The 110,532-nt window shown below is 39.2% G+C and overlaps 14 protein-coding genes across 20 annotated transcripts; 6 read left to right on the forward strand and 8 right to left on the reverse strand.

The window, feature by feature from the left end:
• The first annotated feature begins 463 nt into the window (after positions 1-463).
• Positions 464-1,508, forward strand: LOC6586124 (glycine-rich cell wall structural protein). The gene is made up of 2 exons (XM_002011711.3): positions 464-536; positions 711-1,508. The coding sequence occupies exons 1-2, from the start codon at positions 531-533 to the stop codon at positions 1,323-1,325; spliced, it is 621 nt and encodes a 206-aa protein (XP_002011747.3). The 5' UTR covers positions 464-530; the 3' UTR covers positions 1,326-1,508.
• A 3,596-nt stretch (positions 1,509-5,104) lies between these two features.
• Positions 5,105-6,701, forward strand: LOC6586125 (antigen 5 like allergen Cul n 1). The gene is made up of 3 exons (XM_002011712.4): positions 5,105-5,273; positions 5,355-5,734; positions 5,807-6,701. The coding sequence occupies exons 1-3, from the start codon at positions 5,139-5,141 to the stop codon at positions 6,057-6,059; spliced, it is 768 nt and encodes a 255-aa protein (XP_002011748.4). The 5' UTR covers positions 5,105-5,138; the 3' UTR covers positions 6,060-6,701.
• A 222-nt stretch (positions 6,702-6,923) lies between these two features.
• LOC6586126 lies at positions 6,924-10,626 on the reverse strand. Of its 2 annotated transcripts, XM_002011713.4 has the most exons (9): positions 10,274-10,625; positions 9,732-9,836; positions 9,521-9,664; positions 9,334-9,445; positions 9,121-9,254; positions 8,737-8,877; positions 8,514-8,675; positions 7,994-8,428; positions 6,924-7,930 (listed from the first exon to the last, which is right to left on the reverse strand). In XM_002011713.4, the coding sequence occupies exons 1-9, from the start codon at positions 10,472-10,474 to the stop codon at positions 7,541-7,543; spliced, it is 1,824 nt and encodes a 607-aa protein (XP_002011749.1). In that variant the 5' UTR covers positions 10,475-10,625; the 3' UTR covers positions 6,924-7,540. The 2 variants fall into 2 exon arrangements, with proteins under 2 accessions (XP_002011749.1, XP_015016124.1); XM_015160638.3 differs by lacking the exons at positions 6,924-7,930; positions 7,994-8,428 and having other exon boundaries at positions 8,584-8,670; positions 10,274-10,626.
• A 447-nt stretch (positions 10,627-11,073) lies between these two features.
• Positions 11,074-25,940, forward strand: LOC6586127. Its single transcript, XM_002011714.4, has 7 exons — positions 11,074-11,586; positions 20,772-21,176; positions 21,367-22,055; positions 22,965-23,178; positions 23,245-23,566; positions 24,630-24,754; positions 24,830-25,940. The coding sequence occupies exons 2-7, from the start codon at positions 20,957-20,959 to the stop codon at positions 24,979-24,981; spliced, it is 1,722 nt and encodes a 573-aa protein (XP_002011750.3). The 5' UTR covers positions 11,074-11,586; positions 20,772-20,956; the 3' UTR covers positions 24,982-25,940.
• Positions 25,941-26,646: 706 nt separating this feature from the next.
• LOC6586128 (protein NipSnap) lies at positions 26,647-28,770 on the forward strand. Of its 3 annotated transcripts, none has more exons than XM_002011715.4 (6): positions 26,647-26,800; positions 27,236-27,318; positions 27,396-27,575; positions 27,658-27,951; positions 28,053-28,195; positions 28,272-28,769. In XM_002011715.4, the coding sequence occupies exons 2-6, from the start codon at positions 27,257-27,259 to the stop codon at positions 28,418-28,420; spliced, it is 828 nt and encodes a 275-aa protein (XP_002011751.1). In that variant the 5' UTR covers positions 26,647-26,800; positions 27,236-27,256; the 3' UTR covers positions 28,421-28,769. The 3 variants fall into 3 exon arrangements, with proteins under 3 accessions (XP_002011751.1, XP_015016126.1, XP_015016125.1); XM_015160640.3 differs by lacking the exon at positions 26,647-26,800 and adding an exon at positions 26,909-26,947 and having other exon boundaries at positions 28,272-28,770; XM_015160639.3 differs by lacking the exon at positions 26,647-26,800 and adding an exon at positions 27,000-27,029 and having other exon boundaries at positions 28,272-28,770.
• An 800-nt stretch (positions 28,771-29,570) lies between these two features.
• LOC6586129 (zinc finger protein 346) lies at positions 29,571-31,329 on the reverse strand. Its single transcript, XM_002011716.4, has one exon. It carries the CDS (start codon positions 31,235-31,237, stop codon positions 30,080-30,082), a length of 1,158 nt encoding a protein of 385 aa, XP_002011752.1. The 5' UTR covers positions 31,238-31,329; the 3' UTR covers positions 29,571-30,079.
• Positions 31,330-31,529: 200 nt separating this feature from the next.
• LOC6586130 (60S ribosomal protein L30) lies at positions 31,530-32,687 on the reverse strand. 2 transcript variants are annotated; one of them, XM_002011717.4, is made up of 4 exons: positions 32,608-32,687; positions 32,497-32,546; positions 32,278-32,423; positions 31,530-31,763 (listed from the first exon to the last, which is right to left on the reverse strand). In XM_002011717.4, exons 2-4 carry the CDS (start codon positions 32,515-32,517, stop codon positions 31,595-31,597), a joined length of 336 nt encoding a protein of 111 aa, XP_002011753.1. In that variant the 5' UTR covers positions 32,518-32,546; positions 32,608-32,687; the 3' UTR covers positions 31,530-31,594. The 2 variants fall into 2 exon arrangements, with proteins under 2 accessions (XP_002011753.1, XP_043867383.1); XM_044011448.1 differs by lacking the exons at positions 32,278-32,423; positions 32,497-32,546; positions 32,608-32,687 and adding an exon at positions 31,950-31,969.
• Positions 32,688-33,101: 414 nt separating this feature from the next.
• On the forward strand, positions 33,102-34,601 carry LOC6586131 (UPF0488 protein CG14286). Its single transcript, XM_002011718.4, has 3 exons — positions 33,102-33,397; positions 33,460-33,594; positions 34,267-34,601. Exons 1-3 carry the CDS (start codon positions 33,226-33,228, stop codon positions 34,563-34,565), a joined length of 606 nt encoding a protein of 201 aa, XP_002011754.1. The 5' UTR covers positions 33,102-33,225; the 3' UTR covers positions 34,566-34,601.
• Positions 34,602-34,695: 94 nt separating this feature from the next.
• LOC6586132 (small ubiquitin-related modifier 3) lies at positions 34,696-35,653 on the reverse strand. The gene is made up of 3 exons (XM_002011719.4): positions 35,510-35,653; positions 35,117-35,233; positions 34,696-35,037 (listed from the first exon to the last, which is right to left on the reverse strand). Exons 1-3 carry the CDS (start codon positions 35,525-35,527, stop codon positions 34,867-34,869), a joined length of 306 nt encoding a protein of 101 aa, XP_002011755.1. The 5' UTR covers positions 35,528-35,653; the 3' UTR covers positions 34,696-34,866.
• Positions 35,654-40,311: 4,658 nt separating this feature from the next.
• Positions 40,312-55,731, reverse strand: LOC6586133 (box A-binding factor). 2 transcript variants are annotated; one of them, XM_032733119.2, is made up of 5 exons: positions 55,515-55,731; positions 43,547-43,760; positions 42,652-42,828; positions 42,070-42,584; positions 40,312-41,998 (listed from the first exon to the last, which is right to left on the reverse strand). In XM_032733119.2, the coding sequence occupies exons 2-5, from the start codon at positions 43,697-43,699 to the stop codon at positions 40,951-40,953; spliced, it is 1,893 nt and encodes a 630-aa protein (XP_032589010.1). In that variant the 5' UTR covers positions 43,700-43,760; positions 55,515-55,731; the 3' UTR covers positions 40,312-40,950. The 2 variants fall into 2 exon arrangements, with proteins under 2 accessions (XP_032589010.1, XP_032589011.1); XM_032733120.2 differs by lacking the exon at positions 55,515-55,731 and having other exon boundaries at positions 40,312-41,995.
• LOC6586134 lies at positions 44,953-48,581 on the forward strand. The gene is made up of 9 exons (XM_002011721.4): positions 44,953-45,373; positions 45,589-45,693; positions 45,754-45,897; positions 46,524-46,635; positions 46,706-46,839; positions 46,906-47,046; positions 47,143-47,373; positions 47,439-47,939; positions 48,029-48,581. Exons 1-9 carry the CDS (start codon positions 45,170-45,172, stop codon positions 48,392-48,394), a joined length of 1,938 nt encoding a protein of 645 aa, XP_002011757.1. The 5' UTR covers positions 44,953-45,169; the 3' UTR covers positions 48,395-48,581.
• A 1,751-nt stretch (positions 55,732-57,482) lies between the features above and the next one.
• Positions 57,483-59,191, reverse strand: LOC6586135. The gene is made up of 3 exons (XM_044007739.1): positions 59,155-59,191; positions 58,911-59,010; positions 57,483-58,836 (listed from the first exon to the last, which is right to left on the reverse strand). Exons 1-3 carry the CDS (start codon positions 59,189-59,191, stop codon positions 57,483-57,485), a joined length of 1,491 nt encoding a protein of 496 aa, XP_043863674.1.
• On the reverse strand, positions 59,172-80,246 carry LOC6586136 (transcription factor SPT20 homolog). 2 transcript variants are annotated; one of them, XM_032733068.2, is made up of 4 exons: positions 80,125-80,246; positions 64,811-64,888; positions 61,286-64,726; positions 59,172-59,237 (listed from the first exon to the last, which is right to left on the reverse strand). In XM_032733068.2, exon 3 carries the CDS (start codon positions 64,587-64,589, stop codon positions 61,287-61,289), a length of 3,303 nt encoding a protein of 1,100 aa, XP_032588959.1. In that variant the 5' UTR covers positions 64,590-64,726; positions 64,811-64,888; positions 80,125-80,246; the 3' UTR covers positions 59,172-59,237; position 61,286. The 2 variants fall into 2 exon arrangements, with proteins under 2 accessions (XP_032588959.1, XP_002011759.1); XM_002011723.4 differs by having other exon boundaries at positions 79,939-80,246.
• A 3,463-nt stretch (positions 80,247-83,709) lies between these two features.
• On the reverse strand, positions 83,710-105,825 carry LOC6586137 (fork head domain transcription factor slp1). Its single transcript, XM_032733155.2, has 2 exons — positions 104,437-105,825; positions 83,710-83,884 (listed from the first exon to the last, which is right to left on the reverse strand). Exons 1-2 carry the CDS (start codon positions 105,438-105,440, stop codon positions 83,710-83,712), a joined length of 1,179 nt encoding a protein of 392 aa, XP_032589046.2. The 5' UTR covers positions 105,441-105,825.
• Positions 105,826-110,532: the final 4,707 nt, after the last annotated feature.

The raw sequence follows: 110,532 nt of genomic DNA on the forward strand, positions 1-110,532 counted from the left end.
AGTTGGGTTTGATTTTCGCTGTTTGGTGTTTGAGGCTTGGGGCTTGGCGCTTGGCGCTTGGAGTGTTAAAAAGCGCTACTTATTCGCATTAGTTTTTGTTTTGTTTGGCTAATGCTCTTTGTGCAAGCGCTTTGATGAATTGCATAACGAGCCAATAAAGAGAGCCCAGAGCTGTGAGAGCTGTGAGCTCAACGCGCCAGCGAAGGCGTCGCGAGAGATGGCTTTGTGGTCTTTGATGGCTGAATGATGGCTGTATGATGGCATAATCCGAGCAGAGCATCGCGTGGACAACCAATTAGAGTGTCATGCATTAGCATAGACTTGGCTAACGGGCTGTCCGGCAAGCTAACCAGCTTGGGGCAGGGTCGAGCTGGTTTTGTGGCTTTGGGCCCTGTTGGGCTCTTGGCCAGCTCTGGTGGGGCCATAAAAGCCAGCGCTAGTGCACTGCAACGGCACAGTTGAAGTTCAGCTCTCGTCGAAGTCGCATTTGCAATCCCAACTCCTAGCTCCAAGCAAGACACAGGGCCAACATGAAGGTGCGTCCTGCCTCCGGATCGGCTCAGCTCGAAATATCGCCGTCGTCGGGATTACGGAAATTTCGAGCTAAACTTTAATTTTTTTTTTTGTATTGTTTTTTCTTTTTTGTTTTGTGCCGTGCCGTGACAATGTCGTAATTGGAATTGATTTATTGTGCCTGTTTCTCTTCCAAGGTATTCGTTTGTCTGCTCGCTGTGTGCAGCATGGCCCATGCGGGCTTCCTTGGCGGCGGCAGCGCCCTCAGCTCCGGTGGCGGCTATAGCGGTGGTCATGGCGGTGGCTACGGCGGCGGCTATGGCGGCGGCCATGGAGGCGGCTATGGCGGTGGCTACGGCGGCGGCCATGGAGGCGGCGGCGGTGGTGGTGCCGTGAAAATCATCAAGGTCATCTCTGATGGTGGTGCTGGCGGCGGCTATGGCGGCGGCTATGGCGGCGGCTACGGCGGTGGCTATGGAGGCGGTCATGGCGGCGGCTATGGAGGCGGTCATGGCGGTGGCTTTGGAGGCGGCTATGGTGGCGGTGCCAGCACTGTCAAAATTGTTAAGGTCATCTCCGACGGCGGTGCAGGCGGCGGCTACGGCGGCGGCTATGGCGGCGGCTATGGAGGCGGCTATGGAGGCGGACATGGCGGCGGCTATGGAGGCGGCTATGGAGGCGGCCATGGTGGCAGCTCCGGCACTGTGCAAATCGTCAAGGTCATCTCCGATGCAGGCGGCATCAGCGGCGGCGGCGGTGGCGGTGGCGGTGGCTGGGCACCTCAGGGTGGCTGGGCCTCCAGCGGCTGGTAAACAGCGATCCACAATCCGCGTACATGCGATACCTTTGTGTCTGGGTCTCTGTGACATGTGTGCTGTGTTCGTTTGGGAGCTCGTGCAGCGGCCCTTTCACCTCTTTGTTTTTTGCATTAATTTTTTGTTGACCACTCGAATTGTAAATACTCATTACATTAAAACAAATAATACAAGCGTGAAGAGCGAAGCCAAAATGTTTGCTTAATTCGCAGCGTTAATTATGCGAGGCCAGGTCAGATCCAGGCGCGAGCTGAAAGTCATTTCCGCTAGCGACAATCTCTGTGGAATCAGCGGTCGCACTTGTTTACACTGCACAACATGACTCGTACATTGATGGAGGTCTTAGAGACTATATTGGGGAGTAACACTTGGTAACATACAATTTTGTTCTAATTGTGCATAGAACAATCCCATTAAGATATGACTTAAACATAGATGAACAAAAGAAAACTAAGTAATACTTCTAGCTGGACGAAACTCAACCCATTGATAATTCTCATTAAATATATGAAACTATATAGTTTCGTATATTATAGTATAATATTATTATAACATCTATATATATGATTAAGAATCAAATAATATATAATATATACAATATGTGCTTCCTAGGAAGCTATTAAAAGTAAGTCCTAACCTGCATACAGCATACAGCATACAGCATACAGCATACAGCATACAGCATACAGCAGACAGCATACAGCATACAGCATACAGCATACAGCATACAGCATACAGCATACAGCATACAGCATACAGCATACAGCATACAGCATACAGCATACAGCATACAGCATACAGCATACAGCATACAGCATACAGCATACAGCATACAGCATACAGCATACAGCATACAGCATACAGCATACAGCATACAGCATACAGCATACAGCATACAGCATACAGCATACAGCATACAGCATACAGCATAATACAGCATACAGCATACAGCATACATCATACAGCATACAGCATACAGCATACAGCATACAGCATACAGCATACAGCATACAGCATACAGCATACAGCATACAGCATACAGCATACAGCATACAGCATACAGCATACAGCATACAGCATACAGCATACAGCATACAGCATACAGCATACAGCATACAGCATACAGCATACAGCATACAGCATACAGCATACAGCATACAGCATACAGCATACAGCATACAGCATACAGCATACAGCATACAGCATACAGCATACAGCATACAGCATACAGCATACAGCATACAGCATACAGCATACAGCATACAGCATACAGCATACAGCATACAGCATACAGCATACAGCTGAACTGCAGTGAAATCGTCGCTCTGAATGATATATTTAAAATTCTTATGAGCTGAGAACAATGCTCTGAGAAATAAACATGTCTATTCCTATTGCAATTGGCCACAGGGCACAAGCTGTTCTCATATTCCATTGTAGACTCAATGCTCATGCTTGAACACTTTCTCGTGTACACGCTAACGAATGCCCACTGTGAGTGCACAACTTTGGGCACAAAAGGAAATAGATAGCAAGTGCCTAACATCTCGTACAAATTACAAAAACATTTTTGGTCTGCTCTTGCATAAGAATTGTTAAAATGAAAACGAAATTGTTGCATAGCTCAAGGTAAACGAGAATCCATCGGCAGCAGCTGCAAATGAAAGGGAAAACGAACTGGAGCTGACTGACCTATCTGGCTAATGAAAATGAAATCTGTGGAAAATTTCACACACAGCCATCGCTTCAATAAGATGAACAAATATGGGCCGTTGCCAATGGCAGACAACGTGTGCAGCTGCAGCATTTCAATTAACGTCTCTCTGCGAGCCAACCTCCACCCCTTCCCATACGGCTATGCCTATGCCTATGCCCACCCGCTGTTGTACCTGTCCAGCCTGTCGCCTCTGTCGACGTTCCATCAGAGCTTTGTTCAGCTCTGTGTCAATGGCGAAGCGCAAAAGCTTCGGCACACAAAGCTGTAGCCGAGGCCTGATTGGCCCAGTGCGTCGAGCCAAGTTCAGGACAGGCGGGCATCGAGTCGGAAGTTTGGCTCCGTCTGGTCCTTCACGTCGATACGTGGGTGCTGTCGGCACATGTCAAAGTCAGACAGTCAAAAAGTAAAAGTGCAGCTGCTCCGGTTCAAGCCATTCAATTAAACTTTTCAAACGTGGCCAGAACCGACCTCCGCCCCGCCTCCGTCCAGCGAAAGGTATCACAGGAATCTTGCAATCTTCGTGAAAGACTTCTTCATAAGCACTTCAAGTGCAAAAGCAGCTCTAAAGCGGGTTAAACTGCTGCTGGCCAACAGCTAGAAAGATGAACACAAATAACTAGATAAAACGAATAAAAGACAACAACATAGGGGTGGGGTGGAGAGCGAAGAGGGTGAGGGGAGTCAGGGAGTGAATAGAGAGTGAGTTTAATGGAGTGTTAAAAATAAATTAGTTTAGATTGGCAGAACAACTGAAACATCAAAGCATGATGGCCACTGGGGAGTACTTCAATTCCTGAGAATCGCATGGAAAGGCAGTGCTTCAGAAAACATCATTTGATTGTTATTTATTAACGGATGGCTGTCCTGAAGACTGCGCGCGTATATACATAAATGTATGTATATTTATTTGTATGACTATGCGTATGCATTCATGCATAGTTACTCACAATACATACACACATACATATATAAACAATAAAGTTGTATATAAGTACATATACATATACATATATGTACATACCATAAATACAAGAATACAAACAGCCTTACGTAAGTATTCACAGGCATATATGTATATACGTAGGCATACATATACATAAATAAAGACATACATAGACATACATATAGATACTTATACATACACATACATACATATACAGCTATATACATAAATATACATACCCATACATCTATACATACATATACAAATATATACATACATATGCACAATATATGCATCATAGTAATCATTATGCATCATCTTATTCATAATCATATGCAGTATATGCATCATTCGTTCATCATACAACATGTAATATACATATATTCACATAATATATGTATATATAATATAAATATATGTATATAGACATATATGAATGAATAAGAATATACACATATACACAAAGACAAATATAAACATAAATATTTACATACATATGCATAGATACGTGCATTCGCACTTGAATAGATAGATATACACACACACATAAATATGCACACATTTTTCATTAATTTATAGTTGATATACATACAAAATTAAATAAATTCATATAAGAATCCAATCAGAGCTCAGCTTTATATCGATTTTCAAATGATTTCCTCTCCAATTGAAGCTGAAGAACAAGAGCAAAGCTGTTGATTGGCAAAGCGTAAGCCAAGCTGCGGCAGTTCCGTTGAGTCATAAGACGCCAATCTTTTGATGCCAGTCAGCTAGTCAGACAGCGACCTAAATTAACTGAAAAGAACAACTGGGCTGAGCGGCAAGGTGGCCAAGGGGAGGGGCAGCGCAACAGCTGTTATCGAATTAATTACGTATACGAGCGTATGGGAACAGAACCTTCAGTGAGCCGAACAATCAGCAGTGCATCTAGCTGTTTTCTTTTCAAGTCGTTCCCCTCTCCCTCTCCCTCTCCTTTTCACTTTACCTTGCCCCTTCGCCTTATGTGATATGGCCTGTGATTTGTATGGCAGGCAGCGCGAACAACAGATGTGCCACTGAGACGATATGGAGGCATTGTCCAAGCACTGCCATTGCCTATAAATAGTTGCTGCCCCGCTGGGGGCTACGCTTGCGACTCGCTCGACTGCCGATGGCGCGCTGCTGTAGTTTTGTGACCTTGCTGCAGTTGCTCTGGCTGGGCGCTCGCTTGAGCTGCGCCCAGAACTACTGCAATCCCGCACTCTGCCCGGAAGGAGTGCGGCATGTTGTCTGCGGGAATAGTGGTGTAAGTAGTGCCACATCAGAGAAATGGGAAATGGAATGGAATGAAATGGGGGCATTAAACTGAACGATCTATGCTTCTCAGCAATTCGCGAGCGGCTGTCAGGGCGAGTTTGTCTCGCTCGATGCTTACATTCCGCTCATCCTGAAGGAGCACAACGATCGACGCAATCTGGTCGCAGGCGGCGGACTGAGCGGCTTTCCGAGTGCCCTGCATATGGCGACGATGTCGTGGGACTCGACGCTCGCCCAGGTGGCCGCCTACAACACGCTGCAGTGCCGCATGGCGCACGACGAGTGCCGCAACACGAACACCTATCGCTACTCCGGCCAGAATCTGAGCATTCTCTACACGCTCAACATTGACACGGCGACATTTCTGCGGGATCGCATCGCCGCCTGGTTCGACGAGTATCAATATGCGACCAGTGCCGATGTGGAGGTTTATGTGCCGCGTGGCGGACCGTGCGTATGCCCAACGAATCTCGTTGCTTAGCTTTGGTTAGTTAATTCAGTTGGTATCTCTGTCATCCGCAGTGCCATCGGCCACTTTACGACCATGGTGAATGAGCGCAACAATCGCGTGGGCTGTGCCGTCGCCCGGTTCACGGACGCCAATGGGCTGGAAAACACGCTCCTCGCCTGCAACTATGCGGTCACAAATGTGCTAAACAATCCGATCTATCGGGCTGGACCACCGGCCTCCGAGTGTATCAGGGGACGCAATCCCAACTACACCAATCTCTGTGCGGAGAGTGAGGAATATAGCTATAATACGTGGGCCGGCTAATTTTCATTTCCCTTTAAATCCAACTCAATTTCTCCTTCACTAAGATTATATACCTTTATTGTCCCATGTAGGGGTTAGCCATTAGTGTGAAATTTCAATTAATGAAATTCCAAGCTTTTTTACTGGGATAATACCATATTATCCGTTCATTTCCCCCCGTTTCAAACATGTCAGCTGTGAGCACAAGCTAAGTATCAGTATACTGACTTAGCTGGGATTTGAAAAAGTCTTTTATGGTACTATACTATGGGCAAGCGTTTCAATTCTAGAACCTATGCTCGAAAGCAGTGAGAAATACATAATTGTTCTCTGCCATGTGTATTTCAATTTCCCTTTTATTCACTATAAACTAAAACCCAAGTTGGTTTGTGACTTAGCTATAAAATATAAAAATATCCTATGGCTTGTGCCGTAAAAGCCCAACGGTCTAAAGTATCTATTGACTTCCCTTTATGAAATATTTACTATAAAAAAAAAAAAGCCCAGTTGGTTTGTGACCTTGCTAAAATATACCAAATATCCTATGACGTGCAATGTAGTATAAGCGCAACTTTATCCGTGTATATCCCTTTATAAAGCTTGTACTATAAACAAAACCCTTTGCTCAATTTGGTTGATGGCTTGGCTAAAAACCCCACAATAATTCCCTATGACAATTATACGAGCAACGTTATCAAGTATCCGTTGATGTCCCTTTTAGAAACTTGCACCATAATGAAAAGCCCCAACTAAAGTTTGTTTATAACTTGACTAAAAATACACAACCGTGTGAGTACTCGCTAAATGTACTAATATTATCCGCTACCAGCTGAGATAATTTATATATGAGTATTGTCTTGGATTTAAAAATAAAATAATGTGGTATTTTATATCGTAAATGCGTTTATTATGTACAATGAATGGATACCTTGAGATATTCGCGTTGACTCAATTGGTTTTTGTCATTTCACAAAAAATTTTTAATGGGAATTTTGTAAATGCCGCATGGTTTATATATCGTAAATTGTACCTCCAGCTAATTGAATTTTGTATAAAAGTAATAAATCCTTATATTTGTAATATTGAAACTTGATTTCCTTTCATCAATTGAGCTCAATTGGGATCTTTTTTCGATTATTTGTTTGTTGTCCAAATATCGGTTTGTGTCCACACTTTGGATTGAATAGCGTGAACCAATATTGTAATTTGTTGCTATGAAAAACAAAAATTTAATGATCGGTCGAATAGTGAATTCCTGGAGACAGTCTCCCATTTATGTATCTTAATGAAATCCTCCTCGATAGCGTCCAGTGATCCAGACATAGTGTAAAAGTAAAAAAGCCTGATATTTGTATTAATGGGACTGTATCTGGTTTCATCAATTGAGCTCGATTGGGATGATTGTTGATTTTTCGATTGTAGTCTAGAAATGGGTTTATGTCCACACGTTCGAATGAAAAGTATGGATCAAAGTAAAAAATTGTTACTGTGGGAAAAAGACTCTAGCGAGTGGTCGATCCGGTCTTAGGCTCCTTTAATTCAACTATGCGAATTACGATGGGTATATCTTCCACCTTAGTGTCACTGGTGATCGAGTTGGTGAACTCCTCGACACAGTCGGCCTTGAACTGGGCCCATTTGCGTGTCTTGATGAAGTCCTCGTACAGTGTCTTCCTCGACGGTATCCAGCGGTCCAGATAGAAGCGCATGCGCTGCCACATGTGTCCCGGGTTTTGGTCCTCCTCCATCAGCCAGTAGCGTGGTATGAGCAGGCATTGGACAGTGGTGCGGGCCATGATAACGCGATGATCGCCTTTCTCGCCCACCCCAAAAAGTCCGCCAAATGTCATTGAGCCGACGTCCACGAAATGGGTGACATAATTACCTTCGCCCTAAACGGGCGGCCAAGAAGAGTCAGGCATAACGAATATACATTAAACATGGGCAATATTTACTTTATCCCACTTCGATTGATACGATGAACTTGTCAGCGTGCTGGTGCGCGACAGTGAGGCTGTGATTATTGGCGACTCCTCCTCTTCCACCGCTTCTTCGGCCATGTTTTTGCTATTCCTGCTCTGCCTGCTGAGCTTGCTTTGCCTGCTTTGCCTGCTTTGTTTGCTCGACTTGCTCAAGCGACTCGATCGACGCATGCCGTCTGCCACAGTCGAGTCCCGTTTCAACGAGTAGCCGCTGTCCGTCGAACACAAATCCTCTTCGTCCTCGCAAACCGAAAAATCAAAATCGTCATCCCACAGATGATCTATTATCGACTTGTGATGATGCGAATGGCGGAATTGGCGCATCATCGGACGCTCCTCGACAGCCGGTGGCTTCTCGTTCAACAGCTTGCAGTTCGCCTCGATCTTGGCAAACTCCGCCTTGCGCTTCTGCAGGGAAGAAACATAAAGACAACAAATAGATGTACATATATATCCCACACAGTTAGCCAATGAGCGCTGCAGTCAGTCATACCGCCTTCTTCTTGTTTTTGCCGGCTTCGTCCAGCGAAGAGCTCGAGCGCAGCAGTTCCCGCACATCGAACGGCTCTGTCTTGTCGTCCTCTACTTCATTTTCGGAAGCGTCATCGGCCACGGGCGACAGGTCATAATGCAATTCGCCTTTTTCAAATCTAACCTATCAGGAAATAAGGACATATAGAGAGAGAGAGAGAGAGAGAAAGAGAGATTAAACTTACCCTCATATACAAGCATTGCAGTATAACGCATTCGCCGCTTAGCACAAAATACACATGTTGTATATTATCCGAACTATCCGGATAGATTGTGCTCAATGGATCGTATTGTCTTAGGATGCCAAACTTACAGGCGCTCACAATCTGAAAACGGAACATAGAGAGAGAAATCGAAATGAGTGCAAAGGGAATAGGCAAATGAAGCGTTTCATTAGATTTCTCAATATATTATATAAAAATCTCAGTAGAAACTTCAGCTTATGCCCATATCTTTCCGATCAAAGTACTATATCATATGTCGTCCTTAGGAAAACCGCATCAAAATACTATTAATTTGTATTTAACGAGTCTCTATGTATTCCATACACAGACATCAAGAAGTCTTACCTGTGAATCATTCATGTATTTCAGATAGCTTAGCGAGGCAATCGCCCTCTTCTTCTCAATCCAAACTTTTTTCACATATGGCATGAGCATAGCCCTGAAATCGAAATCGTCCAATGCCAAAATTTCGCAATTAGCTGAAGAATTTAACTTATTATAGGCAACAATTAACTAGCATTCGATTATTTTTTTTTTTTTTTTTTTCAAATGATTTACTTGTAGCCTTATATGTATTCATTCGTGAATTCTCCTCGAGCAGCTCAACCTCGCCAATCCAATCGCCTGGCCCGAAAAATGCCTCAGGCTTCGATTCCACTTTGCGTGATATCTACCAAAGGAATTGTTGGATAGTGAAATATGTATATATATAAATATATATGAATGAGCATATATATAACATTACCTTATTCATTAATTTTCTTGACATCTCGACCTCGCCGCTCACAACAAAATAAACACAGGTGGGCATATCGCCCTCTTTCATTAAGGTGCGACCCGCACTAACGACCATAAAGTGAAGATAGGGCACCAGACGAGCTCGAATTTTCTGCGAAAGATTTCGGCAAGATTCATATAGGTGAATATAGTAATATAGATGGACAGAGATGTCTTACCGGTGGCACTTGGGTGAAACAGCCTAGGCTAGCGACGATTGTGCAAAGTTTCTTGCGCTCTGCTATAGAGCGAGTGGAGTGCAAAGTGGCCAAGAGACCTTTTTGCTGCAATACAAAGGGAATACAGGTGGTATAGAGGGTTATATAGAGGCCTGTATAGAGTATTTGTGGAATCTATAGCACATGGAGTATATAGAGTGTATGTGGGGTATGTACTCTGTAATTTATTTAGAATAGATAGAATATATAGGGCAAATAAAGTACATAGGGTATATAGAATCTATACAATAAAGTTTGTAGTGTATACAAAGCGTATAGAACGTATAGATCATATTGGGTATATGCTGCATAAGGTGTATATAGAATATATAGAGTACATGTATGTAGGATATATATACATATATATATATATATATACAGCATAATATATATACAGCATAATACATATAAGTAGATTGTATGAAGCAGTATATAGATCATACTATATAAAATATAAATAATCATAGTGTATGCAGAGTATATAAAGTATGTCGGATGCTTACCGCCATTGTCAATATGCCCGTCTTATGCTTCTTGCGCACCAGCATCGCCACATTCTTCTTCACATTCAGGGTGATGCCCTGATCGTCCGTCTCATTCACCCACTGATGATTGGCATAGGCGACGCGCACCACACGCTTGAAGCGCAGCTTGGCCAGCTTCTTCCTCAGCGCATCATCCACTTCCTTGGTACGCTTGTTCATTGCAGCCGACTTGTTGGAATGGTTCTCAAGACGAAAATATATATGTATATATAGAGAGATTTTTTATATATTTTGTTAGCTTTCTTTGTTGTGTTTTCTGTATTCTTTGATCATAAAGACTCGAAGTCTCGTCTATATATGAAAGGGGTAGATAAAAGGCGTCTACTATGTTTATTTTGAATTGGTTTTCTCATGCATGACCTACTGAGTGAGTTGTGTGAGTTGAGTGAGCATGGGTAAGAAACATTCACGTCAAAGAAACATTCCAGAATTACCCACTTTCCCCTAACTAAAACTAACTTTGAGTGCAAATCGAAGGCACTCAGACTCAGAGTAGGGGAGAGGACGTTGATTGAGTAATTGGGATTGAGCATCTGCTCAGTTTAGCCCCGCAATCTGCAGAAAGCTCTGGCCAAGCTTTTGGGACAGCTTTGCAGTGGTGCTGGCATCGTGGTGAACAGCGCGAGAATTGAGTGGATTGCATCGAGTGGCATTGGCTGGAGAGTTTTGAGTGTGTGCAGGATGGCGCTGAGCTTGCACTCAGAGCCAGCCGAGCTGTTCATTTGGATGCTTCGCCATGTGTCCGTAATTTTGCGAACGACAGTTCATTACGGTTTTCAAGGATAAGCGATGCCAACGTGCTGGCCCCGCACTGGCGGAACATCCAATTCAATTGTCGTCTTTTATTGTCGCCTTTCGCTGCTCGTCTAACGGAATGCGCGATTCAAAAAAAAAGGAAAAAATACAATCAAATAAATAATTGACTTAGATTCTACCAAAAAGAAATAAAATTAAATAAATAAAAAAATACAAATTAAATAACCAAAATTATTAAAGTTTCGTGCGTAAAATCTACAAATGTTTTGTTGACTTTTTTTAACAATTTTTTTTCTACCATATATATATATATATAGTCCCTAGATATATATATATATATATGTGAAATGCAAACAAGTGCCAAATGTGATGTGAAGTATAAAAATCAAAAGAATAATAGAATGCAACAACAGAAATGTTTTAATAACAATTTTTAGCCACGAGTCGCAAGTGAGCGCGAGTTCCGTTCTTTTTGTTCATATCTGGAATATAAATTAAGCAAACAATTTAACCGGGTGAGTGAAAAGTTGTACATATTACCTACTCTGATATTATAATCCTGGGAAATTCGCAAAGCTTATTTGCCGGATGCATTTAATATACTTTACTCATATTATGCCAGCTCCATTTACCACGCAAAAACTGTTTGCAATTCTCCTTTTTTTTTGCGTGTGTGTGTGTTTTTTTTTATCATGTGAAAGTTCTCGGCAGCTGCAATGGAACAAGAGTTCTTTGCATATTTCCATCTGTGTACTCAACTCAGTCAACGGGCCATTGTGTGATTGCATTTCGTGATCATTATTAGATAGTTACCAAATGTACTTGAAGGAAGAACAAATCAACAAAATCAAATTATATGCGGGGCATCCTTGTTTTGTTTACAGTCTCTCTATATTTCTCTCTCTTTCTCCGTAGTTTTACATATATATATATATAGAATATAATAAGATGAAGATAGAGGTGGAGCACTCTATCTCTCTCTCTCTCTCTCTTAACTACCTATATCTTTCTCCAGCTCTCTCTATTTCTCTCTCACTCTAGCTTTACTTTCTCCCTCTCACTCGCTTTCTCTTTCGCTTTCTCTATCTCACTTCACTATTCTTTTCCACGTTGCATCTCCCCAACCTCTCTCTCTCTCTCTCTCTCTCTCTCTCTATTATCTTTCTCATGCCCTCGCTTTCTCTATTTTTACCTATTTACTTATTACTTTTACTTAATCTATCTTTTTCGCTCCTCCTTTTTCTCTACTTAGATCTCTCCCTGTACTCTTCCTTCCCTCCCTACCATACTTCTTTCTATTCCACCCCTCCCCCTCTATCACTAAGGCGCACTCATATCTGCGCTTCAATTACTACATTCTTGTTATCTCTGATGTTTATACATTTTCTGTAATTTTCACTTCTTGGAATTTTCTATTTTCAAACCTCTGTTTTTTCCATTATTTTTCTCAAAAGTCACACAGTCTCGCTTTATTATGATTTTTGCCTTCCATAAAACACATTTGTGACTTTCTTATATTTTAATTTATTCCCTTTCTAGGATTCGCTTACGAATTCTGGCTTAATCTGTCTTTTGTCCTCTAAATCTTCTCAAGCTCTGCCTATCTTTATCTCTCTCGCTCTCTCTGTTTCTGTATACATATCGCTCTCTATTTTTCTATATAAATATACATATATATATATCTATCGCTCTTTCCTTATATATACATATCTCTCTCTCCCTTTCTTGCCCTCTTATTTTCTTTTGTTTTTCTCATAATTGTTTATTAAAAACTTCCCAATTATTGCGGCGGTTTCCCTTTCCCACTACATTCTCTTGTAAGAAATAAATTATGGCATTCCAATCCCTCACACCCCATCTCTCTAACTATCTCTATCACTCGCACTCGCATTCTCACTTATGCGTTCACTCCTGAACTCTGTGTCTCTCCCTTTCTCATTTAGTTTTTATACTTCATTTAACATTTTTGAAATAATGTGGTTGTTAGCCTGCAGCTCGTCAATCTTTGTATCTCGCTAGCCATCTCCCGCTCCCCCTCTCCCGCACACCCCTTAAATTAACTAATTTTAAATTAAATTCAGTTGAGGTCGCTCATGAAATTGAGAGAAATATAAATTTTTGATTAATGTGGTATGAATAATTTATTTGCTGCACATTAAAACAATTACTTTGGTTGCAAAAACATTAATGTTTAATGCAAAAGAGTAGAAGACACACACAAGCACGTATACAATAATATACATGCATATGTACATATATATATATATATATGTAATATATGCAGATGTAAAGAAACTGATTTGATTTATGGGGAGCGCACGAGCGTAGTCCTTATTAATGCATTCGGACCCCCCTAAAAATAAAAATAAAAATCCTACAGAAAATTTAAATAACATAATTTATTATTTAAAAAAACATGAAAGCTATTGCTCTCTATGGCTATAGCAAACGCAATTTGCTTATATGCTAATATAATGACTCGCACTCCATATCCTTCAACTCTGATTCAATTCAACAACATTGACTGCCAAGAGCTGCCAGCCGCTCGATTCTATTTCATTTGCCTAATCCGAATGGATGTTGTTTTCAATATATAAAAAACTCGGAAGAACATGATTTCGCCTGACAATCGAACCTGCTCGACTAACAGATGCCCTAGACCCTATGAGGAGCTGATCCTTCAATCAATCTACGCTGGCAAACAATATGCGCCCTGCCACGCCTCCTTCTGCCTGCATACACCTCCACAAAACCATAATACCCTGATTTCGCACTTTCAATGGGTTCACTGTTATAGAACTTGAGTAAAGACTCGAAAAATAGTTGCACAGCCAAACAGGTCAGTACTAATAGAGTTTGCCTAATAAAATAGCTCTAAACGCGTAGCATATCTTAAATAAATAAATTATACATGGTTTATTTATAGTATATCGTATGTGTTTCTGTCAAATATTTGGGCAACAGAAACCGCATTTCACATTGCAAATCTATCTTTGATATGTGCATAAAATTTGTTTATTAAACAAAATGCATAGAAAGCAAATAGCAAATGCTGCAAAAACAAACATTTGTCATATGTAAATCAAGAGTTTTTCTTGTTGTTGTTATGTTTTTGTTTTTACTTGTCATTTTCTTTTTATTTTTTTTTTATTTTGTGATTTAAACACTTTTTTGCAACAGCGTAAAATCACATGTCATAGTGATTATTTAGACATAAAATGGAAGGACATGTTTTTTAGAGTTTGCCAAAAAGCTGAAAATACAAAAAGAAAAACTCTTTAAATAAACATAGATATGTTTTGAAACTGTTGTCATAACAAGTTTTCGTCACTTGTTTTTGTTTAGCATAATATCCATATCTTTTGTCGCGCTTCCTCGTAATCCCCATCAGATAGGATACCATTGCCATAAAATTCCTTTTTTGCCACTAATTCTCCAAGTATATACAAGCCGGATTTATCTAGTCCATCATAACGGTGCAGCGTCCTTCCAAGAACCTTTCAGATCTGACTGCTGCTGGCTCATAGAACATATCTTGTTTTTGGCCAACAAATTTATACAGGCTCTGGCTACAATTTTTGCAAGTCAAAATGGAAAACGAGTTAAAATATGTACAAGCTAAAGAGCTGTCAAAACTTAACTGAGCATATAACATGATAGAGCCTGGCGACTTATGTGAGACAAAGGAGCAGCAGGATAACGAAGCAGAACAAACGAAAATCGAAAATTTCTGATGCTGTTTTAATAAATATTATAAAATGCATATTTATTTATATTCATATACAAGAATCCAGGACAAACGAACATCGAAAATTCCTGATGTTTTTTTAAGCATATATTAAAATATATATATTTATATTATGTGCATGCATATATACGAGGATCTAAAAACTTTTTGAGAAAAATCAAAAATAAAAAAAAATAAAAATAAAAAAACAAAAATTATATAAACATCTATTCATATTTAGTAATTTATTTTTTAATATAATACTAATTTCAACATGTTTATATTTTATTTATTTCTTAATATTTTTTTGTATTATAGATAAATTATTCAATTTCAATATACACATATATATATATAATTAAATAGTATTTTCTGTTAAATATATAAAAATAATTGTAAATTGCTGTATATTTCATTTTTGATGTGCTTCTAAAATGATTTCATGAATTAAATTCAATGCAATTCAATTTGCCTGCTTGAACATTTGTAATATAAACAGTTCGCCATTTGCATAAATACATTAGGCCTATCAACTTTTTGCCGCACATTTTTCATATCGTTGTTTCAATTTCCAATTTCAATCCGCTCAGCATTTGGCTAACTGCAAAAGCTCCGCCTTACTGTGGGTGCTTGGGTCTGATTGTTTAAACCGTTCAAAATGTCGCTTTTAATGAATGGCAGCAGTGCGTACATGCACACATATATACATACATACATATGTACATATGTATATGTATGTATATGTGCGTATGCATATGTATTTACACGCAATTGCACACCAGTTTGTATCAGCATAATGATTAGATTATGTTCTAAACATGCATACTTGTGTATGTGTTTGTGTGTGTGTGTGTGTGTGTGTGTGTGTGTGTGTGTGTGTGTGTGTGTGTGTGTGTGTGTGTGTGTGTGTGTGTGTGTGTGTGTGTGTGTGTGTGTGGAGGGAATCCATTAGCCTAAGACTATAGACAGCAGCATATGCAACCAATGCCAGTGTAACCAAAAACCGCAATCTTGTTATATTCAGTTAGCCCCAACAAACATGCCGCAATAACCTATACTTACTGCGTTAATGTATGAGTACAACTTTGTGTATTTATACATATGTGTGTGTGTGTGTGTGTGTGTGTGAGTGTGCGTATGACGAGTAGTCAACAAAGTTACAAAGCTGCGAGAGGGTAAGAAAAAGTCGTAATCCCAAGATGTCAACCCGGTTGTTGGGCGCCTAAAGAACTTTCTAATCTGAATATATATACCTATATATGTATATACATTTATATGTATGTATGCGTATGTATGTATTACCCAAAGAAGATGAAGAATTTGGTGTAATAAACAGCGCAGCTGAGGGCTGTGGGTGGTTAGCTAAAATGTGTACAAGACTTACGCGTAATGCGTATGAAACAAAACAAAGCACGTTTTGCACTCAATGAGGCACAGCAGGTGCTCCACTGCAGACACACACACACACACACACACACAAACATACATACATGTTTCAGCTAAGATTTTGTTTGTTTGTTTTTTTTTTTTTTTTTTTTTGGGGGTTGAGCTTTACGCATATGCTAAGCGACGGTAAGCGTTAAGAGCTAGTTAGTCAAAGTCAGGTAAAGAAAGGCGAATGCTAACGATGGTCTACGATGTCTCGGCCAGGGTCGCAAGAAAAAATAAAAGAAAAAGGGAAAAAAAAGAGCGCCGCAAGCACGTGACACTGATGATGATGCCGCTGCTGCTGATGATGCTGATGCTGCTGATGCTGATGATGCTGAGCGCTGAGCGCTAAGAGCGGCGACCAAGAGGATTTCATAAAATGAAATTTTGCTATACAAGAGCCCCATTCGAGTTTTATTGCTGCTATGTTATGAGAATATTCTGTCCGCCCAGCTGGCCCGGGTCGCCCATCAAGTGCAATTAGAATACGCAAGGCTTTAAGCCTTCCCAGTCTCTGACTTTGCTGCTGTCCCCTCCCACCCCCCCCTTTCCGCTCCTCTCATCTACGCTTCGTTGTTATCGCTGCATAAGTAAATAGTTGCCAACGAGTCGGCCTTTAAAATTATTTCGCAAATTCAAATGTCAACAACGTCAGTCGGTGGCAAGGCAAAACAACAAAATAAAACACACACACACACACACAGAGACACACACACAAGAGAAACAAAAGGGATGCGCCTAAAACCAAACAATAGCGAACAATAACAGCGAACAACAAAAAAGGAGAGAACGCAAAAAAAATGAAATGATGGGGGAAAGAATAATGAATAACAGGACACCAAATATGTGATACCCTTTCGGATAATCGATAGTAGATAATATAAATATTATATATAATTTTTGTCAGACGAAAGTTTGAATAGAAGAATAGAAATGAATTTGAGTCGAATTTCGTATATATAAATATAATATAGTAGTCAGACATTGTTAACAAAATACTGACCTATAGGAAAGAAGAGCTAGCTGGCATTATGTATGAATATTCATTATACTGAATTTGTTTGATATACCAATCCGTTATTATAATTTATAAATAAGAAAAATCCTTGAAATTAAAATTCAATTAGCAACCGGAATTTCCTGCAAGCTATAAGACATAGAAATTAGTTATTGTTAAGAACAAAATTTACATAACCTCAAAAATATGTAGTTTACTTTCGATTTCTATTGACACAAATCCCATTAATATTCTCTGTACTAGAAGCATATTTTACTGCAAACCGATAAAGTTCGAAATTCTAAATTCGATTGACTAGAAGATAAGAAGAATTCGTAAAAACTTAGTTTAATAACGATTTCTAACACTACTTTAGTACCCCCCATATCAAAACTACAATATATCACATAGTAATCACATATTTTAAAGAGGAGAACTAATGAGAGCCTAAAGAATTAAAATTCTGTGCTTGATAATAATAGAACTACATGAAATAGTAAGCTGCAAGAAAATCTTGGGAAAATTCCATGAAAATTCAATTTATTTTCCAACTGCCCTCTATACTACTATACAATATGATATGGTAAAAATTTCGATGTAAAATCGTCGATACTAGATATCTACTATACACGTAATACTTCTCGTTCAAATCAGACTCTATAATCGCTAGTTGCCAGATCTTTCTGGTCTAAGTGACACACTTCATGAGCAAACTATAATGCCCTCTCGCAGGCAACATGGAAAAAAGGCAAAGAGAATGAGAATGTCAGCAAGAACAAGATGAACAACAACAACAACAACTTCACTAATATAATATTTATTACGGTGATTATGTCTTGAGCCAAGGGCAAGTGCTAGCAACGCCCAACAGCCTCGCAGCCACACAGCCTCTGAAACATCCAGGCCCCGAGGGGAGTCCCCAACGGCCGATGGGAAAGTGGAAATGAAAGTTGAGAGAAATGTAATAAGCAAGCACTTTGTGGGCACAGGCAGCGGGCAGCGGGCAGCGAGCTGGAGATATATCAACTATGATGGACGCCGGCAATGACGACGACGACGACGACGACGACGACGACGACGACGACGACGATGACGACGATGACGATGACTACGATGATGAAGAGACAACGCAGCTGGCCAAGGTCCATTGCCGTAGGAACAAACTTTAATTCATTTTATGTACCTTCTCTCACAGTCTTTCTCTCTCTCTCTCTCAGTCTCTCGCTCTCCCTGTCTCTCAGTATCCTAAGGCAGTAAAAAATCGCTTTGAAATCAGCTTTTCTGATACAAATCAGAAAACTTAACTAACTTCAATAGTCGCTCCCTCCCTCTATATATAGCCCTGTCTTTCTCTCTCTCGCTCTCTCTTTCTCTCCCATCACTTGACCTGCTTAATCAATAAGTGACGCATCACAATCTACACCTTTGGACGCGCTTACGCGTTAACTGCAAATGATGAAACGCGTTTGACCGGAAAACATTTATTTACCAATACATTTTTAAACAAGTTTACCTCATCATTTCCGCTCTTGAATTGCAATTTTTTATTAATATTGTTGAGTTAACAGAAATGAACTTTCCGCTAACTGTTGTCCACGTCAAAGGGGGGAACGCTTTGTGGAGCACTACGCAAAAAATAAATATAAATAAAAATCAAGAAAAAAGAAAGTTTAATCAAACTGGTTCTGCTGCTGCTGCAGCTTCATAATATAAAGCAATGGAGTGCATTTTTAGTAGAACAAAGATTGCAGATTGAAGACTTGATTGACATTAAAGTATTATGTATATGCTATATACCTATATACTATATTAAAGTGGAAGAGTTTTTCCAGCTTTACTTTATCAGCATTGGGTTCTAGGGCGGTACGAGTGCAAGTGAATGCAGTTTAAACTGCATGCATCGAATTCCCAACTGGTTCTAGCTTAGCTGGAGTAACTTATGATAAACCTGGGAGTTTCTTAAATGGGATTTACAGAATACCCAAGGGACTTGCTTGGCGGAATGAGCTGAATACTGAACAAAATCAGAGATAAAACAAAACTAATATATGTATATTCGATTCCCCCATTTTGAAGTGTTTCGGGGTTGGCAGTACCCGACTAAGAGCTACCCTAATTTCCGAGCAAAAGCTGCTATTGAAATCATTGGACGCTTCTGTTAATCATACATATCAACCAACACATGCACACACATATACACACACACCACATCACACATACACACACTCACACACAGCAGCACGCACTCTGTGTACTGCGCTTCTGTGGCTTTACTGTGCCAACTTAATTGTTGAATAACTTTGCTTCTAGATGGACTTTCCCAATCAAACTTTCGGAGCATAATAATGACATCCCCATCTGTGCGGATGCTAAAGCATAAGTTGCGTCTAGTATGTGAAATATTTTGCTTGATGGGGCCAAGTGGGAGGTAGCCAGTGTGTAAGGCATACAACATATCTGTATGCATTACAAGAGGAGCCCTCACACTGAATTTAAAGTCAACTTCTGTTCTGGTATTTAAATTGGCGATAATAAGGAAAAATAATAACGAACTTGTACTGTGTGTGGTACAGTGGAAGAAATGAGCTACCTAGTTTTTGTGACTTACGAGATCGGACGGACAGAGGAACGAAAGGTTGGAGGAATGGTTTGAGGCAGAGGCTAATAGACGGACAGCTGAATGGGCGGACGAATGGATATAGAAACTGATGGACTAGTATATAGACAGATAGATGGATGGACGAACAGCTGAACAGGTGGAGAGAAGGGAGATAAGGACGCATGGAAGGATGTAGGGATGTAGGAGAAATACCAGCGCTTTTGGATAAGCTCTACAAATTAAGTTAAGTTTGACATTTTGCGTTTTCGAAAACTGTTTTTTGCCGTTTGAGCCACGCCTTCTCGCCGCTCAGTTATTACCTATTAATTCAATCGTGTGTACTTTAGACATAATATAAAGAGAATAAAGAGACGGGCAGATCAACAGACAGATATAAAGATACCGATTCAGCCATCAATAATATTAATAGAGTCGAGTCTCCATAATTCGTACCCCGCTAATTCGAAAATCGCGATAAATCGAAAATAAATTATATCCCCATGAAAGAAATTCGTTCTCAATAATTCTCAAAAATTTTTAATTTCTGTGTAAATAGAAAGTAAAACTGATCCCCTTGCCATTTCGAACTATGTATCAGGATTCTACTGTATATATTCCTTATGACTCCCCCCACTTTCTGTTACGTGCATCATTAAAAAGCAAATATACCCTGAACTCTCATTTTCAGTGTATTTATACTTTAAGCGACCTTTCAATATTTGAGCTGTGTCAATTTTTTACGGACTTCAGCTCATGTAGTTGCTGATTAACACTAATTGACAAATTAAGTTGGTTGAATGCACAAAAGGCGAGCAAATAGTCCGCAAAGCTGTCACTGAATCATGATTCTGCGTGTGCTTTAAGCCGCATCTACCCGACAATTTTTCATATGTTGCGATATTTTGTATGATATTAAATTAAGTGAACTTTACTTTTTATGCAATTCCAGCTGGCCACGACGGGAGATCGCATTGAACCATTCGCAGTGGCGGCTCGTCAGAGTTTTGGATGGACAGCTAATGCTGTGTGCGCCAGCGCCTGGAAACGTTGAGGGCAGCTACGTTTTGAGAATACAATGAAGGTTTCTGATCTCAACAGGGCCGTTTGTCAAAGTCACGTCATCCCGTGCAAAGGATGAGGCGTTTACAAGTTAATAATGCATCATTAGCATCAGCATCAGCATCGGCAGCGGCAGCGGCAGCGGCATCAGCAATCGCGGCCCACTCAGCCCAATCGAACTATAGCCCGGCCATCAGCCTGAGCCACAGTCGGAAGCGGAGTCCGTGGAGTCTGAGATGCTTTTGGCTGTTCGCCGTATTCACAGTTATTGAATTTCATGTACACTTCGTGCTGGGTAAGACAACGCGCACAAAGAAGGGCGGGCACAGAGGGAGGGGTGGATAATTGGAGCGAATCAGATGACAATCGTAATTGGAATAGCTGCAATGCGGTTAACTGCAAGCTGAAGCCAGTTGACAGGGGAAACCTTTGTTGTTGCACATTCACTTCATATGCAATACTTATATTTATCAAATATTTTGCAGGCACCACAGCAACAGCAGCAACAGCAACAACAACAACAACAGCAACAGCAGCAACAGCAGCATCAGCAGCAACTGCATCGATATCAACTGCTGCTCTTAGCAAGCCGAACGACAGCAGCTCGGAGAATAATTTCTATTTTGATGAGAGTATTACGAGCAGAGCGCTATCTCTCATTGCCGCTGACACAGCAGCGCCGCAGCTCCTTGACGTCTCCTCGATGCCCGGCGAGACACAGCCAGCGGCCACAGCAACAGCAACAACAACAGCAACAGCAACTCGTACAACAAGAGCTCGGACAACAGCTCACAGCCAAGCTGGACTCCTGGCCTTCAGCACAGCTCGACTGCCTGGCCTGAGTGGCAATAGCAGCACGGCCCGGACTCAAGATCCCTTGGCTGCTTCAGCGGCGACCACCAAGAGCGCACGCAGCGCCACCGTGAAGCAGCCCATCGATGTGGCACGCTCCCGAAACCACTGGACAGCCGGCGGCGGTGGCGTTGGGGGTGGATTCACAGATGCGGAACGTTCGCGCACTTTTCGCAGCAAGTATCATCATGAGAACCACTATGGACCCTTCTTCGAAGAGCCGTCGAATCTAGTGGATCCCGGCAAGACGCTCGTCGCTGCCGTGCATCTGTTCACGGAAGCCGTGCTCAATTGTCGCGTCGGCATGCTGAAGGATAAGACGGTAAGCATATATATCGAATAAGGTAAGGTATATATATCGAATAACGATATATAGGTGACAAATATATCATTCTGCGATATACATATATATAGTTCTTCGATATTGATTCCTAATCTTAAGTTGAATCTATATATACCTGCAATTTTAAATATAGCATATAACTAGAATCCGTCCTGATATTCCGTGACATGCCCGCTTTTGTAAATAATGTCCCGGTGTCCCGACCTGACACGAAATTTTCCCGAGTTTCTACTGTTTCGATAAAAAAGATCGTCGTCAACCGTCCCTGAATGGCCTCAAGACCATATGGTAACCCTACATAGAAATATAAATATATAAAGATATATTGAAAGACCATTCTCATATAAGTTTATCTGGGGATCAGAATTTTCTTGGTAATAACCGTACGGAAGCTATAAGTGAAGTCGCTATAAACATATATATACGTATATATCCAAAATTGTTTCTATATATCCAAATTCTACAAAAGAATTCCTAACCGAACTCTAAGTTTAATTTTTAAAATTTTAGGTACTTTTGGTATATTTGAGGTATTCGCTGATGAAGTATTCCAAACTTTCAATAAACTCTCATTGAGGGCGTGGCAAAATGAGAGCTACTACGGAGAATATCGTTTTTAAAGCGGAAGATTTTAAATATACATACATCGAGACTTTATAGCCACACCCTTAGAGGAGTATAAAATAATTTGTATGTCATTTACGATAGCTTTAGAGTCAGAATCTTCATTTCGTATAGTTGAGCTCCATTATTCCTCCTTTTAAGTAAGAGTTATACGACTGCGTACAAATGTAGATATATGCCAAATGCTTATATGATGAGCCAAAGCTAATGATATTGGATACAGCAAATTGAATATATCACAAATGAATCATGTCTTATTTGCAGGTGATGTGGGTTAGGCGCACCACTGAGAAGGTCTCACTGCTCACCGTTGGCAATGTCACATATAGCGGTGACCCACGTATACGAGTCAAATTTCAATATCCGAACAACTGGCGTCTGATGATCAATCCAACCCAGAGGGAAGACGCTGGCATATACATGTGCCAGGTTTCAACACATCCGCCGCGCGTCTTTACCACAAATCTCACCATTTTGGGTGAGTCGAGAGATGACAGTAGATTCACATCTTTGGATGTTAATTGATTTTGGTTTTCCGCTGCAGAGCCACCGCTGAGGATCATTGACGAACACGAACGAGATGTGGGCGACAGATACTACAAGTCCGGCAGCACCGTCGATCTCCAGTGCCAGATCTCACGCAACTTCTATCAAAAGGAACGTCTGGCCATACTCAAGTCAACGGAGTTGGGCAACTCGGCTAGCAAGCAACTGAATGATACGGCTAGCGAAATGAATCTAATCGGCGATGCGAACCATACTCACAATACATACTCCAGCCAGGAGCTGGAGAAATATTTTACTCATTTCATTACCTGGGCCAAGGACGACGAACCGCTCCAAGCACTGACCAATAGGCGTTCTAGGTAGGTTCTACTTATACTTTTAAAGAATTTTACAGGCAAATTTTCTACTACCTGAACTCTTTGAGAATGGGAGTTCGGGGTATAATGATTTTATAAACAAGCAGGAGGAGGCGTGGAAGACCATATAAAGGTTGATGAGCTGAGTCGAAGAGTTTGCCTGTCTGTCAGTCTGTCTGCCCGTGGAACGAGCTGTATTCGTGCGTCTATCCGTCCATTTATCCGCTCTTCTCTCTGGGAATCTCTGGAATCTAGCCATTTTTATGAGCTCAGCTATCGCATAAGGCCGAAAAGCTTACAGACTTCATATCTTAAACAAATATTCTAATATGCCATAAGCAGTACAAGCTTATCATTATAGTACGGCTAATCGTAAGTCCTTAATATCGATAAAAATCGATTTTTTTTTCTTCTTTTGTTCAAGCGCAACTCAAATGCCACAAAAGGCGGCAGCTTCAAATTTATTGTGGGATTTTCTGTAATGAATACCCAAATTTTGCATATTTTTTATTTAGGATATATGTATACCCAGTCATTCAGCAAAACATTCGCAAAGAACATATTTCAAATACTAGAGACTTGTGCTTTGGCATCTAGATGTCATTATCATGCTCCAAATTTGATTAAGAAAGTTCAGCTAGAAGAAAAGTTATTCGTCAATGGAACTCTCATTATAAGGCCCATAAGCACGACCCAAGCGCAGTCGCTGGCGTCAACTGCGCAGTAAACAGAGTGCGTGCCTATGTGTGTACATGTATGTGTGTGTATATTTGTCTGTGTTGTGCTTGTTATGTATGTATAAGAGAGATGTAGATTGATTGAGTTAAGGGTATTATTTAGTTAAACACTCCCAAACAGAGCTTTATTTATTTCAATTTAAAAAATTAAAATAAAATAAAATAATGTTAGTATTGAATAAATATATCTACAATTATTTGTTAATTCAATAGCAAATATTTACAAACTTAAAGAAATCTATAAAGAGCTAATAATCGAATTTTTCTTTCATCAAACTTGTTGGAGTATGTTCTAATTACAATAAACCATTTTCTTTTCTGCTTTACAGCGTGTCCGACAAATGGCTCAATAGTCGAATTTCTATATCCGATGCCAAGCTCTCAGATAGTGGAAATTATTCCTGTTCCCTTGGTCGACTCTTCACTGTAATTGTACAGGTCCAAGTACTCACGGGTAATACAAATAAACAAAGTTTTTGGCTCCCCAAACGTTGCTTAATTTGCTTGTGTTTTTGCTTTTCGTTTTCAGGTGAATTGCCTGCTGCAGTTCAGCACAATTTGGCACGAAGATCCGGCAGTTGTCTGTCCCTCTCATGGAGTCTCTTCATTATTGTTATTTGTTTTTACATACTCAAGAGCCATTCATCACAATTTCATAGTATTAAAGCGACGAATGAATGAATGAATGAATGTCTGACGTAAAGGAATTGTACTTAGCATTCGATCATTCATCTATATAATAATATATGGTATTTCTGACTAAATACCAGAACATAGAATATTTCTGAGAAACAAAACAAAATGAATTCCATATATGTACGTATATGCTTCACGCTGTGTAACTGCTAAAACTGAAATATTTGTCCAAATACAATGATTGGTCTATGTATGTATCTACATCAATTACATCAAAATACATACATTGAATTTTCTATATCAATTTACACGACTTTCATTGATATTCTTCTTAATAAAATAAAGTCGACAACTTGTTTAAAAACTTAACAAAAAATGAAAACCTAAAAAAAAAATAAAATAAAATCTGAAACAATTCCGAATATCAGTTCAAGTAAACCCACAGGAACTTAGCCAAGATTACAAAAAAAAAAAAATAATAATAATAATAATAATAATAATAAAAGTATGTTTTATTACAAATAAAAAAAAAATGAAAATAAAAAATGGAATTTGTATGCGACAAGGAAAAAGTGAAAATTCAAATAAAATTTGTTATTATGTTTCGTTTGACGTGTGAGTCCAAGTTCAACTTTCACTTACATAAATGAGTTGATTTAACATTTTAATTGTATGTTTCGGCAATTAGTATGTTTGTAAATATTGTAAAATGAGAGAAGTTAGGATTTTACCTCCTCAACTCCATACCGTGCATATATATTTTCTCAATTCTCATTCTGCTAGCTCAAAATTGTATAGTTAAACTATTTATTCGAATTGATTTATATATATATGTATACATAAATATATGTATTAATATCTTAGTTAATGGTAACCTACTTGGCTGGATTAACGAAACTCTATGATCCACCAATATTGTTAAATTGCGATAATCGTGCATTGACATGATTATCATGCTATATTACAAACTAAATCAAAATACATACTTTCAAATATAAAATCCAGACAACGTGTTTTCTTAACCCCATTTCGCTGGGACAAAGTTTCTAGCCGCAAAGTTCGAGTAGATGAAGGGGCCGAGACTGGAAGTTCGAGTAGATGATGATGATGAAGTAACTGAAACTGGCTGAAACTTCAGGTGTGTGGTAAGTGTAACGGTGGTATTTCATGAGGTTGAAAACTTAGTTTAAAACAAACTTTTTATTACAGCTTTTCACGCAATTTAAATTGGCTCAGTGTCGGAAATGACAAATTATTCAATTGTTGTTATTACATATATATATTGTCGAATTGAAAAAATTTATGAAAAATCATTGTGGCTTTTATTTTAATTTATGTTAATTTTTTACGTTAAACATTTATCTAATCATTTAATTTAACAGAAAGCCATAGCAAGTAGCTTATGAACGTGTGCCATTGCACTTAGCTTATGTCTGCTAGCATTAAAAAATCAAGCCCCTCCATAATCGATATTGGCAAACATATTTGGCGCCCAATACATACTGCTTTGACCGATTTTACTTCATTACGGCATACATCAATTTATTCAAAACATAAAATATGGCAAAATATAATGCCAACAACACATTACTTGAAACTTTTGCTACATTCGCTAATAAAGCTCCACAATAGCGTGAGCTTTTTAGAAAATGTAAGCTCTTAACTATCGATGACATTCATAAATCTATCGATTACCATCAGTTTGCCGATCGATGTTTTAAAAGCAATCGCATACTTATTTATAGCACGAATTTTTATTTTCTTTTTGTTTAAATATATAACAACATCAACATTTGATTTACAACATACACAACTTATTTTTTTATTATTAATTTTTTCAAACACATCCTGCAAGGCATAAAAAGTGGGTCTACTTTACTGACTATATAAAAACAAAGTGTGTGTGACATATTTTGCATTGTCTAGTGATAAGGCACATCCATGTATAGAGAGATGTATTTACATATGTATGTCATTATGTGCCTAAATGAACTGCATACAAAATCTGTTTGTGTGTATTCGACCTTTTGCATCAAATTTAGAAACTGGAATGCCTATCTGTTAATTAGCTGAGATAAATGAACTGCGTGTGGGTGGGTGTGTGACTGCGGAAACTATCGATGGAAGAAAAAATGATTCCTTATGCCACTTGTTTGTCTGACTCTGACTTCACCTTGACTAAAGTACACGGGGGCAATGCAAAAACAAAAACGAAACGAAACGAAAAGAAAAACAATAACAAAACGACTGGAATGATAACACAGTAGCAAAAATAACATGCAAGTGATTTCCCCCACAGGCACAATCGTCGGGGCAGAACATGTTGAAGCTACGTAACACCTGGTCGGCGGTGGGCTACAATGCCGGTCCAATCGCGCTTCGGTAAGTTGAAGTTGCCCAACGTACGATATCAGTACGATAAGTGAACTCTAATATCCTCATTTCGATTGTCTTGCCAGCTGTTTGTCAACAACGGCTAGCTGCAAGGATTCTGAATCATGGTTCTCCAAGCTGCTGGTGCGGAAGATCGAGCCAACGAAGGAGTCGCACAGTCGCATGCTCAGTGATAAGGAAATCATATACGCGCTGCATACGCATAATGTGCGCCCCGATTCCATGGGCGACTATCTAAATAATTAGTGAGTGGCAAATCGAATCAGATCAGATAACTTGAAATTAATTAATTTGCTTCTTCTTATTTCTGTTGTTATTTTCAAATAGTAAAAACACTGTGGGCCTAATTAATGAGAAGAAGACGAGTCTGTCATGCAATTTGGTTGCCTCATGGACTGTCCAGGTGGGCGATATGGATCAGTGTCTCCATTTGTGGAAATATACCGGCGGCTTCGAGAAAATCGACCAGGCCAAAGAGGATCTGTGGCACGATGAGGAATATCTGAAGCTAATGAACGAGCGCTCGAAATTCTTGCGATCCCGTCACCTGCAATACCTGTTGGCCTTCAGCTACTGGCCACAGATCACCAGCCGAACGGGCAAAAACATCTACGAGATGCGGCAAGTAGAAACAAATGATTCCTGTTTAAGATTATATATTTTATAATATCTTTCTCTCTATATATATATATATATATATATATATATATATATTTGTATAGATCGTATCGGCTGACTCCTGGCACCATGATCGAGTGGGGCAACAACTGGGCGCGCGCCATCAACTTCCGCAAGCACAACAATGAGGCCTTTGCCGGCTTCTTCTCGCAAATCGGTCGACTCTATAATGTGCATCACATTTGGTGTAATTATAATAGATATATCTTAATTTTAATAGATAAGTTTATATATATATATTTATATACTTTCATCTCATTTAGGTTACAAATCCCTGCAGGATCGCAAGGAGACCAGAGAGGCCGCCTGGCGTTCACCCGGCTGGGACGAGTGTGTGGCATATACCGTGCCACTCATACGCGAGATGCACTGCCGCGTCCTGGCGCCCACCGAATTTTCACCCACACAGTAGTGCGGATCAATCCAAGTACGAATAATTTCCACTGCAGAGCCTAATCTCTGTGTCAGCAGCGATATTCCATTACGAATTGCTGTGAAGAAGAAGACGAAAAACTGTTGTAACCCCAAACGCCAAGCCCCAGCCAAACCAAGCCTGCGCGACCTATATTTCTGTTGAAAACTTGTATATAATGCCAGCATTCGAATGCTTTCAATTCTTTCCTAGCTCTTAAGATCAAAGTGCATTTTTGTTGTCTACCACTTGCATATGACTCCTATTGAAAACTATAGATATATGTATGTATATATCGATCAGATCGGAGCACACAAAAAAATATGAATATAAAATTGTTAATATAAATGTGTACACAACAAATAAATTGTGAATGAATCGCATTTAGTTGAAAAATATTTTCTTTAAATTTTTACTTTCCGATGAGTTGCATTTCATATTGTTTTAAGAAAAACTCATATGGTAAAATTCGAATTTACATAAATAGAAGAGAGTTCACTCTTAGGTATTCTTCCAGCAGAACAACTTCAATTTAAACACTAGAAGTTGTCTTCCTTTTGAGTAAATTCCAATGCCTTAAGCTTTTCCATTTTTTTTTTTTTTTTTTTATAAATATTTACAGTTGCTTAATAGTATTAAGTATATTTTTGGATCAGCTCAAGCCGTACAGATAGTGGAATTCAATTAAGTTGGCTAGATGTAAGCTTAGTTTAAACTTAAAAAAAAAAAAAAAAGAAAAATCACTTGGTTATATTATCATAAGAAATCAATTCTTATGATCCATCTACGACTACTTAGAGCTCATGAAGACTTTTCGCTTCAAGATTAGAAATAAAAATAAGTTATCGTACGAACAAATGAAAGAGAAGAGCAAACTTTTCATATTTCGATTGCTATTGAACATATTATTAAATATATTAATATTTATATATGTATGTGTGTGTATATGTACATACATATATAGGTATATATGAATATATATGTGAATATATATATCTGAAAATATATAAATGATATATAGACATATGCATGTACATATATATCTATCTATATATAGACATATATATATATAAACATATATACATATTGATATATATGCAAATATATATACATATATATATATTTATATATAAACATACATATACATATATGTATATATACACACGCACACATATTCACATATTTTATACATTTACAATATGACATTTCATGAAAAATTTGTTAATCACCCCTCGCAGAGGTATCGAAACTATAAACAAAATAACTGTTTTGTCTTCTTCTAACCCATTGTGGATGCCATTCAAGTATGGACGGCGATAATCCCAGCGGTGATTGTTGTTGATCTTGTTGCTTCCCGACTGCTCCTCCTTCAGGGTTTATAATTATCAAAATAAAATTCTTTCAACGGACATCCGCCAATGGCCGATGCACTTAACAAAAATTTGTAAACTCAATAAAATCGCAATTCAACTAAATAATGGTGTAGTTGTTAGTGTCGATGCTGTTCTTTGTGTGGTTCTCCTCCCTCTTTGCCTTCTTGTTCTTCATTATTATCCTCCTACAGCGCCTCTTTCTCTTTATCCTTCTTATTGTTCAGCTGTACTCATTCACAGCTGTGCTGCCATAGAGGCCTCTATATAGCTAGTCTGAACTTAATGCTTATTGGGGGGAGACCATTTCTTCAGCCTGCTGGCGCACAGTCTTGAGATGCTTCTTGCCCTGCAAGTGCTGCTGGAGAATGGATATATGATTCATCGCCTTGTTGCACAGCTTGCAGTAATACGAGCCGGAAGGGGTACGATACATGGAGAGATCGCCATTTATATCAATGACACATGCGGCTGCTATCGATTGCTGCTGCTCCTTGAGCAGCTCCTGGGCATTTGGATCCCCTTCGAGGTTTTGAGCGCGCAGTTTCTTCTGGTGTTTGGCTCCATCGAGATGCATTTGGATTTGAGATGCTGATGTGACGCTGATGTTGCAGATTTTACAGGTAAGGCTCTCGTCGACAGCATTGAAGTGGTGCTGCTGCTCCTCGGCGGTGTCCATCATATCACTGGAAATGTCATGCATATCACCTCCACCGCCGCCTCTCAAAAACATCTCGCCAATGCCGTAGCGACCGTCATCAACCATGACTTCTGCCTTGGTGCCAGTGCGCACCCAGTTGCCGTCCGAATTGTAGTAGCCGGCGCCCGATGGCTTAGAGCGCTTCTGAACGACCAGCTGGTGCTTGCGGCCAGCATAGTGCTGGCGAGCATGGGTCATCGAGGTCAATGGAAGATCGCATAAATTACAGTGGAATGCATTCGGCCCGGTGGGACCCTGTTTGACGAGACGTTTTATGGGTGGTGTCTCCAGGCCCATTTCGGTGTAGTTCTTGGCCAGCCAGGCGCTGATGTGACGGTCGTGAGCCTTGGACTCGTAGTGGTCCTTGGCGCTCTTCATCGAGGTCATCTGCGCCTTGCACAAGTGACAGGACAACGGATGGATTAGCTTGTTCAGCTCGTCCGGATAGCTCTCGTCGCGGCCCTGAAACAGAACCAAATTATTGCCCTCGACCTCCACGGACTCGTACATTTTTCTCTTCAGCTTGCGCTGCTGTGATGCAATTGCCGAAGAGTGCTCCATATTATTCATCATAACGGGCTGATCACCATGCACTACTTTTGCGGCAGTGTAATAACGATTTGGGGCCATTCTTGCTGCCGGGTGCGATGTGATCTTAACCGACACCGGCTCGCAAACATGCTTAGGCTGCTTGTCTGTTGTTGTAATTAGCGGTATTTGGTATGTACTCAAATATCCAGAAGCCATTTTCGTAAAATTTTTCTTTTTGAGACTGAACGTAAGGTTACTTAAAATCTATTTAAAACAGCACTAGTGATGTGTTGAATTGTCGTGTGCCTCACAGCGCAGGCTCAAAAGTTATCGTCAAAGCAACCATCGCTAGATTTTTCAATGGGGTGTCAAATCGTTCGTGTGAAGCACAAATATCGATTTAATTGCATCGCTCGATGCGCACCATCGCCATAAAAACACAAAAAGCTGCCAAAATTAAACCGGCAACCACCGCGATTATTTTCGAGTAAAAAACAGCATACTGATATACAATTTCAAAGAGTTTTATTTAAATAAATGTCTGTTGGCTTTAAAGAATAAAACACTCCTCTTTTAATTGTCGGGCAATGAGCGGATAATATCCGAATCTCCAGGATCGGTAATGGACATGGTGCACACACGGAAGTATTTACCGCAGGCGGTGCCCAACTCAATGTTGGTTCCACTGTAGTGCTGGACTTCAGTTTTGGCCAACATGGCGTAGTATTCAATCTCCGACTTCCTGCAATTGTTACAAAATGACACAATTAACTATATGCACATCATTTTCCCCCAACTCTTTGCTGGAATATGGTTAATCAGAAAGAGTCTCTAGTAATAAAAATTCGTCAAGGCATTCGGAATTACAAAATATCATCATATAAATAAGTTCGATTACTATTCATATCTATTGAGAATGACTCCTTACCCCATTCACACATATACATGTGAGTGCGTGCGTGCGTGTGTTGTTACTGGAACCATTTGGAGCCATGCAGAACTAGTTCATGTTACACATTGTCGGCGGCGAAGGCGGCAACTGCTGCTGCTATACTACTCCATAGTTTCCATAAATATTATTCGATTGGAATCATATTTCTCAGTCAGCATTAAAGAAGACTCCATATGGTTCCAATAACTACAACAACAGCTACTTATCACTGTTCATACGCGGGCGTAATGGAAATCTACTTCTCAGTAGTATATTTTGTTTGTAACCAAAACGAGGAACACAATTTCAGATTCGTTTCTTTTACCTCAATGCGGGCGTGTTGCTGGCGATGAGCACCAGTTTGGCCTTGCCCTGACGCAGGGTCTTCAGCGTTTGCTTGTAACCCAGGCAGTACTTGCCGGATTTCATAACCAGCGCCAGACGCGCATTGGTGCTCTCTAAGGCCTTTTTCTGAAATTATCAAACAATACGAAATCGTTAATCAAACACTCACTAACAATTTGATTCGCTTTTTATTATTTACCTGTTTCTTTACGGCAACCATATTGAATGTTTTAAGTCGCACAATAACAACTAAAAGAAAGAAAATTAACTTTAGCAATTATTTTTACTAAACACGGAGGAATCCACCCACCTTGGTCGAGTGACGCTGTCAAAAAGGCAGATCAACCAGCAAAACGGAAACACGCTGCCATTGGCAGGGCTGCAGCGATATTCTAGCACAAATACGGTATCCCTAAGATGGTTGCAATCGACACGATTTATTGCATGACAGAGGTGCTTATAGTTATCGATAGCTGTGAAGCGCTAATAAAAATTTGAAAATTTATTTTAAGTTCACATTCACACTTTGAAAATTGTTGCCGCTTTAATATTTTATCCTTACCACTATGAAGTGCCATATATTAACTTTACTCAGTATTTTCTTGTCGAATTTCACATAAAACATTCAAAAAATTAAATCATTGACTAAATATGTGTATTATTGATCATTATAAATATTCTTCCCTTGCAATTTAGAACTGTAACTTTGCTCAGTATTTTCATATCGATATATTTTACTCATGCAACATAATCGGTTTCCAACACAGATGTTACCAAAATGGTGGCTCTAGCAAGGCGCAAATACTTGAAAGGCACACACACACAGACACACAAATCCCATATGATGTGCCTTGACGTGTATATGTGTGTGTGAGCGAGAACATTTATTTTGATAAACGGCACATGTAGTGCACAGCCATACGTAAATATGCGACGAATGAAAACTGCAAAATCCATCAACAAACCACCGCCAATACAAGCGGCAGCAAAGAAGACCAATTTCGATGGCGACAATGATATACAATTTGAAGTGGAACTCTGTTGGTGTGTGCAGCAACTGCAGACGGCTCTCCAGAGCGGCAATCTGAGCCAGAAAGTTGGTAAGGCCAGCCCGGATTTGCAAATTATAACTGAAAACAAATTGTCTAATGCAAAACTACAGCCGAAGACACTTCCAAGAATCTGAAGACGTTGACTAGCCAAACGGCGCCACTCATAAAAAAGCGGCAGGTCATGAAATCGGCGCTCGGCGATTACCGTTCGAAGATGCAACAGGAGGAGAAAAAAATGCTGCTAGGTAAGAGGAAAGCTGAATTAGAGTGAGAGCGAGAAAGATAGGAAGAAATTTTTTAAGAGTAATTTTGCCAATATTAATTAAGTATATATGTTAATATAGAAATAGGAGATAGATGAGAATAAGAAGTAGAAAGAGAGGTAAAACTATAATACTGTAAAATATGTACATACATATGCTCTAATAATACTTGTAAACATTGAATATAATTCATAGAATATATATACATACATATATGTATATATCCTAAACGTTATTCTATATAACATTTACTAAATAAATATGTGAAGCTTTAGTGATTAACTGCTCTCTCTATATATATAATGTATAGTTTAGATATCTAATGTATAGTTTATGACTATTATTATGTATATTATTAATTAGCTTCTTCATATTATACTTGAAGAGTTAATCATCCAAAAGTAAGAAGCTGTAATCTTATTTAATATATCTGTCTACCTTTTATATTTAGTATATGATTCAGAGAACGACTTTGCATAAATGGTCAATTAGAAAGTCTATATTTTATTTAATTTCTATATATTCATATTGAGCTTAATTATCAGATGGAAATATTAATGCATGACATGTCTCTCCCGCTCTCGCTTCGTCTGTCTCTTTTCAATTCATGCTTATCTCTGATATCTCCTGTTTACAACAATCTTCTGTTTTCAGCATCGAAACAGATTAAATTCACAACGGCTAACGAAAACAAACCAAAATCAAGCTTTGTCAAGAAGTCGGCGCTACTGACGTCCGGCAAGGACTTTCGCTTTAACTTTGCGCTGCCCAACAATAACGATGAGAACGAGGCAGCTGCAACCCAGGACGTGCCCCAAACGGCAGCAGCTGCCACAAGGATCAGCAGCAGCTTGCAGCTGTCCTCTGGCAAGGAGGAGCCTTTCAGATTCAACTTCCAAATCGAGAATGGGCCAGAGGACATTAACTTCGATGGCCTTATGCTAAATAGCTAAACTTAATAATAAAATATAGTTAAGTTACTAAAGAAATCCATGTTGTTTGCATTTACTTTAAAGGATGACAAAAGTTGTTTTCTTTTTTTGTATACGTTTGGGCATAAATGTTGGCTATTTATTGCTCAACAAATGCATAAATACTCTTTATTTTCTTTTCGTGTTTGTTTTTGTTTACTAATGCAACTAAAGTAGCATAACTGTACAATAGCAAAAAAAATGTTTACTGCACCGACAACTACTGTTTGCGAAATTGATGTGTTTTGTATGAAAAATGAATCCAAAATCAATTGACGTCGACCTAATAATAGTATTGGAATTGTACTGGATTTATGTTTCCTGCTGCGCCGCCAGTTTGCTGCTGATACACCTCGATTGTGTCGCCCTCCTCCATTTCCAGGGAGGTGGGTGTATCGTTCTCATTGATCGGCTGCCCATCGAAACGAAATCGTACCACCTGCATAGACAGGCCCTAAAATGCACAGATAAAGAGAATATGTTAGTTCTCAACATGATCTTCCATGCTTGATTGCTTGCTTTCTTTCACTTACGGCACGGTCGCAATATGCGTTCATCAGCTTACGCAGTGGAGTGTGTTTCTTTATTTTGAACTGAACCACTGCATTGTCCTGGCCCAGGACCTTCAAGTTGATGTGCTCAGTTTCAGTCTAAGCGGCAAAGCAAAGAATCAGATATTTTAATATAAATTATTTAAAAAATTTAAAAATAAAAAATTTCGCGGTTCAACGCGCAAAAAACAAAATTGAAACAAAATTTGTTTTTGCCATGCTTAAATTACAGAAAACATGTTTCATTTTTTTCTTTTGGTATTTGTATGCGCTTGCATGTGTGTGTGTATATATGTATATTCACTACACGCCGGCTTTTTTTCGCACTAGCCACAATATTCACTTGGAAATAAACAAACTTCGTAAAATATTTACCTTTTTTTCTTCAGACATTTCTATTTTAATTTTCCAGTTTCCGACTATGAGCTATGTATACCGTAGCAGATATTTCGCTAGAATGAGCAAAACAACTCAACGTTGTCAGCAAAGTAAGTTTGACACAACAACAAAAGTAGGGATGACCGATAACAGCTATCGTATTCTCCAGCTCACGCACGAATCAGTTTCATCGAAGGTCGTGCTATGCTGATATTGTCAGCGCGCTGCAACGGTTAAATATATGTATGTAAAGAGTGGTGCGCTGTTTCGTTCCGGAACTAGTTTGAGATGCTCTGCCCGAATTGAACTATGTTTTAAATAAAATATTCTTTTTACTGCACTATTATCAACGTAAACAAATAATTAAAAGGCAAAGTCAAAATTTGTTCTTTTTTGAATAATACGATAATCTTTATTCTATTAAAGGTAATATGAAAAATACTCAATATGGAAGTTATTACTTTTCTATACATAATACATGCATTTATGTATGTATATAAATCTATATTCGTTTATATAGAGATATATGTACACATATGTGTATATGTATATGTTACATTTACAATATTAACTCTATTGGTTTATATACACAATTTTAGATTTGCATTCTGTTGTTGTGTTAATTGATTGAATATTTTATTTACTAATTTTTTGCGTGCATACACAGTCATACATACATATGTACATCTATATAGCACTTTCAATTTCATATATGTATGTATGTATGTATGCATGTGTGTATGTTTGTTTGTTTGTTTGTCGATTTCTCATTATTGTATTCACTGATATGCATTTATTTAATTATTAATTGTTGAACACAAACATATGTACATATGTATGTGTACATATGTTTGAGTATAAAAAAAGACACGCTTATAATCAAATATGTATGTATGTATGTATGTATCATTAGCTTCGTATTTCTTCTAAATATTTGATGTTTATACTTAGCTATGCGTATTCAAAACTTAACTGGAACTGGAACTGTTTAGGGGATGTGAGAGCTCTTCACAGTGGGTATCGCATAGATCACACATACATGCTTGCTTATGTGTATGTATGTACATATGCGTACATGCCTGGATTGGATGGGCCTTGTTTATTTTGCTTGCTTACACACACCCACAAGCGGATTCATTGAAAAGGATTTCTAAAATCACACACACACATACATATATATAATTATAGATGTAATGGACATTTAGATGTTTTTTTGAAAAAGCCTAACAATTTAATTAATATAGGTAAAAAATATTTCTAATTGTAAATGAATTGTTTTCTAACTACCTAAATGTTACGATACACACATACATAAGAACTTTTTGCTTTTATTTTTTAATTACTTGAATTTGATGATATACATACATACACTAGCATGCACATACATATATTCACATAGAAACACATTTCGAGGTATAAAATAAAAAAATTAGTTTTTTTCCTTTGACATAAAGATTCAGATAAAAATTTAAATTTTCATAATTTATTTTTTGTTATATATAAATTCTGTTAGTTTCGGCTGAATATATGTAAGTACATATCTGTTTAACTATATATGTATATATAGATATTCTATATAGATAGTTTCTGGATTATCCGCACTAACTAAAGTTGAGCAATTCTGTTTTGTTTTTGTTTTGTTTTTCTTTTCATAATTCTCGTTCTATTTATAAGACTTCTTCGTGAATACTTCACTATATATATGTATATAGGTTTTTTTTTTTATATTTACATAAATTATTATAATTTCTGTTAATTATTGTTGTAGCTTTCTTGTGTTTCTTGTTGTTTGTTTATTTGGTAGGTTTGTTATTCAATTTTAATAATGCTATAATTAATATACTTTCGTTCTGTGGGACTAACGTACATACATATATATATATATATATATATTTATACATATATAGGTCTGTACTAGGTACAGTCGTGGGCTATAACTTATTAGTGGGGCATACAGAGGCATTTATGTATTTCTCCCGCTCATCCGATTTATATAGATTTTTTTTTTCCATTTATTTATATATTTATATAAGGATGTATGTATGTATATATACATTTATCTACTCTATCACAATTGGAGAGTGCCTAATTTCAGTTAGCAAAAAACAAAAAAAAAGTCATTAGGCCTAGCTTAGCTTATACACACATCGATCTAGAATATGTTTAGATATACTATATATTTATATATGCATATAAAACTGATTTAACAAATTTGCTTTAACTAAATAGCTTTATAAACATTGAGAATTTTCGTCTATACATTCAGAGAGGGAGAGAGATATATAGTATATACCTAGATATATATTATTCATATGTCTCTTTATTGTTTATATGTATACATACATATACATATATAAAAGTACAAAATTGTAATTCAATTCTAGTTTGTCTAAAAGTTTTTCGTGTTTAATTTCTATTTTCTTTTCATTTTCATTTTCATTTTCTGTTTCGTTTTTTTTTTTTCTGTTTTGTAGGTACTTTTCGTACTATCATGATCGAAATGTTGCATGTAAATGAGTTTAATATTTCATAGACAAATCATTTGCATTTGCATGCACTCGCATCATAACAGTTAGTTATTATACAGTTAGTATAGTTAGTTATAGTACAGTTAGTTAGAAGCTTTTTAAGGTACTTAAATGTTTCTTTAAATTTCCATTTCAGTGGTAAGTTTTTAGGCGCACACACACACACATGCATAGGACAGGGTCTGTCTATGCGTGAGTGTGTGCTTTGTGTGTGTGTAGGTATATATACATATACATTTGTCGAATATACACACACCAATCAAACTAATTATTATAAAAAATTATAAATTATAAAAAACAAATAAAACAATTTTTTTTTCTATAGAATTATAATAAAAATAAAAATGTATTTTATGTTTACATATGTGTAGACTTTTTTTGATAATAAAAATAAAAAAAATAATACAAAATATGTACACATATATGTAAATATATTTTTTATTTACTTTATAAAAAATAGATTAATTTACTTTGTCAATAGATATATTTTTAAAAATTTCATATTTATTTATTTCATGCACAGCTACGGCCTTAAAAATAGTTGCATAGTGACGTAGTAGCTCTCTATCGATATCTGAATTAATAAGAATATATATTAAGTGCCAAATGACTTTCAATATATGGAGTTTATCACTAAGATTTCTCCCAACTGTAGCACTACTACCACTATTTTTTTGACCGCAGGTGTATAATATACAATAAGTATGAAAACATATATATATTCTTATTTATTTTTTCATGAAAATAATATATATGAATTTATAAAAAAAAATATTTATTTTTTTTTTAATACAATTTTCTCTCTATTTTTTTGTTTGTTTTCGTTTATTATACATTATAACTTGAATGATTTATTTATTATAATAATATAACTGTTTTTTCTTTTTGCTATTAGAAGGAATTTGTTGACCGCTGTTTCATATATGTATGTAAACATATACAATATGTATGCACATATGCATACATACACACATATATGTATATATATTCAATATTCATTCAATATATTTCTTAATTTCTCAATTTGTTTAGAATATTCTTGAAATTAGGCTTTTTGGTATATACATTTACATATGTTAGGTTAGATTGAATAGCTACACACACACACACAGATACGCACACACACACACATACACGCGCGCACCCAAACACACACACATACATATACATATTGTATATATATATGTTTAGATTATTTAATTTATATATTTAAATAAAAATGCTTGTTTTTTTTTTTTTTTTTTTTCAATTTTCAGTTTGTGTTCTTTTTGTTGGAAATTAAAGTAAACATTTATATAGCACAAGGTATATTACGTAAGCCCGTATAAAAAGTGTAAAATTGTTTTTTTTTTTTCTTTACGTTGTTTGTTTTTGTTTTTGTTTTTTTTTATAAAAGTTACAAATGTTCATATAAAAATAGATATACATACATATAAAAAAATAAAGTCAAATAGTAATACACGCACGCACCCACATACACACACACACACGCACACAAATACACACATCTGCGACATACCCTAGAAGAAAAGATAAACAAAAAACAAAATATGAGAATGATAGAAAAATGAGAAAACTTTGCTATTTATGGCAGTTATAATAAAAACTTGCAACAAAATATCAGATAAACATATAACTCTATATATATAGAGAGAGAAAGAGAGAGAGTTGGGCTGTTTAGTGTTATGCTTCACAGGGTATGTCCATATCGATCATATGTCATTTTGTGTTTCTTCTTTTCATTTGATACAAAAAACAGAACTTATAAACTAATTAAAAAACTTAATGTCAGAGGATTTTATCTAACTTATTTTTTTTTTTGACTTTCTTCTTTTTATGGTTTTTTGTTTTTGGTTTTGTTTTGTTTTCGTTTGTTTCTTTATATATAGTATATGTGTATAACAATTGGAAAACAATTAGTTTAGAAATTCTAAAAAGGATCTCGTCTCTAGTTGTTAATGTTCTTTAATGTCGTGCTTTAAATGTTAATATATAGATATATGTCTATATATCTATGCCTAAATAAACTTTCACAATTACTATGCATATATATATATATATATATATATAGTACACATATATATATATATATAAATATAGATAATATGTGAATAACAAAATAAATATGTCTACATACACACACATGCCCTATAAGAATATATATATATATATATCTACATACATATATATACATAAAGATATATATATATATATATATATATATACATATATACATATATGCACATCAAATCAAGTACAGAGCATTACATATTTCTATATACACTATCTATTCCATTTTGTATATTTTCTGCTTATTTGTTGCTTGAGAGTTGCTTTTGTCTGTTGGCTGTTGTTTGGTAATACATGCTGGGGCCCCTGCTTAAGATGGGTTTACAGTTGGGTTACACCGACACTTGCTGCATATATACACGCATACAGTTGTATATACCTATATAGATATATACATATACATGATATACATCTGTCTGCTTATATATATGTATGTATCTCTCTCTCTCCAATGGCATTCGTTTCGTTCCCCTTATCGCCTCCCAGCCAGCACATATTCCACTCCGACTTGCTTTTTACATATATATATATATATATATATGTATATATATACCTATATATATATGTATAGACCTTTCTTGCTCTAGTTAATTTTTTTGATTGGGCCAGCCTGCTGTTGACCCGTTTAACATTTATATCTAGTTACAGTTAAGATGACTTTGGCCGCTTGCTTTTCCTTTTGCTTTTACTTTTGCTTTTTCGTTTGCTTTTGCTGTTGCTGTTGCTGTTGCTTTGAACACTTGTCGCCATCGTCTTTTTGTTTTTATTTTTTATTGCATTTCCGGTTAGCGTCGATTTCTCGTCTATGATGATTTGTTGTCGCGGTGCTTTCAGCTGCTTCTAGTTGGCCACCAGCAGCTGCTGATAGGTGGAGCCGCTGCCATAGAACGAGCTGAGCCCATCGATCAGTTTGCTATTATTGCTATTGTTGCTAGTATTGCTGGCAGCTGCCGTGTTGCTGCTGTCCGGCTGATTGTTGGCCGCCGTAGCCGATGGGGCTGCTGTTGCTGCGAGGCTGGCGGACGATACGCCTGGCTGAGGGATGTTGTTGGTGTTGTTGTTGCTGTTGTTGCTGCTGCTGCTGTTACTGTCGCTGCTGCTGTTGGCCACGTTGCCGGCAATGCCAGCTGTGGGCGTGGCTATTGGACTATTATCGGTGGACGATTCGCCAGTAGCGACGCCAACAGCTGAATTGGGCGACTCCTCGATGCCAACGATGACGCTGCAATCCGTATCCAGGCCGAAGCAGCTATCGCTGCTGTTGGCATGCTCCAAATGCTGTTGCTGCTGTTGCTGTTGCTGTTGCTGTTGCTGCTGAAGATGATGATGATGTTGCTGCTGTTGGTGGTGCTGCTGCTGCTGATTGATCATAGTGGCGCCTGCGGCATTGGCATTCACATTGACATGTCCATTGCTAAAGTAACACGGTTCCAGGTAAGTACTGAAGCTATTGCTGCCAGCAGCAGCTGCTCCTCCATTGTTGGCGACTGCTGCAGCTGCTGCTGCTGCTGCGGCGGCGGCGGCGGCTGCTGCTGCTGCTGTTGCTCCACCTGCAGCTCCAAACAGTCCGAGATTGCCAGAATCCGCATTAAAATGATTCTCGTATAGGCCACGCTGTCCATTGTATTGCGGATACAGGCCCATCGAAATGTTTGAATAGTAAAATGGATCGGCTGCAGTTGGTGGTGCGACGTTCGGTGCGTTGCCCTGATTGCCAGCCAAGGTCAGGGGATTCGGCGAGAGGGAGCGAGCGGGCGATACGGCATCCAGGCCACCGAATGCCGATGCCGAGGAGCCGCCAACGGTGTGGCCATGGTGCATCTGCTGCTGCATCGCACGCTGTTTGATATAGTTGGAGAACTCAGTGGGCGACATGCGATACGAGCTGCTGTACGAGATGAACGAATCAATTAATGCACATATACATATATATATACTCTATCCATCAGTCTCTCCTACCTGTTGGTACGCTTGGAGCTAGTCTTCAGTTTGGTGCTGCCGAACTTCGTCTGGGCAAAGGTGGCCGTGGTGAATGTGAGCGGTGCCTGGGCGGCGCGCTGCACAAAGCCCGCGCCACCGGCGGTGGCTGTAGCATTGGCTGTGGCTGCATTGCTGCTGCTGCTGCCCGAGAGACTTCCGCCACCGTTGGAGCCAGCAGCAGCGGCACCGCCACCGCCACCGGCGCCGCTGCCGCCGCCATTGGGATTCGGGCTGCCCTTGTAGGTGGGCGAGCCACTCGAGGCGGCCGAGTGTGGCGACGAGCCGGACGACGGCAATGGCAGCGGCAGCGGCAATGGCAATGGCAGCGGCAACGGCAATGGCAATGCCTTGGGACTTAAGCTCAGGTTATTCATGGTCGTGTTGACCACATCGATGGGACGGAAGCACTGAGCCTCCGGATTGAACGTTTTGGTAACTTCACGATCGGCCGAATGGCTGTCCTCGGGATTATCATTGTTCTCCGTATAGAGTATCTGAAAGGGAAATACCATTACTTATTAAGAGAGAAACAGACAGACAGAGAGAGAGAGAGTGTCTCACCTTAACAGCGCCCTTTTCGCCTATGCGATAGGACACCTCGCCGGGATCCACCCAGACGGACAGCTCGTTGGGCAAATTCTCAAGTATATCGGTTATGGGTACGCCGCTCTCGCGCGCCGCACGAGCCAGCACCGAATCAATGGGATCGCCAGTTTTGAGACAGCGGTACGCCGAGCCCTATAAAGGAGAAATATTAATTATATATGATATATGATAATAATATATGATATATGATATATGATAGATGATAGATGATAGACGATAGATGATAGATGATAGATTATAGATGATAGATGATAGATGATAGATGATAGATGATAGATTATAGATGATAGATGATAGATGATAGATGATAGATTATAGATTATAGATGATAGATGATAGATGATAGATGATAGACGATAGATGATAGATGACAGATTATAGATGATAGATGATAGATGATAGATTATAGATTATAGATTATAGATTATAGATGATAGATGATAGATGATAGATGATAGATGATAGATGATAGATGATAGATGATAGATGATAGATGATAGATGATAGATGATAGATGATAAATGATAGATGATAAATGATAGATGATAGATGATAGATGATGAATGATGGATGATGGATGATGGATGATGGATGATAGATGATAGATTATAGATTATAGATTATAGATTATAGATTATAGATTATAGATTATAGATTATAGATTATAGATTATAGATTATAGATTATAGATTATAGATTATAGATGATAGATGATAGATGATAGATGATAGATGATAGATGATAGATGATAGATTATAGATTATATGGATGGATATATGATGGATGATAGATGATAGATAATAGATGATAGACGATGAATGATGGCTGTTAATTATCTTTTTAAACTCACCTTGAAAGGCTTCTCTGGGTACCAGTGTCCTTGGAACTTGTCGCGCAACGCCTTCTCTAGTTCCTCCCCGAATATGTTCACACGACGTCTCGGCAATTTGTTGTACAGATACGAAATGACAAAATTCAACGCCACTTGTATTTCAATATGCATTTTGATGGCCGCCCCCAGACTCCGCAAGCTTGTTGTTGTTACACGATCGACGTTTGATCTACTATATATATATGCATTTATAAATATATATACATAAAGGTATATATATATATATATTTACAAGCTATATATATGTATATAGTTGTATAACATATATATAGAGATATTTATGTAACTCTCTCTCTCTGCCTCTCTTCAGACAAAATTCAAATTTGCAACAAAAAAAAAAAAATAAAAAAAATTTGTTTAACAATAATTTTTTTTCTCCTTATGCGGGGCAGTTAATGTATTTAATTTATGCAACGGTTCACTTATTAACTTAAATTTGGAATTTTTTTATTTTGGTTTTTTGCGTTTTTCTTTAATTTATTAATTTATTTTTATTGATTTATTTTATTTATTTATTATTATTTTTTTTTTTTTCGAATAACGTTTGGGTTTTTGGCTTTCTGTTAATAATTTTTCTTCTTCTTCTTGATCTGCTTTTGTCTTTTGTTCTTGTTTGTGCCGCGCGTGTGTGTGTGTGCGTGTATGCGTGAGTAATTTGTTGACTTTTTTTTTTGTATTTTTTTGTTGTTTTTGCTTATGTCCAATGTATGTTTTCTGTTGTTGTGTATTGCACGCTGTAGTGAATATATTTATCAAACTGTTTCTCTGTGTCAAACGAGATTTGTGTGCTTTATTTTGGTTTACTAAGTGTTCCCCATTCAGTTGACGTATCGAGCATTGCTAACTAGATCTCAATATATATGCATTTATATATATATATATACATGTATGTATGTATGTATGTATGTGACTTCTGTATACCTTAAATATACATATTTGCTTATATATCTCTATGCTTGTATAGTATATTTATCTACATCTATATGTTTTGGTTGTCTATTGCTCTTGGTAGTAGTCTATTGTCTTTGACTATATTCTCTCTCTCTCTTTCTCTCTCCCTCTCTGTGTGTGCTCACAGCGATGTGCAGTGCTCATAAGAATTATATGTTTTATATTTTATGTACCTGGAAATAAAAGATAAAAATATAAATTAAATTTGTTGAACATATTGAATACATAAATAGTATATAGCAATTGTGAAAAATATAGCGAAGCATCTATACCATTGTAAATATTATTAAAACTATTATCTTAATTGATATCTTAGCAATCAAATGGATTTCCTCCCTCGGCAAATGCAAAAAAGAAACATTGAAAATTTCCTTTCGCCTTCTTAAAAATTCCATTTACATCAAAGCAATCGATTCTTTTGATGTATATTTTAGATAATCCTTTAATTTGTTGTACACTCATGGTAACAATGAAATTTCCTTAAACAAAACACAGAATAAAAAAAAAAAAGCACACACACACACACAAAAAAACGAATAAAACAAGAAATACCAAAAAACACATTAAAACAATAAAAACTAGAAAAAAAATAAATATAAAAATTTTCGGGAAGTTTACGTATTGATCAAAATGCAATCTAAAAAACGCGATACTGACGAAAAGCAACTGCGCAAGAAAAATTTTCGATTGCGCTTTAAGAAATTGGTGTTAACTGTGATGCTGAATCAGCAATGGATGGATGAACCCGAGGAGCAGGGCATCGTAATGAATGCTAAGAAGAATGTTGCATTTCTCATCAGGCAGAAGCGCAAGACCGGTGTGCTGACAGTTGCGGTAAATATGTTCGGCTTACGATATCTACGATATTCCTTTTACGATATTCCTTTTACGATATTCGATTTACGATATTCCTTTTACGATATATGATTTACGGTATTCGTTTTGTGATATACGACTTACGATATTCGGTTTAACGATATTCATTTCACAATATATACTACTTAAGATCTCTTAAATACGTATCTCCTATTTGCTTTTTTGTTTGATAGGAAAAATCATTGCTGCGAACTCCCCATGCGAACCGCACTGTAGAGGAGCGTAAGAAACTCTGCCTGATTGTAGCTGCTCTGCCGTGCTTCTCAAATTTTCCTCCAGTAAGTGTTTGCCTAGTAGCATATCGATATACCAGTTACCAGTACAAAGTGCGCCTACAGAAACTACGAGTCCGGCTAATACCGTATTTAAAGTTCGCCAACTATGGAGAAGATCGAATGTTAATACGACAAAATGATGTACCGATTACGGTTTACTTCATGATATCTGGCGAGGTTGAAATGAGGAAAAACATCTACGATAAGGTGTGTCCATAATAAGTATGCATTGCAAAACAGCTGAGCAATAAATTATCATATATTTCTCTTTATATTCCTATCTATATCTATAAATTTGTCCTAATATTCGTATAGGTGTTTCTTTTTTCTCTCATTCTATTGACTAACTTTCTCTCCCTCTCCTGTTTTCCATGCCTTCGATCTCACTCTCTATCTCCTTCTTTCTCCAGTTCTTTATTTACATCTTTTCTTTTATTAATTTTCCCTCGTTTGATCTTCTCACTACCGTTTTCTTTCCCTTGTCATCTGCCCTCTTCTCTGTCACCCTCTGAAACCTTTCGCTTCTTTCTTCACCTTCTTCACGTGTCACCTTCCGTGTCCTTTCCTTTTCTATTCTACCCTATCTTTCTCTCTCCATCTTTATCCTATCTCCCTTACTGTACCACATTTCTATCACTACCCATATATATTTCCATATCTCTTAATCTCATCCCACCAGTCTCTTTAACTAAGAGAGATGGAGAGAGAAAGAGAGAGAGCGGGAAAGCTTACATAGCTTGACATTCAAAGTAAATCCCTTGACCCGGCAAACATTCAGGGTCATTCTAGGATTTTCTGACTGTAATTATCTCACAATAATTTACGTTTACTAGGCCACAAAGAAAGTGACCATGGTCTCCGAGGCAATTGTGGGCGTGGGCGATGTCATAGGCGACGTGGCAATGCTCGAGGACTGCCTGCGACTGAACACTTATGTAACGCTAAGTAAGTGCTGAGACTCGGAAATGGCAACGATGATAAAATCTCAGACTAAACGCCCATTTCTATTTCGTAGCGCCCTGTGAGGTTCTCTACATAACCGACGATGAGTTCAGAAGTGTTTTGGGTAAATTCATGAGAAAACAATGGCAGCAAAAAAAAGCGGCAATACGCTCGTTAAACTATTTCAATTATTTCAATGAAGACCAGGTTACGAATATAAATTATATATATAATCAGATATATGTATGTGATATGTATGAATATATGTTTCAGGTTGTGCGAGCATGCGCCTATTGCCAGCTGGAGCAGTATGATCCACTGCACTCGATCTATTCGGAGGACAGGGGAGCTGTCAGCTGTGTTCACTTCATATTGAGCGGCGAGTGCGTTGTCTTACAGTGCCTTAAAGTGATCGTGAGTACAGATGCGAGTGTATATAGTATATATATATATTCCTCTCTATTCTATCTGTTGGATAACAATATTGTTTTTGCCATGTCACGCGGTTAGCGAGTCATCAAATCGGATGGCACAAGAACGTATGAATTGGTCGCTGTTAAGGAGAAGGAACAGGATATTTTTGTCAATCCAACAAAATCGGCCCGATCATTCAATAGCTCATTCCTCGACGAAGCCCAAAGGAAGGATAAACATTTATCTGAATCGGAGTTCAATCTCGCTGATCTACTGGCATCGTCATCGGACCTCAACGACGAGGAGTCTAGACTGCAAAGAAAAGCGGTATTGATGTCTTATTTCGAGTTATTGAACTCATCGTTGCATCTAAATTGATTATACAATTGCAGAAGCGTAAAACGGGTCTGCGAGAAATTGAAATTGCTTGTGGACTTGCCACTGGCACCTCAGTGAATACAAGTAAAAAGAAGTTACGCGGCTCCTCCAGGCGAATAACAACAATGAAATTCAAGCATTCAATGAGTAATATTTGGAAAGTGGACTTCGAGGACGACGAAGAGGATATGGTTGTCTTTATTGAAGAGGATGATGATAAGTCACTCAAGGACGAAAGCGAAAGCCAAAAGAAAAGCGATCATAATTCCATCCTTCCGAATAGCTCAACAACAAAATTATCCAAAACTTCCTTGATAGTGGATAAACAGCCATCGAGCGAGGTGGAACTCGCCACGACCGTAATCGGTCCCAAGCTGAGCAGGACCAAGAACGTAACTGTTGTCGGTGCAGATGGAACCATTGCAGATGCATCGGCTTCAGGCGATTCAGACGATAGCTCAAGCTCGCTGCTGGGACTTCATATCCGCCATGAGAAGAGGAGTTTAGCAAATCTGGTTAGTTAGACTTAATCTAGGATAACAGCTCAGCTACTTATATTTATTTGAAAACAATCTTTTTTTTTTTTTTTTTTTGTTTTTGATAGCCCACAGAGACGCATTTCATAGACGTCGGCTCCTTGACCTATGGCGGTATCTTTGGCCTGGGCGAAAAAATCACCCATCGTGTCATAATGGCCCGCACCGTGGTGCAATGTCTGCTGTTGCCTCGCTATTGGCTCATGGCCGCGGAACAGAATCCGGGCCATATCTGGTTGCGACGCAAATTCTCGCTGGAAACGAATATACCGTCGCGCGAGGATCTGTTCGATCATTTCCTGAAGACGCGCCGCTGGGAGAAATTCAAGCGAGACTATGTGCAGAGCACATTGATTGAGACTAACACTAATGGTACACATCCAGAAGATATACCCATTATCTGTCGCATTGTTGAGACCACAGATGATATTTAATGCAAATCGGATGGACTTCGGTCAATCAAATTCTATGTGTGTGTGCTCAGAAGACGGTCAAGTAAATATCAGATATTCAATTTAGTGTAAAATTATGCATAGTGCTCCATTTTGGAGCACCAAGAAATTGACGGTTCTATGTGAAATCCAGTCCGATGCAATAAATGTACTAAATTTCCTGACCAAACGACTTTTCCTAAGTGAAACAGTTATAAAATCGTTAGGTCTACATCATCGCGGCGAATGCATTTAAAATGTTAAAATCAAGAAATGAATTCAATATCCTGACTACGTTACGTCTAAAATTTCCTGACTATAGGCATTTTTGTTCATAAGGGAAACCGTTAAAGTCCTCATTTTATTTACTATAAATCAATTCAAATTCTGGATTCTGCTTAAAGCCAATCAATTGACTAATTAAGTCTTTGTTATTTCTCACGCTAATTGCCCGTCCCCGGTTTCTTCCATTCAATGAATATTTTAAAAGCTCATAAAAAACGGCCTCTACTTGCACTTATGTATATATACACACACACACACACACACACGGATAGCTAGCTACGTCATTCAGTTGCAGACAAGTGCCCAATACACTGCACCTAAATGTCAGCCGCGAATATAGGTTAACCATGGTCATCCCAAAGAGAGCAGCAAAAAACTAGTCCAGGCGAGAGCGAAAGCCGAACTGCATGTTCGTAATTGGGGCAAAGACGAGAGCGAACACCGAAAGAGCAAAGAACAAATAGCGAATGTTGTTGTTGTTGCTCCTTTTTTCTTTTTTGTTGCTCGGCTGCAGTTCATAATTGGAGCAGCGACGTATACGGACGAAAGAGCAAAGAGCAAAAGCTACGGTTGTTGTCGTTGTTGTTGCTGTTGTTCTTGTTGCTCAAATTGCTTGTGCGTATGCGCAATGACATTTAAAGCGCTACACATACACAAGCACACCGATATGCATGGCGATACATATACACATGTATTTATACAAGTGCATGTACAGCTTAATCGCGCTTTTGCAGCTGTGTTAAATGCATTGATATATGTATGTATATTTAGCAGCACAGCTGTATGTATGTATTCGGATATATGTACTTATGTGCGTTTGCAAGTCTGCGCTCTGGCTGAAGGCCGTACGACTCAAAGCTCAGCGCTATGGGAAACTTAGCTTAATAATAGCCACGCACACACACACACAATTACACAGACGAAGGCGAGCCAAAGGCAAGCATGGTAAACATCGATGCGCGAATACCCTATGATATTTAATGATATGAAAAACCGTCAGAAAATCAGTAAATTATGAAGTTGTATATAATAAATTGTACAAGTTTCAACTTAACGAATTTTTCCTTATCAATACTCAGCTATGGCATGTGTGCATGTATGTATATATGTATTATATATAACTGAAATCACTTACGTGATATCTTATTAGCGATAAGAGCCAATTATAATTACTTATAGATTACTCATTGCTGAAGTGGTGCTTCAGGAAATACTTTATATGATTACAAATTTTCAATTGTACATAGCATACTAATAGATACATGTGTGCTTATGAATTATAAAATTTATATTATTGTATATATTTCATATATGTAGATATATTGCATACTCAATGATCTAAGTCTATGATTAAGCTGAAGAAAAGCTACTGACATATTAATAGATGTTACAAGTACTAGAAGTATATGCGAAAATTTCTTCCAAGAGAGCTTAATTCCAGCTTAACATTTAGCTAGAACAGAAATAGGGTACAGCATACATACATATGTACATATGTATGTACTTATGTACAAATATTACACTTTGCATGTGTTTATATGTATCTATGAATAGGCTTGCTTGCTTGTGTATGTGTGTGAATTTGTGTGAACTTGAAAAAGCTCAATTTTCACTTTTATGGACATGTAGGTACATGTCGCTACATAAGATGCAGACAAATCTCCTTGGCGTAGTGCAATACAGAGAGTTGCCAGATGGTCGTAATTAATAAAGCCCCTCTGGGTAGGCAACATCCGGATGTTGACAGCTCATTATTGTTTATTTATATACTGAGATACACACGCACACACACAGACACATACCTCCCCCAATGTATGATAAGGTGTGTCTGTGTGTGTATGTACTCTATGCATGTGTGCAGAGTTAGGTCAAAGTGGCATCGCCATACCTTTTAAATCAACCTTTAAAACTGGTGGCCCAGATTTTATTGATTTTTATTGTGTGGCAAAGAGCAGCCGACAACGGCAACGGCAACGGCGATGGCGACAACGACGACGACGACGACGACGTTGACGCCGCTGAAAGAGTGCGACAAGGAGAGCGAGAGCGAGAGAGCGACGGCTGAGAGCTGAGCGAGCGAGGCGCAGATGTTGTTGTGTTTACTTTTACATGGCATTTAATGCTGGCTGGAAGCGTGTTCATCATCATCAACAACATCATCATCATCCATGGAGGGATGCTTGCTGGGTGGGGGTGGGCGGCTTCCTTTTGGTTTCTTGATGATAATTATCTGCTTGGTTGCTGTGTGCAACAAATTGTCAAAATGCTTTTGAATGTCCAAATATACTTCAAGCGAAATGTATTTATAGACCCAACGGACTTCAAAGCTATGTATGCATGTAACCATATACAGTGAAAGCTCTGTTGAGCGGACACCCATACTACCATATATACATACATACATGCATACATTATATGCACATATACATACACACACATTTGTCTTCTATCTGTGAAATAAGAAAGAGATTTAGCACAGCGGCTTAGAAATTGAAATTTCCAATGCCAGCTTATTCTAGTTTCTATGGATTTATTTATTATTTCTTTTTGCGAGTTGAAAAGGAATTATTCTCGTTTGTTGATTTTTCCTGCCAATAATTGCATCAAATACGAAAGCAATAAAAGAAATAGATTGAAGATAAAAAGTAATATCCGTGTAACGGAACTTGTTCGTCAATTGAGCTTTCACTGTATCTGCTGGCATAGCAAAAGCCTTCCCCCCCTTTGGTCATATGATGGGTTGGTTTTCAAGGAAAAGGTTCCCCATGACCGAACTCAAAGTTCCCATCATTTTATCAGCTTATCTTTTCAATTAAATTGTTAAGTTTTTTCATGGGCCATAAAAAAAAACAAAAAACAAAAAAACAAAAACAAAAAACAAAAAACAAACAAAAAAAAATTATTAATGAAATGCTTGTAAATGAAAAATTAATTAATTAAAAGTTCAAATCTTTCATAAAACAAATTCAATTAATTTAATTGAAAATACATTTTTGTTGGATCCACATTTGTTTTAAGGTTTCAATTTATTGAGAGCCTTGAATGGAAATTTCATTTAATAATATAATTCCCATGTCTTTCCCTTGCAATTCTCTCATTTCTTTGCTGTTTTTATGCTGTTTTATTTTTATACCCTGTAGGCATTAAAAATGTATAAGAAAGGCTATGATCATTCCGAGACATTTTTGCTATATTATATATGCTCTTGTAGTATATCTCCTTATATATTGGTGCGATAATAATTATATAATAATTATATAAATATATATTATATTATATCAGACGTTCAATATATATCGAATATTTATGTATAGTAACTGCATACAGGGTATTGACTAGCTGATCATTGACTTCGATTCTTGTTTGCGTAATTTGTTGTTGTTCTTGTTGGTGGTCTAGAAACTTTTACAGCATTACCGTTATGTGGCATATAGCATATTGTGGCGTAGGGCACGACAAAGTGCTTTCAAATGGGTTGGCTTTGGAATTGCGTGATATTATGGCATTGTTCGTGCAGTCAATTAAAAGTGTTAGAGTTTGTTGTTGTCATTGTCATTGTTGTTGTTATGTTTGTTGTTGTTGCTGCCGTTGTCATTGCCGTTGCTTTCTGGTTTCTTCAATTAGATAGCTTTAAGTTAATTAACTCTTAAGCCGTCGATTATGAATACGCCGTGATAATGGGAAGGTAAGGCAAGGCATATGCCACACTCCTATCGCTAGATGTCTACGGATCTAAATATCTGAGTGGCCTTCGGATAGCTTGTTTGTCGATAATTAGAGCGTACGTAAAACCATATTGGTATATACATACATATGTACATACATACATACATACATACATACATACATACATATGTATATGCACTATACAGACTAATGACTATGTATGTTGTAAGCTTGCATGTCTGTATATAAAGTGGGAGGACGTATTTCTTGTTGTTGTTGCCTTTTCTGTTTTGTTATTCTTGTTTGTTTCTTTATGCTGCCAATAATATGTGTAATCCAGTTCACATGTCAGTGTCAGAAAGAGTTGTTGTTGTTGTTGTTACATCACGCTGACTATGCACGTATGTGCATATATACATATGTATGTATGCGTGTGTGTTTGCACAGTTGTTATTGCAGTATTGAACAACTGTTCGAATTCCCTTGCCCTAACTGTTCTTCTGCAGCTGACACTAAACTCTCAACAGAGAGCAATTGGCGATTACATAAATACAAATAAATGGCAAATGTGATGTACTAATACCAACATACATATGCATATACATATGTATGTATATTTATATTTACTTATGCATGTATGTGTGCATTTGTGCAGCTGATTTTTTTGTTCATTTAGCTTGCCAATAAATTTCACTGTTTTTGTTTTTCAACCTTTTCGTTGTTTATCTTTAGCGTTGCACTTTCGCATTTACATATTTTACATGACTTTTATATGCATGTCTAAGTACATACATATGTGTATGTGTGTGTTAATTTTCACTTACACCAAAGAAAAAGAAACAGTTAAGCGTAAGCCTTTTTTCTATTCATTGCATAATTCCTTTTAGGTTATTCGCTGTTTAGCACATCTTTAAAAATTGAGTGGACACAGAGCACACACACACACACATTCATACAGCTACATTCACACACACACGCGCGCGCGCACATAAGCACCTGATCGTGTACTTAATATTATAAAATCGTAAATACACTAAATTATTTTTCACTAGATATGATGGGAAATATTTTTCACTGACTCGTCTCAACATTGAGCAGCGTTTGCCTCTCATTTGCCCCCGAAGAGCATGTACCACACTAACACAAATGCAAAGGCGGGCAGGCACGCACACATACACCCTAAGAGAGGCGTAAGCTACGACAGCTCACGCTGCTCTGCTCCCACTTACGCATTCTCACAAGCGGCTGTCGCTTATTTACGTTTTGCTGTATTTTCTGTAAAGCTCTCTACCCCGCCGCTCTCTCCTACATCTGGCAGGAGTAACGGCAACATCGTCATCATCAGCAGGCAGGCAAAAAATTTGCTGAAGACAATTTGGCATAACAACACAAAACAGCTGACAGCCTTTGCATGTGTTTACATCTGCGTGCGTGCGTATAATATGGCAGTATCTGTGTCTGTGCCTGTGTGTGTCTGGCTGTGTGCGTGTTCTGTATGTGCTTTTGAGCATATTTTGTTCAGAGCTTTACCACTGTGTCTCCGTAAATTTCTATCAATTTGCCACAATTAAAATGGTTTTGCTCGTACAATTTTGTTATTATTATCGCAGCTTGTTGTTGTCAATAACAAAATGCACGCACGTTATTATTGGCAAATATCGTATTGGAAAACAGCTGATGTTATTCAACATTAAATACAATGGGAACTGTTCGCTGCTGCTAATTTTGTCTGCTTTTGTGTGCTTACATACATACACACAATAAACATGCACACATACATATGTATGTACATGTGTGCGTATATGTGTAGGTACGAATGTACCTACTATAAGTGACAGCAAAACTAAAGCACATGATTTTTTATCTCTGCACACATGAAAATTGAAATGACAAATACGTAAATATGAACAACTGTAGATATGTAGTTATGTATATCTGAACATATGTATATATGTATCGCATCTAACATTTGTAGAGATATTTATGCATAAATCGTATACGAATTTATATACATACATACATTCGTACGCTGTGCATAAATACATGCATACATACGTATGTATACGTATGTACATATATATCTATGCATGTTAAATGACGTTTGTACACATACACATATACACTCAAGCTCACATGCATTCCGATACATGCTTATCCCCGTACATGTGTATGTAGGTACACATATTTACAAAAATTTTCAACACTGTCAAGCCACTAAAACGGATTTGTGGTTGATCGAAATCGAATCGAATACATAATAAGAGGAGTATTTAGCATTTAGTTTTCTGGTGCAGAAACATGTGTAGGATATGTACGCACGTACATATGTACATATATATGCATGTACGTATGTATGTACCTATTTACGTGTAGCTCGTCGAGTCTCGTAGCAGCTAACAGCTGAGTGCAGACTATGACGACAAATTGCTGCCAGAAACGAGAGCAGGCCATAAGTGAGCGGGAGAGCATGAGAGGACGCACTTGTTTTATTCATTTGATTTTCAATATGTACGTATGCATGTGTGTAGGTGTAGGTGTTGCTGTTGGTGTGTGTGTGTGTGTGTGTTTGTGTGCTGCTGCGCACGGGAAACAAATACGTAAAAAATAACTTAGAGGCAACAACAGCACTTGGCTGATGGAACGTGTCCGCATTCATTTTGGCTCGAGGGGTTGCGCGGGATGTTGAGTGATGATGCGACTGAGAGTTGTGTTGAGTTGCGGGGGAGGGGGAAAGCGACAGCCTCAACAGCTGGCCGAAGCACGAACACGAGCTCCACTGGCCTACTGAGCGATAACGAAAACGAAATGGAGTCAAATCGGCAACTGATTCTGCTACAACGGGACAGGGGCAAGGAGAGCGACAGGGACAGGGACATTCGGACTCGAAATTTGTGTACTCTATGTATCTCAATGCGTTTTGTTGTCGTTTTCTAGTTATCGCACACTGTCTATGTAGTGCACATGTATATGTACGTATGTATTTATATACAAGTATCTTTCACATTTACACACATCGTATGTGCATTTGTAATGCAAATTACAGTTACTTAAGAAAAAAAAATACATAAAAAAAAATATGTACTATGTGTGAGAGAAGAACGACAAACCTAACATTTAAATTTAGATTTGGATATCACAACACAATATTTGATGTATTTATTTGAGCATATACCAAATGTATTTATTATGTTGAATGACGGCTGTTGTTGTTGCTGCTGTTGCTATTATTGTTGTTGCTGTTGTTGTTGTTGTTGTTGTCGTCGTTGTTTATTACGATGGGCGAGAGTTGTCGAGTTGTGTAATACGGTTTAGTTATTATATTTGCATTGCTATTGTTCTATGTACATATATTTAAGTTAATTTTTTTTCCTAAATTTAATACCTAATTTGTTTTATTTTATTTTTATTTTTATTTTTTTTTTCGTGTGTTGTGTTTTTTTATTGTAATTTTTGTAAAACGCTCTGTCCCGTTACTTAATTGCAGCGCGCGCTACCAACGCCGTGTAGAACGTCCGTAGGTCTTGAAATCGTTGTAGTAACTGAAATGAAACTGAATTGACGCGCGAACGCGAAACTCAGTCAGCCAGCAACAAACAAATACGCGCTTGTACAACACCCACCCACACACTCATGCTACGCACTCCCAGCACACACATACACACAGGCAAACACTGGCACAATTGCATTTCTAACGATGTGCACACGATGTTCGTGCCTTTAACGAACTAGCCACACGAACGTTTGCAGTGCTCTAAGCTGTTCTCGTGCTCACACACTCTCTTCTCTCTCGCTCGCTCTCTCTCAGTTATTGTGCTTTTTCCTGACAGCTACGATGGCTAAATTTGTTTTATCATCATAATATTGTGTGCTTTTGTTGTATACGCACACACACACACACACACACACATACATACACACGCCTGCATGCATAACGCTCTGTATATGTGTATGTTGAAAGCTTAGGGACGTAGTAAAAAAATAGAACTGTAAGCGTAGGACAACCCCAACACAACGAACGTTTTGTACCTAGGGAACTTTCTCACAGAAAAGAAAGTGCATACATAACACGCACGCACACACACACACACACACACGTATATACATACTACATACATATAGTTGACATACAAAAATGTCCTGAAAAGGACAAACGCTTATGCTACTCTATATATATGTATATGTATAAATATATTTATATACATTTGTATGTGTGTCACATAGTCCTGCCCCTTCTATGCATATACATATAAATAGATTTTCACATTTTACATAATAAGATTGAAGTTTAACTTCGTTTCGTGTGCTTTGGATAGGTTTATTTATTTATCATCGTCAGAAAGGTACATACATACACAAACACACATATATGTAGATCCATTTATATATAATATATATGTATATATATTCTGTATAAGGAATTACATGCATACAAAAATATTTATATGAATTGGCTTCCAAGGAATATCTAGTATGGTACAATAATTTAATATTATAACCTAAGACAAAAAAAAATATGTATATATAATAATAATAATAAAAAAAAAAAAAACATACACAATTATCATAGTAGTAGTGTGTAGGTGTATATATCACAAATATGTATATTTTATTTTAAGCCGAAAAAAAAAATTGTGTTGATTGATAAAGGAAGAGCCCAATTACATTCAATGTGGAATTAAATTAGGTTTACCTTAGAATCGATCTAGTATATCATAATATATATTTCATTTATTTCTCTGCTTCTGTTTCGTCTCGTTATTATTCTTTATATTTAAGGTTCTTACATCAAATAGCGCATTTATGGTTTGTCATAGGATAAGAGACAAATACATACATACATACAATATACATATACATATATATATATAAGCACATAGTACATTTGATGTCTGTAGATCGAGATATTCTATATAACGTCGTAATAGTACCAACAACTAGACAAAAATCCAATTACTTAAACTTATAGGTTTGGGTTCATAATATGCGAACAATCAGAACAGACCCCCCCATACCCTGTCGTATACCCACTCTAAGAGGGCAGTCCTGAAAACTTGACACACTAGCCAAAAATTGTCAACTTTTTAGACTGCCCTCGCCCTATGCCCTTGCCCCCATCTGCCCATGACTCCTCCGCCTTGCCTTAACGTCGCGTCTCGCTGGAGCGGATCTGCTCCCGACCGCCGCCGCGCTCGATGAACCAATTGTTGTTGCGCTTCTTCTCGTGACGCTGGCGTGCGTGCTCACGATGTTGCATCATGCGCTCGTGCCACTCGCCGCTGGCGCTGTCATCGTCATCATCATGGCGCTGCTTCCTGCCGTGCTGCTGCTCCTTGGAGTTGCCCAGATGCTTGCGATAGCGGCGTTCCTTCGAGTTGTACTTGTGCTCCTTGGAATCATACTTCTGCTCCTTGGAGTCCTGCCACTTTGCGTTGTTGTTGTATTTGGTCTTGTAGCGTTCCTTCGATGCATCTGTATTGGGATAGCGTTGCTTGTTGGTCTCGAGGGGCGGTGCTCGCATTTTGTCGCCATGCACATGGAAAGCTTTGGATGGATCGCTGGCACCGACATTCGGTGCGGGCGTGGGTGTGGATGTGGGCGTTTCGTCCTCGCCAGCGAGTGTGCCTAGCAGCTCGGTGACCTTTTCAAAGTCGTGAAAAGCTTGAGATTGCCGCAGCACATCGTTCACCGCATCACCAATCTCATCGGCTAGAGATTCGGCATGCGGTTTTGCTTCCATGCACATGGCGGCGATTTCCACATAGTTGCCATCGGGGCACTTGTACGGGCGCTTCAGGTCCGCCTTGGTAATGACCACAGGATCCACAGAGTCGCCGTTGCCGGACCAGGCCTTGAATGTTTTCGGCTTGCGCGGCTGAGCCTGGGCCTGACCGTGTCCATGACCCTTTCCCTGTCCCTGTCCCTGACCCTGGCCCGGACCGTGACCCTGTCCAGCTATGGAGCTAAGATATAGCAGCTGCTTGGACATGATATCAATCTCGGCGCGCATCAGATTATTCTGCAGCTCCAGATCGAGCAGCCGCTGATCCAGATCCGGAATGGCCTCATTGCTGCTGAACACCTTCCACTCGGGATTACGCAGTCGGCCAATAAGTGCCAGCACGGCCAAAGTGGCGCCCACATAGAAGATGGCGGTCAATCCGTTATGCATCAGCGGCGGCATACGATAGCGACGTTGCACAGCTGTCGACGGTGCTGCTGGCTGTGCTGCTGGCTGCGGTGCATTATTCAGCTGCAGGGCTGGGCGTGGGTCACGGCGACGTCGTTCACGCATCTCCTGGGCAGCATTCAGATCTGGCATATTGCCCAGCAGCGGCACTTCATGGCCCGCATCGAACTTGAAGCTCAGCTCGTTGAGATGCTCGCGCAGAAAGGGATGCGGCGAAATGCGTCCAGTGCTCTCGCAGTCACTGATTATCGAGATGCCATCGGAGACGTCCTCGGCCTGGGTGTCTGCATCCTCGACGAGCGTGCTTCTATAGGTGTAAAGAATATATATAGATATATATTTATTTATTGTATCTCTCTGGCTCTCTCCCCTTGCACTTACTCTGCATTGCTTTGCTCGTCCTCCTTTGCCTCTTCCGCTGGCTTTGCTTGCTGTCCCAACTCCTCGCTGCTGCTGCTTGGCTCAAGTACCTCGACTCTATCTGGTGGTAAGATCGTCCACGATGACGATGTACTAATGGGTAGCGTCTGCTCCGGTGCTTTGGTTATGTTGCTGTTGCTTTTATTGCTGTCGCTGCTGCCGCTGCTGCTGTTGCTCTGATCGTCCATGATAATGCTGCTGCTACTGCTGCTGCTGCTGCTCTTGCTCTGCTCCTCATCCATGCTGCGTCGTCGTTGTCTGGTCGGTCTGGGCTGTTGGCCTCTTTGTCTGAAAAATGCATACAAGAAACAGAATAAGTCAAAGATATTTTCGTATTGACCTTCGTGGCGCTCGAGAATTATAGCTAGCCAATGGCCAATGGCCAGTGGCGTCACTAGCCACGGCCTCTGCTCAACAGTGCTGGCAAACCTGTGAGTTTATAGCTAAATTTCGCTGTGTCTTGCGCAAATTACTTTAACGTCTTTTGGCTTTGTTTATTTATCAAACAAATATTTGCAAATAATTTATTATTCTTTATGCGAATATTTGTTAAATGAATTGCAATCTTAGCGTGAATACTATTTTTTTTTTTCTTTTTTTGTAATATATTTTTCACATATTTTTGTCGACAATTTCTATTTTTGGACTGATGCTGAACAGTGTTGTTAAGCGAACGATTCTACAGCTCTAACTGACTGTTCCTACAAAAGCCTACTTCTCTACTGACGGTTCTTACAAAAGCTAAGTTACCTACTAGTTTTTGATTTGACTGTTTTATATATGTATTTGTATTTTAATTTTTATAGTGTGCTGTTTTCAGCTTAAAATGTGTTTTAATGCTGAATCTGTTTTTCATTACTATTATATATATATATATATATATAATTGTTTGATGATTGACTGTTGAGTCTTAAATGCGGCTGTTTTATAGACAATTCTATTTATTTTTTGTTAGGCGGGCTGTCTTAGAGCGTAAATGTGGTTAGTTAAATACCTTTTAAATGGCTTTAAAATACGCTGTTTTATAGCTAAATATGTTGCTGTCTGTTTTGTGTAAAATATGCCCTTTTAGAGTTAGTTCGCTTTTTAAAAATTATTTATTTTATTTTATTTATTAATTATGAGCTAAGAACGCTCTTTTATAGGTAAATTGCATAGAATAACTAGTTAATGCCCTATTTTAATAGACACTTACTTTTTATAAATTGCCTATTTTTATTCTAAGTTTAACATGCATACATATATATATATTTCTATATATATATATATATATATATATATATTCCTTTAAAATCGCGCGTATTTTGCTCAAGGAATTGAGCTGCACTGTTGCTCATGCTAATGCATTCATGCATGCATGTATGTATGTATTTATTTGCATATGTATGTATGCACTGTTGGCACTTGCAGGTACGTGTGCATGTGTGTGTGCGCGAATTTACTGCTGTTGTTTTGTCCGGGCCTCGGACTATATAGATTTGTATGTCGGTGCACATACATACGTACGTGTGTATGCGTATATATCTATCTTTACCTGGGAATTGTATTTATTGTGCTTTTGCATGAAAGGTCTCGAATGTGTTTGACAGTTTAAGTTAAAATTTTAGCAATTCGATTTGGTGTTATTTTTTTTTCTTTTAGAATTAACAACAAATTCTAACAGCACTCTCTCTGCATGTGTGTGTGTGTGTGTTGTTATTACGCAAATTTCTGCATTTGTTGTGCAAATGCACGTACTAAACGTGGATGCACTGACACATGCACTCACACACACACACACACGCACACATAGATAACACGGTTTGTTTTGAACCCATACTCACCAATTTCGTTTAAAAACAATGCATATATATGTAAACACAGTGGCTGTGTATGTGTGTGAACGCGTTCACATTTATAAAATCACTTTTGTGCTTGCGTCGTTTAGTTGTCTCAATATTCAGATTTATCAAGCTGTCGGCTGATAAGTGAAGGACCTTGAATCTTCTGACAATTGTTGTTAACTCAGAAATGTAGATAATAACTCTGTCTGCAGATGGCCGCTGCTATGCACGTACGTCGCAATTTCCTACCTAACGCGTCAACCTTTGTGTTTGGACTACACGCACATAGATACAATACACAATCAAGCAGATGTTTTCTGCGCTACACGGCGATATATCGATAACACTGTTCGATACTGTGGTGTTGGGTATTTTTTAAGCCATTTTCTGTGTGTTCGCAGATACGGGCACACGTAAACTTTGTTTAAGGCGCAATTTTTAAATTTGCCCACATATTTGCTGTTTATGCTATTCTTAAGCGATTTAATGCAATTTTGGTATTGGTTAACTTACCCTACAACGATTTATCTAGTATGCGCCGTATCTCGCCCGCCTCTGAGCTGCAGTCCCAATTGGACGCATTCCTGGCCGACTGCTGCCTGTTTGTCTGGTTTCTTGGCGCCGGCATAACTGTTGCATATGCCTGGCCATTCGCCAGGACATAGCCCTGCGGCATGTGCAGCCTGGGCGCCGGCACTGGATACATGCGCGGGGTCTTCTGTAGCGTCAGCTGATTCGCTTGATTCGCTTGATGCGTCTGCTGCAGCCGCTGATGCTGCGGCGTCCAATAGATTTGGCTTGTCTGCTGTGCGGCACGATCTAGGATTAGAGGCGTGGCACGGCCATGCTGTTGTTGTTGTTGTTGTTGCTGCAACTGTTGTTGTTGCTGCAACTGTTGTTGTTGCTGCAACTGTTGTTGTTGCTGCTGTGCCATTGCCAGCTCCTCGATGCGCACGTAGCCCTGTGGACTCGCCCGTATATACTGCGGCTGCATATACAAGCTGCTATTGTGCTGATAGTCAGTGATCAGCTTGGCCGCCTGCAGTCCATCCTCCGTCTGGATGAGCACGTACTCCGTGGGCGTCAGCGTGACCAGCGATTGGCGCTGCAGCAGCTGCTGATTGGACACGTACTGCTCGGACTCGTTGGACAGGAGGCTGTTGCGCTTGTTCACGTGCGCATAGATGGGCGAGGCGGCGGCGGCGTAGCTGGAGCGCGGCAGACTCTGGACACGCAGCGGCACTTGGGGCCGGGCCAGACTCAGCTGGGAGGCGGGACGCTTCTGCGTCTCCACGGAGGCATACGACACGGGCGAAATGTCCGCCGGATGCTGTTGCTGGCCATTGTGACGCTCATAGATGGGCTGCATTTTGGCCGCCGGCGCCGGCGTGCGATTGATGGACTTGCGACAGAATTCCTTCACCTTCTCCAGGATCTCGTCGCGCGTCAACAGGCCGCCGATGCGTCGCCCGGCATTGGACTCCTTGCGTCGCAGCACCACTGGCGTCTCGTTCTCGTTCTCGCTCTCGTAGCCACGCCGCATGCCCCGCTCCGGCGGACTAATCAGCTCATCCAGCACGCTCTGGCAGCGCGCGGGCAACTGTTGCTGCTGCTGCTGTTGTTGCTGCTGCTTTTGTTGCTGTTGCTGCTGCTGTTGAAGCATTTGGCGATTGCGTCCACTGACGCCAGCATAGGTGTTGCGTTGGACGGAGCCGCGCACAAATGCCGCCGGCGCCGCCAGCTGCTGCGACTGCAGATGCTCATAAATATTCTCCTCGCTCTGGCGTTGGCGTTGGCGCTGCAACTGCTGTTGCTGCTGCTGCAACTGTTGCTGCTGCTGCTGCTGCTGCTGCATGACCTTGCTGTAGAGCTGTCTATCGGTTACCTCCTTGATCGCCCTCAGCTGCTCCCATTCATTCTGATTGCTCGACTGCGTCTCCAGAGCCTTGCGCACCGGCGTCGATGTGGCTATGGGATAGCTGCAACTGTTGCTGCTGGCATTGCCATTGCTATTGCTGTGGCTGTGGCTGTGGCTGTTGCTGCTGCGCTCCTCGTTGGAGGCCACGGATCGGCGCTGGCCCACGCTCTCCAGCCGGCTCAGGGTGCGCTGGCCGTGCAGCTTGATCTGATTGCGGTCCATGGAGGCGGAGCGCGTGAAGCGATTCAAATTGTTCTCCGGCGGCGAGACGCGGCGCGGAATTAGACTCTGACGCTCGACGGTGCTGCGCTGGAACGGCACCGGCTCTAGTCTGGCCTCCAGCGTGGGCTTGGAGCGTGGCTGTGGCTGAGGCTGCCTCAGCTCCTGCCTCAACTGACCATTCGGCTGGTTCTCGAGCAGGATGCGTCGCATCTCTGCCGGCGTCTTCAGTTGCTTCGGCTCCGCAGCGTCGCCGTAGACGCTGCGCGGCGCCGGCAGCACGGCCTTGGGCGTGGTCTTGCGGCGCGTGGCAAAGAGACTATTGGAGAGGCGCTGCAGCACGGACAGCTTTTTGGTATTGCTCTTGCGCAATGCTGCCAAGGATTCGGCCACCTGCTGCCGTCGCTCCTCGGCCGTAGCACGCGTTGGGGTCACCGTCGGCGTCGCTGCCGGCGTCGACTTGGGCGTCGTCGTGGGCGTGGGACTGTTGATCTCCCGCTTGGGCATCAGCGCCAGGCCCTTGCGCTCCAGATACGCATGGAACTCCTCAGAGCTAATGGTGTTGGTGAAGGTGCCCAGAGGGTGTCCATTCCCATTTTCATTCCCATTTCCATTCGTTGTCATCGTGGCTGGAGCGTCCTCGGCACTCGGTGGATTTAGTTCGTCGCTGGACTCGCTCTTGGTCAACGGACCGTCGATCTCGTCCAGATCGTCGTCGGAACTGATTTGTAGCTTCTTCACGCGCTCGTCGAACTTCTTGGCATTCTTGGTCACCTCGGCGGGATTGAAGTACACGCCGTTGGTGTCGGTGCCCGTGCGGATTTTCAGATTGGCCAATTCCGGATAGTTGGGCTTGGAGCACTTCTTGAACGTGGCCGTTTTCGGTTTACCGTTAGCCTCCTGCTGCTTCGCTAGCTTCGTTGCCGGCGTCTTTGCCTCCCTGAGCCGATGCGCCGCCTGCTGCCCGTTCGTCCAGACCTGTTTACGCTTGGGCGGCTTGCCGGATATCTCGCGCAGTTCCTCGAATTTTAGACGCGCCAGCACCGTGGGATCATAGACAAAATATGCATCCGGATTCTTGATATAGGTCTTCACATACTTCGATTGCTTAAGTACCTCCTCGGTGGTGATGAAATCGTCGCCCACGAGTTCAGCCTTCTTGCGATTGTTCGCCTCGTTCTTGAGCTGTTCGCGCTCCTTGTCCTTCAGGGACTTCTCCTCGAGCTCGCGCTCCTTGAGCTTCTCGCGTTCCTTCTCCTTTTCGCGTTCACGTTCACGCAACTGTTGCGTCACCGTCTTCCTCACACTCAACGTGGATCGTTTGGTGGGCACCGGCGGCGGCGTCTTCTTCTTGCCACTGCTATCTATGAGGCCATTCTTGAAGGGATTCTGCTGATCGACAATGGGATCGCCCGTGGTAAACTTGCGTATCTTCTCATCATTCGGATTGAATGTGACGCACTTCTTCACCTTCTCCTTCTCCTGCACACTCTTCTCCAGCTTATCGCTCGGCTCCACAATCTTCAATGGCTCCTCCTGGACTATATAATCGCTGAATACCTTCGATTTCGAATTCGATTTCGAATCAAGCAACAGCTGGGCATCCTCAACAGACTCAATCGTATCGCTTAAAGTTCCATTTGCCGGGGCGTTACGCTCGCTGGCAACTGTGTCAGACATCTTAGGCCGTAGCGCTCGTCGAGGGGGGACAGGGCTGGGGAGTACGAAGGGATTTGGAGTGGAAGATAGTTGGAAGTCACTCGTGTATATCCGCCCACCATTGAGATTGTTGCCAAAGTCCCAGCAAGCAAGAAATTCTGAAACAGATTTACATTGTATCAATGAGAGTGAGAGAGATAGACATCGAGAGATGGGCTTTACTATATCATATCTTTGCTTACTTGCAATTTATATTCCCTTGGCTGTATCAATCGCTAGGCGTTTTCATAACGCTTCTAGCTATACGGAATTTCTTCTATCTGTAAATTGAGAGCAGAGAAAGAGAAAGAAAGAGTTTAGTACTTTGTGAACTATTTAAAACTATTATATATTACATTATTTTAATTTTTCATTTTTAAATAATTATTGAAAAATCTTGTATATTTGACAAGCCCTACTTTAAAGACCTGTAGAAAATACGGTTTTAACCGATTCGTCCAGAAAGTTTATAGCTATATACCCCTTATATATGAATATACGGGGTGTGTTCAAAAACAAAATATAAAAATTTGGTGTATATTCAACAATTTATATTTATCCCCTTTAAGGTAATCCCCTAGTAATCAGAGAATCTTGATCAGAATAATAGATAATAGTCTCAATATTATTCCTAAACTGACTATAATAATTCAGTTGATAAATGTTCTTTATAGCTATAGCCTTATGCTGAGCTCTATTCGAAATGAAATTTGTTATTCTGCCTAGGCCCATTTGAGACTTTTCTTACATCTCTTGTAAAATTGTAATTTTACGTGACATCTGTGCTCGGGTTTTTGGCATATGACAGTCAAGGGCAGAACTTTCTTGTCTCAGGTAAAATGCGAAAGTAGAACAATATCTGGGGAAACAAACGTTTGGCCCTCTATGTAATCTATTGCGAACGGGAATTCCGCTTGTAATTGATTTTGCAAACAGACATTAAGACTGTATATATGTATGTATGTATATATACAAGCGTAAATAATACTATATATGTGTAGATATATATATGTAAATAAAAAAATATATATATAAACGTATATAAAATTTGTTTAGATCGCGCTTAAACAGACGTAACAAACGGTCAGTTAAACAAGGCTAACAAGACACGACACGAACAGTCGTTTAGCCTGATCAAGACTATATTGTATATAAATAAATATATGTACAGCTATAGGAGCTACAGATATGCAATTTTAAATGTATGTAGATTAAGTATAGTTGTATATATAGTATATATACCTTTATACCTCTATACCTTTAAAATTAGCATCAACAACTTTTCCGTGCATTTACCACAAGTCAATTAAAATCTTTATAAAACTTTTGTTTCAGTGCAGTTCCAAGCCTTATAGCTGGGAAACTAGAGTTTCTATGAAAACACATGTACATATATGTATGTATATATACTTAGGCATGTATAAGCATATGCAAGTATGTATATATACCTAAAATAACAATAGTGCTCAGTTGTACTAGATGTTGGACATTATTTTTTTTTTTTTTTTGTATAAGTAGAGCTTCTTTTATATGGTATTATCAACCTTGTGTCTCAGACTAACATCGCCAGGCTTAGATAAATTAAATTACTACTAATTTCAGTGTTTACTAAACTTAGTGATAAACGAACTGAATAAATACTTTAAAAACAATTTGAAATGAATATAAAGCTCAACATATAATGTTATTCATTTGGATATTGATATTGAGTTTATCTATCTAGTTTTTTGTGCAACATTTAGTTTAGTATCAGTTAGTTAGATTAGTGTCAGTTAGTTCAACATGATATTCATATACATATGAATAATTATATAGAGTGCTCCCATTGCCATCCCATACACTTCCATGGAGTCTCAAAAAGTCGCATTAAACTTAGTGAGGGTATATCCGAGTTGGGCATTTCATTCTCTGCCTCAACTCTTGCTTTTTTTCTATTTCTGCTGCCAACTGTTGCTATATCTTTTTTTTTTTTTTTTTTTGCCACAAATTTGTTCAAATCATTTATTATTGTTCATTAGGGCATGGCCAAAGAATTGTGAAAAATGTGCATAAATAAAATAGCAGAAAATAACAAAAACAACAAAAGCCAAAGCCAAAGCAAAGCAATTTCTAAATAATTATTATTTCTTCCGGCTCATAGACGTAAGTGAGCTGAATTGAGTGTATGTAGATATAGCTATAGATATGGCTATAGATATGTAGATATTGGTTATGTATGTGTGTGTGTGTGTGTGTGTTTGCATTTGGGTCACTTGATAGCTAATCTTTTGCGCGTACCTTTTGTGCGGTAATGAAATGCGCATATGGTTAAACATATGCAGAATTTCGATCTACATATGTATGTAATAGCTATGTATACCCACACATATATAGATCTATATGTATATATATATATATATATATGGCTTTGCTTGCGCCTGCGTTTACCAATGTAATCAATATTTTTCACCCATATTTAACGCCAGAGTTGACAATTGTTTAACACGAAGATTGCCCCGTGCCTTGCCTTGGGGTTGACACAAACGCACACACATACATACACACACACACATGCAGCTGGTCGGTTACAGCGGGTGGTACAGGGGTTTGTCCATTGCATTGCATGCAGCTGTTAACCGGCTTGAGGCATTAAAAAAAAAAAATAAAAATAAGAATTTGCCTTGCATCCAATTTGCATGCAAATCTGACCGACTTCTAGAGGGGGCCCCCCCTCTCTCTCTCTCTCTCTCTCTCTTTGTAAATATCTAGTGCACCTTGATACGACTAGCTGCGCATTTAGTGTATGTCTCACAAAATCGCCAGCCGATTGCAAATTGAATGCTTCACTCAAATCATTTTGCTGCCTTTGTGCTAATCCATTTCTATAGAGTACGAAAATTGTCTGGAATTATGAGCTTAGCTATAAGTGTTTGCTATACAAACACACTCACACACACACACAAACAATATGGACTATACGGCATTAAGATCTCGAAGCTAATTGAGTTCATGAAAATTGCATAGAGGGGCGGTAATTAGAAAAATGCTGACATTGAGTTTGAAGAGAAGTTGGGAAGGTTCAGGGTGTCAAAAGGGGAGAAGAGAGGGAGGGGACAAAAGACACTCAGGGAGACAGGAAATTAGAGACTGAAATAAAGAGACACAAAAAATATAGACAAAGAGAGAAAGAGAGAGGGAGAGAGAGAAAGAGAGTTAGATTGCTGGACAGATCTAGATCCAGATCTAGATTGACAGACAGAGGGAGAATAGGGAATAGGAATGGGGATGAATATGTTAAAAAGACGGTAAGAATCAGACACAGGCGATAGAGAGAGAGAGAGAGAGAGAGAGAGAGAGAAAGTATAAAGAGGCAAGCAAAGGACAGATGGATGAGAAGAGATTCAAAGGGAAACAGAAGACTACCGGAGAATACCGCATGAATAATAGTAAGAAATATGGAAGACAGAAAGAGTGTGAGAGTCAAACACAGAGAGAGTAAGAAGAGAGAGAGAGAGAGAGAGAGAGAGAGAGAGAGAGAGAAATATCAGGGGATACACAGAGAAAACGATAGACACTTAGAGAATGAGAGGTACAGATATGGAGACTCAAGAATTGTAAGATAATCATAGCAGATGTAAATCATACTTATGAGAATTGCAGAGAAAGGTCAATATTTGTTATCAATTTTCTTATTTTCTGCTTACAATTTGTATTTTCATACATAAATTAAGAAAAGCAGCTAAATATGCCCAGGATATACTGTAATATTGAGTGGGGTATACAATTAGATGGATAGACCAACTTTAAGGAAATAAGTCAATAAATTTTTCTACAAGTTGTACATGTTCTCTGTTTAATGTACACAAACCCCAAAAGCAATAAAAACAAACAGGGACAGGTGTTCGCCCCAGACATACATATATATTTCTAACCTTCAGCCCAACTCTAAGAGACTTCATGCGTAAATATATATATCCAGTAAAGAAGTCAAAAGAAAACTTAGTGAAATCACATAGAAGGGAATGCCACCCTTTGTCGCATATTTCGCTGAAATGGAGAAATGTGTTCGAGCATTTGTTGTGGGGTCAACATTCAGCATTCACCACCCTTACCATATACCCCATACATGTGTGTGCCATCCACCCCTGCTCGACGTCTATTAACTAACATCCCCCGAGAAACTACTAGCAATAATATATATATATATATATATATATATATATATATATATGTATTGTACATATATATAAATAACCATAGGCATGGAAAAAGTATTTTCTGGATTGGAAATGCAATTGGAAAATTTTTCTTGAAATTTTTGGTTTTTGCTATTATTCATTTCATTGAATGGGAGGTCTGGCGGTACGCTCCACATACAGCTGTTCTAATTAAAAGAGTAGTGCGAATGGGCATTAAGTCGTTAGAGAACTTAATATAGTGATAAAAACAATATTTTGAAAGCAATTCGAAACGAATATTAACATTAACATATTTCTGATTAATTAATGTTCCTTTATTTTTGTTGTGTAGTGCAGCGCTACTATTTTCATGAGCACATCTGTAAATGTGGAATATTACGAGTTTTTCGGGGATGTTGAAGGAGGCTTATTAAACATGGATATATTTAGAAAACACAAGAATGTTAAGTGCAATCGTAAATAAGTGTATATAAATAATTATTATTTCTTGTTTGCCCACATTAAATATTTGATTGTTGTCGAGCTTTGACTAATTGGCATTGATACCCTGCAAAAGGGTTGTAAGTGTTCTTTTATGTGGTATTCTACACATACATACATATATACAAGACTTTATAAAAGCCTTTTCTGACTAATTCGTAATATGAAAGAAGCAAATGTAGAATAAAATGTACTCATTTCTCTGAAATTCTCATAGCTCAAGTAAGGTACACGGCTTTTCACTGATTTACAGAGGAGGATTTTTGATTTCTTTCTTTTGCATTCTCTTCCTCTCTCTCTCTCTCTCTATTATAGAACTGGTGTAACATGTGTAAACATGTTTAATATGTTTTTTATATTTAAGTCAATGTTAAAAGCAATCCTATCTCTTAGACTATAGGACAGGCTACATAAAACAAACAGAATATGAACCTTTCCCTGCAATTCTCATAAATCAAAATATCAAGGATTTCAAATGATTTGTAAGCTTTACAGAATATCCCCCACTATCTCTTTCTCTCTCTCTCTCTCTCTCGCCAATGCACTGTGAGCAAGTTTTAAGTGTTCTTTATCTTGTATTCATATATGTATAGACATATATTATATAAACAAACATGAGTTGCAAGCAGCTATCGATTCTTTGTAAAGATAAAGAATTCTTTTTTTTCGAAGGCCAACGAATAAGTCAAGTAAATCGTTTCTTTGTGTCCACAAAATAAATACAATTCCAATAACTGAGACTGGGGGAGCAATGAGAAGCAATAAGAAGTCGCCCGACAAAGTCAAACTGAGCTATAACTTAACTATATGCAATACAATCTCTCCTATAGGGCGTTTGTTCTGAGTCCCAAATAATATTATCAACTATGTTGAAATCAAATATTTTCAAACATTTAACATTTCATTAGGCAATAATTACGTCTAATGATATTTGGTTTATGTAAACTTCAATTTTTTTTACAGTTGAGTTCTTCATTTTTTTCAGGGCTCTCAGCCAGAGTCTTTTATCTGTTTAGGCAGACGACAATCGGGAATGATTTATAGATTGAGACGCGGCGCCATAAAGTCAATGGGCTGCGGTCCAAAAAGATTTATGCGACAACTTGCAGATAAGATACGCACACACACACACACACAGATGCACACACTCTTGCACAGTTATATGGATTATGCTTAGATACATATCTTAGCCAGACGCTGGCCATCAAACTGCAGCAAAAGTCCTGCCAAAAAAGGAAACTAAAGATAGACAAAAGCAACTGTGGGAAGTCTAGACAAGCTTTATCGATTCGACTGCAGCTTCTGCCATATAATATATACATACATATCTTTGTCTGGGTGTTGGTCCAAACATATGTATATCTAACGCTAATTGCGTGTTTATCGTTGCCTGCAAATGGCAAAACTCCAGCTGTTTGTATTGAGAAACACCTAAATTACATTGTGTTCGTTCTTTTCGTTTCTCATTGGAGTCGCCCAGATCTCGTCCGGCTTACTGGCTGGCTGCACTTGGCTCTTCTTCATTTGTAATATAAACGTCCCTCCCCATCCCTTCGACTCCATGTAAACAAAATAAAACAAAACGAAAGAAGAAGAAACCGAAACACACACGCAAGGGAATGTGTAAAGACAACAAAACACGCGCCAAGCCAGCCCAACTGATGACTGACATTGACGATAAATGAACAATCGACCTCAATAAAGGCAAACACATGCCCCCTTCCCCCCCACAGGCCGTACACCCCGTGGCCATACAGTACGTGTAGGCCATACAGTATGTACAGCCTATGTGGTTCGAATTGCCCATAAAGCTTATAGGTTGAGTTCCCATTAAGCTAATATAGTATTTGTAGGCCGTCTAGCACTTATAGTTCCTAGAATCCTTACGGCCTTATACAAGCTATATAGCCTGAGAAACTCTCAACTACCAACCAATAGCCTCTCATGCTTATCTAATCTTTACGGCCTGTATGCTCTACATAGCTGCAACATTTCCGTTAGTCTGTCTAGGTAATACCATCTGTGTGGTCGGAACAAGCTCTATACGGTCTGTATGATCTGACAGTTCCCTAAGCTTATATACTCTGTGTAGTCCTAGATTCGCTACAATTCATACATCCTGTATATCCGCGTAGTCCATATAGATCACACAGTTCACTTAGCTTCTACAAACTGTAAAGTGCTTATAGCCTATAGGACACATACCACTCCGTTTTCCCATTGAGATTGTATCGTCCGTGTAGGCCAAATAGTCTAGAGTCTATACCGCCCTTGGAGTCTCCTTAGCTTATGGAGACAGTTCTTGTCTATATTTAATCTGCAGAAGGTGCATTCAACCTCGAAAGCCAATGATAGATCCTATATAGTCTATATATGTCGGCCATTAAGTTTTCATTTATTCTACCCTGTATTGCTCTTCCTATCCATTAAGCCCTTATGCCCTATGTAGCTCCTCAACCCCACATACTTCTATCTATGTAGATAATAGAGCTCATCCAAACCTCAAGAGCCCCATATAAGCCCTATAGCTCATTTAGTTGCATATACTTCCTAAGAACTCTATGCAATTGCTTCAATCCAATACAGTTAGATAGGCATCGATTCCTATCTACAGTTGAGCTGGCAAAATTTCATATGGCTTGCATAAAGCTTGCAAAATGTGTGCGCGGGAAACCTTGTCGGGGCATTGAGCTGGCCATAAAACCCATATGTAGACATAGAGCGAGAGTGCGAGAGAGAGAGAGAGAGAGAGAGAGAGAGAGAGAGGGCGAAGCTACGTTTCCAATCAATAATTATGTTTTCATGAGATTATTCGTTATTCGCTATTGTTGTTGTTGTTGCTTATCGAAAGAGGTAAATCCCGTTTGGGTTAGACGATACATGATATTGCAGCTTTGTATGTGCTAAGCGCCAAAGGCAAAGGCAAATACTGATCGACTAGTACATACCCTGAGTATATAGAAAATAATTTAAATATATAAACAGCAAGGTGTAGTATATGACGAGTAGACAATCCATGAGAAACAATGTCAAAAGCTATCGATAAGTTTTTTTTTATTGATAATCAGCAACTATTCTTACTCTAAGCTTTTTGCTTTAAAACCCTAAAGGCGGATACTGCACACTAGCTGTTAAGAAGGAGGATTTTGCCTCATAAATATGATTGTGATCATGGATTGCCATTAGACAGTCACTTTACAGGGTATACTTAGAGTTGTATCGATTGGAAAGACAAATGCTATAGCTATTATAGAAATTAATTGTGATTTCCATTTATGATTACTTCCATATCAATGAGCTAGCCGCCTATTGATTTACTTTACAGGGTATAATAAGTGATATAAATATTATAGAGACGAAATATCCAAGCTTAATTGCCCATATGATTTATTTTACACAGCTGAGTGAGTTAACCGCATTTCTTCTTGCTTGTACTCATTTTACAGGGTATTATGAGTGCTGCATCTATTGCAAAGGCAAATAAAACACATCTTACATCTATCTACCTGATCTCTATCAGGTCAAATTGTGATTACTTTTGCACAGTGACCTAGCCGCCCAGTTACTTCCTCTTCCTCCCTTCTACAGGGTATAATCAGTGTTGCATTTATGCTCAAGTAAAAAAGTAAACTCTCCCGGCTAATTATGATTGTGATTTCGTTTACTGGCCGCATTTCTCTTTTTCCTCTTCTTGTGCTCATTTTACAGGGTATAATTAGTAATGTATCTAATAGCCGATCGCAGCAGTCTTCTTCTTTTATTTTGTATATTATTTTTTGTCTGTGCTTTGCTGCCTTTTAAGAAATTGCTCAAGTGAACTTCAGAGTCAAGCACGAAGCGCATTTAGAAAACTGGTTTTCGTTTCCTCAAAATATTTAAACGTTAGTTACTCGACGCGCTGATCCCATAAACTCAGTTGGCTTTACGGCAAGGCCAAGAGTTACTTAGAAGTAAGTGGAGTGGCGGGGAAGGCAAAAACCAATTCGAAAAAAAAATATATATATAAAAAGCAAAAAACACTTGTACAATTCTTTTAGTATCTACTCTGTGCGGCTCTGATTAGAACCGCTGCTCCGCTTGGCTGTGCTGAGCCCTCGTGACTTGTGTTCCAATTGGAATGGCAACGGGCATTCCAATTCGATGTGAAACTCAATTTCGAAGTCAGGCAAAAACTTCGTGAATACGTGTGTGCTACGCACAGTGCGTACTTTATCAACTCTCTATATACTATATATGTGTATATATGTGTATATGTATGTATGCATAGATCTGGTACGCACGCACAATAAATTGCGCAACACTTTCAAGTATCTCAGTATCTGTATCTTTGTATCTCCCGGACTGGCCGAATGTATCTTTGACTGTCCAAGTATCTTGGTCTCTCGCAGTTCCCGTCTGCTTGCGTGTTTTTTCTGTTTTTTTTTTCTTTCTATTTTTTTTTCTGTTTGATCTCCGTTCGCCTAGTACTCAGCGCTACTTAAAGCGCCCAGCCGGCTCAAGTGTTTGGTTTTTTTTTATTTACGAGCATGCCCGAGAAATGCCCAAGATATTTTCTGAATTCAATTGACTAGATATGCCACACTATGGGGATACCCCATTTAGTTCTATCATTCTAATTATTTTCAAATTCAATTTACAGCGTATCTTCTAGTCGTATCTAGCCATTTCATTTCGTTTCATTCCTTATTTATCGTAATCTTTGATTCTATATCATATCTAAAGTATATTTTTAAACCTACCCTTGAAATAAAGCAGTTAAACATAATTTACAGGGTATATTCTAGTTGTTAACGATCAACGATTTCATCTTCAGCATCTAATTGAAGCCTATTGCGCTTTCAGAAATCGCAAAAGTTTTTCCATATCTCTATAAGCACCTAGAGATACTCCAATTAGAGGGTATCTTTTAGTCGTGCCATGCATTTGATATTATTGCACTTTAATATACTTAAATTCTATTTCTACTTACAATAAAATCTTAAGCTCATCTCTTAAATCAATTAGAATTACTCAATTTACAGGGTATCTTCTAGTCGTGCCCTGGATTTGTTGCTGTTTTGTAATTATAATGATATGCACATGTCTATGGCTCTGGGCGTCCCCGCTGCTCAATCTGTGCAGTGAGTCGAATGAATCTTTAATTGCGCATTGTGCATACGTCATCTATTGACCTTACTATCCAACATTCTAGCCGACTTATAAGCATACAAATACGCATATATATATATATATATATATATATATATATATATGTATGTATATGGAGATACACATATACCTCATGGCAATTGCAGTAAATTTAAGTCAATTGCGATTACTTAATTCTTGGCATCGATTAATTGTTAAAAGATGACGCCATTCTAATGCCTCATACCCCCATCGTCCCCCTCCCAGATTGACCCACTAAAACGCCATTGCACTAGCTTCGCACTCGCTGGGCACAGTGAAGACTGTTTGGTTGAATTGCAGTTATGAATGAAACCGTCTTCGATATTGTTTAAGGTAATTCGATTAGCCCCGACTCGCTGAAAGAAAATTGAGACCAAAATTGCGAAACCAAAAGCCAGACAAACAGACCTCATGAATTTATGCATGCCTCTAGAATGATATTGCGAATGCGCATTCAATTCTCTCTATTGTTTACGAGCTCTCACATTACAAATCGTACAAATAGCGGAAAAATTGATTATTATATACGGAATTAGCTGCAGATATACGAGAGCTCAATGAAGTGCCTAGTGTAATAAGGAAAGGGGCATACCCAGAGGGCAACTGGACTTATCTAATAAATATAAACGTCGGAACTTATCTGAATAGACACAGTATGAATAGACTCTTTTATCTTCTCTAAATGTAGACATTAGTATTGATAGATGTTATCCACATATCTTAACTTATCTGAATGTCGAAATAGCTTAACTTAACTAAATGTGAACATTAGTATAGATAGACTTTATACACATATATTTACTTATCTAAATGACGGACTTTATCACAATGTCCGAAACTTTCTGAATGTAGACTATTGCATGGAATTTATCGGAATATCAGGTTGTATTATAGATAAGCTTCATTGAACTATCTTAGCTTATGTGAATATTAGTTGCGGTATGGACAGACTTTATCTAAATATCTGGAGCATATCCGAGAGTAGATTGAACTATAGATAGACCTTATCCGAATACTGGTTATATGAATGACTTTGTCCAAATATCTGAGCCTCTTTGAATAGAAACTATACACTATAAATAGACTTTATCCAGCTATTTTAGCCTATCCGCATATAGACCATATATGGAAATAGATTTTCTCAAGAAATACGTAGACAATTGCAGTGCCTGCCATGCACTTTTAATTAAGTTCAATTGAGAAATTACTGGACCATCTACGTCTATCTCAATTTGCATATAGATAGAACTATGTACCGCAAAAATTCATGAGCGGAATTAGAAATTGGGTAACATTTTGGGAAAAACTCTATATAGAGTATAAAATAACAAAGATATAGCTGAGAGCATTGAATATGAAACCTACGTAATTTGGATTCGACTTGCAAGAAACGTGTGGAATGCGGCATATAGCTGATAGTTCAGTTATGTGACGGGCCAGCTGGCCCGGGCATTATATATGTTTGAGTAGTACATGGAGCTCTGGGTATGGGTGTTACGCATACATTTCTTTGATTTGATACAGATTTTATCTATCAGCTCGTTTTACTGTAACTTTTTACCCACTGTGCCTGGCTTTAAAACTCAAAATGTGTTTCGCATTAATTGTGACTTTGAGAGATTCGTGACAATGTCACAGGCCCATCAAAAAGTTAGAATGGCTCGAACGTCTTCAATTTTTAGTGGCAACTTTTTAGTGGACTGTCGAGTGATGAGATATTGATTGATTTAACGGCCGCACCATACATGGAGACATATCAGTGATTAGCTAGCAGCAAGTTGGTCACGTCATCGTGTGCCCACTGTATGTAAGACTGGAGATAGATATACATATGTGACCATATGTGTAGGTCTATTAGATATAGATATTAAATTACTTAATGTCTACTCATATATAGTATATAGTACATATGTCAAGATCAATACCAATAGGCGTCTGTTAGTCTGTGAGTTTGTAAGCGATGCTTATGAAATACAATAGGGCTTAATTATTTTACAGATCGAAATTGGTTGAATCGAAACACTATATCATATAGCTGTCAGAGTAATCATCGATCAACACTGGAACTATATACATATATATATATATATATACCGGACATTTAGTAGATTTATTAGCTCTATTAAACTACTCTATCATAGGGACTTATATAGGATATTTCAATAATGGAAATGTACTCTTAATATAGGAAGTTTAATGGTATACACATTATATGATATAGAGTCTTTTAATATATATGTATATATTATCTAGCTCTCGCTATCTTTGTTTTACTCCACTGTGTCCATGACGTCAGAGCCAACTCTTAGCTCAGGTTAAAGTTAAGTTGTTTCGCTCTGTCTGTCGCCCTTCCTGCCGACCTAATCCCCCCACCCCTCTGCCTCTCTTCCTCCCGCTTGCTGTTAGTGCACTACTTGTGCAATTGCAGTTGCAAAAGAGCCGTTAAATTGATAATTCAGTGAGTTTCAGTGAATGTGTATGCGTGTATGTGTATGTGTGTGTGTGTGTGTGTATGTATCAAATTTCACTCACTGTGCGGTCGCGAGCAGCAATGCAATCAACAGGTGAACTACTAACCCAGCTTTGTGAAGTGTCTGCCCCCCAACACCGCCTCCCTAGCCATAGCCCCTATCCCTACCCCTACCTCATTTATATGGCTGTGCTCTGTCTGGCTTTTAGGTATCGCATAGATGTGTGTATATGTATGCGTCTGTGTGTGTGCTTGTATGTATGTATATATTTATATATGCATAGAAGGTAGCCAGATATCGCTGGCAATTACGATTATACAGATGCTCGCACACAGCGTTTTGTATATCACTCATATTATATATAATATATATATTATAGTATATGCCTACATATGTACGTACATCTACATAGTATGTATATGTATGTGGGTCTGTAGCTGCCTATGGGTGCCGGCTTAAATGATTACGAACGATTACAGCAGCCGCCCATACACCAAATTCATATGAACTACACACACACACACACAACATAGTTTCATGCTGATTACACAAGTACATGCACACACACGCACACACACAGACGAAAGCTCACACGGCTGGGTTATTATTTGATTTTTGTGTGCTCTCTCTCTCTCTCCCCCCACCCCATGCCGCGCACATATTATAATTATGATTTTTTATTTCATTTTTACCCACTGTGTACCTTTGTAGTTATGCAAGGTTTTCAGAAGTAACAAAAAACTGAACAATGGACAAAATAAAGAAAAGAAAGAAGAAGCAGCTAAAAAAAGAGGTACAAAGTTATATATATGTATGTATATATATATATGTATATAAAGTATAAAGAAAACGCTGTGTGTGACTTTTGCCGGCAATTTAGCGTTTTTTAGTCAAATTTATGTGCACACTTCTATGTAACTGAAGTCTACAGTAAATTTAAGCACAAACATACAGACATACCCCTATATACATACATACAGACACACATACACATATATATAGCATATGATTGCTATAGCGAAGGTTGGCAATTGCCTTTGCTTTGCCCATAAATCATAATTTGTTGTATACGGCATATCTATATTCACATACATACAGATATCAAGAAGTGTGAACCACTTAGATTACATATGTACATATGTATGTATAGCAGATTCACCTTGACAGTGTGATGATAAGGCGCTTTCGATTCGTAGTATTTGATCATTTTTGGAGCCAGTACGCAGCGCCCGCAGCACTCGTCCAGTACAGCTGTGTTCACAGCATTCTCATGTGACCGGGGCGAACTTTAATTTCGAAGCCTGAACTTTTAACTGTTTCGTGTGCACTGAGCCAGGCCAGTAAGCGCTCAGTGATGCCAGCTTGGCTAAGCTAAAGAGCTATATTAGCCGATTTTTAAAAGCCCTTTTTGTTAAGTGGCAAATTTGGCTTTTTGCAGAACTCATTATTTTAGCTTTATTTAAAAAAAAAAAATTTACGATGATGAAATGTTTACACACAATCACTAGCTTCTTCTTTACTTCATCTCCTATAGAAGTATATGTTGTTTAGTATATTTTAGTTTAGCTACTTTTCTGCAGTACTAACTGCTAAAAGTAGCTTTAAATTTACTGACATTGGCTGCACTGCATAATTAATCATTAATATAATATAACCGATATCTTACTTATTTGGTTATCGTATATATTTATTTATATTTGTAGAATGATGTCAATTTCTTAAGTAAATAAAGTCACTTTCGTTTGTTTGATTGCACCAACAATTGTTTAGCCTTTTTTTTTGCATACACTTAGCTTTGACTCGAGCAGCACTGAGTGAGCACAAGCAGCAGAAGAAGCCGAAGCAGAAGACGAAGACAAGCTGCTGGCAGAGGCAGCGCGAGCGGCAGAGTGAGAGAGAGAGAGAGAGGCAGAGCACCTTTTGGCGCACCCCGCTTTCTGCGAATCGAGTTGCGAATCCTTAAGACCTTAAACCGGTATCGGCTATCGGATATGGCACACGCAGACGAAAAACAAAAAAATATAAAAAAAAGCTCTGAGTAATGCATGTAGCATGCAGCTATGTAAATCTACATACGTGTATATAACAGAAGTGTTATATACATGCATGTTATGTATATGTATTGGTGTACATGGACAGCTTTAGTTAGTCAGTCAATTTCAAAGGCAGCTGTTTTGATGTGTATTTTTTTGTGTGTTGCGCGCAAATGCTGCCAACAGATTGCAAAAGATTATAGCTGATAAGATAACAAGTATGCATGTGTGCGTGCGTGTGTGTGTAAGTTCTAATTGGAGAGATAGAATGTAAATGATAATTGTTTGCTGCTGTTGCCATTGTTTTTGTTGCTATTGTTATTGTTATTGTTATTGTTGCTGTTAAACAACAAAAAGCAACTGTGAAAAAGACATTAAACAAAACGGCGGACGCTTTTGCTCGTTTGACTTTTTCTTACTTCCCTTTCGTTGTTGTTATTGTTGCTGTTGTTGTTTGAGGCTTTATGCCGTTGTGCACAGTTGGGTTAATATTTCGAGAAATGTTTAATGCTCTTCTACCTTCTACCACCATTTTGTGGTCTCACACACTCGCATACACACACACACACACACGTACATAAACGTACGTCGCGTACGTTTGTTGTGCGTTTTTTTTTCGGTTGGGTTCATTCACCGGCAACGCAACAGCAACAGCAGCAACAACAACAACAACAACAACAACAGCAGCGGCAGCGGCACCAACAACAACCACAACAATCCAATAAGAATCATCCAACTTGGTCTCGTTCAAAACTCTTGCTTAAGCACAGCCGCTGCTGCGGATGCACGGCTGCAGATACAGCTACACTACACACTACACACACACACATGTGCACATAGATACAATAGCACACAGTCACACACACACATACACATATCACGTCTGGGCTGTGTTATTAATTTGGCGTGTCTTGTCGTCAATTTCTAATAACATTTCATGACTACAACAACAACAGTAAAAAAATATGATAGAAAAAAGTACAATATGTACGAATATTACCGTAACGAAAATATACGTTGGTACAACAATACAGATGCAGTTGCAGATACAACAAACCGTCACACACACGACCGCGCGCACCGATTCCAATTCATGACTGACTTAGCTGCGTGTATGTGTGTGTGTGTGTTTGTATGGCAGGCAATTACCAAAACGACAACAACAACAACAGCTTGCAGTACTCACAACAATAAACACAATCTACGACGCGCACTAAGCGGTGTACTCAAACGTCGAGTACTTGGGCAGAAGCAACAAAACCAACAATAATAAAAAAAAACACGTCCGCTCACCACGAAAGTCGCATGTATTTTGAATCTGACAATTTGCCTGTTAACTAACAGCGGGTACATTTCGTTCAGATTTCTTTCAGTTTTCGTTCAGTGTTCGCTCGATTCGTTAAGTTCGTGCGATGTTCGTCGTTGTATGAGTATCTAGTTGCGTTCAGTGCGAGCACTGTGGTGTGTGTCTATGCTAATGCGGTGCTTTTAAGCATGTGCGCTGTATGCATTGACTAAGTAGTAGTTGCGTAAGCGCGGCAGTAGATGACGCCAGCAAAGGTGTGTGTATGCGGTGTGGTGAAGAGCTTGAAAGCTGTCAAATGGTTGTAGTATACAATTAAGGTGGAAGAATAGGCTATTTGAATGGCGTGAATTATAAGTTATATATATAATAGATCTGATTTATAAAGCGTATATGTTCTGTTATTTGCAATTAACCGTAAGAAATATAAATATTTAGAAACATTAATACATGCAACTACTGCTATATTATGGCGAATTCGATTTCTAGCTCAAATTGAAGATGGCAAGGAGGAGGAGTCCAACAAAATAGTTCGTATAATAAAAGAAAGCGTCTGCTTGAGTTTATGAGAATCGCAAAGAGGGCCACGGAAATTCATTTATTGAGCGGCAAGCGTTTGATAGATACATATATCATATATCATAACTTTATATGTTGAATGTCATTTAAAACTATCATTTCTTATGACAACTTTATGTATATGTCTATCTAGCCTATCTAAACGTTTGCTTAGGCGAAAACAATCTTTGATCGCCTGTGTGGACTATAATTTGCCTGAAACGCTTCAGCTGCAGGCGAATGCACTTATTATGCTCGAGGCGCTGTTGCTCTATGCGCGCGTTGAGAGGTTCACTTATGATCTAAGTTATAAATTTGGTACCGCCTAGCCGCATTACTCTCTCCGCCTCTGTCAGCTCTACCTCTCTCTTTCCACACATGCGAAATTCGAGTTGCATTTTGTGGAGTCGTGGTGGTCAGCATCGCTGGACATCGATTCCAATTCGTCTCTGGCTTTGGCTTTGGCTTTCAGTTTGGGTTTGAGCTTTGGCTCGGTTCTCATCATCAGCTGCGGCCGCTTAATTCATGGGCTTAAGTTACGGTATTCGAATTGGGATTTTCGATGCCGGGATCTGCCCATTTCATGGTTGTAGACCGTTTAAGTGTCGGACCAGCTCATATGCATATACGAATATGCTGATCACACACACACTCTCTCCCTCTCCCTCCCTCTCCCTCTCTCAGTCACTCTCTTTGGTCTCGTCTCTGGGTTTCAATATATAATTGGTCTTTGGATCGGGCAGACACACACACACACACACACGCGAGGGGGCCCCCAATTTGAGTGATAATGATTATGCGTTCCCTTCCACATCCACACACACTCACCTCAATCCATGTGTATGTGTATGTGTGTGTGTGTGTGTGGCATGGGTGTTATTGTGATTTGTGGTTAGTTGCAGCTTCTGTGCTACGTTTAAGCCATTGAAGCTGTCAGGTCTACGTTTGACTTAAAGGCTCATTACGTTCGAAATCACAAAAAAAAAAAAAAAAAATTGCAAAAAAAAAAAAATATCGTTAAACCTTTGGCAATCTGTGGGAAAATTTGCTTGTCCATAATTTTCATTGGGTTCAATTAAAGTTGCAATTGCTTGGGGCCGCTCAGCGCAATATGGACTGTATTCTCATGAAATCTCTCGCCGTTCTTCTTCTTGTTCTTGCTCTTCAGCGTCTGCCTCATTTCCATACGCAGCTGCAGCAAACGCTGCTAATCAACCCGAAAGTAATGCCTTGCACCCCGTATTCGGCTCATATAGTTACGTAATTATTTAATTCAAATTAAATACCCTGTTCTTCCATTGACCATTGAGGGCATATCAGTTACACCTACTGGGCAGGCCCGATGGTCTATTGTCTTTGTTTTCCCACAGCTTGAAGTGATTTGTAGATAATTTGTCACAGAATGCAGGTCGACTGATTGGAGGTAATATTTCTCTTAGGATTTCGGTATTTTTCAAGATGTTACAGAGTTAGTTAGAGGAAAGGAAATCTCTCTAATCCTTCCATATTAGACTTTATTTGTTTTTGATGAGGCATTTCCAAGGGAATCGCAGAAGAGATCAACTTTTATATGCTAATTATAATAATAATACTTGCTAATAATAATAATAATATTTCTTTCTCTGTCTCTCTCTGGTTCACTCTGTGTCCCCCTGCCTCTCTCTCTCTCTCTCTCTCTCTCTCTGCGCATCTTTCTATTAGTGCATCTGATTTTCTATATTAATCTCTGTACCCTCTCTGTCTATCCTTGTTATATCTATCTCCTGCTCATTTTCTTTGTCTGTTTTATATATACTTCTCTATAAATCTCTCTCTATCTTTCCCATCTTATAACTGTTCTCTCTCTGACCGATTTTTCATCTCATTATCTTTTTCTGTTTGCCACCCACAAGGCTCCCTCCACAGTTTATCTGCCTTCCTCTATTTCTCTAACTCTCTTCATTCCCCTACTTCTATTCTTATCCCATTTCACCATGCTCTCTTTCTGCAATTTTATATGTAAGGCAATTTGCTATAATTCTCTAAAGCAATAATCATCTAATTCCCTAATCTTAATATTCTCCAATTCTCAATTACTAATTCTCTAAAGTTCTTATTCTTGCTCTCTCTGGGTCTCCTTCTGTATCTCTCTCTATTTCTATCTCTATGGACATTTTTCGCTTTCTTTGCTCTACTCTTTTTTTCTGTCTCTGACTCTAAATAACTTCAGTTTTCTGTCTCTTTCTCATACCTTTTCTCTCGCAAATACATATGTGTTTCCTTTTCTTTATATCCATATTTCGATGTTTCTATTTCTAACTATTTTATTCTATCAATCTATTTCCCTCTCTCTCTTTCCCTTTTTCTCTCTCTCTCTCTCTCTCTCTCTCTCTGTCTTTCTCTCCATCTCCCGTCACAAATTAGTATCCCTCCGTGAATTCTTCGTCCTATTTTGGCTCATCCATCCACCCTCACTAAATTTTTTCGTATCCCTCAAGATATATGGATCTCCATCCCACCTAGTTATGGGAACTAGGTGCCAATAGAAGATGTCAAAAGAAATGGAAATCTTTTGAATTCGTAATCCCCATTAAAAACTGATGTAGTCTAACACTAGGTTACTAGATTGAACGCTCTTAGATCCATATCATATCACAAAACAGAACACATTAGACAAGATAATTCGATGCTTCGATGCAATGTTTGTTTACCTAGATTTGGGCAAGGAACCGTCGCAGGTGCAGAGGCTACCGTCTGCTGCCTATTAATGGGGGCAGCGTTTCATTCATTCATGCAGTTTCAGGGCGCGTGAAGGCGTCGTTCGAGGCGTTGCACATTGAATGGTGGCCACTGCGGGCGCTCGCACCTGGGCCCAACTGGGCCTGGGCTGCAGTCGCATCCAAACTAATTAGCATAAAATTGAAAATGCGCTCATTGGGCCAAGGGATGCCGCATGGCTCCTTGATGCTGCATGCGGCGCGAGTCAAGTGCAACCTGCAACCATTTGATGGCAATGCCATTGGAGTTGGAGTCGCACTTGGAGTCGGCGTCGGAGTTGGAGCTGGAGTTGAAGCTGGAGTCGGCGTTGGCGTTGGCATTGCCATGGCTGGGTAGGCGGTACGGTCGGCCAATTTAAAAGGCATGCTGCTTCTGGAACGAAGCCAAGCCCAAGCTTCCAGCTCGTAACTTTTCGCTCTCACTCACTCGCTCTACCCCCCTCTCTCTCTCACTCTCTCAGTCTCTCTCTTGCCCTCTCTCCGCCTCTCTCTATCTGCTGCACTGGCTGCTTGCCGTAGCGAAGCGCACAACATAAAACAATTACGCCTACACTTGGCTCCGTCTTTGGGGTTGACTGCGGAGACGACGGCGCTTGCATAGGCGCAAGTGTGTCGTGCTCTGATCTGTTGATGGCGTGCACGACCTTCCACGGGCGTCAGCGGCTCATTCGATCTATAAGCATAAGCACAAGCTGCCACGAGATTGCATCGCTTCTCTCTCTCTCTCTCTCTCTCCCCCTCTCTCGCACTTTCTATTGAGCTGCAGCAGTCAACAAACGGCTTCCAGTCGGAAGCTGTTAAAGGCTCGACTCGGCCTTCTGCTGCGGCTGCGGCTGCTGCTGCTGCTGCTGCTGCTGCTGCTGGATGGCTATGAAACACAATATTCATTAACTTGCAGCGCATTAATGGTGCAGTTGCAACTGCTTTATGCGGCTGCCGCTGCTGTTGCTGCCTCCGTTTGGGGCAAGGCAGCGCGAACGTGCTGCAGCCTCAGCCACAGTCGAAGTCGCAGTCGCAGTTTTGTTTTGTTTTTTTTATGGCTTTTGCATGGATCTGTTTGGCTGTAATAATGCGGCTATTAAACTCTGCAATCACTAACTTGAACCAATCCATTGGTTACCTGAGAACTTTTGTTGCTCCTCTCTGTCTCTGTGTCTGTTTTTGTTTTTAATATCCATTGCTTTTCCTCTTCTTCTTTGTTTTAACGACTCTCTGTTTGCAGTTGTTGTTGCTGTTGTTGTCGTTGTTGTTGTTGTGTCATTTGGTGCTGCCGTTTGTAGCTGCTGTCAATTTGGCATTACGCAAGGTCACTGGATGAGCAGACCTCACAAAATGGTCCAAGAACACAGCTAATTCTAGGGTATTTGTATGACAATATACCCAATGAGTGATGCGTGTGAAAAGTGAGTAAAAAAAGGGTAAATGCAATGGAATCTGATTATATACGAGTATATATTATTATATCTGTATGTGCGGGATTGTCTATATTCGACTCATCTGGCAACTCTATATATTTTGACAGCAACGGGCACAATACGCCGTACAGGCTCAAGGCGGCCATTTGAGAGTTGTGTTAAAAAAGTGCTGTTAACAAATCTACTTAAGCTAAATAAAATGATTATTATCGTCGACGAAATTTTTGATCCTTGAAAACTTGGGCTACCTTATAGAGTTTACGGATGCTTCCGTCGAATATAGACAGCCCTGTTTATAACTATATATAACTATATACAAATATATATATAACTATATATACATACATATATAGCATATATGTATTTATATGTACGTTTGTATATATCTAAAAATATGTACATATATCTATATACCGTAGAATCTGATTATCTAATCTGGTTAGAAAGACTCCGCTTAGAGCGTTCGTACGGTTATTGCGACGAAAATTCTGGTCCTCACCCAAACTTATATGAGCAGACTCATACGGTTAAAGCGTTTTCCGGGTACAAGACCCATTGTCCCATAGTTATACGGTTATGGCGTCTTCCGGGTATAAGAACGGTGCCTTGAGCGTCATTATAACCGTATTCTAATCTATATACCTACAGAAAAAAGCATAGAGCTCGACTAACTGTATCATATGCCATATGTATATGAGTATATAACATACATCATATATGTACATATACAAAATATGTCTAGTATAACAAATATGTTTTATATATTACACAAGGAACACATACATATATGTACTATGTACATATATATTTATATATACACATATATGTACATACATATACATATTAAATGGAACATAAATTTTTTAATAGGATCAAGGTCTATCTACATGTTTCCTAGCATATTATAGCTAGCTATTCAATAAAGTTCAGTCTTCAATTGGAATAAGGATGAATGGCTTCCTCTTTTAGCCTATAATGCATATCGCCTGACCCATACTTAGGCAATATTAGTTCATAACGTCATTTGTCAGTTAACTCTCCAGTGACCAACTTTCTTTCGAGGTCACATTGCCAGACTATCTCTCTGGCGAAGGCGATAAGCGACAGTTGCCTTCCTACAGTTGAGTCCTGTGGGCTCATTCAAGTGCGAAAGTCAAAGAAAATAAAAAAACAAAAACAAAATAAATAAAAGGGAAAATCACTGACAAAACTTTTGCTCCAAAATGTGGGAATCGCAATGCTGTCGCTCTTCACGCAGCTGTCAGCTATATCGCAGCGACTTGGATCGGGATTGGGCTTGAGCTTGGCACTGCGATTGGCGTTAAGAACTTGGCGGAGTCGAGGGCGCAGGCAATTGCCTGCTGGCTGGGGGTTGGGGCAGTTGGAGCTTGTTATTAAGCGCCTTGATTGCTGGTTTCGTGTCGCCGTCGACTTTATCTGCATCTGGATAAGCAGCACAGCCATTGCCACACACACACACGCACACACAGAGGGACAGAAAGAGTGAGAGAGAGAGAGAGAGAGAAACGAATGCAACTATATTGGTTCATAGTTTGTCTTACAATTCCACCTCCAGTTCCAGTACCAGTTTCAGTTCCATTGCCAGGCTTTTTGTCAATCATAATTGAAATTTGAATGGCTTACTTACTTGGCCATGGCAATGCCATTTGGTATGTGGCTTAAAGCCGTCTGCGCTTCTGCTGGCCACCGACTCGCCGGTTTGTCACAATATGCACTACTGTGCTTCTGCCTCTAAGTCACAACTAATTTTGATTGATTACACGACGACCCATTGTCCCATAGTCGAGCGTCTGTCAACCGTGGACCAACGCGTTTCTTGGCAATAAATTGTTTGTGGCCAAGCTGCGAATACCCTATACACAGGCAACTGTGCAAGGGTATGCTCATTGTTAAGTGGAAGTTGTTCCAGCCAAAAGCCAAAAAACCTAATATATTAGTATATTCATATTGTATAGCCCCTTCATATTATATTAAATGAAATTCTTTATATACATATTTAAATTAATTATAGCTCATTTATAGTTTTTGTGCACTTTGTTTCAAATCTCTATTATATGAAGTCGGAAATGATATAATGTTGTTACTGAAATGCATTTTGCTTATGTATACGCAGTTTTTCTCATCAGGTTCATTTAGATTAAGTGAAAACTAAAATGAACTAATTTGATAGGCAATGCTACTTTTTCTTCGTAAGATTCTTTAAATACTTTTAAGGTAAACAAAAATAATTTTTAACGATTTTTTAACAATTTTTTTTTTAAATATTTAATTTATATTTATTTTATAGTTTTTAACTAATAATATCTCTTTTATCTTCTTTTTTTAATGTTTTTTTTTTTTTTTAAATTTCCTAAAAACATTTTTAAAACGATATTTTAAATACTTTTTTTTTTAATTTTAGTACATTTTTATTTGTTATTATTATTAAGGATTCTTTTCTTTCTTTTATTTTTTTTTTTAGAGTAATTTTTAAATAATTTCCTCAAAATATTATTTTTACGATTTTTAAATTATTTCTTTATTCAAAAAATTTTTTCTTTTCATTTATATTAAAATCTTAGTTTTTAACTATTGTTAAAGATTCTTATCTATTCATTTTTACGTTTTTAAAAATTATTTTTTTGCAAATTTCTGCCTGAAAGCAGACTTAAAAATACTCTAGACTCTGGAGGCCAAAGATCTAGTTATATATGTAGTTATAAAGGTCTTTGCACCGCATCTATTAGTCGTGCTCTACTCATTTGTTTTATTTTTTGACAATAGCAAGAGTAACCGCATCGGCATCAGCATTGGCATCACCATAAGCATCAGCATCAGCTTAACGCTACTGACTCTAAGCCGATTAGGTTGCTCAGTTGTGTTGTGGCACGGTTTTTCGGTTCACATTGGGTTAGATTGTGGATTGGAGATTGGGTTCAGGTAATTACCACATAAAACGTTTGACACATCTGGGCAGGACGTGTGTGTGTGTGTGTGTGTCGTCGCTCTTTGGAGTGGCCCAAGCAGAACACAATATGTTGGGCAATTGACTAGATCGTTTCGGCTTTTCACACCATTTACCAGGACGGACAGGTTTATAGGCAGTGTCCAAGGGCCAGCAAGAATCTTTTCAGTTTCAGCATTATAAATGATTGATTCGAGTTGACAATTCGAGTTGCTAACAAAGGCAGACGTTTCATACTTTTGATGGTACAATAAGAGGAATATAAGTATAAAGTATGATTTCGATATGAGTTTTAATCAATTTATAATATTATAGTGAAATTGAGTCATGCTGCCACGTCTTTAAGTAAGATTTATAGCACTTGAAGATGTGTATGTATAGTGGGACATAGATATGATTGGATATATTTGAGATATACTACGTATAGATGTATGTACATATGAGAAATATTAGACGAATATCTCAAAACTAAGGCTGTTTGTTGTTTGATATGAAAATGCTTAGATCAATCAATTTTTGACTTGCTTTATATAGCCTGAATCAATGGTTGTAGAAAAGCTGATCCATTACAGCTTGTACACCCCTTTTTAAGGAAGAAGGGTATATAAATGAAAGATATGAGTCATACCGTATGACCCATTCTATGTATATTCCCATTTTTCTTGATCAGGACAAAGTTAGAGGATTCATATAAATGCATAGATGGAGAACCACAGAGCAGGCTTATGTGAGTGTGGGTGAGTGTGTGTGTGTGCCAGGTATAAAAGAAGCTTAGAATAAGTGATATAGAAGCTATGCCTTGGGCTCACTCCATTTTCTGATCAGGCAATTCCGAATAGAGCGCTCGTCATACAACCAAAATATATTTTCCTAACTGCTAAATTTATACCAAATGTATAATCGATAGTTATTTAAGTGAATACAGATAACGTTTACTAAATATAAACCAACTATAAAAATCCCATACTCAAATTTTAAGTGTCCAGCAGCTATGATCTGGCATCATCTATGTAAGACAGAGTAAGGAAGAATCCTACCTCGATCTCCCAAAGCTCTTCATCTTAATCAATCATAAATATATGCCTAATCTCTGCCATTTTCTTATACACATTTCCAATACCTTCAGGATACCGCAACGAATCTCATGACAAGAAAATTGATTTACAATGCAAACGTTTTTTTTTTTTTTGCTTTTTGTTTTTATCTTTTTCTTTTCGTTTTCCATTTTCGCTTAGGTAATTATGCAGATCTGATTGGATCATAATTGTATGCGAATATTATTAAGCATGCGGCGTCAGTAAATTCCAGAGACTCCTGTTCTATGTGCGGCAGCCAGCAAAGTGTGTATGCATGTGTGTATGTGTGTGTGTGTGTGTATGTGTGTATGAACTGCCTAGCTTGAGTGTGTGCGGCAGTTGCCTTAATTATTTTTATCATGTTACATTTTGAATGACATAGCTCAACATGCAGACTGAGACAGGGACAGAGACAGCGACAGAGACAGCGACAGAGACAAAGTCAATCTCAGTCGCAGTCGCAGTCGCTGCCTCAAATCTCAATCTGAATCTCAGTCGCAGCCGCAGCCGCAGCCGCAGCGCACGCAGTCAAGAGATGAATTTGACATGCGTCTCTGATGATGATTTATTTTCATTTTCGTATTTTTAATTCACTCTGCGCCATTGTCGAGTCGAGAGAGCGTGAGTCTGTATGAGTATGTGTGTGTGTGTGTGTGTGTGTGTGTGGGGAGTCGAGACCGCGACTGAGGGCCAGGGGCAGTGCAGGGCGTGGCGGGGCCAGGCAGGTTGCTTTGGTGCTTTGGTAACGGGGGCGTTGCGGTACGCATGGCATGGGACTGGCCGGCACACGGGCATTATCGTCGATGGCAAAAAGTTAATGATAAAGATGATGACCATCAGAATTGGAATAATGTATGTGGCTCTGGCTCTGGCTCTGGTTCAGGCGCTGGCTCGGGCTCTGGCTCGATGGATAGATGGATGGACAGGCTGGCAGACGGGGCGCCCAGATGGACAGACCGACTAAACTAAACTGAGACGCAGACAAGCTGATGCCAACAGAGACAGAGTGAGTGAGAGAGAAAGATAGAGAGAGAGAGAGGCACATAACTCGACAGATTGCAGACTGAGCTGAGCCGAGCAGAACTGAACTGAGCTGAGCTGAGCTGAACTGAGCTAAACTGAACTGAACTGAACTGAGCTCAACTCAACTGTCCCGAGGTCTGAGGCCATTTTTATCGAACCACAGCGCAACCATTGTTCGGTTCTAGTTTGGGGCTGAGTTCCCTCTCTCTCTCTCTCTTACTTTTCATATTTCGCTCCTTGTGGCCATCGTTTTGGACAACGCCTGTCGCCCTCAGCTCCAGCTCCAGCTTCAGCTTCAGCTTCAGCTTCGACTTCAGCTTCAGTTTGGGTTGCCTCCTTTAGCCATTAACCTGCTAAATTACGAATGAGGCAAAGTGGATTTAACTTTGCTCTTCACTCCACTTGCCTACACTTGATGCGATATGTGGCCTGGCTGAGGCCCCTGATCCTGGCAATGATTGCAGTCAGCAACAAAATTGTTTCACTGTTCTTGTCGCCCATATACAGCTGCCCTTTTGCTCTGTCTGTCTGTCTGTCTGTCTGCCTGTCTCGTCCGTCCGTCCGTCCGTCCGTCCGTCCGTCTGTCCGTCTGTCTGTCTCTCTGTCCCGTCTGTCTGTCGTCACAAATACGCAGGCAACAAAATCTGAACAGATAATGACCACTGTTCTCGCACTCAACTACAAGATGAGCGGCTGATATGACGATGACGAATGCGACGATTTTGAAAATGTTGCTCGACGACTGCCTGAGCCCTGTTCAGCCTGCTGCTGCTGCTGCTGCTGCTGCTATGGCTGAGGGTGGAGGCGGAGGCGGTGATGATGTTGAAGTCAGTAAGATAGACAGACAGACAGGACGGGCAGACGGACAACCGATGATGGTTATATGCACGTTGCCTGTTGGCCGAGAGCTCGTCTTTGCCGGGCTAAGGCAGGGAATGTGGCTTGCTGTGTCCTGTTATTGGAATAATGAGTTTTTAGTGATGCGCATCGATTTGTCAATTGATGATTTGTTGTTTTCAGTTTTCAGTTTCGTTTTGTATGCCCTTTTCCTTTCCTTTCCATTCCTTTTTTTTTTTTTTTTTTGTTTCTTCTTCATGTGCATGCCCCTTCGACAAGTGGAGTGGCATGTGGTATATACTCGTGTATATCATTAATTCCACTTTTGTCATATTGAGAGCTTTACAAAATTTGATTAATTGCATAGTTTGCATCATGGGGAGTGAGAAATTGTCACAATTGTAAATATCCCTACGTGAGACGCTGCATGTAATATCGAAATATCGAGAAAGGACTCGCTGTCATTGATCTCTCGATTAATTGATGAATCGCTTTATCGCTGCCACGCTGCCCATTTATTAGCGGCCTCTCAATTAAGTTGAGTCCGCCAAGACTCTTCACATATATTGTAGACAAGTAAGAATATGTGTAATCTGTATGTATATAGAAGATAAGGTATGCATAAGATCAAGTTAGATAGGTCGATATATGTGAGGTAACGCATGCTGATTCTTATGCAAATTGTTTATTGAAGTTTATGTAATTTACACCTGTAACTGTAATTCATTTATTATTCTAGGCGTGAATAGATCTGCATGTTGTTCCGCCTTTCAATAGAATTCTCTTTGATCTAAGTAATTATTTTAGTTTTACTATGAAAATCTTTGGAAATATTTGACTTTTAGAAAATCAAATGTTATGCAGACGGCTTGTGAGAGATTATAAAAAATCCCTTTACTCTTTCTACTATCTAACTACTGCCTGAACCCAAGGTATAACATGATTTTGAAAAGCTATAGATATAGTAGCTATAGATATAGATATAGTATATATATATATAACTTCAAATTTGAATTTGAATTTGAAGAATTGATATATAATATGCTATATTATTATTATATCAATACTAGCGTAAATTTTGAGCAATGAAATATGTTTTTCCAGCTAAGCTACCTCAACGACAATTAGTCAAAGAACTGTTAAGAGCAGAGATAGAGTTGAGCGGAGATTGACCAATAGAATGCAGACAGCTGAAGCTAATCCCCAATGCAAAAAAAAAAAAAAAAAAATAATTTTGAAAACATGAAATGAAATTGAATTCTCCGTCTAAAATGATATGTTAAAAGAAAACTTTGTAAGCTCCTAGAGCTCTTGCGGGCATCAAATTAAAGGGAGTCACTTAAACACGCATTAATATGCACGAAAAGCCTGCCGGACTGAGAGAGGGAGAGGGAGAGGGAGAGAGTGAGGCTGACTGGCTGATTCATCATTGAGCACATTGTGGGAAAGTGTTTCTTTATTTATTGCGCAATAGCGAAACAATCTAAAATGTTGAAGCAGCCACTTAAGAAATCAGCAACAATAACTTGCAATGGGTCTAAGGTTAAGCGGAGGCATCCCCTTGCTATGCACGCTTCGATGTAGAGAATATATGTATACAAATATATATGTATATATTTGCAAAATTCACATGTGCTTGTATCTTCACCCTTTTGTCTTTTTGGTAACTGTTGAAAAACTCTGCTGCCCAAGCTGCCATTCACCCACTCACCCGCCCATCCATCCATCCATCCATCCGACCATTCATCCATCTAACCATTCGCGTCCTAAACGTTCGTCCTTATCGCTTGAATTCCAACGGGCTAGAACGAATTAAATGCTTACATCAACAAAGGGTCCACCTAAACCTCTGGCACCCAATGTCAAAAGACTTTCAAAGTGCCCAACCCAAAGCTGAACGACGCTGAGATACCCTAACTAGCAGTTGAGATTGGAGGTAGGCACAATTGGTAGGCACAACTTTCGATATATTATCTGATTGATGAGATATAGATCAATCAATGTGCTCTCTGGTTCACCTCTGTATCTGTGTGATGAGCATTCAGACTTTTTTTATCCTCATATTATAGACTTGACTGCTAAATGTTGCAAGATCACTTGTGAGTTCAATCATGATCCTTCAGGAACCATAATTCTTCCTCTCAACATATGCTAATATAATAGAATCTAGTCAAGACTTCCCGCAAAGCCCTGGTCAAGCATCTCATTCAGCTTAGAGTATGAAAATTCAAGTATTACAAAAAAGTAAAAGAAAAACCAAAACAGTGGAAAATACATACATATACATATATGTAGAACAGTGTGTGCGTGTGTGTGTGTGTGTGTGGCAGGTGATGGGGTAAGCATCTGTGTGCTGGGCCCCGCAGCAGTTGGAGTATGCTTATAAGCCGGGCCAGGTGTGTGAGCCTTAGCGGTTCAAATCGCATTGACGTGTGTGCCAAGAGAGCGTAAAACCTCAAACACGTTGCGTAACTTTCGTGCGTTACAGTTGAACCGGAAACGGAAATCTAATAGACCAAAGCATGCATAAGTGATGAAGCGAGAAACTCGCTGCTCACCCCCCTGCCAAACAGCTTCTGACCAGGCGAAAACCCTTTTCAATGCTGCCCAAAGGGCCGCTCGTCGAATCTTATCAGAATGCTTCAACTTTCGTCCATCACGTTTGCCTTTTTTTTTTTCGTTTTCCCCCTCGCTCTCTGTTGGCTTTTCCCTTTGCGTTTTTCCGTTGATCTTTTTTTTTTTTTGTTTTTGCATCATTTTCATTCGGTTGCAGCATTAACTCGATGGGGTTTTTCTTTTGGCAAACTTTTGCAGCCGCAACCAGCTCTGTGAGTGTGTGGGATGTGTGAGAGTGTGCGCGCGTGTGTGTATGTGGCTCGGCCTTGATATTGTGAACACATGTTTTCAGGAAGATTACCTTGTCAATCGGTTCGTTGAACGATTACTTTTCAAATGTTTTCGAAAACTAAAAACCCAACCGGCGTCATTCTCGCCAAAAAGCCAAAGAACAACCAGAAACACCCTACTCAAAAAAAAAAAAAAAAAAAAAAAAAAAACCAAAATCAAAAAAAAAAAAAATACAATCTTTGCTGTACCAAAGCTGTCAGACGTGTGCTGCCCAAAAAGATTCACAACTTCCTTCCTGCACGGCAAATAGAAAGCAACACCAACAGCAACAACAACAACAACACAGATGGACCTCAGCGACAACATTGTTTTATTTCTCATTTCACAGGCCAATGCAATAAAATCGCCTAAATATGCTACTCAGAAGGTAAATCGTTTCGGTTTTCCTTCTTTTTTTCACAAAAAAAAGAAAAAAAAAGAAAAAGGATAAAGAAGAAGGGAAGAAGCAGCAGAGATGTGCTTCATCTGCATCGAAAATGCGCCCCGCAGTGCAAACATTGGCGCCTTTGCTAACCGGCCCAGAACTGTGTGTATTAACAATAAAAACCACGGAAAACAACAGCAGTTCGACCTCAACGAAATAAATCTGACCTATATGCATATATTTATATATGTATGTCTCTATATGACCCTACCATGTAGAGACATACATATATACCATCAGCCTAATCCAAAGTTAGTTTCCTTATAGATGATCTGCGTCTTGCTGGTTCTTTGGATTGAAGTAATCTCATCTAATGCTATCAATATTATTCGCCAATTAACATTATTCATTATTCTTATCATTACTATTAAAATTATTCATATTATCATATTCCATCGCTGGTAGTATTATTATTGTTATTGTCATCAATGCAATCATTTGTATTACGATTATATTATTGTATATTATGATTTTGTTTATTTTCTTTATCCACATCATCATTGATATTGTTATCATTCTCGTTAGATTCCAGAATTTTAATTTATATTAATCATATAAAAATAATAATCATATAATAATATTATAATAATAATCATAAAATAATCATATAACAAATTAGGCTATTTCAAATAGAAGTAAAAGTCAAACAAAATCTTTAAAATTTAGAAATTAAAAAAAACTTTAAAATTAAAATTTTTGTAAATATCTATTTAGATTAAGTTACCAATTAGGTAGCGGTGCGCTAAACTGAAAATAAATACATTTTATAATTTCTCTGAAAAAATCACTAGCATCGATAAGTCTTTTAGCTGTTTTAAGTATTTAACTAATCAAGTATTAAATAAATACTAAATTGCTTAAAAATGCACAGAAACTCGTAGAGCTTTAATCGCTGTTTGTATTTAGTTAGGATTTAATTTGTAAGCTTTACACTTTCAGCTTACGCCTGTAGCTGATTTGCATAGTCGTTAGAGCCCACGCTGCATGGCCTAAAGGGACGGACGCCCATCTGGGCCAAGATCATTTGGCTGTGGCACAGCGCCTTAAACGAATGTGACGACAGGATGCTCAAGTATACGATGTCATTTATTTGGCAGGAAGTCAATTATGAATTCGGCTTAATTAGAGTTGCAATGAGATATATGTATATGTATATGTTTGTGTGTGAGTGTGTGTACAGTTAGTAGCTGGTCTATTGGCCATATTAGCTTGGCGTTTTTCGTATTACATGTCATCGGCACATGGGCCGTCACAACATTTGTTGTCGTTAATAATTTAAGAACTGACTTTGTGGCATTTTTAATGGTTGCATATATAATTTTTGTTTTCTTTCCTTTTGCACTTTTTTTTTTGTTGCTGTTGTTTTGCTTTTGGCTTTTGTTTTTGTTTTGTTCCCCCCGACAAGTGGCCATAACGATTTAGACGATTGACAGCTGCGAAGTGGGTGTCCATTGGTTACCTTTAACCATGGCTCTCTTGGCCATGCCGACAGTTCTTTTGCTGCTGCTGCTGTTGTTGCTGCTGCTGCTGTTGCTGTTGCTGTTGTTGTTGCTGCTGTTGTTGTTGGTGTTGTCTTTGCTGTTATGCAGTCCGTGCCGTTGTTAAGTTTGTCATATTTTATGGGCCGGTTACGTCCGGCTCCGTCTACGGCTCCAAGCTCCAAGCTCCAAACTACAGCGACAGCAACAGTCGCCGAGTCCATTTTGGCAGCTCGACTGCCTTGGTCTGGGGCCCCCTCTGTGGAGTGATATATATGACAGGCGGATTTTGTTTTTAGTGGCATGGGTGACAATCCCTTTAGAAACTTTTATTTATTCACGCATGTTGGCAAAATGTGCCCCTTACACGCAATTCAAGAAGAGCGAGCGGCTAGCCAACTTGCGACAAAGCCAGCCAGCAAGGACGACGACAACAACAGCGACAACAACGGCAACGACAGCGACAACCACAAAGACAATGAGACAGCATGAATTGGACCTGACTTTTGTACACATTGTATATTGAGAGATATGTATGTATGTGTATGTGTGTGTGTGTGTGTGTGCGTGTGTGTATTTGCTTGAAGCTATTGCATTATTAATTATTGTTAATTAGCCGCATGCATTTCTTTGTGCTTTTGCAGACTAACAGGCGGAACAAGCCGGCCCAGAGGACGGACGGACGGACGGACGGGCGGGCAGACTGACTGAGTGACACCTAGCACAACAAATCGACTTGTAATTGTCTCAATTAATAAGGACGAAAATAATAGACAAGAAAACTAGTTTGCATTCGTTAGCATTTACGCACATGCTGTCAATATTTATATAATGGACGGGTCATGGAGGACACACATACAGAGAGAGAGAGAGAGAGAGAAATAATGGGGGCATGACTGAGTGATAGAGAGAGAGAAAGAGAGAGAGAGAGAGAGAGAGAGAAGGGTGTCATAAGAAGGGGGAGAGAGGAAGAGAGAGATTGAATGAAATAGAAGGCAAGACGAGATACTATAAGAGAGAGAGAGAGAGAGAGATATTATTTATTAAAAGAAATAGGGAGATGAGAGATAGAATGATCTCCATCTATCGCATAGAAAGAGAGGGAGAGAGCGCGATAAGGGAAAGTAAAAAAGGGAGAATGAGAATGAGAGAGATTAATATTGCATTGGTGAAAATTAATGGGACAGAAAGAGATTGAGGGAGAGAAAGAGTGAGCAAATTAAAAAAGCGAGGGAGATTGAAACTGAGATAGAAGAAATGGAGAGATTGAGAGAGTGAGAGAGAGAGAGAGAGAGAGAGAGAGAGAGAGAGTGAGAGAGAGAGAGAGAGAGAGAGAGAGAGAGAGAGAGAGAGAGAGAGTGAGAGTGAATAACTGAGAGCTAAATAAAAGTGTGAAATAGATTTTGTGAAAGGCAAAGATAAAGCGGGACGGATAGAGAGAGAGAGTTAAATAGGGATAGTGAAAAAGAGAGAGAGAGAGAGAGAAGGATAAACGGAAATAGAAACAAAGACAGCAGAGAGAAGTAGTAGAGAGTTAAGTAGACTCAGTTGCCCTTGGAAGTTTTACCTTTAATTTGCTTTACTATGAAAGCAACAAATTCCATCTTAAAAGTAGACAAGGATGAGTTCCATGAATAAGAAAATTTGTATAAGGCAGAGCAGGAATATTGAAAATATTCATAATCATAGAGAGCATACTCTAAACATAGGAGAGATATGAGCTACTAGCACAGTAATAAGTAAAAATTTGTTAGCTGTAAAGCTGACATGGGTTAACATAAAAAGGACTTTAAAGTATTCAATGTAGGTATGGATGCTACTTCTCTTACTTTTCTACTTGCTAACACAATATTCAACACTGAGAAGAAATGAGCTTAAATCAGCTGATAGTTCGATCGCTTAGCGAAGTAAACTAAACCATATAGGAATACAAAAAATATATTCAGAATGAGCTACAGACACGCAAATCGTGTTTTGACTAATTTAAAAAGTACTGTAAATAATTTAATTATGTTTATGATTAGCTGTCGAGTGCTGGTAGCTTGGGAAAGACAAAGTGCGGGCAGCCAAACAAAGGAAATCGAAAGGCGAGGAGCCAATGGACAACGTCTGCAGGTAATTCAAGAAGAGACGGCTAAAGAGCTCCCAGCATAAGAAATTGCCAAATGCAGCACGAAAAAAAAAAGAAGAATTTCTCGGATTCTGTTTTTTGGTAAGTCGAGCGGAGGCGGCGCCAGCGATCGTAACAGTAACAAGAGCAAAGAAAGAAAAGAAGAAAACAAAAAACTGAGAAGAGGTAGAAGAAGCAGCAGTTGAAGTCAATTGCAAAAAGGGTTCAAGGTAATCAAATGGTTTATGGGGCTCCAGTTGTGAGTGGAGCAACGTGAAAAGATGAAAAACGATCGCCAGATTTAGCGCTGGGCCCCAGGCAGACAACAGGTTGGCCCAGTGTGACCAGAGCTGCGTAAAAATTGTCACAGCGAAAGTGAGTCGAAAGTCAGCGTGTTGACATTACCTTGGCAGCACTTAATCCTATTTACTGGCACTTATACATATGTACATGGTGTGACGTGATGAAAATGTAAGCTCTCAGCTCTGACTTAATAGCAGTTGATTCATAACCTAACCAGTTCCACGCTGCCTCCAGATTCAGCTCATGAGGACCATGTCCAAGTCCAATGTGATTTGTCAATCATTTGGGGACAACTTTGTGAATGTGGACTGGCCTGGTCGACACCCGTCACCTGACACCTGATAACTGACACTGTGACACTATCACTTTTACTTAAGTCAATTTGGCATCCGATCAGTCAACAACTGGTTCAAGATATTTACATTATGGCCAACTCAAGGGAGCTATGCAAGCTGATTGAACTTTTACTGATTAGAGTAACTACACTGGCCATGAAATATGTCCTCATGGCTTGATGGCTGAGATAAGTATGACAAACAATTTAGAGTTTTCGAATAGGAGCTGCCCGACCAGGCGATACTGAAAGTCCAGGAAGCTGATATTCAAAATAATCTACTATTCCTTAAGATCGTTGCAGCTGAACTGAGGAATGGACGGACGGACGGAAGGATGACTGTAAGAAGGAGTGGACGGACGGATAGACGTACGGATGGATGGATGGATGGATGGTTTGACGGACGGATGGGTGAATGGATGTATGGCTGGATGGGTGGATGGATGGGTGGATGGATGGATAGACGGATGGATGGATAGTTGGACGGATAGATTGACGTACAGTCGGACGAATGGATCATGGATAGACGGATGGATGGATGGATGGATAGTCGGACGGCTGGATAGTGGAAAAACGGTCGAATGGACGGATATGAGGGCGGACGGATGGAAGGACGGACGGATGGCCGGACAGATGGATGGAAGTATGAGCTGACGGATGGATAGATAGTCGGTCGGACTGAGAGACGGACGGGTGAAAGCATGGACAGTTGGGCATAGTTAAATCGTTATGATTAAGGATATTTATAAGGTGGCTATCACGCGTCCTTCTGTTACATACACTGTAAAAAAAACCTAATATACCCCTAAAAGCCATTTTGAGTGCCAATTTTTATGGCTTATTAGTTTATCCTGAATTGTATTCTCTTTCATACGTCTATATTTGCCAGATGAACAATCAAATCTGAATTGTAATTTCTGAATCCCCTGTGTGAGTAGACACTCATGAGTCTATAGTTACTGGATGTTGGTTTTATTTCGGTAATTCTTTGTAATTATGCGCCAAGCAGAAATCGAAAATAGTGATGGAATATTATAAGAGCTAAATGTAAACGGTAAATGAAACAATCTGAGCTGATCACTCTCTATATATGGCTCTACACTTTAATCAACTCCAACTTCAAGTCCAAGTCTCCTTAAGACACTCCACCTGACACCTGTATAAATCAGCAACCGCAGATTATGTCTAAGCCGAAGCTACTTGAACTGATTCCTCTAGTCTCGAGTCTATACATATTGTATGCAGTGGCCTGTTCTAGCCGCTGTCGGCTGACGGCTGTCTGAGCATGTCCTTGTTGAGAAGGATACCTGGGCAGCAGCAGCAGCAGCAGCGCCCAGGCCGACGTGCAAACTCTCATGCATAACATGATGTAATGTGTGACATGTACGCTCCCTTAATTGGCTGCATTATTTATGAGCCAGGACTCGGAACTTGGGCCATGGTCCATGGTCTATGGCCATCCACTGACCAGCAATGACAACCCACAATAAAAGGGTTGACATATGTGTGTGTGTGTGTCTGTGTGGGGCGCTCTTCAATCAGAACGTCAAGAGAGCAAATTTGGCTTCTGCCCGGATTTGGTTGCGGGCGAAAACTATTGTATCGCTTGGCTGCATAAAATATTTACGAACTCAATTTAGCATAACGAAATGTTTTTCGTCTTTTTGTTTATTAGCTAACTGACTGAAGGATGAACATGTGTGCAGGATATGCCGGAGGATATGTTGGAGTACAGTCCGGTCGGTCCATTGATTATCGAGTCAGTCGAGTGTTCTTTGAGTTATGTTCGTGCCATGCAGAAACCATTAATTAAATGCCATACCGATGGCCCCTAATCAGCCAGTGTCATTTGTCTGCGCTCTGCCAATCATTTGTCCCCAACAAAAATCCGGGCAATGCATCAATGTGGCCCGCCCAGGGGAGGCGCATTCAGCCCATCTATTGGGAATTCATTTCTGTTAGTTTCATAATGTGAGAGCAGATATATATATATACATGTTATATACATACATATGTATATATAATGAGCGTCACTGTGTGAAGCACTGAATCTGAGCAGACATCCGGTTGACCGTGCAACGCTTATTGCTGGCCAGTGTTGGACATTCTACAGAGACGAAGACAGCTACACGGTACAAAATCTTGGGACAGTTGCTCAAATTCGAATCCTATTTTTGCAAGGAAATACAAATTTGGAATTCTTTGAACTAAATCGAAAGAGTTTAAGGTCCTAGAGAAAACTATTTATTATACTCGGTATTACCCAACTAAGAGATACCCTGAAACCTGCGAAGTGCTGTTAATCCAAAATGCAAATTCGAGGGAATGTGACCGACGGACAGACAGACAGATGGACGAACTGGCATTGCGTGATCGACTCAACTCGTAGTCCTGATCAACAATCTATATATAATCTATGGAGTCTGCCACGCCTCCTTCTGCCTATTCCATACACTGTCACAAAAATGTAACAGCCTGAAATCCCACTTTCAATAGCTTTAAGAAACGAAGTTGATTGGAGAATGAATCCGTATAGATAGGAATTCATATAAAATAGAATCCGGTTATAGCGTCATCCGGGTATAAGAACGGTTCCTTAAGAGTCGTTATAACCGGATACTACTGTATGTGTGTCCACATCTACATCCAATCCACATAAATATATAAACATTGATTGAAACAGCTAAATTGATCAAGTGAAAAATATCTGAAGAGATTTCATTTTTTAGCGTGTATTAAAAGATATGCATATACATACATATATATGCATATGTATATGTATATATACTGCAATGGTCTGTCTGTCCGTCCGTCTGTGTGTGCGTTTGGGAAAACAAGTCGCGGATCGCGTCCTCGGCAAGGGTAAAAATAAATTACTTTAAACGGTTTCGAATAGCAAATTGCAGATTGTCATTTCAAAAGACATACCTTGCCACACATATCAGTGTCAATGGCTAGGGACTGTCTGTTCGCTGGGGCACGGGGAGCGGGTCCACAGCTCTCTGTCTCCCTCACCCTCTCTCTCTCTCTCTTCTGCATGTGTGTGCAAAACTTAAAATGACGAATGACCACAAAACAACAAACACACAGAGAGCGAGAGTGAGAGACTTGTTTAGGGATAAGGGTTCTGAAATCGGGATCAGACGAACTAAAGCCACGAACGGCAATAATAAAAACTTCAAAACAGCATTTTCGCCAGAATTGAGATTGGGTTGAAATTTTTATAATTGAGTTTGAGTTTGAGAGCTGAGAGCAGATTTCGTATTCCGTTTTCGCATATATTTTCGTTAATCTCTTCTTTTGTCCCAAACGACAGCGACGGCGACGGCGACTGCGACTGCGGCCAGCAATCAGCAATCAGTTAGGAAGTAAGCAAATTAAAACGATCCAAAGTGGAACAAAGTGCGCGTTGCACATAAATATAGAGCTCAACTATTGCAGCAAGCAGAGCGAGAAAGCGAAAAAAAACACCGCTATTGCTGCTGAATTATTGACATCTGTTGCTCAGACGCCAATCGCGGGCAACAGATTACGAGCAGCAGCAGCAGCAGCAGCAGCAGCAACAAGCAACTGGGGGCATGCCACATGCAGCATGCAGCATGCAGCTTCTCGTCATTATGCATGTTCGAACATTGTACACACAGTATGTGTGTGTGTGTGTGTGTATGTGTTGGTCTGTGCACTGTGCACTTTACTCGATATCGTTATGGCCATGTAGAGCCGGCCAATAATAAGTACGAGTGCAGCACGGCCAACAACTCCCAACTCTGAGGTTCAGCTGCAGCTTCAGCTTTGGCTGCAGACAAATGCAATTTCGCTGTCCGATCATCGATCCCTTCTGTTTTTATGCTCGCATGTGGTGCACTATACCAATATATGTTGGCGGTGCTTCGGTGGGGCAGTTGATGTTGTCGTCGTCGTCGTCGTCGTCGTCGTCGTCGTCGTCGTCAATCGTCGCATCGGCTCCAGGCTGAGGCTGTGGCTCAGTCTGAAGACCACTGGCACTGACGCCCTCTCTTTGCCCCTACCGCGCCCCTACCCCTCCTCAGCTTGGTTTTTGTTTTGGCCTAAGCTGCTGCTGCTGCTGCTGCAACTGCTGCTGCTGCCATAGTATCAAGAGCGTGTAGCAAAATTCGTGCCGTGACCGCCCCTTTCAATTCTGTATTATCAGATTAGCTCTTTTCATAAGCCATTTGTTGTTGTTGTTGTTGTTGCTGTAGCTGGCGTAATGCTATTGACCGCTAGCATTAAGTTACGAGCCAAAGTTAAGCCACTCAGCCAGCTAGTCCAGCCAAGCCAAGCCAAGCCAGCAGCCATATGATGCTCTATGATGTTGTTGATAATAATAATAACAATAATAATAATAATAATGAAAATGAGAATAAAAATAAAACTAAAAATAATAGTCATAACAATAGTAATAACAATAATAATGCTGCTGATCATCATCACGACAGGTGTAGCTAAGAGCCAATACGAAATATCATAAGAGCCCAGCTTAGTCCACGATTTGGCCATAATTATGCATAACAGCAGCAGCAGCAGCAGCAGCAGCTCAATCCCCGCTTAGCTTAATTGAGCTTGATTTGCAAGCATTTTAACTAGCATTGCAGCTTGTAAGCTTGTAAAAGCATCAAGTGTTTTGTCAACTTAATCCAATGATCTTAAGCCGCTTGCGGTTAATATGAGGATAATATGTGCTTTAGTTGTGTTTTTTGCTTGTATGAAAAATTGAGTCGGGTGAGCTGATAGTGGTAGTATAGCTAGAGATCCTAAAACTCAATAAGTATCTAATATTTCCACAATTATACGAGGTAGACTATATTATCTAATATCAGATCATAGAGCTTTCTTAGAAATTGTAGATCAACCTGCTAAAATTCCCTTTTTCCTTGATATTGGATTACCCTATAACATATTTGTATTTAGTATAATGAAATAAATTGCTTCAAGAGCAATAATTTTATTTTATTTATTTATTTATTTTTTATTTTTTATATTGGAGAGCCCTATAACACATTTGTCTTCAGTATAATTAAATAAACATCTTTGAGTACAATAATTTTTTTTTTTTTTTTTTTTTGGAAATTTATTAAATTCTTAGCTATGTTTTCACAAAGCTCACTTAAGATCCACTATTTTTAGTTCAGAAAACTTGTGCATATTATTAAATATGGGAAACAAACGTAGGTTTGGCTTTTTAGCTTCTATTTTTTTATTTAGTTATAAAATTTATTACTAACTTATGTATGAATATTATAAATTCTATAAACAAATTATTAAATTCTATATAAAATTTATTACTAACTTATGTATGAATATTATAAATTCTATAAACAAATTATTAAACTATTTAAGATTACATCTATATAAAACTATTCACGATTATATCCAATTCTGTAAAGCTATTTCTATTATGTTGGTATTTAAATTATATCAGAGTATCATATATCAGATATCAGATAGGATCTTATAATATATTTATCATATTATCATTTATCATATTTTTTAAATCGATGTCATATCATTTCGTATAGATATATCACATTATCATATATCATATATATATATGTATATCTTATATGTATATCAATATCATATTATATCATTTGTCTGAAAATCCCTTAAATAAAACGCGTTCTACGCCATCGCAGGTAACCTTTGCTGTTTGGTGTCAATTCAAAAAAAAAAAAAAAAAACTTATGACCCACACACACACACACATACTCACACACCCTCTGAAGGACATTTACATTTGTTTCTTACATTTATTAACGCCACAAACTTTCAATCGGCTGTCGCAGCCATTTGCTGTTATAGGCTGAGGCGTATTGCTCCTGTTGTTGTTGTAGATAATAATTGTGCTGTTGTTGTTGTTGTTGTTGTTGATAATGATGATGTTGGTGTTGGAATTGTTGCTGCTGGTGTTGCTGTTGCTGGTGTTGCTGATGTCGTTGGTAGTAATTGTTGTTGCTGTACCGTTGCTGCTGCTGCTGCTGCTGCTGTTGCTGTTGTTGTTGTTGGTGTTGCTGAGACTGAGGCTGTGACTGAGCTTCAGTGTGTGTCTGATGGTAAGGCGCTGATAAGTTACTCTGATGCTGTGTCTGATGCTGTTGCTGATGCTGTTGCTGGTATCGTTGTGCTGCGGCCGTTGTCATAGCCAATGTGCCCATGCCCATGCCCATACCCATGCCCATGCCCATGCCCATGCTCATGCCCATGCCTACGCCCATGCCAGCTCCAATCGCATGCTGGCCGCTCTGCATCATGATTGGATGCTGGGGCTGTGCTGGCTCTGGCACGATGGGAAAGTAGGCAGCGTGCGGCTTGAAGAGCTGAGCGTAGAGCGCTGCCGCCGCAGCTGGATTGCCGGTCAGCTGCTGATAAGGATGCGCATAGGCATGACTCTTGCCATGAGCCGTTGCCTTGCTGCGGCCCAGCAGCGAGTTGTTGCTGCGACGCAAACGGCCCGTTGTCTCGCCAATGGTCAGATCCTCGGCATACGGATCCAGGGCCCAGTAATGGCCACGTCCCGGATCGTCGAGGGCGCGCGGCACACGTACAAAGCACGGATTGAGGCTCAGATTGTGGCGTATGGAGTTCTGCCAGACACTCTTGTGATTCTGATAGTAGGGAAAATTATCGGCTATCCACTTGCAGATGCCGCTCAGTGTCAATCGCTTCTCCGGACTCCGCCTTATGGCCATCACAATCAACGCGCTATACGTAAAGGCGGGCTTCACATCCGATATGCTATTACTGTTGCTGCTGCTGCTGCTGCTGGAGCTTGCTGTGGGGGAATGGGTGTTGCCATCTTCAGAGGACGCATCCTCGGAGCTGTTGCAGGAATCGCTTGGACTGGAGCTAGTATAATATTTGTGTGGCTCTACTTTGGCTTGTGCCTCGACCTCAACATCGATCTGCTGACCCGACTCCTCCTCCAGCTGCGTGCTGGAGAGCAGCGAGCGTATGGAGAAGCTGGACTGGAACACAGGCGCTGTATCCATGGACATGTTTCAAATGAATAATGCTCTTCCGATGAGATGTGTCCGCTGTAAATGTTCTCAATTGACTGTGCGGTGGTCTCATCTGGCATGGTCTATTTATTCCAGGGACATTCGTACCGGGAATCGAGAGGGAATGTGCGCAAGCTGCGGGATTACGACTTTATATCCTGCGCCATAGATTAAATTCGATTTGCCCGGCCGCCCTTGTAATCGTCGCTGGGCCACAACTGCAGATCAATGAAAGCCAAAGCCATCGGATTCATTCATTGATCCCAGCTGAAACACACACAGCTACTTAGTTGACAAATTCGAACATTTTCGGGATTAGCCAACAGCTTTTTAAATTGGATTATTTCTACCTGCCCAACACTCCCATTCTCGGCGCCCGCACGGCTCAGCTTCTCGTGGCAGAAAAATCCTTTGCTTTTCTGCCTGCCCTACCATTTGTCAAAGATCTATCAAATCAGGAAATATTTGTAAATGTTCGTGATCTATCACGCTCGATTGAGAGAGAGAGAGAGACAGAGAGAGGGACACAGGGAGGGAGAGAGCGAGAAAGTATTGTATCGGACACTAGAAGAATCAGTAGTATTTCTTTCCAGCTTATATGGGTATTACATATACATATGTATATTCAAGTATTATGAATAATATTCATTTAAGTACTATGATTATTGTTACTATCGTATCGTATCGTATGGCATAGTATACATAAGTAAGTAAGTAATTAGTATGCATATTACAATTATATTCAATTATTATTATCATTATCATTATCTATATTAGTTTTATTAGACTGACCCATTAGATATATTTTAATATATTACAAAAACAGAAATATTCTTTCTTTTAAGCACTATTGTTGTTGCTCTAATAGTCATTATTATTATTATTACCATTATCATTATCATTATTCATATCATTCTATTCATAAGACTTTCACATGGTTACTCGTATGCTATGAAGAATATTTATTCCCACTGCAGAGTCTTAGCCAATTCCTTCATTGAAAATGTCCTGCAAAATGCATATTTCTAATATCTCTTAATTATTATATTTGCATTGCATTTTTCGCGAGCAGCATTAACTGAAAATCAATAGTCAAGGTGCCAGCCTCAGTGCAGGTCGGCTAATTAAAGCCGTTCATATGCAAGTCTCCAGCCAAAAGGGCTATAATTGAGCGTAGTTATAAAGTAATATCTAGCAATGGCGTACTCTGAAACTATGCTCCACGATGCATGTACATATATGAAATAGTTACGATGCGATTCAACGCCTCACTGACTGCAAGGTCCTCGGTAACAAATTAGTTTTGCAGTTGGCAGGAGAAGTACATTATCAGTTTTTTTGTTTTCGTTTTTTTTTTTTTTTTTTTTTGGCTGCCACATCTGTATGGCGGCGATTGTGCGGTGCAAAACACGGTCCCGGAACCGTAAACAGACCCAAACCGTGTAACACACCCAAAAGCCCAAACCGAGAGACCGAGACCACATTTCCACCCACTGCCACTGGCAGACCAAAATTTAACAATTGCACGTTAGGGGCTAGACATAGACTGCATTATCCGTGGCATCCAAGGTGTCTATATGGCGGCGTATGAGTACTGTATATGCATACACATGTATGTACGTATGCTCGTGTGTGTGTGTGTGTGTGTGTGCACATATACGCATGCATGCATGCACACATATGCATGCATGCACATACGAGCAAACTATACTGATATTTACCTGTCTACTTGCCCGGGCAATTCCTTTGTGTACTCTGCTAGAATTATGTAATACATTTTGTAGTTGTACATATATGTCCCAATACACATACACGCACATAAGCACATACTTTTATAGAGCAAAAAGTGTAGCTACTTGTATATACCCTGTAAATAGTTTTCGCTTGATTTGGGCATTCATATGTCTTACATGCATTACCATAAATTTTATAAAGATATTTGAAATTTCAATCAGATAATGAACTTGTTTAAATAATACACTTATAGTTATCATAGTTAAAAATTAGAACATTTTTTGAATAGAGACTAAAATATGTATTATGAAATGTATATTGATATATGGATTTATATTGATATATGGTATTAGTATTAGCTTAGTCAATCAGCAAGCTTAACTTGGTGATAGATAAGCATATTGTACATATACGGGATGGACCCAAATTATTAACGTTGGAAATCGTTTTGAATCGGGACTTTAAGAAGAAAACATCTGGCATCGCAAGAGTGATGGAATATGACATGAAACGGATTCGGATGGTCATCCACTTGACCTAAATTATTTTCTTGACTTGACGGAATAAATTGTAATGGATTAGAACAACAAGCAATAAAGAAAATATTTCAATAAAAAAAAAATTTATAATAATTTTACCTCTCCCGGGATTACATAAGTGCTTAACTTATATATGTTTATTTATATGTATTATTATATTTGATATATTATATAATTATTTTATATATATTATACGTATTTCAATATTCTATATTCACTTTTAATTTTTTTAAACTTTTACTGGGTATTCTTCAGTTGATCAATTGTGTTGCCTGTATTTTGGCTTGTTTGTCTTAAAAGCGTTGCAGCTAGAGCCATAAAATACCAAACACGCTCATCAGTTGTTCACTGTGTGAGTGTGAGTGTGAGTGTATTTGTGATTTGTGCACAAAACTGCAGGATTACGTAGCTTCCACAAAGCGGGCCGTAAACAAAAGTTGAATTGCATCTAGAACAACATTATCCATGTAATATTGTCATATCTGCTAGCTGTGTGTATGAGTGTGTGTGTGTGGGGTAACTGTCGCCTATTGTACATGTGTATAATTGCCATATGTATGTATGTCCATGTGTATGTATACATACATACATATATATAGAAACTTGCACATATGAGTCGGAATAAAGTAGCAAATGAAATGCAGTCAGAAAAACTAAGTACAACACATACGTATATACACACACATGTGGATGTGTATGTGTGTGTGCTCCGCCATATGGTGGCATATGCAACTGTGTGTGTGTGTGCATATGTAAGCTTAATGTAAGGGTATGTAAGCGGCAGGGAGGCGGCTCTGAACGTGCCGTAGTTACGGATATGGCGTTGGTGTTGCTGTAGTAGTTGTTGTTGTTGTTGTTGTTACTGCGTGTCCTGCAGGCTTAACGATAACATTGTGGCAATTTTATTTGCCCACAATCTGTTGTTATGCCTCGAGTACGAATACGAATACATATGTATGTATGTATGTATGTCTACTGCAGGCCGAGGCCCTATGCCCAGCGAGATAGCGAGTCAGAAAGACAGAGCGACAGAAACAGTAGAAGGGTGCGAGAGAAAGAGAGAGAGAGAGAGAGAGAGAGAAAGACTTTGCCAAACAGGAAGGAAGAGAACGAATTTCAGCGGAAGGAAACACTAAAATGTTACTTTAAATAAATTGCACTACTCGTACACACCGTACACTCTATTATTTTCTCCAAAGGGAGGCCAATGCATTGCACTGGCAATGGCGACGACGACCCAGGGGTGACATGGACAACCACAAGCCCGGAGATACTTTTATTTATACATACATATATATACACATACGTATATATATACATATCTATATACATATAGAGGGACATGTATGTTTGCTTGTGCATATGTGTATCCATATAGATAGCGCTGGGTAACAACAACTACCCACATGTGGGCCCAAGTGCGATTGCGAATTCAACCCATTCGATGCATTTATTTATTTGGACACTGAACGCCCACGCGGAGGCAGCTAAATTTACGAGCCATTTTAATCGATCTAAAATTAAAATCGCATGCATAGCAACCCCCTAAAATGTGCTAACCACAAGTTTGCATTTTATCAATGGCATCCTAATATGTAGCACCGCCAGACCTCTGACCTATGCCAAACTGGGCATTTATTTCCCATACATATTACATTTGAGATTAAAACTCAATTTTGAACCACTTTAGTAAATGCGTAATATTTGAAGTGTTTTCAGTGCCATTAATAAATATTGGGATTGGTTTATATCTAGAGGTCGCCTTTGTATCTTAGTTTCAACTTCATGGAATATTTACTATATATTGAGTATATACAAATTTAGTATTATATTGAAAGAATTTGCTTAGTCTGGTAGTTAGTGGTATTTATTTATCAGTTTTGGGTATTACTTAACCCATCTACTGATGTCTTTTTATGCACTTAGCATGTAAGCTGTCCATCTGTTTCTATACATATCAGAGGCGCTGTTACACTATGTTTTAACTAAGGTCTTATAATTGGTATTTCTTTTGGTATTAAAGGTGTACATCATTTCCGACCACAAATTGCTGTTCAGACTAAAATTTAAGTCGGACTCTTCTTTATCCTTAACTAATCTATGAGGACTTTGATTCACAAAAAAATTCAGTGTTAGCTCTTTATTTGCTTAACTTTGCTGACGGACGGTTAGCTGGATGGACAGACGGACGGACAGACGGATAGACTGACGGGGTTTGTCACATCCTCTTCCTTTAAACATTAATGTATTTCCCATTTGAATGGGCTTTTAGGAGATTGTTCTTGGCACGGGTTAGCGCAATCCAATCCTTTTTTTTTGCAAATACAACCTTTAACTTTTCGTTCTTCTTCTTCCAGCCCTACTAGCTTGGTAGTTATATATTTCCATCTCACTGTCCCGATTTACACCATATAAAAATGCATAATTTTTTTTTTTTTTTTTTTTTATATTTTTCATGATATTTTATTGCAAACATATATAGCTTAAATATGAGTTGAAGGTATTTGCCTGGTTACTGCTTCAGAACTATCCCACTATATGATACTCTAGGATTCTCGTAAAAGAAGACAACAGAAAAAAAAAACATTTATATAAACTAGAAAGATAGATCATATCGATACAGTAATTGGTAATCAGTTTAGTTTGCCCTATTGAAAGCATTTTGTTCTTTATCATCATCATTATCGTTGACTCGTTTTCAATTTGTTATCATACAATACATATAGGGATTCTCCATACAAATCAATCACAAAAAAAAAAAAAAAAAAAAAAAATTCATAGTTGTAGTAGTCGACACCACCCACCCACACATATCT

Source organism: Drosophila mojavensis, unplaced genomic scaffold, assembly GCF_018153725.1.
Source record: "Drosophila mojavensis isolate 15081-1352.22 unplaced genomic scaffold, ASM1815372v1 contig_136, whole genome shotgun sequence".
NCBI lineage: Eukaryota > Metazoa > Arthropoda > Insecta > Diptera > Drosophilidae > Drosophila > Drosophila mojavensis.

Bases quoted from the DNA above. Each gene is read 5' to 3' on its own strand.
- LOC6586136 (XM_032733068.2), bottom strand. From the start codon at position 64,589: ATGTCTGACACAGTTGCCAGCGAGCGTAACGCCCCGGCAAATGGAACT.
- LOC6586131 (XM_002011718.4), top strand. From the start codon at position 33,226: ATGCGACGAATGAAAACTGCAAAATCCATCAACAAACCACCGCCAATA. The intron at 33,398-33,459 runs GTAAGGCCAGCC...GCAAAACTACAG, and splicing joins CAATCTGAGCCAGAAAGTTG to CCGAAGACACTTCCAAGAAT. The intron at 33,595-34,266 runs GTAAGAGGAAAG...TTCTGTTTTCAG, and splicing joins GGAGAAAAAAATGCTGCTAG to CATCGAAACAGATTAAATTC.
- LOC6586137 (XM_032733155.2), bottom strand. From the start codon at position 105,440: ATGTCCATGGATACAGCGCCTGTGTTCCAGTCCAGCTTCTCCATACGC. The intron at 83,885-104,436 runs GCAACAGCAGCA...CCGCCTACCCAG, and splicing joins CAACACCAACAACAACAACA to CCATGGCAATGCCAACGCCA.
- LOC6586130 (XM_002011717.4), bottom strand. From the start codon at position 32,517: ATGGTTGCCGTAAAGAAACAG. The intron at 32,424-32,496 runs GTAAATAATAAA...TGATAATTTCAG, and splicing joins TGGTTGCCGTAAAGAAACAG to AAAAAGGCCTTAGAGAGCAC. The intron at 31,764-32,277 runs GTAAAAGAAACG...TAACAATTGCAG, and splicing joins AGCAACACGCCCGCATTGAG to GAAGTCGGAGATTGAATACT.
- LOC6586133 (XM_032733119.2), bottom strand. From the start codon at position 43,699: ATGCATATTGAAATACAAGTGGCGTTGAATTTTGTCATTTCGTATCTG. The intron at 42,829-43,546 runs GTGAGTTTAAAA...TCTCCTTTATAG, and splicing joins ACCCAGAGAAGCCTTTCAAG to GGCTCGGCGTACCGCTGTCT. The intron at 42,585-42,651 runs GTGAGACACTCT...TTTCCCTTTCAG, and splicing joins GCGAAAAGGGCGCTGTTAAG to ATACTCTATACGGAGAACAA.
- LOC6586129 (XM_002011716.4), bottom strand. From the start codon at position 31,237: ATGGCTTCTGGATATTTGAGTACATACCAAATACCGCTAATTACAACA.
- LOC6586125 (XM_002011712.4), top strand. From the start codon at position 5,139: ATGGCGCGCTGCTGTAGTTTTGTGACCTTGCTGCAGTTGCTCTGGCTG. The intron at 5,274-5,354 runs GTAAGTAGTGCC...TATGCTTCTCAG, and splicing joins TTGTCTGCGGGAATAGTGGT to CAATTCGCGAGCGGCTGTCA. The intron at 5,735-5,806 runs GTGCGTATGCCC...TGTCATCCGCAG, and splicing joins TATGTGCCGCGTGGCGGACC to TGCCATCGGCCACTTTACGA.
- LOC6586128 (XM_015160640.3), top strand. From the start codon at position 26,924: ATGAACTGCATACAAAATCTGTTT. The intron at 26,948-27,235 runs GTGTGTATTCGA...TTTCCCCCACAG, and splicing joins ACTGCATACAAAATCTGTTT to GCACAATCGTCGGGGCAGAA. The intron at 27,952-28,052 runs GCAAGTAGAAAC...ATATTTGTATAG, and splicing joins AAAAACATCTACGAGATGCG to ATCGTATCGGCTGACTCCTG.
- LOC6586135 (XM_044007739.1), bottom strand. From the start codon at position 59,191: ATGGATGAGGAGCAGAGCAAGAGCAGCAGCAGCAGCA. The intron at 59,011-59,154 runs GTAGCAGCAGCA...TCTTACCACCAG, and splicing joins CAAGAGCAGCAGCAGCAGCA to ATAGAGTCGAGGTACTTGAG. The intron at 58,837-58,910 runs GTAAGTGCAAGG...TTACACCTATAG, and splicing joins GACGAGCAAAGCAATGCAGA to AAGCACGCTCGTCGAGGATG.
- LOC6586127 (XM_002011714.4), top strand. From the start codon at position 20,957: ATGAGGCGTTTACAAGTTAATAATGCATCATTAGCATCAGCATCAGCA. The intron at 22,056-22,964 runs GTAAGCATATAT...TCTTATTTGCAG, and splicing joins GCATGCTGAAGGATAAGACG to GTGATGTGGGTTAGGCGCAC. The intron at 23,567-24,629 runs GTAGGTTCTACT...TCTGCTTTACAG, and splicing joins CTGACCAATAGGCGTTCTAG to CGTGTCCGACAAATGGCTCA.
- LOC6586126 (XM_002011713.4), bottom strand. From the start codon at position 10,474: ATGAACAAGCGTACCAAGGAAGTGGATGATGCGCTGAGGAAGAAGCTG. The intron at 9,446-9,520 runs GTAATGTTATAT...TTCCTTTGGTAG, and splicing joins CAAGAAAATTAATGAATAAG to ATATCACGCAAAGTGGAATC. The intron at 9,255-9,333 runs GTAAATCATTTG...TAAATTCTTCAG, and splicing joins GAATACATATAAGGCTACAA to CTAATTGCGAAATTTTGGCA.
- LOC6586134 (XM_002011721.4), top strand. From the start codon at position 45,170: ATGCAATCTAAAAAACGCGATACTGACGAAAAGCAACTGCGCAAGAAA. The intron at 45,374-45,588 runs GTAAATATGTTC...TTTGTTTGATAG, and splicing joins CCGGTGTGCTGACAGTTGCG to GAAAAATCATTGCTGCGAAC. The intron at 46,840-46,905 runs GTTACGAATATA...TATATGTTTCAG, and splicing joins ATTATTTCAATGAAGACCAG to GTTGTGCGAGCATGCGCCTA.
- LOC6586132 (XM_002011719.4), bottom strand. The intron at 35,038-35,116 runs GTAAGTGAAAGA...TGTGCATTTTAG, and splicing joins ACGCATATTGCGACCGTGCC to GGCCTGTCTATGCAGGTGGT.